The sequence below is a fragment of the Sminthopsis crassicaudata genome, chromosome 5, assembly GCF_048593235.1.
Source record: "Sminthopsis crassicaudata isolate SCR6 chromosome 5, ASM4859323v1, whole genome shotgun sequence".
Taxonomy (NCBI): domain Eukaryota; kingdom Metazoa; phylum Chordata; class Mammalia; order Dasyuromorphia; family Dasyuridae; genus Sminthopsis; species Sminthopsis crassicaudata.
Genome location: NC_133621.1, coordinates 54032030 through 54176208, shown reverse-complemented (window position 1 = coordinate 54176208; position 144179 = coordinate 54032030). Strand labels below are relative to the sequence as shown.

Here is a 144179-nt window from a genome sequence, read left to right as displayed (position 1 = left end):
TTTAATAGTAATGAAGTCAGTGTAGTAATATTGCCCCTATTAAGTTTTTCTTCTTTCTCCTTTGGCACTGATTTCTCATTTGAGTTTCACCAATTTTTATAAAAGTACAAAATTTTATTGGTACATGATTTAGCTAATGTTTTCTACAATACCTATATTTAATAACGTACTTATTCTAGATGCTTACCCCTCAGAAGTTACATTGAATCTACTCTATGTCTCTTGTGAGTCCTTTTTTATGTTCATGTTATCTCCCCATTAAAAAAAGTAAGTGCCTTGAGGGCAGGAACTGTTTTGTTATTATATTCTCAAAGCATATCATGGTACCTTGAGTTCTTAAAAAAAATTGGTTTGGATATTAGCTTCTTATGTAAAAATTAATTATGGCTTCAGTAAATATCAATTTCTTGTAATTTTCTATATTAACTAGAAATAATAGTAGCAGACCCAGATCTGTTAGCTTGGAGTTCCTCCCTTGGAGCTGAATGTGCATGTTCTCCTTCTGTGATAAGCTAGAACATACGTTTAGCCCTAGAGGGGATGCCCCAATCTAGCAGACCATTCTTCTGATTCTATATTCTCTAACATTTTATTGTTACATCCTTTCCCAGGAACCACATAACTAGTAAGTATCAGAGGCTAAATTTTAATTCAGGTCTTCCAGACTTGAAGGTATAATCCTAGTATTATGGAGGCTGCCATGCCCCAAAAATAATGAGGGCAGAACTTTCAGGATTTTCTAAGCACTGACTAGGAAAGTAGCCAATGAGCTGAACCTTTCAATATAAAGATATAATTTTGTTTAAGAAAGAAGGAAATATTTAATGAGGAAGATAGATTCCTTCATACTAGGATATAAGCCTACTCCCTAGCTCTTCTCCCAAGGAAAAAGAGGAATACCTTCTCCTCTGTTTTTCAAGTTGTGAAAGTCAAATGGAACTTCCTCCCATATATTCCCTCTTTTTCAAGAGGCAAATAAGTTTTGAATGTAAAAGGTGGGGCATTCAAAAGCTACTTCATTGGTCTAGTTAACATGACTCAATAGAATCCAGTTTTTTTGGTAGGGCTTATGTCATGGGAGAATTGAGTTATTCTATTCATATCATTCTAAACTTCTAAAAAGTTAACAGATTATCAAGTGATAACTCACAATATTATTCAACTATATTTGAGCAAGTAGATTCCTTAAATCAGATATCCATCATTTTAGCCCTTTCTTGGCTCCCTCTGAAATGCTGGTGAAGTCTAAGGACTCCTTGAAATAATGCTTTTAAATGTAAAAAATAAATTATTTAAAGCTATAAAAGAAGCTAATTCTACCCAAAAAAGTTATCAAAAATGTTTAAGTAATAGATCCCAGGTTAAAACCCCTATTCTACTCATAAAAGAGGGAAAAGAGCCAACATGTGCAAAAATTTGGATAGCAATCCTTTTTGTAGAGGCAAGGAACTGGAAACTGAGTGGATGCCCATCAGTTGGAGAATGGCTGAATCAGTAATGCTATATGAATGTTATGGACTATTATTCTATAAGAAAAAATCAGCAGGATGATTTCAGAGAAGCCTGGAGAGACTTACATGGACTGATGCTGAGTGAAATGAGCAGAACCAGGAGACCACTATATATAATAACAGCAAGATTATGTGATGATCAACTGTGATGGACTTGGCTCTTTTCAGCAATAAGGTGATTCAAGGCAAATCTAATAGACTTGTGATGGAAAGTGCCATCACATCCAAAGAGAGAACTGTGGAGAACAAATGTAGAACGAAGCATAGTATTTTCATCTTTTGTTATTGTTGTTATTATTGCTTGTTTGTTTTTTCTTTCTCATGCTTTTTTTTCCTTTTGATCTGATTTTTCTTATCCAGCACAATGACTATGGAAATATACTTAGAAGAATTGCACATATTTAACCTATATCAGATCACTTGCTGTCTTGAGGAGGAGCAAGAGAGAAGGGAGGGAGAAAAAAATTGGAACACAAGGTGTTGCAAAGGAGAATGTTGAAAATTACCTTTGTATTTGAAAAAAATATTAAACTAAGAAACCCTACTGTAGACCAAAGCTTCTTAAACTGTGGGTTATAGCCCCATATGGTGTCATATAAATAAGGATAGAGAAAAATTTGGCAACAGTAAAAGGTTTCTTTATGCAAAGACCTAAAATAATTCAAAATCAAATGCATAATGAGCCCAAGGTATTTTTGAAAGCACTTTCCTGATTTGCATCCCTCAACTTTACTGCAGCTTTGGTTCCAAACACACAACATGTGCATGTATAAACACAGCCAGAAACACCTCTGCTCAGATTCAAGACAGAGTTGTGTGAAAAGGGGTTGTGAGGCAGAAAAGTTTAAGAAGGCCTGCACTAGACTACTGGACTTAGAGTGAGAAAAAGGAGCCCTCGATGCAAATCCCAGTTGATCCCTTTTCTTGGGGAACATATTTAACCTTTCTGACCCAATTTCTTCATTTATAAAATAGACATAATAATGCTTAGTCTGATAACTTCACAGCAGTAGAAAAGCATTTTGCAAATGTTACTGGCCTAAAGAAACATGCCCTTATTATTCCACATTACCTTGGCAGTCCATCACAACAACCCTTAGAGGTAAACAGGTCCCCTACTATTATATCATTCCTATTTTACAAGTGAACAAATAGGATCCAAAAAGACTGTAAGACTTGCTGGATTAGGGAGCTAGTAAGCATTAGCTGGGATTTGAATCAGTATGTTCAGAATCCAAATCCAATTAATGCTTTTTCTTCTAAACCATATTGCCCTTATATTTTATATAGTAAAACTGCTTTTATACATTCTTCAGTTATCCCAGAGTTATCTGATGCTCTGTAAACTCCTTGAGCAATGGGATTGTTTGTCTAAGCAGGTACATTATCCTGTAGAATGATATGGATTTAAATTAATACTTCAATTTAAAAAGTAGCTATTCTACACTTGCTTCTTGTAGATACCAAAGAATCAAATTCAAAAAAGCCAGAAAAACAGTTTTTGACTTCAAGGATGTTTCAGTCTAATGGAGAGAAGATAATGATGATACTGGCAGATTAGAAAATTGACAATGACATTTACAAATAGGATAATAATTTTTAAAAGTAAAAGTAATTATTTCTGATCTTAATTAATTTAATTAACCATACTTTCATTTATGTAACTTGAAAGTAGAATTGGTGGGACAGCTAGGTAAGCCAGTGGATAGAGCACCAGCCCTGAAGTCAGGAGGACCTGAGTTCAAATGTGACCTCAGACACTTAATACTTCCTAGCTGTGTGACCCTGGGCAAGTCATTTAACCCCAGATGCTTCAGGGAAAAAAAAAGGAAAAAGAAAGGAAGGAAGTAGAATTGGTGCTTTAAGATGCCAAATCTAGAAGAGGGAAAAAACTGTAATGGGACCCAGTAGGCAATTTTTTTCAAAATACGCTTCCCGTGCTGTTCTGAAAAAGTCAATATAATGGAGCTATGGCAGGCCAGAGGAAGAAGCATATTCAAAGATGTGGGTTAAATGCTTCATCTCTGCTCCCCAGAAGTTTAATCATGGAAACAGCAGCGGGAGCACAGAGATTGATCTCTTCCATTTTGAGAATACATGAGAAAAAGGCAATTTCTAAGGTTAACCAACAGCCCAAATCAAAACATTTTTCATTTAAACTCAACACCTTGAATTGCATCCGGGAGGAGAATCACAAAAAAACAATCAGGCATAATATGGTAGTGTGCAATCCAAGCAGAGAGATCCAAATGCCCATCTCAAGGCAATAGTGTGAATTCTCGTCTCATGTGGCCCTATCCTAAAAAATTATTGAGATGTCCATATGTGAAAAATAAAACATTGCAACATGTATACATCTGTCCGTGTACTGTAAGAAAGTTGAGATGCTAGAAATTAAAAGGAATTTTAAAATAGTTATTATGACAGCAAGAATCAGAGACAAAAGAAGAGAGTCAAAAAGTGAAACTCTATGGGTCATACATGGTTACTGTTCTCATCTCTCAGTCAAATTCTATCTGTGCTACCAAAAGATGTAGTAGATTTCACATAATCATAAATAGTTATTTGCCAAAATATTTTGAAATACATGAGTAGCATGATACAATAGGGGAAAACAACTAAATGTTTGGATATCGAAGACCCAATTTCTGATCCTGGCTTGGCAGGAGAAGGCAGAGGGAGGCAGAATCCATCTTTATTGTAACATGATTGGTTTCTTTTAGAATCTTGTATATTATTAATTTATAAATATTATTCTGAGAAGTGGGGCATAAGCTTCCCCAGAATAGGTGTCTAACTATTAGAGACCCCTGCACTAGGAGGTGTCTAAAGTCCCTTCTAGTTCTACTATCTGTGATTCACTGGAGAATGAAGAAAAGAAAGGTAAATCTATACCATTCATATCTGCTCCTCTTCACTATTTGTCAGACCTATGATTCATTGATATAAGAAAAATCCCAGTGAAAACACTCGTTTTACTAATAGAAATTATTGGCTTTGCTACTTATTCATACTTACCTTTACAAGATTTGTAGGGGTAATATTTACATATCTTCATTAACCAAGTGAAATTAATTTTTCCCCAGTTCAGGGACATATCCATATAGCCAGTTCTGGATCCTTGAAGTCTCCTAGGAACAATTATATAGCCCTTAATCCCTTGCTTCAGAAGAATAAAAATTAAAATTCTTAAATCTTTGTTGAGCTAAATACCATCTAACAGATGGAGGGAGGGAAAGGGAAAGGGAACAAGCATTTATAAACATTTAATATGACAGGCATTGCACTGAGCACTTTAAAAATATTTTCTTATCTGATCCTATCAATTTATTTTTTTAAGGTTCACCACGCAGTTTTTATCTACAACAACCTTATGAAATAGGTTTTTATTGGCATTATCTCCATTTTTTAAAATTATTTTAGTATTAATAGTTTTTATTTACCAAATATATGCATGAGTAATTTTGCAACATTGACAATTGCCAAACCTTTTGTCCTAATTTTTCCCCTCCTTCCCCTCCCCGCAGATGGCAGGTTGACCAATACATGTTAAATATGTTAAAGTATAAATTAAATACAATATATGTATACATGACCAAACAGTTGTTTTGCTGTACAAAAAGAATCGGACTTTGAAACAGTGTACAATTAGCCTGTGAAGGAAATCCAAAATGCAGGCAGACAAAAACAGAGGGATTGGGAATTGTATGTAGTGGTTCATAGTCATCTCTCAGAGTTCTTTCCCTGGGTGTAGCTGGTTCAGTTCCTTACTGCTTTATTGGAACTGATTTGGTTCATCTCATTGTTAAAAAAGGCCACATCCATCAGAACTGATCATCGTATAGTTTTGTTGTTGAAGTATATAATGATCTCCTGGTTCTGCTCATTTCACTCAGCATCAGTTCCTGTAAGTCTCTCCAGGCCTTTCTGAAACCATCCTGTTGATCGTTTCTTACAGAACAATAATATTCCATAATATTCATATACAACAATTTATTCAACCATTCTCCAATTGATTGGCATCCATGTAGTTTCCAGTTTCTGGCCACTACAAAGCGGGCTGCCACAAACATTCTTGCACATGTGGGTCCCTTTCCATTCTTTAAGATCTCTTTGGGATATAAACCCAGTAATGACACTGCTGGGTCAAAGGGTATGCACAGTTTGATAACTTTTTGAGCATAGTTCCAAATTCCTCTCCAGAATGGTTGGATTCTTTCACAACTCCACCAGCAATGTATTAGTGTCCCAGTTTTCCCACAGCCCCTCCAACATTCATCATTATTTGTTCCCGTCATCTTAGCCAATCTGACAGGTGTGTAGTGGTATCTCAGAGTTATCTTAATTTGCATTTCTCTGATTATTAATGATTTGGAGCATCTTTTCATATGGTTAAAAATAGTTTCAATTTATTCATCTGAGAATTGTCTGTTCATATCCTTTGACCATTTATCAATTGGAGAATGGCTTGATTTCTTACAAATTAGAGTCAATTCTCTCTATATTTTGGAAATGAGGCCTTTATTGGAACCTTTGACTGAAAAAAAAAAATGTTTTCCCAGTTTATTGTTTCCCTGCTAATCTTATCTGCATTAGTTTTGTTTGTACAAAAACTTTTCAATTTGATATAATCAAAGTTTTCTACTTTGTGATCAATAATGATCTCTAGTTCTTCTTTGGTCATAAATTCATTCCTCTTCCACAGGTCTGAGAGATAGACTATCTTCTGTTCCTCTAATTTATTTATAATCTCGTTCTTTATGCCTAGGTCATGAACCCATTTTGACCTGACCTTGATGTATGGTGTTAAGTGTGGGTCAATGCCTAGTTTTTGCTATATTAATTTCCAATTTTCCCAGCAATTTTTGTCAAACAGTGAATTCTTATCCCAAAGGCTGGGATCCTTGGGTTTGTCAAACACTAGATTATTAAAGTTATTGATTATTTTGTCCTTTGGACCTAACCTATTCCACTGGCCAACTATTCTATTTCTTAGCCAATACCAAATGGTTTTGGTAACCGCTGCTTTATAATATAATTTTAGATCTGGTACAGCTAGGCCACCTTCATTTGATTTTTTTTTCATTAATTCCCTCGAAATTCTTGACCTTTTGTTTTTCCATATGAACTTTGTTATTATTTTTTCTAGGTCATTAAGATAGTTTTTGGGAGTCTGATTGGTATAGCGCTAAATGAATAGATTAGTTTAGGTAGTGATCCTATCAATTTAAAACCAATATACAAGTTTTAAACCAAAGGTCTATTCAGAAACTTCCCTCATTCTTACCATTCTTTACCCCCTCCCATTCTCAAATGTAACTGAGACTAAACCACTCCAGCTTCCTCTTAATTGTGAAGCATACTACTCTAATCTCATTTTTCCCTTTCAATTCTATCCTTTCTCCATTTTATACTTTACCCCATTTTTGATATCTGAAGATTACCAAAGAAACCAACAAAAAACTATTTTATGATTTGATTAGCATCATATTTAATTTTCTGACAAGAAGGCTAGATAATAAAATAAGGCTTTATCCAGTGATTTATTTTTATAGGAATATATACAAATGTAGCCTTAAAATCCCTATGACATTAGCAAAATGGAATATCAGCAATTACATACACCTGGGTTTCCTATTCTTCTGACATCAACATCTTGAATAACTATGCAGTCATTTTCTCAAAAAAAAAACTTTGCAAATTAAGCAAGCTATATGTCAGCAACAATGAAAATATTTGCAAAAGGGAATAATACAATGGTGGGAAAAGCAACCATGACTTGATAGGACAATTCTCAGCATAATTCCTGAGTCCTTCAACTGGAAGCAGCAAATAATGTTCTAGTAGTTGGTGATTAACTTTGCAACAAGAGAGCATGGAAAATATCTATACATAACGTGAAGCTCTCTGACAAAACAGGGGGAAAATGAGTGCAACAGACAGAGCAATAGATTTAAAATCTAGCTCTTGTACTTATGAACTATGTCACCTTGAAGAAGGGATATGACTCCGTGAGCCTTAGTGTTCTCATCTTTAATAAAATTAATCTAAACTAGATGTTCTCTTGAAGGTCCTTTCCCATTCTAAATCTATAATTTATGCTCTTCTCTGCTTTCTTTGCCTCTCCTCTCCCTCTCCCTCAAACTCATTCTCTACCACTGGCCTAGTCCATCCCATACTTTTGTTATGTGATAATTATATTAGAAAAAATAGAAAATGTAGAAAAGACCCTAACATAAAGAAGAAAAATGCTAAAATATAAAATAAGGCTGAAAACTCTGATGCAAAACAAGAAAATAAATGCCATGAGATCCCCAAAGATAACTGAAGAATAGCAAGAAATTTTCAAATGATCCAAAAGATACTCAAATGTTACTATTGGACCAGTTCTATAGGATGCCCATTCACATAAACACAGAAATTTGGGGAATAGACATATATGCTTTGTGCATTTAGTCTTTCCTGTGTGAAGCAATAAGCCAAACTCTTTTAGCTGGTTACAGGTCTCTTCCAAGAAGCTCTACGAGGTTCTAGGATTTGACATAATCAGCACGATATCATCTCAGCAAGAACTCCTAAAGGACTACACAATTCAAGGGGAATTATTCTTCAACTTTGACTCCCCACCAAATCTCCATATTAGTGAGGAAAACTTTTAGCAAATGTAAATCCTCCTTCCTGGCTTATAGGCTCTTTTACAACAAGATGTCTCCTAAACATTTATCAGGAATGGTAGAAATAATCCTATTGAATGATTCTATGATATTGAACATCAGGTGACACATTAAACAGGAAGACTGAGGCAAGTGCTTTTTCATAATCACCAAATAATATGCATATTCTCTATTTTTCACTTAATTGTAAAATGGTAAAGATGTAATCAATCACTGTTAAATATTATTTATGAAAACGTGCTTTTGCCCGGCTGATAAGACAAATGTCCTAGAAACTCATGTAAAAATGATTCTAATAAAGATTTTATATAGATGAGAGAGTAAGCATGAAAGGTCAATAGTTACTGATATTTCCTATTACTTTTCTATATGTTTATAAATTTTGAGAATTTTTCCTCACCTTTGATATCTTTTCCTTCTTCAAATATCTGGTATATTGGTCCCTCAACACATTCACATTGTATCATAGATATGCTGTATATAGTGGTCAAATCTGCCAGCTTTCTCCACTGCTATAATTTTTCATTTTTTAAAAGCATATCTGGGACTGTGGTACTAAGATCCAAGTGTTATGAGTCTACTGTCCTTGATAGGAAACTAACAGTTTGCTAAAAATGGCTTCTTAAAAGCTTCAACTTTTCTTTTGTTTAAATGCCATCTTTAGTTCCTATCCTTAGATGCTTCTAGGATGAATTTGTTTGGTTGGGTACTTTGCAAATGTTCTTAAACTTGGTTTTACCTCCCCAGATATTACTCCCTTCTTTCTGAGATAATACTGATCATAATTAATCATTACCTTTTTTTGCATAAGATTTTACACATGATTTTAAATTCTAACCTATTGTTGTCTTTGGTAACTATTTTCTTACAATTGTTAAGTCCAATTCTTGCTGATGAGAGCACTTTCTGGGTTCTTTTGCTTTCCTTGACATGCCAATTAGTTTGCATTGGATAAACTTTTGTATGAAATTATTATATAAGGTATTGATCTCATTTCTTTTGTTCAATTCTCATTTGTGATTTTCAATTATTTGTTGTAGCTCCTAATGGCATTTTTTAAATTGTCTACTATAATTTTTTGTCTTTTTTTTCCTCAAGGAAGCAGTATGGTTTATTGGCGTAATAAAGAGAAAGTCAACCCTGGAGCCAAGATGTCTTTCTTCTGTCACACAGGCGGGTTATTTAATCTCTCAGTGTTCTAGACAACTCTCTAAGGCTATAAATTTCAGAGAAGGTACTAACCTGTATTGGTGAAGAAACTTCCTTAACTATGAATTCCTTATTTCTATTAAATCACGGGTCCAAAAGCAGTATCTATCCCTAGCTTGTGAATGTGCATTTGTATGTATGTATATTATGAACTCTAATCTTGGTTTTAACGAGTTGATGGCAAACTCTAAATAGTGCAACAAAGAGTAAGATATTTTATTCTTTAATAGACAGTAATACCTGTTATTACTTTGTGTTATCCCTGCATCAGCTATCTATGGATATTTGGTATAATTAATAATATAAGAAGATTACATCTCTAGATGCACAAAGAATGGTTCTTAAAAATGTTTCATTTTTTATTTTTAAAAAAATTTAAAAGCAGAGCTATGGAATAGCCAGAACCAAAATGTGAAGAGCTAATTTTATACAACATTAAAATATTTAAAACTTTTTTTCAATAAGTCCCTAAGTGCCACTACTATTAATATAATTTTAGAAATACTTGACTAAAAATAATAAATGTTTAAAGCTATGAATATCAGTAAGAAAAAACTAAATTATTGCCTTTTTGCAGAAGACATGATGATTTACTTAGAAAACTCCAGAGAATAAGGGGAGAAAGTAATTCAGATGATTAATAACCTTAGTAAATTTACAGAATGCAAATTAAAATCACAAAAATAGTAAGAATTTCTATAGTAATAAAGAAAAACATAGAATTTAATATAAAAAAACCTAAATTCAAAATAACCACAAAATGCTTAAAATTTGGGAAAGTAAAACTACCAAGACACACACAGGACTTAGACAAATGTAATTATAAAATACCATTTACAGGAATAAAGAAATAATTGGAGACTGATTTATTGTTCATGATTAGACTTGCACCATAATAAAAATAACTATACTACCTGAATTAATTTACATATTTAGTGCCATAACAATCAAACTATCAACAAATATTTTATGGACTAAGATAAAAATAACAAAATTCATTTGAAAGAACAAGGATCTACCATCTCAAGGGAAATAATGACTATAAAATCACTACTGAAAGGGAAATACAATTAAAATTATCAAATCTCAAAGTATAGTATAAAGTAATTATAAAAATTATTTTGCACTAGTTTATTTTTTTATTTTATTTATACATTTTTGACAGTATATATGCATGAGTAATTTTTTATAACATTATCCCTTGTATTCATTTTTCCAAATTATCCCCTCTCTCCCTCTACTCCCTCCCCTAGATGACAGGCAATCCCATACATTTTATATGTGTTACAGTATAACCTAGATACAATATATGTGTGTAAATACCATTTTCTTGTTGCACATTAAGTATTAAATTCCAAAGGTGTAAGTAACCTGCACTAGTTTAAAAGTACAAAATTATATGAGCAGTAGAGAAAAAATAAGCAATACCCAGAAGTCATAAAATGTAACAGTCTATAATGTGTGACAAATCAGTGGACAAGTATCTCTATTCAATGAGAACTTGACCATAAAACGGAAAAGCAATTTAGAAGAAATTAAGTTTGACCTAACACCTTTTATCATATGCCATAAAAAGATCTAAATGTTTATATTACCAAATATAAAATGTCAATTTTATTATTAAAACTCAGAGAAGGAAAACTTTTCACAAAAATAACTGGAATGGGGATGAAGGGCAGTGAAGATTTTCATCCAAACAAGGCAGAGAGAGAATAATAAAGAAAGTAATAAAGAAAATCTGCTTATATTAAATTTTAAACTTTTGAACAAATTTGAGCAATACAGCGAGATTAAAAAATAGAAACTATTGAGTGGGTGAGATCTTTGTATCAAATAAGGTTCTGATATACAAAGTTTATAGGGAATTGACACAAACACATATACGTACAAAAAATTGCAAACGATAAAAAGCTATATAAATGTCAATAATAAGAAAAATGCAAATTAAACAATTCTGAAGTTTCACCTCATATCCTTCAAAGTGTTATGTATAATGAAGGATTAATATAGTTAATGATGTCAAAAGGACCATAGGAAAGTAGGCACAATATTAGTTATTGGTGGAGACATGAATTGGCCCAACCATTCTGCAAAACAATTTGGAGTTATGGAATAAAAGTCACCAAACTTTTAGTATTCTTTGACCCACTGACTCCAAGAAAGTAAATACAACTCAAGAAAGGAAAAGAAAAAGAGACAAAAAGAAAGATTCCATACATGTTCCAAACATTCACAGTGCACTTTTTGTGGTTGGAGAAAAGGAAAAACAAAGAGGTTGCCTACTTGTAGGAATAGATATACAAATTACAGTATGTGAATGAAATACAATATTCTTCATTTCATTGCAAGAAATTACAAACATCAACAATTTGGGAAGACACATAACGTAATGCAGAATGAAGTAAGCAGATTCAAGACACCCAGGAAAATAATACATATAGTGACTACAACAGTAAAAAGCAGCTAATCTATAATTATTATAGTCAATCTCAGTTCCAGACAATTGATGATGGATTGTCTCCTTCCCTCCTTCCTTCCCTCCTCTTTCTTCTCAATAGTAAGGTGGGAGATTAGAAATGGTAAGTTGTATCTACCCCTCTTTGATCTGATGACATTGGACTTATTGTTTCTAGCACAAGACACTACAACCCCCTCTTTCAGTCTTCTTCATTAGCTGTTCTCCCAATCTTGAAATACTGTTCTTCCTCCTCTCTGTCTACTGACTTCCCTAGCATTTTAGATATCTCCCTTAAAATCCTACTTCCTAAAACATATATGCAGAATAATTTGGATAGAATCAGCAATGGGAAGACACAAACATAAGGGAGATCAGGAAGGATATGCTTGTACATATCTATTTATTATTATTACCTCTTTCATTAAAGTGTGAACTCCTTAAAATAAGAGACTGTCTTTTGCCATTCTTTATGTTTCCAGAAATTAGAATATCTAATACCTAGTAGGCTTAATATATATTTAACTGATTGACTTACTTTTAGCATAGAAATAAAAGACACCAATAAAACTAAAAATGATGAGACTGACAAAAAGTGTGCCTTCATTGAGTTCCATCTTTCCCTCCCGCCAATATAAAAAGGACTATATACAAAAAACACATACAAAGGAAAAATGGATTTCATAAGTTCAATTTGTGACCTGATAAATTTGATATGTAGGCAGTTTGGGACATGATGAGTTTGATGTCTAAGGAGCTAAGTGGAATAAGAACACTGAACCTGGAGTGGAGACAGGAAGACCCAAGTTCACATTGTTCCTCAGATACGTGCTAGCATTTGGGGCAAATCACTTAACTTCTATTTACCTTGATTTCTTCATCTGCAAAATAAGGAAAATTAAAGCATCTGCCTCCCAGGATTGTTGAGGGAATCAAATGATATAATATTTGTAAAACTATTTGTAAAACTTAAAGAACAATTATTATTATCATTACAAAGCATATAGTTCAAGATGTCCTACAAGTATACACATGAATCACAATTTTAAAAAATGAGTTTAATTTTGGACTTACTGAGTTTAAGATATCTATGGCATAACCAGTTTTAGATGTTCACTCTGCACATGAACCATCAACTCAATACATTGCTCAATCTAGTTTATCCAATTTTATTATGATACATAATGATTCATGAGACAGGTGAGAAAAATATTGTCAGACTTGTGTCTGAACTCAACTTTTGAGGATGCTGTTAGTTTGTTAGATAAAATTGGCTTGAAGTCTAAGAAGTACAGAAAACCAAATGTATAAATGATATTAGGGTCCACATAGTCCAATGTATTCCTAGCATAAAGGAAAAAGGACTAGATTTAGAGTAAAAGGACATGGGTTGATATCCCTGCTCTATTACTCATTATCTGTGCAACCTGGGACAAATGACAGTGTTTATAAGCCTTGACTTCTTTATCTCTAAAATGAAGAAGTTGCTGTGGATGACTTTGAAGCTCTAAATTTATGTACTGTGATACCTTAAATGGTTATCAGGTTTTATCTGAAGACCTCTAGTGATGGGGAGTCCCACCATCTTCCAAAGCCGGTTTCCATGTTGAGATAAAACAAATAATAATGACTGCTTTCTTAAGCTATTCCAAATTCACCCATCTTAATTATAAAATAGATTACATCTTTCTTATCTTTTCTACAAGAGTCACTTGAGAGTCTTTCTAACATCTTGCTAAATTCTTGGTAAACTTCATCTAAAACATTTCTCTAATCTACTAGTCTGATAACACTATTTTTAAAGAAAGAATGGTTAGTCAGTATTTATCAAGGATGCACTCATGGTAACTTTTCCTTTTCTAATGTTTACTAACCATCCTTTTTAAATGATAATTTTGTTAGGAATTATAGTCGAATTCCCTGAACTATAATTCTGTAGCAAGAGTCACTAGGGGAACTCCTGAGTGATTGATCTATCTAGTAAATAGACAAGACTTGAGTGTGAGACTGGAGCACTTCCTTGGAGCTGGATAAAAACACTTGGCACTTTGCTGGCACTAGGAGGACAAGAAGTGCTCCTTTCATTAATTCCCAAGAATTCTGGTGGCACCAGATGAGTAACTGAATAATAAAGGGGCTAGACTCTTGTCAGCCTTTGACTCTTGTCTTTGACTCTCGTCAAAGGATTCAGCAGAGTTAGGTTTAACCCTTAGACCTTTCTCTTTCTCGCTTTCTGTCCTTTATTCTTCCAGGGAAAATGAGAATATTTTCCCCTCCTGCTTTAATCAAGAAAGCGTAATCAATGTCTGCTAAGTTCTTTGAATGCCCTTGGATCTAGTTCATCAGGACCCAAGACTTGGACCAGAAAAGCAGCATGGAATGACAAAGTATAAAGATCACTGATTTCGGAATCAGGGGGACTAGCATTACAATTACAATTCTAAATCATTTTGCCTCTATAATAAAGGCAAATCACTTAACTTCCATAACCTCAGTTTCTTCATCTGTAAATTAAAGGGTTGGAATAGATGCCTTGAGACTTCTTGTATCCCCAAATCTAGAACCATAGGAAGTAATTGAGGACAAACTATGTGTTCTCATATTATGTCTTAAAGTTGCATCTTCCCATTAGCCCCTTTTTATATTACATCCTTTGCAATCCAGTTTTCCCTAAATATAAAAAATAAGAATTGAGTAGTATTGTTTCTTTTCCTTTTTCATCATCCCATTTACCATAATCAATAATTATGTACTTTCTCCTCTTTTTTCTAAAAGTAGCTTTTTAATATAAATTTAATATAGATATACATAGTTATACCATTATCTTGTGATATAAGAAGAATCCCATCAAAGAGGAAAAAACTTGAAAGAAAACAAAAACAAGTAAACAATAAAAGAAGTGAAAATGGTAGGTTGTGATCCACCCACAGTTCTCTTTCTGGGTGTCGATGGCTCTCTCCATCATAAGATCATTGGAACTGGCCTGAATAATTTCATTGTTGAGAAGAACCATGTTCATCAGAATTGATTATTGTACAATGATCTCCTGGTTCTGCTCATTTCACTTTGCATAAGTTCATGTAGGTCTGTCCAAGACTCTCTGTATTCATCCCGCTGGTCATTTCTTACAGAACAATAATATTCCATAATATTCATATACCACAATTTATTCAGCCATTCCCCAACTGATGGGCATCCACTCAGTTTCCAGTATCTTATCACTAATAAAAGGGCTGCCACAAAGACTTTTCCACATGTGGGTCTAAATGGTGGCTTTTTAAAAAGGCTTTTGTTGTCCATATTGCTTTTTGTCAACCTAAGTACACTCTGGAATATAGTACTACTCTCTATTCTTGCAGAACTATGTGAGGCATTAGTACTCATACCCATTGTTTTCATCTGCTAAACATGTCTTCTTTAAATCAAAGTTGACTAATGAGTTCCCTGAACATTTACATCAATTTCTTAAAAACAACTCACACTTTTCCTTCTCGGACCCTAGTACAATGTCTGGTACATAGTAGATAGCTAATAAATGCTCATTGAATGAATCAAAATTATTTCTTTGTGGCCTTGGAATTTCATTCTGGGGAATCTTTAATTCTTCATTGAATGACTTTTAGAGTGTTATAGGCACTGGGATAACATCTTCCCATTTTGAAATCTCCTCTCTTAGGTCTTTTAAGTCATATCTAAATAAATGTAATAAATATGAATATTGGTCATTAACAAAAATCCTATTCAGATGCCTCATCCTGGAATCCAAGTGACCCTAGGTTTTCTACAATCCTGCTAGGCAGACACTAGGAGGAAAGGTTTTGGTATAGTTTTATAAATCATCTAAAGTTGATCAGTGTCATACAAAATCTTAGCCAATTCTATAGGCTTTTAAATCCTCTTTTCTATTTTCAATACAATTCAACAAGGAGTCTATTTATTTAGGAGCCTATGATATGTCAGACATTGTGCTAAGTGCTAAGGATATAAAGATTGTAGAGGGTGAAACTTTGGAGAAGTATACTTGAAACAAGATGTTAACTCAGTGGACTTGAGGAAATGATTGTTCTCTAGTTCACATATATACATAGTACTTAGTATGATGATGCAATGGTTTTCTAGTTCACACATACTCAGTATACTGTAATAATGTAATTACAATAAGATATATAAGGGCTAAGAAGGACTGGAAGATAGACATTCTATCTTTGACCAGCTTTGTGGTAGCTCTCAAGCCTCCTGCACTAAGATCAAGACTGGGCCAGAATAAAATATCTAGACTCTATTCTTGACCATTCTCATAGTGTCTATCCTGCTGAAACCAAGGCCCGTCCAAAAGACCTCCAAAAGCTAGCTCAGACACTACAAAGATAAAAGTAAATAAAAAGGAAAACCTTCCTTCTCACAAAGAAACCATATAAATAAAATATGAACAGAGTAAATGCAGAATTATTAGGGAATAGGGGGAAAATACTAACAAGTAGGGAGATCAAGACAGTCCTTGAAAAACTGACCTCTGAACTGAGCTTAGAAGAAAAACTTTGGATTCTATAAATGGGAGTGAGGATAGAGAACCTTCCAAATATGGAGAAAAGCCTATTCAAAGATGTAAAGGAAGAAAATAAAATGTTGGAAATGAAACAATGAGTAGGCCAATTTGGAAAGGAAGGAAGGAAGGAAGGAAGGAAGGAAGGAAGGAAGGAAGGAAGGAAGGAAGGAAGGAAGGAAGGAAGGAAGGAAGGAAGGAAGGAAGGAAGGAAGGAAGGAAGGAAGGAAGGAAGGAAGGAAGGAAGGAAGGAAGGAAGGAAGGAAGGAAGGAAGGAAGGAAGGAAGGAAGGAAGGAAGGAAGGAAGGAAGGAAGGAAGGAAGGAAGGAAGGAAGGAAGGAAGGAAGGAAGGAAGGAAGGAAGGAGGGAGGGAGGGAGGGAGGGAGGGAGGGAGGGAGGGAGGGAGGAAGGGAAGGAAGGAAGGAAAGAAGGAAGGAAGGAAGGAAGGAAGGAAGGAAGGAAGGAAGGAAGGAAGGAAGGAAGGAAGGAAGGAAGGAAGGGAAGGAAGGAAGGAAGGGAAGGAAGGAAGGAAGGGAGAGAAGGAAGGAAGGAAGGAAGGGAGAGAGGGAGGGAGGAAGGAAAATTGATTTCATGAGGAGAGACAATGTGCCCAGACACTTTTCTGTGTGTATTTTGTGCATACCTATTTATGTGCGTGAATCTCCCATTAAAACAGAGCTCCTTGAGAGAAATGGCTGTTTTCACAGTTTTTGGTAGGCTCAGTACTTAGCATATTTCTCAGAACATAAAAAATGCTGGAATTTCTTGTATGTTTTGTTTACATCGAGATTGCAAAGGACTTTAAATGATAAATGAGTTTCTATTTTGACCTTTAAGCAAAGGGGAGCCTTTAAACTTCTTGAAAAGCAATGTGTCTAGAGATAGGAGATGGGATAAGCATAAAGCTAATCAACAAGTGTTTATTCAGTTCCTACCATATGCAGGACACTGGGGATACACAGACAAAATCCAATAAATATTCCAATAAATGTTTATTAAGCTTCTGCTATGTGCCAGGTAACATGCTAAGCACTGGGGATACAATTCATAAAATGAAAATAAGACCTCCCCTCAAGGAGCTTATATCTTAATGAGATAGCATGCAGATAAGAAAATACAAATAACTGGGAGAAACTATTAATGACTAAAGAGATCAAATACAGGAGACGGAAATAGCTTCAGAAGGGTGCATCATCTTTCTGGAACAATTTTACTCTATTAACCTGAAAAACAAAGCACCATAGCTTCTAGCTTTGATCACAGAGAGTCAGTTAGGTGACAAAACCCTTTATCTTGCTAAATTATCTTACTGGAATTAGACAGCTTTTCCCAAGCTCCATCAATTTATTCTAGTTGCCCTTTGTACCATCTCCCATGTGGAAATTTCTCAAACTATGCGAAGAAGAGCTAAAAACAAGAAAGGAAATATTAACTCAAGGCTGATTCTGCTCTTTCTGTTTTCCTGGCATTTCCCCTTACCCACAACTGTATTTTTTGCTGCCTCTTATAAACACTTCATTGAAATTCCTAATCACGGTCCTAGCCTGACAGCTTCCCTATTGTAATACTATTGAATTCAGAGCCGCATCCATCAAGCGCATTTGGAATGAAACTTATATCGATTACCTCCAGATGGTAGTTTATAGGGCAATTGAACAAGTTAGAACATCCTTCAAATAATAAGTGACTGATCAAAGATGCCACACACATATGCAGCTATTTTAAAATTACAAACATCTTGAAATGTAAAATTTTCCTTGCATCTTTCTAGTGCAAGTCTCCATTTATAATTTGGTTAACCTAAATATATATTCATTCCCCATGGCTTGACTCCAGCCTATCTTTCTGGACTCACCTCAAACTGTTCCTCTTGCCCCTCCCACTTATAGCCAAATTGCACTGCTTTTCTTTCCCCAAATAAATCCCACAGTTTCCTGTTTCCACATCTAAGCTTAGAATGGCTGGTCAAAATCTTACCTTCAAACCTAGTAGAATATAAACTCATAATGGACAGAGACTGCTTCCACTTCTTCTGTCATTTTGTTCTTGATGTCCTCAAACTAGAATGACATCTTGCATGAAGGAGCGACTTAATAAACATTGCCCAAATTGGTACAGGAGATTTTGACTTTTCTTTCAAAACCCAGTTCAAATGCTATCCCCGATATGTCCCATGGGACATCCCCGATTCTCTCTCCAGGTAATATAGGATTCCTACACCCGTTCCATCTAAAAAAAACAGAGCCAAAAAAAAATTGTTGACCTTATATATAAAAAAGATATTTAAGCTATGCAAATTGTTCATCAATTCAGGAAATATTTCATGATTATCACTTCTCTACTTAACATTGTGAAAACATAACTCAAAAGTGATAGAGGTCATGGAGGTCTCAACCAAAGAACCAGAAGTTACAAAGTCAGGAAGATCCCTAGTCATTGTCCAAGGACATAGTGAGTCAATGATTGAGTTACAGTGGCCATTCCCTTGGCACACACCTGCTCAGGTTTTATGGACTGTGCTTTTTACAAAGATTAAATTCATTAAATGTCACATGTAATTCTGTTACATGGTAATCTGGCTAATATTAAAAATGTAAAATATATTCCTGAATTCAATTTGCTGAAGTATTTATATTTCTTTATTAGTAATTCTAGTGGTACCCTTTCTAATGTTACCAGTTCTAATGTACCATTAGAGCATTGACAAAGTTCTGAAATATAAAAGATAAGAGAAATTGGGATGGGTGATTAGGGAAGTGTCAGTATTAGCACATTTTCCTTTAAAGTGCAATTATTGTACTCAGAAAATTTCTTGATTTCTGAAATTTCCTTACAAATTGCCTTTCATACATAATGAATTAATTACAGGCAAATGCTTTTGCTAACTGGTATTTTGACACAAATCACCTTCTCTTTTCTTTGTGAAATATTTCGCTTAATTTCATTAATTTTTTCCTTTACTATTTTAATTTTGAAATACTATTTTTGAAATAATATTTTATCATGACTCAACTTAAGTGTCACTGAAGCAATATAGGAAAAAAATGAAATAGTTTTTTTTTTTAGATAAGTGATTGCATCCTGTACTTCCAAAAAATCCAATACTCATTTTATTCATATTCTGTTATAGTAATAACAATATTAGGTAGGCTATATATATATATATATACATATATATATATCTTTCAGATTTTCAAATCACACTATAAATATTTTCTCATTTGATCTTCATAACAATCCTGGAAGAGAAGGTATAAGGAGAAAAGGAGGAACAAAAAAGACAATTCACCTGATAAGCAATATACTCTTTTAAAGTGATGATTGTTTATCCCTCCTGTCTAATAATGTTATTAATTAGAATATAGAATCAATTCTAAAGGAAAGCACTACAAAGCATTTAATTACATATAACTTTAAAATCCCTTACTCAACTGATTTTGAGATCTAGAAGAATCACAATTTTGTTCTTTTCCCCCTACTCTTCAGGTACACTTCTGGCCTTTGTTTTGTTCTTTTCCTCCTATTCTTCAGGGATTCTTCTGGCCATTGTTTTGTTCTCCTCCCCACACACCGAGGTATTCTTCAGGCTATTGCCCACAAACTATTTTTATTTTTTTATCCTCTTTTTTATTTATTAATTTTATAATTATAATTTTTTTGGACAGTACACATGCATGGGTAATTTTTTTACAACATTCACTTTTCCGAATTTTCCCCTCCCTCCCTCCCTCTATTCCCTCACACAGGGGACAGGGCAATCCCATATATAATAAATGTGTTACAGTATATCCTAGATACAATATATGTGTGTAAAACCAAATTTCTTGCACAAACTATTTTTAACTGTTTAATCACTTATTCTGGGAACCACTTTGTTTGCCTTTATTTCTTCATTTATTGACAGAAAAATCATTGATCATAAATTTAAACCTGGAAGTGACCTTGGGGTCATCTATTTTAACTCCTTCATTTTATCTTTGAGGATACTAAGATTCAAAGAAGTGACTTATCCCATTATCCAGGTAGTATATAGAATATTTAGGATTTTAATCTATATCATCCAATTTTTTTCTGGACTCCTTGATGAACAAGAATCATGAAGTCTTCAGGCACTGGAAGTCTTTGGAGAACTCTGGATATCTGAATATCCACCTTTTCCTCCCAAGAGATTTTTATTCTTGACTTTTCTCTTCATCCCTCTCTCATTGATATACAAACATACAAGGCAAATAGTCAATTCTGCATCTCTAACTGAGACAACACATTATGCACCCCTCTATCTCTGCCCTGTACCCCCCCCCAAAATTTCACAGCATGTAGAGTAATATTCTAAGGGCCACATTGTTTCATCCCCTTAAATAAGAAATATTGATGGGAAAGTTCACAAGGGAAGTGCTTTCCCTATCTTACTTGCTTCTTAACAATTAAAAGTTTCTGTACTTCTATAAGTAGAATCAGCACATATGACATATGCATACATAGCAGTTGTTTTGTACAAATTTTAGGAAAAGGATCTGGCATCATAAAAGTGAAAAATTTTAGATAGAAATTGACTTTACATTAGAACTACCTTCTAACTCAAAACTATACACTAATAATTAGAGTTTGTAGTTGTTCACTCTACTTCAGGAAAAAGATGTCAGGATTTCCATTATTTATAAGCTGCAGTTTTTCATGGTTTGTCAACTCAGTTGCCTTAAATTGCTCCTGAAGAGATACATGAAAGCCTCCATCCCCACCTTTTAAGAACAGAATTGTGTTGAACTTTCCAATATATTTTCAGGGACAAAAACAAACACTCTTGCCAGTTTAAATAAACTCACTGACCCTAAACATACTGGAAAGCAGGAGTGTGTCCAGGCTTCTAACCCATATGCCTTCACTTACACCCTTGCTCCAGAGCAGACATCAAACCAGCTAAGGACTTTTGTACTAACAATCCCCAGAAGATCTGGGAATCGACCAGGGCAAACTACAAAGAGGCAGAAATCCAGCCAAATCAACAGCATCTCTCTGTCTAGTTCTGCTAACCCATGCCCAAATCTCAGGCTTATACTTCTGTCTGTGTTATTTTGTGCTGATCCTCATCATCTCCAGCATGAACAAACAATATTTATTGAATACCTATCTCTGGAAGGACATCTTTTTGGATTCTACAGATAACAAAATGACATGTTCCCTGCCTTGAAGGCATTTACAACCTACAGAATATATAAATAAGGAAATACAACAATATAATATTAATGATAATATTGATTAGAGAAATTGTGACACAATAAACAGTGACCTAATCTTTACACAAGGTCCCATTGCCCTCTCTGAAGTTAAAATTAATACTGGATACAGAGACTCTTGAGTTTGGCTGAAGATGATTTTCAGAGATAAAAATAAATATGGTTTGAGAAAATGGTTTAGGGGATACCTGGAAGGGTCTTGAATGCCAAATTGAGAAAAAATTCACATTATACTTTACAGGTAAACACAAGTTTTAGTCAAATATTCAAAATTACTGTCATTCTGAAATAGAATGGGACTGAGCCTATGAAAACAAATAGTATGTATTCTCAGAAACAATTCACAAGAGACTGGTCTGTTATTTTTAAATAAGAAGCCTTTGGTGATGGAGAATTATCACCTCCAAATTCTGTCATCCACAATGTTGTTCCCTTAGAGGCATTGCTAATCAACTAATTTTCCACATATTCAGTTGACAGCTACTGAACCTCTGAAAGAGTTCATAGAAATGCCTGCGGATTTAGCATTTAGTAAATTGATCTAAGTGACTTGAGAGACACCTGATGGCAAAGTGGGTAGAGATCTGGGGCTAGAATCAGGAAGACATCCATTCAAATCCAGCCTCAGACACTTACTAGTTGTATGACCCTGGGCAAACCACTTAACTATGTTTGTTTCATCTTCTCAACTGTAAAGTGGTGATAATTGAAATTGTAAGGATTGTTGTAAGGATCCAAAAGTAGGATAATAATTGTGAAGTGCTTAGCATAGTGCCTGGCACACTATATAAATGTTTATTCCATTTCCTTCCCGCTTGAAAAAATAATGGTTCCTATAAGTAAGAGTCCTTAGAAGTTAGAACCAGGAAATGAAAGACAGATTGACCTTGGGGAAGCTGAACTATTTTTATAGATCCCAAATTTTCTTGGAAACAAAGACCCGTCTTAATAATAAAGTCTTTCTGTGGATGTTTTATGGGTATAGTTGTGAAATAATATCAAGAAGAAGAATGATTTCAAATAGCTAGGATTTATCAAACACATTTTAAGATTTACAAATCATTTTCCCCATTTTATCTCATTTCACAATCTTCATAACAACCCTATGAAGTAGCTACTATTATTACCTTTTCTTACAGATGAGAAAATTGAGTGGAAAGTTTAAGCAACTTGCACACAGTCACATAAAAACTGTGTGAATCAGGATTCAAACTCTAAGATGTTAGCCATTGAGTCCACCTCACTGGCCAAAATAACAGAATTTCAAAAATCTGAAGATGAGGGCAAGTAAGCAAAGAGTGATAGAAATGGGCATGAATGGCCAAAATACATTATCTACCAAAAAATGACCAAGAGAAACAATATAGAGAATATATCAGAGAGATGCAAGATCAGAAATAGTGGGTTAATAAGGGTACTATGAGAATGAGGGATGATCAAAAGGCAGGCAAATGGACCAAGAATGCCATTTGCACTGGTAACCATCCACTATCAAGAGAACCAAAGGAAATCTACCTCATCATCACTAACCACATATTGGCAAGTTGTATTTCTGGAAGTATGTTCACAAGATGCTAGATGTGTAGAGGATCCTTTTTGCATCACTGAACTTATATCAAAGATATCTTCAACATAAAGAAGATCCAACTCACTTCCAGTTGATCAATGATGGACAGAAACAGCTACACCCAGAGAAGGAACACTGGGAAGTGAATGTAAATTGTTAGCATTACTCTCTATCTACCCAGGTAACTTATACCTTCGGAATCCAATACTTAACGTGCAACAAGAAAATTGGATTTACACACATATATTGTATCTAGGTTATATTGTAACACATGTAAAATGTATGGGATTGCCTGTCATCAAGGGGAGGGAGTAGAGGGAGGGAGGGGATAATTTGGAAAAATAATACAAGGGATAATATTATAAAAAAATTACTCATGCATATATACTGTGAAAAAAAATTATTAATTAAAAAAAAACTTATATCAAGGAGACCAGAAAGTCATCAAAGTCCCAAATACAGAAGGTGAAAGCCAATCAAACTGTGCATACCCTTTGATTCAGTGGTATCACTATGAAGTCTGTATCACAGAGATCATAAAAAAGGGGAAAGGACCCACATGTACAAAAATATTTACGTAGTGTCAAAGAATTGGAAATTAAGGGGATGCCCATCAGTTGGGAACTGGCTGAACAAGTTGGAGTATATAACTATATTATTATGTTTATATACTCTAACTTGTTCAGCCATTTCCCAATTGTGCTATAAGAAATGAGGAGATGGATTTCAGAAAAACTTGGAAAGACTTACATAAACTGATCCTTAGTGAAGTGATCAGAACCAAGAAAAACATTGCACATAGTAAAAGCAACATTGTGCGATAATCAACCATGATTGACTTATCTATTCTCAGCAATAAAATGACCCAAGACAATTTCAAAAGACTCATGTTGGAAAATGCTATCTATATCCAGTGAAAGAACTATGGAGTTTGAATGCAGATCAAATCATACTATTTTCACTTTTGTTGTTGGTTTTTTTTTTAATTTTTCATGGATTTTCCCTTTTGTTCTGTTTCTTCATTTAATATATGATTAATTTGGATATGTTTACATGATTATTACACATGTATAATCTATATCAGACTGCTTATCATCTTGAGGAGGAGGTATGAGAGAGAGGGAGGAAAAAAATTAAGAACTCAAAATTTTATTTTAAAATGAATGTTAAAAACTAACTTTACATGTAATTGGAAAAAATAGAGTATGATTTCAAAAAATATATAAAATATAAATAGTGTCTTGAGCCTCTACTGTGTAATTGAACCCATCTGATATTACTCCCCAGACTTTGTGTGTAGATGAGGAACACAAAGATTTGAAAGTGAAACAATCAACAAGAATTTATTATATACTTTATTATATACAAGCACTATGTTAAGCTCCGAGAATTCAAAGAAAGGGAAGGGGGAAAAGACATAGTTCTTGCCCAAGGAGTTCTTGACCTAATAGGAGAGAAAAGGTGTAAACTCACTAGTCACAAGATATACAGACTAGATATTGGAGGGGAAGGCATGCAAAATTGGGACCAAAAGTCTTTTCAGCAGAAGGTAGAGATATGACGGAGTCTTGAAGGAAATTAAACCAAGTTACTATGTGGTGGAGGCAAGGGGAATGTTCTTGCCTGGAAGACAACATGTACACTTAGGAAGACAGGAGATAGAATATTTTTACTGGGTTCAAGTGTTTATTAAGATGAAAAAGTAGGAAAGAGTCAGGTTATAAAGAGCTTTAAATGTCAAACAAAAGAACTTATATTACCTAGAGGTGATAGAAGATCACTAAAGCTCAGTGAGCAGTAAGGAGAGTGGGACTGTCATTTTCAGATCTCTGCTTTAGAAAAATCATACCTGCAGTGAAGTGGAAGGTGGATTGGAGTGGGGGAGACACTTGAGGCAGGGAGACCAGTGAGAACTCTATTGCAATTATATGAGTAAAGTGTGATGAAAGCCTGTCCCTAGGGTGTCATTATGTGAATGGAGAGAAGGCGATATACAGGAGAGATAGTGTGAAGGTAGAAACTCAAGGATCTGCAATCAAAATGGATATGTAGAATAATGCGAGAGAAGAATCCTGATGACACAGGTTTGAGACTAGGTAATTGAAAGGATGGTTCAGCGTTGTCTAGTAATAAGGGAAGGGAGAAAGAGAGGAGGATTTCAAGGAAAAGATAATAAGTTCCATTCTGGGCATTTTGAGCTTGAGATGTCCTCATAACAACAAATTATAATAAGATCTGGTCTCTATCATCATAGCGCCTACAACTGAGATAAAGAGACAAGAATAACTTATAAAAACAATTAGGAAAATACAATAAGTTGGTAAATCCTAAGGGGAAGTCTAAGTTTAGAAAATAAAGAGATCAAGGTGGATATAAGCACAGAAAAAAAATTCCCAGAGGATGCAGGGCTGAGCTGGGTTTTAAAAGGTTTGGGTTAGAAGTGGATTTCCTGATAGAGAGCGCAGTATGAGCAAAGGCAGGGAAGATTTTTGATTTTTTACACTGCTTAGATCTACATCTTTACTTGCCTCTCTGGGTAAGATCAAGCTTAGGAAATCAATTTGAACCCTTGATATAAAATGCTTTCCCCCAATCTTTAATTGGCTTTAACACTATCATACCACAGAATCTAAGCTACATGCAGTAGGCAACTGACAGCCCTCAGGCTGGAATAAATTCATTCTACACTAATAGCCAGGGCCTCAGCAATATGCTTTAATAAGTTCATTCAGCACTGAGAGAGAAGCAGTAAGCTCTACTTAATATTGACTGACTGGGAAACCAGAATGTATTCTCTAGCTGATTTCATTATTTCCCTGTCTTAGACTAGCCAGTATAACAATAGTAGCAATCATAAATGTAATGATATATGTCTGTGCCCATCAGGTAAACTAAGGCATTTTCTCCAAAGGATCTCCCTTAAAGAGAAGAAAATTAGAATTCTTTGTACTGTCACAAATGATGAATTCTTTACTAGAAAATAAGAGCTCCTCTCCCAACTCTCAGCCTTTCACTATGAACTTTCTTCAACTTTCTCTGCTATCTCTCCTTCGGACATGATTCATCCGTCCCCACTCTCTTAAAAGATTTAAAAGTAATCCCCTCATCTTTCTGCCTTTCTGACCTTTCCATATTGATTAACGATAAACGTATCCTTTCATACATCAAAGTTTAAAATCTCTTTTAAGTTCATATAATGCTGATAATAATTTATACTTACATAGCAATTTAAGGCTTGCAGAGTACTTTTCATAATCTCATTCAAACTTCAGGAAAATGCAATGAGGTAAGTGCTAGATATTGATATAAATATAGATACACATACATATACATATACAGAGATGACAAAAAGAGAGGGACAGAGACAGACAGAAAGACAGAGACACAGAGAGAGATAAAGACAGAGACAAGAGAGAGAGAGATAAAGACAGAGACAGAGAGAGACAGAGAGAGAGACACACAGAGAGAGAGAGAGAAAGAGACAGAGACAGAGACAGAGACAGAGACAGAGAGAGAGAGCGCACCTCCACTTAATGATGGGGACACTGAAGCTGATAAGTTAAGTGATTTGTTCATGATCACACACAGAAAATGTTGGAGATAGAATATGAAACCAATTCTCTTTTATTCCACTACCAGCCTCAGCCATCTTGGATTATATATAGAATTATTCATGTATATTCCATTCCTGTTTTGCTTCTCTTTTCCTATGGTTGACATGCCCTTCCTTCTCCATCTACATAAATTCATTCCATCTGTCAAAGGTCACCTTAAGTCCTATATATTTCATGGAGCCTCCCCTGATGACACAAATCTACAAATCTTTCCATCTTCTTAGAAACTCTCATGATTCAAAATTCACTCTTTCCTTAATCATATGATATTTTTCAATACTCATTACTTTGTTATTGAATTTGCAAGGAATTGAGCCATAAATAAATGAATTAATATCCACAAATATTGCTTGCTACAGTTGTGTATGTAGATATATATAAATATACATATAATAAATTTCTACATAAATATATAGAGACATAACCAGAGCTAAGATATATACAGAGCTAAAGCCTCTGACTCCTTATTAGGAAATTTGTGTATGGGCAATTGATTCCCTCACCACTGAATTAGCATATTACATGAAGTATCCCTGAGGAAGGAAAAGTATAAGTACATTTCTTAAGAAAGCAACCCAAGGTTATTCTCCTGATTGTCCAGATAATTGACATAGACCCCTTAAGCGTTCACTATCCCTTGGTTTTGGGGTTTTATTTCCTTTCATTCAATAGCAGTTAAAGTTTTTCCTTCTTTGTCCATTAAAATAACCCTTAAATAATGAGTTTCCTCTGCATCTGGTATCACAGATAAGACTCCCCCATATTCAAGAACATACTTTCATCTCCTTCAATAAATTATTAGGCTCAAAGATCCCAAAGTATAGACCTGTAAATAGAAGGAGCAGATATATGACATCTTGCTTCACTACTCATTCTGGAGTCTCTCAAAAGGCTCTCTCACACATATGAAAAATGGGATTATTCTTATACCAAAAGGGGAAGCTAGGGCACCATCTCTGAAGCTGCTACACAACTGAAATTTGGGGAACTGACCTTCTAATTTGGATTTGGAAACCTGCTCTCTCTAACTGTCCATAAAGGTCATCTTTTAACATACATGTATTTTGCATAAATCATCTTTTCTCTTCACTAATATGAACTTATTACCACATAATCCCTCATTTGGAACTTTATTTGCCACAAAATGAAGGAAATAAAGTGCATAGGACAAGCCAATCAAGTCTTCTCACTGTTAAATTCCTAGAACTCAAAGATCTCTCATTGAATTTCCATGAATTTCTCTAATTAAAAGATCCATAGGTAGGGAAGCTGGCTATTCTGTAGGATAATGGTTGGTCCTGCAGCATATAAAAAGGATACAGCCAAGATTTCAAACACTATTAGTTAGGTTTAGACACAGGTTAGTAATAAGATCATGTAAATAACCTACAATAAAGACAAGGGGGAATGCTTAAGACATAGCAATAGATCAAGAATCAAGTGAGCAATAATACCATAGAAGTGAACTAAAAATTCTGTAAGGCACAGAACAAGATAATAAATCAAGTAAGCAAGCCATTCCTATATGGGGCAGAGGCAAAAAAAAAAAAGAGTCTAGGATAGAAGCAATGATATACATTGAAAATTTTGAAAATAACCAGCTACTTTGCTGTCTAGACTAATAGGAATGCTCTAGTAGACTACCTTTTGAACTAGGTGATAAAGATATAGTCCCATACCCTCTAAAATAATAGAACTAATTACTTCAATAAGTAATATAGAAAACTACATCCCTGCCATCTGTAATGGAATGGCTAGAAAGATGCTACCTTTTTAGAACAAATACATAAGCTTGATGCATTGCTTGTAATTTTAACCATGAATTGCTCAAATACATGCATTCTTGAACCAATAATGGGATATAAACAATAATTCAAATAATGTGATTGGAAGCAGAATGTGATGGCAATCATTTTTTTAAAGAAGCCTAGGAATCCCAATGTGTTTCTAGGTTGAATTTTTTACAATCTCCTATTGCCCAGAAAATAAAGTTATCACACAAATGTAAATGAAATGTGAGACTCCATTCAAACTAAATAAATATGTGGTAAATAAGCGTACTGGTGTTCAATTCGAGAAAACGGGTTCATATCCTCCCTCAACAACTTATTTGCTATGTAACCTCCAATGAGGTTCTTATTCTCTACATCTCCATTTCTTCATCTGTAAAAAATAAAAATAAAAAATAGGGCTGCACTCCATCACTTCTAAGCCCTTTTTAGTTCTAAATCTAATGTCTCATGATTGTTATTTCAAAAAAAAAGTGGGATAGAAGCTCAAATTGGGAACCCAGTTCTAGAGAGGAAAGGAAATGTAATATAGGGAAATACCAATAATTCATTAAGAATGCATAATCTGCTTTGACTAAAACCAAAACATGAGGAAGCTTAAAGAGCTGATTTCTTGCTGTAAAGTCTTTTTATTGGCATACTGAGCATGCATTCAAAAGGCACAAAAAGACAAAATCTCTCTTTCCTAGTCACAGGTAAGAAGACACACAATATCAATTTCCAGATGGGTAAAGAGGCACAATTACTGGCTGTCTTATCGCTTCTCCAGGGTTACAATGAAGCCATGAATGCACCAAACTATGATTTAGTCTGGCCTAGACGGAAGTCCGTGAGGATATATTCTTCTGGTTTATACCTAGAAGAAATACTTTTTAGAGATTTGATAACAATTTATAAAGGCTATTCTTATTCTCTGAGTCAAAAGGAATTTATTGGCTACTAGTTAAGCTCTCTAAGGGAACATACACCTGCTTACAGGTAATAAAATAAAGTGACCTATTCTCAAAATTATTAGTATTTTGTATTTGGCCAGAAACAAATATAGGCCAGATTACCTAGAAACCTATTTACCAAAATCTTCAATTATCAAAATTCCTATTATTACTCAAAATTCTTTGTATATTGTGTCTCTTTAATGACTATTTAAATTAATTTAATTCATTCTTTAATCTTGAGGGTAACTTTATAGAATAAGAATATTTTAAAAGTGAAAAGGACACCAAGGGTCATCTATTGCAACTCATAAACAAACATGTCTCCTACTCAACTTTACCATTAAGTGATCATCCAATAACCACCTCCAAGAACAGAGAGTTCCCTCTCTCTTGAAACAGGCCATCATATCTGCAGACATCTATGATTGATAGGAAGTTCAATTGAAAGGAACTTTAGAGGTCATGTCATCCAAACCTCTTCATTTTATACATTAAAAAAACCCTCAGGCACAGAGGGTTACATAACTTATCCAATGTTATTCAGATAATATATATTCTAGAATTTTTCCAGAAGTTTAAGTCAAGTTTACTGGACTATTGGTAAAGACACTGCTTTTTGAAAATTAAGATAACATTTATGCCTCATTCATTCTCCATTATTTTTCAAAGATCATTGACAATTGTTTAGCCATTCACTCTCTTAGGTCTTTGAGCATACTGCGGTAACATTACATCTATCTGAGCCTAGCCTATCATGAGTTTAGTACAGGAGTTAGTTAAATATCTATTCATTAATTACATTAAATAAGAATAACTTTTATTGAATTTTATCCACCAGAATTCTTTGAATTTGATTCATCTTTTGCTTCATTGCAAAGAACAAAGCAAAAGTAAAGATATAAGCAAACGGTATTCTCAGCATTCTTTTCAACAGCCTGTTGCTGTATCAGTGACCTGGTCAAAGGCTGAACTGATATCAGAATCCAGAGAGAACTGTTTTCACTTGTCATTCATGAAGCAAGTTTTCAACCCTGAGTCTCAGACAAACAGTCTTTCTGTTTTTAATGAAATAAGCACAGCTTGAAGTAACATTTTTAAAAGCCTTTTTTCTGGCCTTTATTATCATGTCAAATCCCAGAATGTTCTGTTTTTAATTATTTAAACAAAATTTCTGCATATAGCATCACATCCTAATGCTTCATAATCAAGAGAAAATAATTACTCTTTCCCCATGAATGTTCCTTAATGATTGGAAATGGAAATGCATTCTCTATGCTTGTAAAACCACTCCCATACTGGGCCACACATCACATTCTAGAATCAATGTCAATTTGAAAATATTTCATATTCATATAGTGTATTACTTTCATTTCATTTTTATGTTTAATATTGCCTTTGAGAGATGAAGTTAGGAGCCTTATCACCATTTGTTGGATAAGTCAATGAGGTATAATTCAATTCCATTGAACAAATATTTTTAAGCATCTACTGTGTGCAAAATACCAAAGTCTTACAGAGATACAAAGATAAATGACTAGAGTCCCTGTTCCCAAGAAGTTTAACATCTAGGAAGAGAAATAAAATAGCTCCACAAATAATTTTCATGAAGTAAATACACAGAAGATAAAAAAGGGCAATGAGATCTGGGAAGAAGCACTTTCTTTGTATTTACTTAATGCTTGTGACATTTCTCCACACAAAACCCAACAGTATTTGTAGGAGAGTGTTCCCAGACTGGGTTTTTTTTTTGGTTGTTGTTGTTGTTGTTGTTGCAGAAGGTATGGAGAAGATGTTTTTAAAGCCACTATTCTTGCTATACTTTCTCAAACAATGTCTTTTGTAATATATAATTCATAGAAGTTCAACTAGTTGAATTATATGTAGAGAATTAAAGTTTCTCCTTCTTTGTCCATTAATAACCGAGATAATGAGTTTCCTCTGCACCTGGTAATATAGATAAGACCCTCCATATTCAAGAACATACTGTCAGCTCTTACTCAGCCCACACTGGTGTGGGCTCAGGGGCAGCAACACTAAAAAAAACTCCTTGGGTTTACCCCTACAACTTTGAAAGGAATAATAGTCTTGTGAGGGCTCAACATGCAAATAAAAATGGCAGCTGGGAAAGTGAGCCTGGAGAAGATACTAAGACTAAAAGAAATGATACTCAATATAGGGCAATACTTTGTAAGATTTCATCTTCCATAAAAGATTTAGAATCACCAAGTACAGATAAACTTCATCCTGGAATACTGAGAAGGGAGAGGGGAACCAGCAAGTAAGTGACTGATGATGTTCCATTGGTGATTTATTTAAAAAAAAAAAAACCTGGAAAATGGAAGGGGTACTACAGAAATGAAGAAAAACAAATAAATGAAATTTATACACTACAAACTTATAAACTTAATTTTTTATTCTTGTCAAAATTCTTCAAATTGTTATTGAAGGAGTCATTTTGGACATCTTCAAAAGGAAGTAGTGATCATAAAGATCCGGCATTAGACTAACTTCATTTGTCATTTGAGAGGGTAACCAGCCTCATAAATTAGGGAAATGATTCAGATATCAATTAGCTACATTTTAGCAGAGGTTTTGTCAAGAGTTACTCATGCTTCTCCTACGCATGAGATAAAGATATATGGGCTAGATAATAATATAATTGGTAGATTTAGAACTAGTTGAATGACCAGACTGAACATTTGCCATAGGGCACTAGATTTGGTGTTAAAAATCTAGGTTCAAGCTTTTTACCCCTTATTTCCATATGAACCTCAGCAAGTCAATTAATATCTCTAGGTCCCAATCTACATTTGCAAAATGGGGTATTGGATTATTTGGTCCCCAAGGGCCTTCCAATTCTAAGTTTATGATCTTAGGAACCAAATCTAGGTTAGGTGATCTGAAACAAAATCAAATGTTGAATCTTTAAAAATGTTAGTATGGAATTATTTTTGTCATGTCTAACTCTCCATGACCTCATTTGGGGTTCACTTAGCAAAGATACTGGAGTCGTTAGACTTTTCCTTCTCTAGCTTATTTTGCAGATGGGGAAACTGAGGCACACAAAGTGACTTGTCCAAGTTCACACAGCCAGTAAGTGAAGTCTTCCTGACTTCAGGCCAGGACTCTATGCACTATGATGCTACCTAGTTGCCTTTTTCTTAGGACTATCTATCCATAAAATTTTATGGTCATATATTTTATTCATTAGCATCACTGGGAATTCATTCTATTTCGTATCAAATATTTTCAGTCATGCAATGATTTTTAGATTCCACCACTATGGGCAAGCCACTTAACTTCTCAGTCCCTGGCAATTCTCTAAGACTATAATGTTCTTCAAGTTCTAAATCTATGATTCTCTAATTTCAAGTCAAAATGCATCAGAGAAAGATCCCATACCAAGAGCTCTCCATACAAAAGAAATCACAGATCTAGACCAAAACTAAACAAGTTTTAAAATCTCCATCATTATCAACTGTGATGTAGAAGTTTCCTGAAGTATCACACAGTGAATTAAATTGATGTAAAATAATCTTTGAACAAAGCTTTCTTAACGGATTTTACAAGAGAACAAAACTGTTTATAGCTTATAGCATTAAATAAAACAAAGTCTACTTATCAATTGAGACTAAAAATGTGCATCCTGGCCTGTTATGTTTTGCTCCATATCTGTATTCTAGGCCTCAGTTTCATAAATGGTGATTTAAGACCCCATGTGGGTTTTTGTAACTATGTGTGAGGGTCACAAAATCATGATTTATTATCAATAAATGTTTTATTTATATACCTCCTTTATATGCCTATATACCTGAGGTCATGTAAAAATTTCTCTGGTGAAAATGGGTCACAAAAGAAAAAAGTTTAAGAAATCCTGTTCTAGGCAACAGCAGCTTTCCAATAGAAACAATAGCCATCATTAGAATTGTGGTATGTATCCCAGATGAACAAAGGCAGAGAATGTAAGCAATATGACAAAAAAAAAACAATTTTAGAGAGGCAAAAGTGAGACTCTCAGTGAACAAAACAAAAAACAAAATTGTGGGATACAAAAATTGGACATGTCTATTTTTTTAAAGTCATGTAGCGATGGTATATGTAAGAGAAATAGTTTTAATCCACTATTGACACGATAGTATTTAAGAAAATGGAAGTTTACTTATTTTAAAAGTAAATCATTGATATTAAAGTCAAGGTCTAAAACTTTCCAGAAAAAAAGGAACATAAATTTACACAAAAAGAGAAGGATTTAAACTAAGAGCAAGCATTTCTTGTAGACTCATAGGAGTCATAGCTGATAGGAATGCCCATCAATGCTTTTATTTACAGTTCCCAAGATTAACTTCTAGGCAACCAATCTAGCCACTGATTGCCTTCTGCTCCTCAAGGGGGAAAAAACTTTTAATCCCCTAAAAAGAAATCAACATTCTGGGACACAAGGGGATAATATAAATCCCCATATGCCTTGTTGCATTCTTCCTTTCCCATTCTGGGAACAAAATTTGGTCCCAGTCTTAAAAAGATGACCGAGCAAGATTACAGCTTTAGAAGGGACAGTAGAGTCAATTATTTCTGATGATTTTGAACTATCTTCTTCTAGCAATTTACATGGCTCATTCACTTTCCTTTAAATTAGATATTCAAACTCTAGATTTTCTAATTTTAAAAAAGTGACCACCAGCAATGGGCTTGATTGGCAATTCAGTGGGCAGTAGACATCTTCTCTCCCCTCCTCTGAACTCATTTTCTATTCAAACTAGGTAGGAACCCTGTATCTAACAACTCAGCTAGGCAAAGGCAGAATGTGAAAGTGGGAAAGTTTCCACTTTGGGGGCTCAGTATGATCAATTTCTATAGTAATTGGATTAACAGGGAGTCTGTCTACTCTTGAGTGAATAGGATTCTCATAATGGGAGTCCACAAGAGCATGAGCATTTGCATGGAGAGGTGCAAATTGTTCTTTAACTATTTTAAAGAAAATGAAATCCAAAGACATTTAAAAGTTCTGGTGAGAGAAGCATAGGAGAGTGTATGAGCAAATAAGATAAAAAAGTAATTTAGTGGAATTTTATCCAGTAGGATAACTTGGTCGGATGCTCAGTAAAATGGGATTTGAATAAAGTTAGAGAAGTTTAAAATTCTTAACTTGTAAGATTTTTCTTTCCCCTTTATTACTGCAGCAAATTAACAACTTGAGTTTTCCTTGCTTTCTAACTTCATATGAGATAGATGTTTCCACCAATTTTGAGGGCATCTATTAGAATAACCCATTTCAGATGCCAAGGAACATATCTAGCACAAGAACTAAATGTTGGAGAGACAGAGACAGAGACAGAGACAGAGAGAGAGAGAGAGAGAGAGAGAGAGAGAGAGAGAGAGAGAGAGAGAGAGAGAGAGAGAGAGAGATTTCCTATGGAAAACCAAAGTAATTGATCACACCTAAATCTTTGCTGTTGAAAGTTAAGTAACGTCTTATATGATGTTTTTTATATTTTAGCCATCATCCTTCCTCTGGCAACAGTGTAATAAGTCACCAAAATTGTTTGGCTCCTGGGACCCATAGAGAAACAAAGCTTCAAAGAATGAGGAAGTCGGCCAAACCCTGACTTAGTCAGAACACCTCTAGAGTAGTATTTTCAATTAAGCAGACTTTCAAGTGCTACATAAATGTCAGCATAGTATTGTTGCTGTTGTTGTCATTTTTTCTTACGCCTAAAATGCAATCTTTTAACTTTTTTATTAAAATTCCCATTTATCTTTTAAAGGTCAAATATCATCTACTTCATGAAGCTCTCTTGGACCTCAACAATAGCCAGAACTTTGACTAATTATCTTATATTTTGAGAGCATCTATTAGAATAACCCATTTCAGATGCCAAGGAACATATCTAGTATAAGAACAAAATGTTATTCGTGTGTGTGTGTGTGTGTGTGTGTGAGTGTGTGTGTGTGTATTATTCTGATGTCTTTGATTAATTTGTTATGTGAGTGCTCAGTCTTGACCATAAAAAAATTTAGAAAATACTTAATTTTTCTGCTAAAACTGTGACGTGAAGTTTCAGAGATAATATGCTTCTTACAACAATGTATGGAGATAACCTCATATACCTAATGATCTTTTCATGATTATTTCATTAAGACAATCATATGTGTATGTGACTGGAGGAAAAATCCAGAAGTCATGCTTGGTATTTTATTAAATAAAACCATGTAGTCAACAGTGTATTTTTTTTTGTTTGGTTGTTTTTTTCCTTAAGCAATTGGGGTTAAGTGACTTGCCCAGAATCACACAACCAGGAAGTATTAAGTTTCTGAGGTCATATTTGAACTCAGGTCCTCCTGACTTCAGGGCTGGTGCTCTATCCACTATACCAACTAACTGCCCCAATAGTGTATTTTTTTAAATTAACACCTATTCTTCTAATAGAGAACCAAAAAGAAAAAGTCCCAAATATCCATTGTCAATCTATTGCTTTGCCATTTCTCAGATCCTAAGAACTCTCAAATATCTGTTCCAGATAGGTTTCAGAATTCAAATAACTAACTAATCTTTGAACTTTTTGAGGTACCTATAAAATAAATCTCAAAATCCATTTATTATTTCTTTCAAAGGTATAGTATGTGCATGTTAGGAGGGGATTTCTGATGTAATAATGCCTTCCTATCCCACCCCTGTTTTATATATACTCTAACTAACTTGTATATAGAAGGATTCTAAAAACATGCCCTCATCAAAAAATCCTCATTGAAGAATTCTCCAATACTGATCTGTTTTGCTCAGTAATATAGCTGTAACTAGAACAAAATGACTCATTTTTCTAGGGTCCTGATTTTATTAAGACATCAATAATATAAACACGGAACTTTTATTTAGGTATGAAAGCTCATATCCATACTCAGATGTAATAAAAACCGCCCTCTCTGTAGAATAAATGATTAACCAAAAATAAGTCATTTTAACTAGAAATTTTAGTTAACTTTAGTTGAGACTGGTGTTTTATGCCATAACAGAGAAAGTTTTAAATGTCTACCTCTCAGTACAAGAGATCATAATGATGTCCATTCATGTTGGCAGAAATAAAAATGAAAATGGTCAATCATTTTCTTTAAAGAAAATTCAGCAGTTTTATTTTGATATTTTCCAAATTTAGTCTTTTAGCAAAAGAGGAACATTCAACCATGATTGCTTTTCAGCACAGGCAGTCACAATTTGCCAATCGATGAAGGAGGATGAGGAGAAATAAAGAGAAGAAAAGAGGAGAGGGAAAGAGGGAAGGAAAGAGGGAAGGGGAAAAAGAAAGAGAAGGAGAAAGGGAAGGAGAAAAGAAAGGAGAAAGGGAGGAGAGGAGAGGAGAGAAGAAAAGAGGAGAGGAGAGGAGAGGAGAGGAGAGGAGAGGAGAGGAGAGGAGAGGAGAGGAGAGGAGAGGAGAGGAGAGGAGAAGAGAGGAGAGGAGAGGAGAGGAGAGGAGAAAGGAAAGGAAAAAGGAAAGGAAAAAGGAAAGGAGAAGGGGGGGGAAACAATAACAATAGTAACAACAATAACAACAGTAGCAGCAGCAGTGATTAGGAGGAAGATACTGTCCCTGCCCTGGACTATTGCTTCCCCCAATTCCACAACTATCCCTATAGGAAATGGGGAGGGAGGGCCTTAAGAGGAAATTAACCAAAAGCTCCAAAAAATGAATAAGCTATATTTTTTTTAAAAAGACTCCAAGGCAATTTCTTTTCTCAGAAATAGGATCTCATTGCCAAATTTTCCAAAAATTATCAGATTCAAAGGCATTGACATCTTTCCCATTATTCTCTCTGTACTTCTAATCATTGAAAATTCTGATTTCAAAAAGGTTTTATTAAGTACTTACTATATACCACTTATCATACACTGGAGATACAGAGATGAAATAATCTCTATCTGTAAGGAGTTTGCATTTTAATGGAAATATATACATACATACACAATCACATATGTAACAGAGGGCTGGTCATTTGGATGGTCAGTCAGTCCTTCAAGCATGTACAGTGTTCTGTAGCCAAATATCCATGAAACCTTGAGAATTTTGCTTCTGAAAGTGAATGATGACCTGACATGGAGATATGTTGTAATTCATATCATGCACAGATAATATAAAGCCATTTCATGTTTTTTTTAATTGACTACTAAGTTGAAACTAAGGATCAAAATATTAACCTGAGAAATCAATAGCTCTCTTTCATGGTAGTAACAGTGGCAAACACTGCTACAAGCCTCCAAGGGAGGAGTCAAATATAGTTAAAAACAAGATAGTTTGGGAGAAGAAGCCTTAGAATTTGAGGGGTGGGGAGGCAGGAAGGTCAAGAAGTTTTCAGCAGAACATTGTGCTTGAAGTACACCCTATCAGAAGGGAGGATTCTTGGAGCAAAGGTAAGGAGGCAGCGTATTCCTGACACCTGCTGTAGCTATTACACTATAATAATATAAAGACAAAGAGATAGCAGTTGGAGTGAATTGTGGGAGAAACAGAAAAAGTAGGTTTAGCTGAATCACAGAGTACAGGATGGAGAGTAATGTCAAATCAGGCTGGAAAGGGTTTAAACAGCTATTTATAGTCTATCTTAAACAGCTATTTATAGTCTATCTTAGAGAAATAGGAATTACTTGGATAGACCAACATTTAAGGAAAATAACTTTGGCAGCAATATATAAGATAGACAAGACTGGGAAGAGATTAGGATATCAAGAGGCTGTTAAAATACTCTATCTTTCAGCAGCATGGTAACAGCAGATATTAGCATCTATTTGACAAGAATAAACAGTTAAAATGAGAAACTAGAACAAATGAGTAATCTTCCTGTACTATCCCATCCCTCTCCACACATATAGTCCGGTTTTGTGCCCTTTTCCCTGAGTAGAGTTTGTAGTATTTTCATCAGGTTCTGTTTAGGAATAGGACTATAATGAAAAAGATTAATTGGTTGAGGACTGACTTGTGCTTATTCACAGTATTAGAAATGTATAAAAAATCCACTGTGGTATGGTGGATGGGAAAGCCTGCCTCGAAGCCAGTTACCTTAATTGAAAAATAGAGATAAAAATAGTACCCACTTTCCAGGACTGTTGTGAAGATCAAATGAGATTATAGTTATAGACAGATTGGTAAATAGATTAGATATAGACAGATGGCAGACTTTGCAAAACTTAAAGCATTACATAAATATTGTTCTTCTCGTTTAATTGTCTTAGTTATGTTCAACTCTTCATGACCAGATTTCCTTGGCAAAGATACTGGACTACTTTGCCATTTCCCTTCTTCAGTTTATTTTATAAATGCAGAAACTGAGGCAAACAGAATTAAGTTGCCCATAGTCACAAGCTATTGAGTATCTAGGATAGATTTCAGTTCAGGAAGATGAGCCTTCCTGACTTCAAGCCCGGTGCTCCATCTACTGCATCATCTAGTAGCCTGTATAAATATTAGCTAATATTTTTATCATATGTTATATATCTGGTCTCCTTGCCATAAAACAATTCATCAACTAAGTATCAGTTATGCACTTTTTCAGGGCTGAAACCCATACACTTTAAATAGAAGTCCTACTAGATTGACTCTTCAGGCACTTTCAGAATACCACACCAGTCTTATTCGTCTTTTAATATATTTTCCATACTCACTATATAGTCAATTCAAATGCTGTGATGTTTCAGACAGAAAGGAAGAGAGAGAAAAAGAGAGAAGGAAGAGGGAGAAGGAGAATGAAGAGGAGGAAGAAAGGAAAATAGAGGCAACAGGAAGAGGAGGGAAGGGAGAGAAAGAGAAATATGTCTCTGTGTATCCCACCCTATCCCCAGCTGAAATCAATCTCCTTGAAGGCAGGGATTGTTTGATTTTTTTGTATCCTCAACATTTGCCTGACATAAAACAGGTACTTATAAATGCTTAATTTAATATCCATATTAATTCCTCCATACACTAGAAAAAAATTTCAAAACCTAGCTTGTGCAGAAGTTGATGATAGTATGCCATGTTTAAATGCATAACTTGTTTTTTAAAAATCTCAATGACATCTCATTTTAGAAAGTGATTCCATATTTGGAACAGCTGATATTTAGATTAAAATGGTAAAGACTGGTTAAACTAAATAGAAACTTGAAGTTTTAGAAGCAGGGAATATATGTGAGTTGCTCTACATACCTTTGACTATCAGATTTTTAGTCAAGGAATTGCAAGGAATCTGACTAGACAATATGATGATGATGATGATGATGATGATGATGATGATGAAGAAGAAGAAGAAACATTTATATAATGCTTTTTAAAGTTTATAAAGTACTTTATAAATATTAATTAGCTCATTTTTCTCCTTATAATAACCCTGGGATTTATTATCCTGATTTTACAGCTGAGAAAACTTAGGCAGAAGCTAATGACTTGCCTGAAGCCAGATCAGGCCTTCCTGCCTCCAGGTCCAGGGCTCCATCCATTGTGCCACCAGGCTGCTTAATGTTATGGTTATATCACAGCTGACAACGGGTGGAAGTTTATTTTGTCCATGCCATTAATCAGATTCAGTTTTTTTGATGAAGAGATTGTGTTCCTCTTTACTGCATGATATGCTGAGTCCAGTGGTCAAGGCTTCAAACTGAATGCTACAAATAGAAAATAAAATCTAGAATGAACTCCAGAAGGGTCTTAATTAGGTGTCAGTCTGAGAAAGGTATCCTAAGAGCACAGGTTTAGAGCTGGAAGGAACTTTATATATTTCCTAGTCCAATTCTTCATTTTTCAGAAATTATATCCATATATAAGGAAATTAAATGCCAGAGATCAAGTAACTTGTATGTTTTGTTTTGTTTTTTGTTTTTGTTTTTGCTGAGGCAATTGGGGTTAAGTGACTTGCCCAGGGTCACACAGCTAGGAAGTGTTAAGTGTCTGATTCATATTTGAACTCAGGTCCTCCTGACTTCAGGGTTGGGGTACATGTTGATACAGATAACTAATTACAAGGTTGAGTTTCCAACCAAGGTCCTCTCACACTAAACACACATATTTTTCACTTTAGAGTGAGGACCTGAGGTAATATAGGGATAAAAAATCAATCTAGGAAATGTAATCTGAGTCAGGAAAAATTACTAAACCAGATTCCTAAATTCAAAGCTGGGGCCTTTGTCATAGTGGATTGAAAGTCAACCTCAAGTGGCCAAGGTTTATTTCCCTTCTCTATCAAATATGGGTTATATGACCCTTAACCTTTCACTGCTTCAAACAACTTTCCAAGACAATAAAACACACTGCAATTTCTGATGTACTTTGGTATAGGGAGTTTCTTCACCCAGGAGTCCACTATTCTGAAAAAGTTATACATCACAAGGGAAAGAGAAAGAAACATAAACAGAGATGCAGAGGTAGAGAGAGAGAGACAGATAGACAGAAAGACAGAGAGAAGAAGAAGAAAGAAGGAGGAGGAGGAGGAGGAGGAAAGGTGGAAGGAAGGAAGGAAGGAAGGAAGGAAGGAAGGAAGGAAGGAAGGAAGGAAGGAAGGAAGGAAGGAAGGAAGGAAGGAAGGAAGGAAGGAAGGAAGGAAGGAAGGAAGGAAGGAAGGAAGGAAGGAAGGAAGGAAGGAAGGAAGGAAGGAAGGAAGGAAGGAAGGAAGGAAGGAAGGAAGGAAGGAAGGAAGGAAGGAAGGAAGGAAGGAAGGAAGGAAAGAGAGAGGGAGAGGAGGGGAAGAAAGGAGGGGAGGGAGGGAGAGAAGAAGGGGAAGAGTGGAGAGGGAGAAAAAGAAGGGGGAAGGAGGTGGAGGGAGGGAGGGAGGAAGGGAGAGGGGGAGGGAGGGAGAGAGAGAGAGAGAGAGAGAGAGAGAGAGAGAGAGAGAGAGAGAGAGAGAGAGAGAGAGAGAGAGAGAGAGAGAGAGAGAGAGAGAGAGAGAGGCAGAGACAGAGAGACAGAGAGAGAGAGAGAGAGAGAGAGAGAGAGAGAGAGAGAGAGAGAGAGAGAGAGAGAGAGAGAAGAATAATTTTAGACTCCTCAGGAAGGATGACTAACAATAGTCTAGTGGATACCAGAGAACTCAGGATTGCAATTCGGCTGCTGTTTAGTCTAGTCAAGTGGTCAAAAGATCAAACTGTTGCTGATACTGAAAGGTCTCCTTTAGTCTTCCAGGCTCTGATGGGAATTCAAGGAAAGACAGCCTTTAGTATCATCTAAATCCAACCTTTGAAAGTAAATCAAAATTTATGGACTCCTTCATTTGAGAAACAGTTGAGCCTCACTGACGCCTTCCAATTTTGGAATCTTAGCTTTTACTTTTAATAGATGATATGCCATCATAGGCAGGAGCTTTGTGGTGTGAAATAGAAATATAGAAATAAATAAAATTTAAATATCATTACATGCTTGTGGTTGCAAGATTTTGGGGTTTTTTCTAAGCCAAGTGACATTCCAACCTACCAAGATGGGAAAATACTTAGGTCTAAAGACATCAGCTGTTGTTTTTTTCATACTCACAGACCTGAAGAGTCCGTTCTTTGACTCTATGCTTTACAATTTCTGTTAAAAGAAAGAAAAAAATCCTGTCTTTCTCCTAAAAAGAAAAAAAATGCTTTTGCTGATTCAATTTTCAGGTAGGTTCAGGATTACTGCTATACGAAAATAAGAAAATGCTTATTGAGCAGCATGGGGTGGTAGAAAGAACAGTAGGTTCTGAGTCAGGAAACCTGAATTCAAATTCTACCTCTACCATAGACTGTTACAGTTATGTGAGCTCAGACAAGATGCTTTAATCCACTGGGTCTCTGCTTTCTCATCTATAAAATGAGAGGACCATATTAGTTAATCTTCAAGATTTCTTCTAGATTTAAAAATCCTACAATCAATTTGTATGTAAAATACCATTTATTTCCAGGTGCTTCTGATCCCAGTTGATCCTAGCCTTGAATTCAAGATACAAAATAGGAATCAGATATAATATTTTCCTCTTCTTCTCCCTCTTCCCCTCTCCCTCCCTTTGTCCTTCTCTTACTCACTACCCTCACAACATAGTTTATAGAACAAATAAGTCCACTGGTTGGGCCTTTTTTTACCTTTAATATTATTAAGCTAGTTGTACTGCTCAATTCTAATCCACACAGAAGATGTTTATATAGTATCTCTATTTTCATATAATATTGATATTTGTGTAAATTAATTACAAAACATCTTCAATAAAAATGTAAGGTCAGATTAATTCCTGTTTACAGTTAATTGGATGGATAGCTAAATGTTACCAGAGATAAAGTGCCCATTTCTTGAATCAGGAAGATTCATCTTGCAGAGTTCAAATCTGGCTTCAGATGCTAGCTATATGATTGTGTACAAGTCACTTAATCCTGTTTACCTCAGTTCCTTCATCTGTAAAGTGAACTGGAAAAGGATATGGTATACTACATTAGGAATTCTGCCAAGAAAATTCCAAATTGGATCACAAAGAGTTAGACATGACAACAAACACAACAATAAAGCCAATGTGTATTTTTCTAGTGATCTCTGGGGTAAAATACATTTTTTATACATAGTAATGTGGGAAGAAAAATTAATGCGAAAAATTAGTTAAGAGGTATGTTAACCTATTAACTCTACTGGTCCTAGAATTTGTCCTACTATGTATAATCACAATATTATAAATTTAGAACTATAAGGAACCTTAGAAACTATCTAGTCCAACCCTCTCATTTTACACATGAGGAAACTGAGGACCATGGAGATTAAGTGACATGTCCAAGGTCTTACAAGTAGCAAGCATCAGAGATAGAACTAGAATTTTGGTTTTCTGACCTGAAAGTTAATGCTCCTTCTACTATATCAGATTGCCTCCTATTATGTTTCTTTGTTTAAGATTGTTCAATAAAGAGGCTGTTGCAATAACCCAGAGAAGAAGTGATATGTGAATCAATAATATGTGCAACACATTTCTAAAGTTCATGGTTTGGGAGGGGAAAAAATAGTGACTGTTCCTGGAGAATCCCTTGATAAAGAGAAGATTAAGCATTGGAAGTGGCAGGGGTGAAATTATTTGCTGTCTGCATTTCAAAGACATTTCAACATCTGTATGTATATAAACACACCTGTATATGTTTATATAACCCAGGATTCTATCAAGGTACACATATGTGGAAGAAAAAAACCTAGAGATTAATTGACTTTTCTATTTAGGAAGATGATGGAATGATAACTGAAAGGAAATGGCTGCTTGAGCTCATTAAGATATTCACTGTCATATCTCATCCTGCCCTCTCAAAATGGTCAGATGAGCAAAACAGAATTATCTATGCAGGGAATGTGAAGGATTGTGATTAAATTTTGGGGTTGACCTTTGGATTCTTTCATTTTGGGTAATGCAAGGAAATATCTCTGCTATGATCAAATATCAAGAACCAAGGAGGAAATATAGCTTCCCTTGACTCTAATCCACACCATCATTATACCAAACTCATATGTTCAGAGTTAAGATTAACCATTTCACAGAATTGGGTTCAATTATTAAATGACTGCCCATTCTGTCCTGAGCAACTCTTCTACATGTCCTTCCACAAATTTACTGAAGGATCCAACCATCATGCTAGAATTGTTCCTCCCATTTTCTCTGTGTCTCATGGATACCAAAGGACATGCAAGTAGTTCATAAATCTACCACTGGCAGCAAGGTGGGAAAAGTGAATACAATTTTGGACTTGGAGTCGAAATAATCCAAATTCAAATGAAACCTTGGGCACTTATGAACTAATTACTATTCTCTGAAAAAGTCACTTAAAATTTCTCAGTCAGTCTTACTTTTCTTATCTGTAAAATGGAGATAGAATTAACACCTAATGCCTACAGGTAGAATAAGACTCAAATGATATAATAAATGTAAAATCCTTTGCAATTTTTGTGCTACATAAATATTGGTATTATTATTATTATTAGCTAAGTAATTAATTGATCGATTTTTTAAAAATCTATATTTCTATATTGATATCTTTTGCACCATATCTCCTATGTAATTTCTCATAAAATGTGTATCAGCCTGTTCATGCCTCCAAAGCCCTTGGAAAGGGTTAACTAAAATAAAGTGTGTAAACTATAGTTCATCTCCTCTGGTTACTAAATGTTCTTGGTACAGGGAATCAAGATCATGAATCTCAGGAGGAAAGGTCACTGAAGAAGGAAAGGAAAGAAGATGTCTTTGTCCTTAATGCTCAATTCAAAGAAACTGGAACACATTAAATAAATCATCAAAAAAGATAAAATCCTTAAGGCTCTATTAGAGGGTTACACAATACCAACAGGTTCCTAATAAGGACACCAAAGTTTTAATATAACTTCCTTCAAAATTATCAAATTATTTATAATATTCTGATCTGAAAATAATACGGCAAAAATATGTCTTATTATCTTTACAGTATCTAATTCTTGAATAACTGTATTTATTATCCCTACCCAGCAGTCTCTGGGGACTAATTCAAAAGCATGGTGATTAATTTGAGAGAGAAAGGGAGAGTATAGTATCCAAAACCACCATTTTTCTTAATATTATCACCATTTCGGCCAGCTCTGCAATATTTTTAGTAAAAGGAAATAGAAATAGCATTATTTGATTCCCAGGAGAGAAAATGCCTTAAGGGAGCAGAGTCCTCCTAGATTTTTTTCTATTGTTATTAACAGCCCAACTCAAGTGAACATTGAGTGGTTCTAGAGAACCCATACGGAGTTTAAAGAAGAAAAAAGCAGAGGAATACTGTTTCCAACAGAGCTAACATTACAGAAGGGTCAGGATTCCATTCCTAGAAAGAAAAATGAGGATTATATTTTTTGGAGTTAGAACCTCTGACTACAGCTAGTCAAGTCCATTTAATTTCTGTCAGAATAGATACACTGAACTGAATTAGTAGCAGGACAAAGACAAATGACTTCAGTTTGGCAAGATTAGCATGGCAATGAATACTTGAGAAGCTATCCATTTAGTCAATGTATTCCAGAAAAGGTATGTGTAAATTAAGTTTTTCTACATTTATAATTCTTTAGATGCACTGAGAGAACTTCATGATTTAATCCTCTGATGAATCATAGAGAATAAGCTCTTTTGTAACACAAATTTTTTTAAACACAAAATTTTGTAGCATTACCTAATTTTAATTTCAACAATTCAGCAAATTAGTGAAAATCCTACTGAGTTCAAGGTAGTAAGAAGGTAAAAGCAAAAATGCAGTAGCCCTTACCCTCAAGGAGCATATAGTCACCTTTTGAGGAAGTGAGGCAAGAAATAAATCATGCAAACAAAACAGATGGAAAAGAACTAGATTTGTAGGAAGAAGGACTGGGTTCAAATCATGATTCTGGCTTATGCTACCAGTATGAATTTGGACAAATCACTTAACTTCACTAGATCTCTGTTTCCTCATCTAGAACACAAAGAGATATATCTAGATGGACTCATGATTTTATGATCTCAAGTAAATATCAAGTAAATGCAAAATAATTTTAAGTAGAAAACACCTAGTTCTGAAAAACACCTGGTATTGGATGCTGCACCTGAGACAGATTCTGAACTAGGGAATCAAAGAGGCAGAGATGTAAAAGCACAGAAATGGGAAGATGGAAAGCTATGTCCAAGGAACAGATAGTAGACTCATCCAAATAAAATGAAAGCTTGTGAAGGGAAATAATATGAAACAAGACTAAAAGCTATATTGTATAAAATTTTAAAGGCCAAGCTCGGGATTTTTGTATTTTTCCTAGAAGCAGCAGGCAACCACTGAAGATTTTTGAGCATGAAGATAACATGGTTAAATTTGTGCTTTAGAAATATTAATTTTGCAGCAGTGTGGAAGATGGATTAGAAAAGGAAAAATTTAATCACTAAGCTATTACAATAGTCCAAATGAGAGGCAATAGAAACCCAAACAAGGATAAATGTTATGTGAGTTGAAAGAGACAACTAAAAAATATTTTATAGAGGTAACATAAATAATACTTGGCAACTGATAGAATATGGTTATGAGCAAGAAGGAAAAGTTCAAAATATTTTTCAGGATGAAAACCTGGATGAATGGAAAGAGAGTGGTGCCTTTAATAAAAATAAGGACCAAAATTTAGAATGCAGCCAAGCAGTACTGAGAGCAAAATGTTTATCTCTAAATGTATGTCTTAATAAAAGGAGAAAGAGTAGATCAATAAGTTGGGCAAGCAACTAAAAAGAAAGAAAGAAAGAAAAAGAACAAATTTTAAATACCCAATTAAACACCAAATGGAAATCCTTAAAATCAAAGATTTTTTTTTCCAGAAAAATTAGATGGGGGAGAAGGGTTGGTAGTTTTGTGTATGCATTATATATGTATGTGTATATGTGTGTATTTATGTGTGTATGTGTATATAGATATGTGCATGCGTATGTATACATGTATACATATGTATAGATGCATGTATACATAGCCTGCTTGGGGGACATGGAGAAGAAGAAAGGGGGAAAAAAGTAAAAAGTACCTAGCAGAAAACAAAAGAAAACCTACAACATAGAAAAGATGAAAAGTTATAAATATAATATTTTCTATTATCATATATGCTTTTCTGAAATGAAAACTTATTGTTACATATTTTGAATCCTCCCTGATGTTCTATTGGATATGACCTTTTTTTCTTTTTCTCTCTTTCTTTCTTCCTTTTTTCTTTTTTTTTCTTTTTTCTTATTTAACATTTGTTTTAAATAAATGAATACATTTAAAAATAAAACAAATGACTACTGATTAGTAGTCATTTCAGAAATGCAAATTAAAAACCACTTTGATATACCATTTGACACCTCTCAGATTGACTAACATAAGAGAGAAGGAAAATGACAAATGGTAGAGGGGAATGTTTAAAAACTGGGACATTAATTCACTGTTGGGAAAGCTATGAAACAAATCAACCATTCTGGAAATGATTTAGAACTAGACCCAAAAGATGTTAAAACAAATTATACCCCCAAAAAAGTATGCCATCTCTTTTTATTGTAGCAAAGAATTAGAAACTCAGGGGATACCGATCGACTGGGGAATGGTAGAACAAGTTATGGTACATGATTGAGATGAAAGACCATTACTTTATAAGAAATGAGGAGCAGAATGGTTTTAGACAAACTTGGGAAGATTTATATGATCTCATGCAAAATGAAGTGAGCAGAATCAGGAGAACATTGTACATGGTAACAGTCATATTATAAGTTAACCAACTCTGGTAAGTCAATGATCCAAGATAATTCCAAAGAATCCAGGATGAAAAATTCCATCCACATGCAGAGAGAGAACTGATGAACTGTGAGTTCAGATTGAAGCATACTTTTTAGAACTTTAGTTTTCTTGAATTTTTTGACTATTTTCTCTTGTCACATGGTTAATATAGATATATGTTTTGCATGACTTCATGTGTATAATTGATATCAAATTGTTTGCCTTCTTAAGGATAAGGATAAGACTAGAGGAAGAGAACTTGAAACTCAAAATTTTTTTAAATTAAGCTTTCAAATGTTCTTAACACTTAATATTGATTAATATGAAAGTGATTTAATTAATATACTTATAATTATATTAATATCAGTAATATGAGGTAAGATTAGTACCTCATGAAATAACAATATATAAAATTTAAATAGGGAAATTTGGAAGAGGGATGTGTATAAGGGAAAATAAAATTCTTTCCATTCTGAATATGTTAAATTAAAGACACCTAGAAGATATAAAAATGGTGCTATTCAGCAGTCAATTGATAATACAGGATTAGAAGTCAGGATAGAGATCAATAAATTAATGTCTTTTATCAATATAACTATCCATACATGGTCTTTGCCTAAAATAAAGCTGAACCAAAGCCTAAACTTATATTCTGGAAATAGCAAGTTGAGATTAAGTAGCTAAGCTACAAATATGAGAAATAAAACCATCCTTATCTTATTCCATTAGACAAAAAGAAAAGAAGCTCTATGCATGTGTGACTTTTATATAGCATTTAATTATAAAAAATAATATTACATGCATTGTCAATAGCACATTTATAAATATGAAAACAAGAAGCTTCCATAGTTAGTATGGCTCTGCTATGTTATGATAGATTTAGACACATCGCCAATGCTTGATCTGCTCTTAGGGTTTCTAGTAGATAAGTTTGTAGTTTCTAATAGATAAGATAACCACATCATATTTCTAGATAAGTAGATAAACTATATAAAAACACACACATTGTCATTTCCCAACGCATTATCTTCTCCAGTAGATCTCTCCTTTGAAGCAAATAAAAATAGTTAAACAACACAAATCAACTCACCATCCGAAAATGTATACTTCATTCCTTCCCTGTCAAGAGAAATGGAGGATGCTCAGTGACATCATAATCCATATTATAGTAATGGAGCTAAAACTAGAGAAAGGTTACTTAGGCTTTGCTCCAGGAATGAAATTTGGTGGCACTGTCCAGGGGCCAACTTTCTCCCCAGGTCATCTAATCTCCATCAGTTTATAGGGTGGCCCCAGGTAACAATTCCTCTCCATTTAGCAGGATGAAAATCTCCCACTGTCCAGGGAAGCAATTCTTTCCAACAGAGGTTGATGTCTTTTTGATCCTCTGAAAACAAAGGATAACAACCAATCAACTCTTTGCAGAGTAACTTCATGACATCACTGATGAATTTCCTTTGCTCATAGTCATACTACAAGTGAGATTCCACCTACTTAAGCCACAAACAAAAAATTTTAGTAATGACTTTGCATATTTCCCCAGCCTAGATCTATATATTTTCTCCAAACTAGACTATCATTTCATAAGGCAGAAAATTGCTGAGGTTAATAAATTGCATTTAAACTTTTAGGAAACAATCAAAATCCATTTATCTAATTCTTTAAACAATTCATCAAATCATTCATATTTACTAAACCTGTATTGTGTTTTAAATATAACAAGAACCCAAAATATCAAGACATGTTCCCTGATCTCCTCTATGATCTAAATAGAGATTTAAAAAACAAATGATTTATTATGTAAAGTAAAATATAAAAAATACAGTAAGAGAAGTTAAAAAAATACTAGTTTAGAAGAGAGAGCTTAGAGTTGGGGTTGGACATAGATCAGAGAACATGTTGATTATTTGAATTGCGTCTTGAAGTTTGAAAAGAGATTAAACAAGTGAAGGTGGAAGGAAGGATTTTCTATCAAATTCTACAAAAGGATGCAGGATTTCCTAAGCCTATCCTCCTTATTAAAGAATCAGAACATCTGGTTTTCAATCATTTATATCTTTTCAAGATGAGCACTTAAATTGTAGGTCCTAGAACTGAAGTTGAGAGATCACAAAAAGGGGAAAAGGTCCCATATGTGAAAAAATGTTTGTGGCAGCCCTTATTGTAGTGGCAAAGAACTAGAAACTGAGTGGATGCCCATCAGCTGGGGAATGGCTGAATAAGTTATGGTATATGAATATTATGGAATATTATTGTTCTATAAGAAACGATCAGCAGGGTGATTTTAGAGAGGCCTGGGGAGACTTACATGAACTGATGCTGAGTGAAGTGAATAGAACCAAGAGAACAATGTATATAGCAACAGCAAGCTTATATGATGATGATCAGTTCTGATGGATGTGTCTCTTTTCAGCATTGAGGTGATTCAGGTCAATTCCAGTGATCTCGTGATGAAGAGAACCAACTGCATCCAGAAAGAGGATTGAAATCCTACATTTTAAAGTATATACTTCCTTCATTTCTTGAGTTACTAAAGCCAAATAGTTTATCCTTGGAGGGCAACCTATTAATGACAAATATCTAGGTACTTTAGAGTAGGTGATAATATAATAATCTCCACTTTACAATTGACAAAATGGGAATAGATTTCACTGACTTGTCCAGTGTCACACAGCTATCAAGAGTCTGAAACCAGATTTGAACTTAGTTATTCCTGATTTTAGAACCAATTTGCTATTGACTACATCATCAGCTATATTGCTGCATTTTATAATACCATATGATTGTTTCAGATTAAATTCTAGTCACCAAGATTCTTATGTACAATTCCTAATATGTTTCCTACTTCGCATAACTAGTTATAATCTAGCTTATATTCAAACATAAGATAAAACCATACCTATGGATACAACTTCTGTTTTTCTTGGTATAAAGAGAATATCCAATGAATAAACTCCTTCTCCCTATAAACAACAGCTCTCATTTTGTCATTTATAGTCTCACAATTTCCTAGAGCTTTCAGAGTCATACAGCTAATATTGGACAGAGTTGTTTCTGATTCTGAGACCAGTTTTCTATTTTATTATGCATGTAGACTTCATCAAATTACCTAGATTTGGCTATACTAAATTTTATTTGCCAGTATGCCTGATTTCCTATGTTAGAAATCAGAAAATAGATAGAAAGCTGGACTTTGAATGAGGAAAAATTTACGTTTAATTCCTACCTCTAACAGAAGCTGTTTGGCTTTAGGCAAGTTACTTAATCCCTCAGTGAGCACCTCCAAGAAATTCTCAAAATACTTTAGAAAACTGAGTTACACAGGCGAAGGGATTTTTATAACAGGAGCTCCTTAAACCAGTAAAATCATAAGTATAGAGTAGTTGATCTGGACTGTATACACACTCACAGATACAGGTGTTATCACAGATACAGGTACCTGTGTATTTGTCTATTCATACATATACTCACATGTAAATACATGTATTATACACTGTGTGCACTATTACTATGGTATATATATACACATATGTAAAACAAACTAAAATGTATGTGGGGAGTATACAGCCTGTATTCATGTGTCATATGAGTGTATGCATTATGTGAACATGTATGTACTATACATGTCCAGGATAGAAATATTCTTGTATGGCATATACATGCATATCTACATTTGTAGGTATGTACAAATATATGCATATATATCCCTATATAGGCAGATAGACAGACAGACAGACAGATAGATAGACAAATAGACAGATAGACAGATAAAGATAGAGATGTAATTTTGAAAAAAAATTAATAGTGATTATCAAATATTTCTATATTTCTAATTTCTATTCTAGAGCATACATTTCTCTTCCACATATTTTAATAGAAATACCAAGAAGCAAGCTTTAGCTGTGTACAACTTCCTAGGGCCCCTTCCATAGAGATTTCAAATGCACCCACTTTCAGCACTGCACTATTTATAACTATTCTTTACTTCTGATCTTTTGGCTCATGCAAATCCGGTCTTATAATATTAATATATATGAGATTTGCCTCTTATACAAAGAGATTCATTTTTTCACAAAAACCATGATTTTAAAATTATACTCAGGATATTCCAGGTTGTACAGATCTTCATTTTAATAATGTAATCTAGTGTTTTTCTTCCAGTTCTTAGAATTTGGATAAAATTTCATAGTTATCTTTTGCCTCACCTTCTGAAAAAGTTATACTGAATTAAACTTTAATTTTCAGAAGTTTATTATATTTAGCACATTAGAAAAAATATTAAAAATAGTGATCAATGGTAATGATAATAGATAGCATTCATATACTAGTTTATGGTTTACAAAACACTTTACGATATTAACTCATTTCATCCTCACTACCCTGAAAAGTAGATGGCCATTATTCTTACAAAAGATGCTGATGCAGGGAGAGTTTAATGTCCAGGTTTCATAGCTATAAGATGTCCGAGGCCAAATTTTGATTTGTTTCTTCCTGATTCCAAGTCCAGTATTGTATCTACCGTACCATCAAACTGCCTCTACTTTATCAACACTTCCTACATCTTTGTCTACTTTTCTTTTTTTAAGAAACTTTAACACTGACCCTTTTCAAGTCTTTGAAAACTACCCATGAGTTCTCAAAAATAATTGCTACTATATTTGCAGTGACTTCACCCAAAGGCTTATATGTCCTACAATATGGCTTATATGTCCTATAAGTTTGAAAGGATTACATTTATTTTTAAAAGCATGGACAGGTACTGACTTCCCTTTTGTCATATAGGCCCTAACTACTCATACCAAATGCTGCCATCTATAAATTGTATATAATGGTCTTGCTTTGTATTTTTGAGAAAAAAAAAAAGAAAATCAGGATACATATTAAAAGTTTTTTAAAGCATCATTTATTACAAGCACCCACATTTGCATTTAACAAATGAGCACTATTTTTCTATTGAGCTTCTGACAAACATTTAAGAAAAGTGAGCACTAATAAGAAAAATGTAAATTAAAACTTTAAGTTTCCTTTTGCACCCATTAGATTGACAAAGGTGACAAAGACAAATATTGAAGAGGCTGTGGGAGGATACTGGAGAACAATGGATTGATCCAGCCATTCTAGAAAATGACTTTGTATATTATCCAAAAAAGATCCTAATTTTTATTAATTACTGTACATAGACCCAGAGATGTTACTACATTATACATTGTACATATGCAAAGAGATACAAGTCAAGAGAATCAATATGCACAAATATATATATAAGAACATTTTTTATCTGAACATCAAATAGGAAATGACTCAAGTATGTGGACTTTATTAATGTAATGGAACATTTTTGTTTTCTAAGAAAGAACCAATGCAAAGAATTTTCAAAACTTTTGGAGAAATATATGTAAATTGATACCAAATTTTTAAAAAAGTAGAACCTTGGGAACAAATTTCAGAGCATTGGTAATGAAATATTCTTCTTGTTTCTCAACAGAGAGTTAATGCAATAGAATTGCATAATGAGAAATGATGGCATTCACTTGTTTTCCACAATTATATTTATTTTTATAAAAGATTGAGGAAATAGTGCATAAAAAATAGTTGAGAAGTAAAAGAGATAAATGAATAACAAAAATAAGAAATAAAAACCTCTATAAAAATTTAAAATGCCCAGAGAAAAATAAAATGACTTCAGAGAAATAAAAATGGCAATTTTGTTGCTACCTTCTTACATTCATATCTTTTCTTAGCAAACTATAACTGAAATTCATAATTTCCTATAAAAAGAACATTAGAAAGATTGAAAATTCTTCATATGAAAAATCAAATAAGCAAAAAATTAGTGGAAAATATAGGAATTAGTGGAAAATATCCATATTTTTAATTGCATTTTTGTTACATTCATTTTAAGTTGATAAAGGTACATGAACCAAATGAAATCTCTTAGCTTCTTACTTCTTTGATAGAACAGATTAATTAATGGGTTAGTTAAAACTTTTAATAAGTAACATGATAAATAAGAGTAACAACTTATCGTCTAGCCTTTTATATATATATATATATATATATATATATATATTTTTTATATATATATATATATATACATACATACATACATACATAATGGATAGTACTAGACTTGCTGTCAAGACAGGCAGAATTCAAATTCTCTTTCACACAGCCCCTTTTTTGACCAGAGGCAAAACTTTTCAATTCTTTATGCCTTAGCATCCTTACTAGAAATTATTATATTTCCATTCTAACAAAGATGTTGTAAAGTTCAAATGAGCCAATGTAGTAAACCATTGTGAAAACTATGGAAGTATTTGTATTATTGATTCCATATTAATCATTTAATTGTTAATTAGTAAATTAAAGAATTGCCTGATTTTTCACCAGTATAGGAAACTGCTAGTATATAATTTCCATCAGCTGCTATAGATTATCCAATATTTCTTAGAGTCTATTGAGCTGCACGGGACCTGAGACATTAAGTGACTTAATCAGATTCCATAACTAGCATGTGCTAGTGGTAAGATTTGAACCTTGGATATCCTGACTCCAAAGCTTGGCCCTCTATGCATAATATCAAAGCTTCTTAAATTGTGGGTTGCAACCAAATATGAGATCATATAACTGAATATGGGTATCATTAAAAAAAATTGCAATAGTAAAAGGTTTTTGAATGTAAGGACCAAATTTTGATTCTGAGGTATTTCTCATTTTGGGAGGTTTGTTTTTGGTTTTTGAGAGGTAATTGGGATTAAATGGCTTGCCTAGGGTCACACAGTAACAATTACAGTTAGTAATTGCTAAGTGAGGACAGATTTGAACTCAGATCTTCCTGCCAGAAACACCATGACTCAGATTTGAGATGGTCCTGAGTAAAAAAAAAAAAAAAAAAAAAAGCTTAAGAAGCCCTGCATTATACCATTCTTCTTCTCATCATTCTCATTATTGTATACTGCATATAATAGGCACTTAATTAATGTCATTATTATTAGTGTCATTATTAGAAATCAGAAGTCCCTTTCTGCATCTTGACAGGAAGCAAGATAACCCATGAATGCCAAAACACAGTCAAAAAGAAAGGGGGGGGGGGGAATTTAAGTATTTTAAATCACTTCAGTTTCATTTCCTCATCTCAGTCTCATACTCAGTCTTGATTAAAGAGCAATGCAAAGATCCATCATTGATAACGGAATTAACCTCAGCATCTCAGAGACATGCTATAACTTTAATCCTCCTCCTTCTGCATTCTACAGCATTGCTTTGTTCAAAGGGACTCTGATAAGAGGGAGTGTGAGATATACTGAGATGCTGGAAATCTAGTATGAATACTCCATCTGGTGGTGAATACTTAAATTTTCATCCTCAAAGATAACTGAATTTCTTTTTTCTTCCCTGGCTATAGTGCATGTTATGGGAAAGGGACTTAATTTACCTCTTTGCATTTCCACTCTTATTTCTCCTTTGTATAGTCCCTAGAAGAGAAATGTTTGTGAAAGAATAAAAACAAATGAAAGGCTCTAAGATTCTGAGCTCAAGTATTATTGTATACCTGTTCTGGGCACAATGTTCAGTCTAGATGTATCCATTGACCATTATTCAGTCATCTATTGTGACCTCTTCCATTCCACAACACAATGACCTGTGTGGTCCTTGAAGTTCCTCTCATTTATCACTAGCAATGCAACACTTCCTAATTTTTTCTCCTTTTCTGTTTCTTTTGCTGACTCCTCATTCCCTAAAAACTGATCTTCAATATGGCTTTATTCTAGACCCTCTTTTTTTTTTCCTTTCTACCCTCAGATCAACTAGTAACAAGGCTTTAATTATTACTTCTGTACTTCCATAGCTACTCTATCCTTGTCCATATCACCTGTATTCTAGTTCCAGAGAACAACCAACAAGATTTCTTCCCTAAAATTCAGTGGATTTAGGATGGAAAATACTATCTTCATCTAGAGAGCGAACAATGGAGAATGAATGTGGATTGAAGCATAGTATTTTCATCTTTTTTGTTTGGTTACTTGCTTGCTTTTTCTTTCTCGTGGGTTTTTCCCTTTTTAGACTGATTTTTCTTGCACAACTTGACAAATTTGAAAATATGTTTAAAATAATTGTATATATTTAACATTTATCAGATTGTTTGCTGTCATGGAGAGAGTGGAAGTAAGTGAGGGAAGAAGAAAAATCTGGAATACAAAGTCTCACCAAAATTAATGTTGAAAACTATCTTTACATGTTTTTGGAAAATAAAGTACTATTGAAAATAAAAAGGGGTCTTGGCAGAGAACTACGGAATAAAGTATATATCTTCAGACATTATCAATCTGCCCAATTATTTTTTTACTTACACTATTTACCATAAACATAATGTCTACTTTGGGGGATTTGGAAATGGAACTGGTTAGTAATAATAGTAAGGCAAATAAAAAAGAAAGCATTAATGAAACATTTTTAAAATACACAAAAGAATATATTTAGGGGACACCTATAATCTAGGCAGTTTTGTTGCTATCATGTTAAATTTAATATACATGTGAAAACAAACTGCAAAAAAGAAAATTCAATCAACTAACCATCATTTATCAAGAACTTGATATATGCCAGATACCAGCTATATGATGGAGATACAAAGAAAGGCAAAAACAGTACCTGCTCACAAGGGATTTATATTCTAACGAGGAGACAACCTTACAGTGGTCCGGAACTCTATCCCCTGTGCCATTTAATGGCCTATCTATGTTCTAGGTGCAATGCAATAAGTATACAGAAGAGGAAAAAAGGCAACTGATAACCAGTTCTCAAGGAGCCCGCAGTCTAAGGAGGGATACAGCATGCAAACAACTATATACCAACAAGAAACTAATCTGAAACCACTGAAAAGTGGTCATGTAATTAACCAAGAATCACTTATGATATTCTTTGATTATGTGATTGGCTCAGCTGGTCACCTGAGTCAACACCCTTTCAGAAATGGATTGCCATTGATCCTCTTCAAAAATAAAAGACAAAATAGTGTATTGTGCCCCAGGCCTGGAATCAGAAGACTCATCTTCATGAGTTCAAACCCAGCCTCAGACATTTAGCAGTTGTGTGTCCCTATAAGTCATTAACTTGTTTGTCTCAGTTTCATTACCTATAAAATGAGCTGGAGAAGGAAATGGCAAATCATTTCAGTATCTTTGTCTAGAAAATCCCAAATGAGGTGATGAAGAATTGGATACAATTGAAAAAAGAACGATTAAGTAAACAAAATAACTTTACAAGAGAAAGTTAGGCTTCAGCTGCAAGAAGGACCAGGAAAAGCTTCATGCAGAAGGCAAAATTTAAGTTTCAGTCTTGAAGAAAGCCAAGGAATCTAAGAGGTAGAAATGATGAGAAAATCCTTCAAGGGAAAAACAGTACAAAGGCAAGGAGATAGAAGATCATATTTGAGGAACAAAAAGTAGATCATCAAAGTTTCTTCTTCAGTTTTGCTTCAAAGAGTTTTCTTCACCCATAATATTGCTTTGTTGCATTTGAGTTTTCATCCGTTTGCTCATAGTTGTACTTTTTGGATGTGGCTAGGTCCAAACCTTTCTCATGCTTAGACAATGTGGTCAAGTCTTGTTTGGTCCTTTCTCCTCTGTAGTCTGCAGTGAGCTATAAACCTGGATGGGATTGGTGGGATTAGACCTCTAGACAGGCATCAATCAAATGATCAGTATTTTTTCACATTAGGTCACTTATAAACCAGTTAAAAATAACCTAATTATATTACAATCTAGTTCATAAATCTCCATCTTATCTACAAGGGTATTATGGGAAACTGAGTAAGATTTCATTGAAATGTAAATATTCTGGAATGATGTTGAGAATACAAAATTTGGAATCAGGCAGACCTAGATTCAATTCTTTTCAAAATATTTATTACTTGTGAGACATGAATTTACCTGCAAATTGTGGGAAATGCTACTTGTATGATATAGCTTGGAGAGGTTTCATGGTAGAGAAAATGAAAGAGAGAGACATAGGGACAGAGAGACAGAGACAGAGACAGAGACAGAGACAGAGACAGAGACAGAGACAGAGACAGAGAGAGAGAGAGAGAGAGAGAGAGAGAGAGAGAGAGAGAGAGAGAGAGAGAGAGAGAATTTAATAAACACTTACTATATTACAGATAGAGTTGATAGTTAACTGTGAATTCAGGAAAACCCAAATTTAACTCCTCTTTCTGACCATATTGATTGACTCTGGGAACACCTCTATACCTTTCATGTCTCAGGCAAGTTCTCTAAAATTTAGGTTGCAGAATGGTTACCACTTTCTACACAGATAAAATCAAAAATCAAAAAGAAAGTTTTTGTATTTGTTTTACCCTCCACCTCCAATCCATTCTTTATTGTACTATAAATACTGGGAAACCGGGGCCATATCATATCTAAATTTTGCATGTCTTTCAATGCTTACTATGTCATTCTATATATAATATAGAATCAATAGGCTCAGGTTCACTAGGCCAGTATAGCCCAACCCTGACTTTAAGGGTATTTTTCCTTTCCCAAGCAATATTTATCTACAATTGTGTTACCCATGACTCTTCACAGTGAGCCACAGATCTGCTGCAGAAGAAAACAAACACTTTCAAAGTGAAAATCTATAAATAAACACCAACTATTTGCCTGGTGAATTTTTTACATGTCATTGCTTTATCAAAACAATTATCTTGCTTTAAAGATCAATTAAAGATATTAAAAGCCTAATAATGGCAGAGCCAAGGAAATATAAAGAAAAATTCTTCAACAAAGTATTTCTTGATGATAACCATTAGCAAACAAATCTTTCTTGCATTTATATTAGATTAAATTCTTCATGTTTTGATAAAAGAAAACAATTTTAAGGTGATTTTTAATCAAGTTTCATACTAAAAAATGATACAAATAGGCCAATTCTCATCTAAAAATGACTGTTATTAAAAAAAAACTACTGAAAAGCATCAAATTGCATTATTATAGTCATTGTATTTCTTAGCATATTGTTTGTATTTATTTACCTGTGTGCATGTTGTTTTTCTTCAATGGAATACAAGCTCCTTAAAGGAGAAAATCTGGAACACAAAATTTTAAAAACCAATGTTAAAAATTAGGTTTATATATACCTGGGAGAAAATAAAATACTAAATTTTTAAAAAATAGAATGCAAGTTCCTCAAGGGTAGTAGGGCCTGTTTCATTTTCATCTTTATAACTTTAGCATAGTACCTGATTTATAAGAAAAATCATTTATGCAATTAAATTAATAACTCCCACCAAATATTTTTTCTTACTCCAACAAGTATTTCCTAAATATTTATTAAATGCCAGGCACTATGCTAACTAAGGTTACAAAGAAAAAATGTTAATAAATGGTCCCTTTCCTGAAAGAGCTTATAATGTACCAGGAGAAACAGCATATGTGCATAATAAGTCAAAATGAAACATATACAAAATAAATCTAAATTATCTCCAAAAATATAGATTGTTCACAAATTTATATTTCCTTTCACCGATCAAATTTTAATCTGGAGTTAGTTTTCCTTCACTTCCATGAAATATTTTGTATGGAGGATTTCTTATGTTTCACCTGCATTTCAGGATATTTTTTTCAGGTAATGCCTGTTGAGAAGAATTATTTATAGACATCATGACATAATGATGGTACATTAAATTCTATCCTCAACCATAAACATAACTGATTTCTGGATATGATGAGTGTGAGATATTTCTCAGCTATTAACTATTATTTAGGATTATAAAGCTACAAATATTCTAAAGAGTCTATTGGAGAAGAGAGGAAGAGAAAAGTTGATATATGCACATTTACTGAATATTGGACGAGTTTCTCTCATTTTCATGCCTTAAGAATCTATTCCTGCTTCCCACAGTCTATCATTCCATATTCTGAATTCCACTAGCATTCCACTGCAGTATGGTAAGAATGGGACCTGAATCATCATTCTTCCCTAACATCACCAAGAGACTTCCTTCTATAAGGTAGTACAGGTAGAAAGGGATAGAGACTGAACATACTAGAAATGAAATAAAAAATATATAAATATGTATTGGAAACTGGGAAGAAATCCTTACATGAGCAGTAAATTCCCGAGTCTGTCAAAGCTCTGAAAATAGATAACAGCTCCATTTGTCAAGGATTTTTTTCTCTGGCCAAAAGCATTTTAATCTTGATATGTAAGATATTAATGAATATGTTGAACCTCAGTCATCTATGGAATGCTTTACATATTTTAATTTAGACAATTTTGATTTCAAACTCAATCCTCTACAAGCATAACGAGTAGGGCATAGGGAGTATATTAACAACCTGGAGCGATTATAGATCAAGCTAATTTTAGGTCAGATAATTTGTAGAACATGAATTAATCCAAGTTTGTATCTCAAGGAATGAAAACAGCTCCTGATACTCTCTTATCATCTACCAAGTTTGTTGACAATATACATACTACTGGTGACACAAATTCCAAAAGAATACAAGCTTGATCATCTATGGATTCTAATCTCTAATAGACAAAGTGCATACATGGTTGTTTTAGAACTCCAGGCTGATATGTCTATGGTCACTGGGGCTAGCTCTGTATTATATTTATAAGCTAGAAATAGAGAGAGATGCTGCTCCTTAGAAAGATGCCTTATAGGTAAGTTCCCTCACAAATAGTACATGTGCCAATTACAGTATATGGAGGGTATGAGAAAGAAATAGAAAATTTAAATTGTGTCACTGATATTAGCAATGTGATTATGTGTAAATCACTTAATCTCTCTTTAAAATAAGGATAGTTTTTCCTCTAAATGCCTACCTCACAATGTTGTTAAGATTCAAATGAGACAATGTACATGAAAAACTTTGTATACTTGAAAACACATTTAATGGCAGTAATCGACTTCATCATCGTCATCATGATACTATATTCAGCACCATATGGCTATACTATATCATTTCACAAATCACATTTGGATCTTCCATAAATGGTCAAAATAGGGGGCTCAGTGTCAGTTCTCCCACCTTCACCATTCTTAGTCTCTCGCCCTTTCATGACAACTCTTCCCCATCCTCTCTCAGATACTCTGTCTTAGCTTTCTTTCAATCCTCCTCTATTTTAAAATTTTGTTCTCAGAAAATAACTTGGAATTACTCACATTGGGGTATAAATGTTTTGTAACAGCTTATGGTTTTGCTTCCTCCAGGGAGATAGACTAAAGACTTAAGCTAAGCTAATGTCCCCAACTGAGACTATAGTTGTAAGCTAAAGAAATGAAAACATAATGCTAGAATTTCAGGCAACAACCAGCAGGTGAGTGAGATATTTTATGAAACAATGAGTCTTCCAACCTTGAAATTAACAGAATTATCATGAGATCCTGGTTAGAGCTAGAGTTAAAATGAACCACAGTCTCCTTTGGGGAGGAGGAGGAATGATGGAGCTGGACCATACAATCTCCAAGACTCAGAGAAGTTAAAAGACTTGTCCAACTGTGTATCTCTGGCTAAATCACTTTAACCTTTCAGTACCCTCAGGAGACTCTATAAGATTCTCAGTTACAAGACACTTACTGAGCTTCACATAGAATAACCTGATAAAAAGACAAGTCCTTGAATTGCATTGTGAAGCAGTTGGTATGACCCATTGTGGTTTCATTGTACAATGGTTTATAGTTTTTTGGGTTTTTTTAGCAGTTCTCCCAATTTGAATTAATTCACCAAGTATTTATTAAGTATCAATTACATGTCTGGAACCATGCTAAGTTCTGGGGATACAAAAACAAAAATTAAACTGTCCTTACTTTTACTGGAGAACAACATATAGATGGATAAGGAAATAAAATGGGTCTGAAGCATCTCCATCTTAGTATATGTAAGGTTCCCAGTCTGGCTAGTTCAAGTTCAAGGTAGTGTATGGACCACTGCCCATAATATCTCATCAATGACTTCTTAATTCTCTAGTCAATGAGAGAATACAATTAGTTCAGAGCATTTAATGAACTAGCACAGTAATAATATTCCTTCCATGAGCCTATGTTATATTCTTCCAAAATGCACCTAGTATCAATGTAGAGAACAGGAAGGTTTAGGAGTTATACACAAGAGGCAAACGCATAGGGAATCATCTTCAAGAATATAAAGCTTCCTCTTCAACAATGACTGAGTCTGACTCAGACCAGTTCCAATGATCTTGTGATAAAGAGAGCCATCTATGCCAAGAGAGAGGACTGTGAGAACTGAGTATGGATCACAACATAGCATTTTCACTCTTTGTTGTTTGTTTGTTTACATTTTATTTTCTTTCTCATGGTTTGATTTGATTTTTTGTGCAGCAAGATAATTGTATAAATATGTATTGGATTTAACATATTTCTACCATGTTTAACATATATTAGACTACTTGCCATCTAGGAGGAAAGAGGATAAAATTGGAACACAAGATTTTGGAAGGGTTAATATTGAAGAATTATTCATGCATATGTTTTGGGAAAAAAAAAAGCTTTAATAAAGAAAGAAAAAAAAAAAAACAACATGGAGCTCCAGGGCAGCTCTATGGTGCAATGGATAGAAACCTACCCTGAGTCTGAGAAAGTCATTTAATCCCATTGTTGGGGTGCACTAATTTGTTGGTCATGGTGACTGACAGGTAGGATCTTAACTAAGCATGTTGCTCCATTGTACTTGGAGTTAGCATTGCTCCACTGGCCTTTAGTATGGCACTTAAAGGTCTTTATATATTTGCTACCCTTTCCAGTCTTGATAACTCTCCAGCCTTCTTAAACTTCACTCCTCTTCAGTTTACCTTAGCAGCTGTATCTCATTCATAGTGCTCCATCTTCCATCTCCATGTCATTCCATGGCTTTCATTTTCCCCTGACTTCCTTCAAACCTCAAATAAGCTGCAGGAGGTCTTTCTTGGTCCCCTTAGCTTCAAACACCTTCGCCTCAGATATTACGTTCCAAATACCCAGTATATATCTTCTATGTACCTATTTATTTATTTTTGTTTCCCCCATTAGAATGTCAGCTCTTTACAGGCAAAAACAATTTTTAAAACTTTTTTTACATCCACAGTACTTAGCATAAAGCTCCTTACAGAGTAAGCACATAAAAATGCTTGTTGCTGGCCATTGCTCCCCCCTACTGGCTTCTGATCTCATTGCTTCATAGCCATCAACTGCTCATCTTAGTTCTATTCTCTGCTCATGAAGAGAAAGCTGATGGCTTTTTAACCATAGCCCTTATACCCAACTTAACAAAAAACAGAAAAAATGTCCTTGGGCTAAAATTAATTTTATTATTTTCAACTCCTACTTCTAGGCATAGATCAAAGTTCTCTGTTACAGACTACTATCTAATTCAGGGTTAAATATTCCAATCATCATCATCCTACTCTTAGATAAATATGCAAAACAATTTGAGTCAGGGCCAAAATTACCTAAAGAGGAAAGAATATTATTCTCCACCCACCTAGCCCATCTTCCTGCCTTTATTATCTTTTATTATGTATATCTGTCAGCAGCAAATATGAATTGGGAACATTGTTATGCTGTTATATTGATGCTAGCAAAGAATTGCTGTCCTCCTACAGAAGATATATACACAAAATAAATACAAAGTAATGGGGAGGAGGAGAAGACTAACAGCTGAAGTAAGCAGAAAAGGCGTCTTGTAGAAGGTGACTCTGGAAGAAAGGAGCAAAGGGACTTAAGAGGCAAAGGTAAAGAGAAAAATCATTTCAGGATACAGGACACCTTTTTCAAATGTAGAGTAGCACAGCACATGAAAGGGAAAAATGTGAACTCGATCCAGAAAAATAGGCAGGAACTGGTGAATTAAGGCCTTTAAACATCTGAGGAAAAAAAGTTTTATTTTATATTAAATGGAAGAGACTCACTGAATATCATCTTGAATGAATTAAAAAGCTTTTATTAAGCACTTTAAAATGTGCCAAGTGCTGGGGATAGAAATATAAAAAGCCATACTGTCCCCACTCTCCAGGAATTCAGACTCTAATTAGGGGAGATGGTATATGAAAGGAACTGAAGCTACAGGAGAGAGAGACATTTCCTATAAGTCCTAATTTTGCATCAGTGGAGTAGATGGCTTAAGGATCTTCGAGTTCAGTGTCTGAGCAGATGATAGTTTGGTGGTTCTCTCTGTACCAGATGGAATAAAGAAATGTTAGGAGGACATGAAGAATACTGTCCTAGTGGATGCTCATTAAGAGGGGAATGTCTGAATAAGTCGAGGTACATGAATGTAGTGGAATTCTACTGTTCTATAAGAAATGATAAGCAGGCTGATTTCAAAAAAGCCTGGAAAGACTTATATGAACTGATGCTAAGTAAAGTGAACAAAACCAGGAGAACATTGTACACATTAACAGCAAGATTGTGTGATGATTAACTGTGATAGTCTTAGCTCTTCTCAGAAATTCAGTGATCTAAGACAAATCTAATATTTTTAGGATGGATGGAAAATGCCATCCACATCCAGAGAAAGAACTATACAGGCTGAAGTACACTATTTTCATTTTTTAATTGTTTTTTCTTTCTTCTGGCTTTTCCCTTTTATTCTGATTTTTCTTTCATAACATGACTAATATGGAAATGTTTAAAATGATTATACATATATAACCTATACCAAATTTCTTGCTGTCTTGGGAGGGGGGAGGGAAAGGAGAGAAGGAGAAAAATTTGGAACTCAAAATCTTACCCAAAATATGTTAAATATAATTAGAAAAAATAAAATACTATTAAGAAAAAAATAGAATGTCACCCTAGGAATAGCATTTAACACCTTTTCCTGATCAAGGCACAACATAGTCAAAAGTATTGGAGAGGAGATGTGCTGGGGCCAGGGAGCGCAATTAGAGACATATTATCATAGTCGAAGCAAGAAGTCATGAGAATTGAACTATGGTGGCTGTGGTTTAAGTGGCAAGAGATGTTATAGGGTTAGAATCAACGGTTGGATATGGGAATGGGGATACATGCAGAGTAGAGAACTACCAAAAGTCCACAGACCAATGATACCACATAGCTACAAAGGAAGAAATAATCCCAAAATGAAATCACAAAAAAAAAAAAAAAAAAAAAAAAACAAAAACTAATCAAAACCACAGGTAACCCAAAAGACCAGGGGAGGAAGCAGGCTAAATACCAGTAGTCATCAATGACTTGGAGCATAAAATATATCACCAAGGAAACTAAGGGCAAGAAAAGAAAGTGGATTGGTCAAAGCATTTTTTAAATTCTACATTGCAATAATTTCCAACAATATTCCATAGCTAAAAGTTATAGATTTAGATACTTGACCAATTTGGGTGGGGAAGGGAAAGTATAAACTCAGCTATGCTAATCCCTGTGAAATTATCGGGACAGTGCATTTGTTGTTACACAACCTAGCAACTTAAAGTTCTGAGATTCTACCTCTTCATATCCCACAGTCAGAGCAGCCTTAATCCATGGCCGGTTTGCTCCAGGCAATAGAAATCTAATCTATTCTCCTTTCCCTTCCAAGAACCAACAGGTATCTTCTCACTTGGCTACCTGCCAAGGGTACAGGAATTGGAATTAAGGTAGGAGATCTGCAAACTAACCCGGATTTCCTCAATGACAATCACTAACTCTAAAAGTGATGAAAAGTCAGATTTCCAACTTGTGGTCATTTACACACAAGGAAAGAATTATACACATAAAGTAGCTTAGCAATCTCCCAATTTAATTGTTATCACATGACAATAGCCTCTTTCAAGTTAGTAATAGATGAATCAAAAATGATAAATGGTAGAAAGGGAAACAGAAAAAATATCTGAAGTTCTAGGGTTAGTTATAACTTTTGAAATCTGGCATCATTCTCACTGTTTTTGATTTTTTTGAGTATTTTTGCTATCAACCTTCTTTGATTTATGTGCTACCTAAGACATAAACACTTTGATGCTTCTGCAAATTGGGTTCTCCTTCCAAAGGTAGAGATTATAACCTATTTCTGCAATTCTTGGCCCTGATCTTGTATAAAATCTTCCATGGAGGAGATGACCAAACTTTCTAGGGCTTTCTACTAGGTTTATTAATATCAAGGCAAGGCACCAGTACAGCATACAGACTGGTATCTCCCACCATGGCTACATGACAGGACTGCTTCATTTTCTAGTTAGACCTCTCTTTGATTAGATATTGTATGTCCAATTTTTAAAATGATATGCAACAGTCATACTCATGCTTATTGTTTGTTGTTTTTGTTCAGCCATGTCCAGCTCTTTGTGACTCCATGTGGGTTTTCTTGGTAAAGATACTGGAATGATTTATCATTTCCTTCTCCAGTTCATTTTACAGATGAAGAAACCGAGGTAAACAGGGTCTAATGACTTTCTCAAGATCATGCAGCTAATAAGGGTCTGAAGCTAGATTTGCACTAAGGTCTTCCGGACTCCAGGCTCCATGCTCCCTCCATTGCACAACCTACCTGCTCTTTCTATCATCCTTTGAATGATCTTCAACCTTTACTTTTTAGGGATAGCAGTATTAAATGACTTGCAGTCAGACAAGATTCCTAGAAGAATATTTGTGTTAAAATGGGTTTTTGTTTCAGTGAAAAGAATGAGGTCATAAGAGTGTTGCACAATTCCTTAAAAGCAATCCAGTCCAACCATATTATTTTTCAATTTTAAACCCAGCTCATTGTCAGCAGGTATTGTCCTATATAAAGTAATAGATAGATCCAATGGATTATCTACTTACTGAACTTTATAGTCTGGGCAATAGCATTCTTCATCAACTTAGTTTTTCCCAGTGAACATAGTTAGATTTTTTTTCTTTTCAGTGATTTCCAGTCTTATTTGAAAGTCTCAGCAATATTCCAGGACATGTTATGATCAGCCCAATATTAATTGTAAGCAACAATATCTGGAGAAACTTAACTTCTATAAAGTATCTCTTTTCCATTGAGATTCTCTACTGAACATCTTCCATGATAACTTCAGGGAGTATATATTGTCTCTGTTTTATGTCTCACTTGATATTTTTATTGATTTTTTTTAATTAGAAAACAGTTTGGTTCAGGAGTGTTGTGGGATGCATGCAGCAACTGTATATGTGATACTTATGCTTTAGATAATGATTGGTCATTGAATTGATAAGTGTTGTTAAGTCTTTAGAAATTATTTGTTTTCACATTCTTGGTATAATATAAATTGGATATTCACCTTTAGTTATAACTTTGGATATTAATCAGTGTCATCAAACAAAGTTACTTCTATTGGTGCATTTTTCAAATCTTCTTCCATTTTTCAAAATATTATATTATTTTAATGTGCATGGGTGACAGATTGTTGTAGAAAAGTTGTAGAGATGGTCCTGGATTCTGGAAGACTATGATAGTTAAGCACAAACTTGGGCAGATTCTACCTGTGGTGAAAAGATTTCAAATATCTTTCAGTGATGGACTGTGTCAACTATGTAAGGACCAGCCTTGCAAAGTACAAAAAGATTGCTAACTGGCAAGTTTATCATTAGACCCATCCTTTGGCAATAGTAATGCAACCTGGGAAATGTACATAATTTCACAGTCAAGACAGAGAGACTAAGCATTTAAAAGCTTATCGTGTGCTACATACTTGGGACAAAAAACATAAGCAGACAAAAGAATCCCTTAAGGAAGCTATATAAAATGGGAAAAAATACAATATAATAAAAGATCAAGAAGCAGAAATGTGAAGGGGGCAGGTCTTAGCATGATATGCAAAGGGAAATGTAATGAAGATTGGTTCTAGGTAAAAGAAGAAGACTTCCCTCTCAGAGTCCGGGGATGCACGGACCACATCTAAGATTTTGGTCATAAAACCATAGCTTTAGAGTTAGAAGATCCTTCATAGACTATGTAATATAGCCCCTTCATTTTACAACCCTTTACATTTTACATTTGACTTACTTGGCCGAGGTCACAGAGATAACAAGCATTAGAGGTGGGATTTGAAACTATTTTTTTTGATTCATAAGCTAGTATTCTTTCTATGATGTCTCCTAGGGATGAATCAAATTCATTCATTCAATAACCATTTATTAAGTGACCAGTGTGTGCAAAACACCACACTTGGCACTGTAGAGAAAAATACAAAACCCATTGGTCCTTGTCTTTAATCTGGCAAATCAGTATAGACTCAGAAGGTAAAGAGTTTACATAATTTATCTTCCTAAGAAGACTGTAATAGCATTTTCCAAGAGGAAGAAATGTTATCAAATGTTTTTAAATCCTACTTTAAGATTTTTATGAAGATTTTATGCATACCTTAGGGATAATCCATCTAGAAAAAATGTACCCTCTAGGTAATTGTAACCATTTCTTACTGGAATACTTTTCTTTCTTTTTTTTTTCTTCTATGAGACTATCAAGTATTTCATCCCTAAGGGAAAAATCCTCAGAATGCATACATTTTAAATAACTGAAATTTACCTCATGAAAAAGAGAACTAGAGAAAAACAACATCATGCAAGGGGATAACAAGACAGGGACAAGACATATCAACAAGCATTTATTAAGCATTTGTTATTTTTAGACACTATAATATGGATCAGGAAAACAAAGGCAAAAACAGTTCCTGCCTTCCAAGAGCTCACAATCTAAAAAGGGAAACAATAAACTCAAGATGAAGTAGTGCATAGGTAAATTGGAGGCAATCTCAGGGAAAGTCATTTTTAGTACTAACGGGGACTGGAAAGGGGCTCTTGAAGAAAATGAAATTTGTAAGTGAAGGAAGTCAAGAGGCAGAAAGGAAAGAGAGCATTCAAGATGCAGAGACATAATAACTCTGGGAGTTAGCAGATAGAATAGAATATATAGAAGGAGCAAGAAGACCAATGTTACTTGCTCCATCTATAGAGGGCAGCACAGTTTTAAAAGATGGGAAAGGATCCGAGGATGAAGGGCTTTAAAATTTGAGCAGAGGAGTTTATGTTTGATCACAGAAGTAACAGAAAGCCATTGGAATTTATTGAATTTTGGGCAGGGGGGCAATAGTTAGATGTGAACTTTAGCAAATTTATTTTGGCAGACAAGTAAATGATGGATTGGAACCAGGAGATATTTGAGGCAGGTGCACCAACCAGATCAGTGCAACAGTCCAGTCGATGGCTAGGGACCTATCACTTCAATAATATAGAGAATTCCTTGGTATACAAGTTCTATGCAAAGTAGAAAAATACCTTCTGAGCAACTTTTAGCCTTTAGACAGCTGAGCCTAAAGATCTAAGAGATTATGTGATTTGCCCAGGATAAGGGGACAAGTGACAGAGTCATCATGTGTCAGAGGCAGGCTCTGAACTTGGGTCTTCCTAACTTCAAAGCCAATTCTCTATTCACTATAAGATGTTAACTCTATATCCCAGAAGTAGAATATTTCATTAACTGCCCCAATTTTTTTTAAATTGGCAGTGTATGGATTTTAAATACTAGGACACTTGAAAAATCTGTAATTTTATCAGTATGGGTAACCGTTGCTTTATGCAGATTATAATGCATCCATGACTTACCATATCATCTTCATGAGTTGTGACCAGAAAAATCATTATCACTATAACCGACCTAGTGACTCAGATTTAGCTTAGTTGGTCCTATGTATAGCTATTTTTCAAATAAAAGACATATAGTCCTTATCAGGTTGCTATTCTTTCTAGTTTGGGATGACTAGTAAAAGCTTGGGCTCTAGTGACACATTCTTTTAAATTCCAAGGTTACCTCCATGACATAAGACATTAGAAAAATTCTTTGGCAGAGAAATTCCTAAGGAAATAAAACTAATATCAGTCAATTCCGTCAAAAATTCTTCAAAATCAATTGAATATATACATATATATGAGTTTATTTGGTATATATATACTATATATTTATATTGATGTAAATATGGATGATATGGGTATAGATATCTAAGATATATGTGTATATATATTTCCATATAGATATACATATGTATATATACATATATACACACACACATACACACATATATATATACACACACACATAACCAGGGTGTAGCAAAAAAAAGACCATATGTATTTTAATAGTGAATATTAATTTATAGAATTTGTTTATATGTGTACATGTGTATATGCATACATATATGTTGCATATATACCTATACCAACATATTCATGTGTGTCCATGTATACATATAGCCTGGGTATAGTGAAAGAAGACCATATTTATATCTTAATAATAAACATTAATTTATAAAATTTGTTTCTATTGCAATTCTGCAAGGATGTCCATAAGCCTCTAAAATTAGACATATTATTTAAAGAAGAAGGAACATCATGATATGGTATAGAGTCTAACCTCACCTTTAGCATAGAGTTTAGCATTTAGTTGGTGCTTGTTGTCACTGAAAGTTAATCCTGCTCAAATATGTAAAGCTAGGACAAGTCATATACCCTCTTATAGCCCAGATAACTCTCAGGCTATAAGTTACAGAGCACGTATTTGAAAAAGTTCCTCACTAGGGAGCTCTCTAAGTCAATGAACTCACAGATTTCTACAAAGTAAGACAAAGTGGATGTCACCAGGCTTTACCCATGACCAGAATACTCAAAATAGAAGGTTTTGTGTGGGTGATGAAGAGACCTTCTCTGAGAAAACATCCTTAATTTCCCTTTGCTGTACAGTCATTTTTCAGTCATGTCTGATTCTTCATGATCCTATCTGGGATTTTCTTGGCAAAGACATTGGAGGGGCCATTTCTTTCTCCATCTTATTTTACAGAGAGAACTGAGGTAAGCAAGATTAAGTGACTTGCTCAGTTAGTAAGTGTTTGATTTGAACTCAGGAAGATGAGTTTTCCTGACTTCAAGCCCAGACCTCTATCCACTATACCACCTGGGTTCCCCTTCATTCCCTTACCATAAGTGACAACAGGTTGCCTCTCTATAACTACCATGCTAAGACAGTCTGCTCTCTTTCCAGTGGTATTGAGGTAGTGAAGATTTTATTCATCCTCTGAGACACAGACACCATGCACTGGACCCCCCGTGGTCCAGTCCAAGGATCAACTTGGCTATGTTTATAGATACTCATCACTATCCACGGTACAAAGAATTGGAATGTCCATCAATTAGAAAGTGACTGAACAAGTTATAATATATGAATATAATGTACTGCTATTGTGCTATAAGAAATGATGAGCAAAATGATTTCAGAGAAACCTGGGAAAAACTTGCATGCATTGATGCTGAGTGAAGTAAGCAGAACTAGGACATTGTACACAGTAACAGCAACTATGATCAACTATGAATGACTTAGCTGTTCTCAGCAATACAATCTCCAAGGCAATTCCAAAGGACTCATAATGAAAAATACTATGAACAACCAGAGAAAGAACTAAAGGGATCTGAATACAGATCAAAATACACTATTTTCCACTTTATTTTTGTGATTTTTTTCTTTTACAATATGAATAAGATGGAAATATGTTTCACATAATTGCACATCTATAGCCTATATGGAATTGCTCACAATCTTAGGGAGGGAATAAGTAAAGAGGACAGAAAGAAAACTTGAAACTCAAAAAAAATGAATGTTTAAAATTGTGTTTAAATGTTATTGGGAGAAAAATAAAATATTATATTAAAATTTTTTAAAAGAAAGTTATCTATGGAATAATAGTTTCAAGTCACAGCAACTTGCAAAACCATCTATCAAAGTATGAAGGTGCTATGATCAGCATAAATAAAAGGAGTACCCATTGCTGCTGTAGTCAGAGTTTACTTTAATTCAGTGGCCTAGAACATAAGAGATCCCTTTTAGCATCATAACTTTCTCAAGACATTTTACTAACCTATCGTCCTGTCCTTGCATAAGAATTATTTTTAAACATCTCTTTTTGTCACCTGTTGAATTGTAAGCTCCTTGCGAACAGAACCCGATCACGTCTATGTTTGTATCCACAATGCCTTGGAAAGAGTCAACAATGAATAAATGTGTTTAAAGGAAATTTATCTATACACTTGGGTGACTAAAAATTACAATTGGAGATCAATTTTTCCAGCTCTAAATCTTACTGTTATCTTTCTGTGACTCCAGGTAATTGACCATGAAGCTCTCATTGAAGATAATGACATGTGAAGAAGGCTCAAAACTTTCTTTGAAAGAGAAAGATTATCTAAAGTTATCATGAGATGCTTGTATGAAGAGAAGATGACATCAGAGACAAAAGCTTTTACAACTGTCAATGTTTAGTTAATAATTCATTACTCAAGTTAAGAACCTTATCAGATCACTCATGCTTGTCTGGAAGAGAACCATTCAAGTCCTTGAAAGAATACATCAAATCTGACTGTGATATACCATTGATATATCAAAAGATTCGAGATGGAGAAGCATAGGAGATTAATAAGAAAAACTGCAAAGAATCTACTTTTAAATCATATGTAACCTAAAGTCAGGGAAACTTTTGAAGACCAGAAGAACAACTTCAATGAACACAAAAGCTCATGACCAGTTCCTTAAAACTTCCAACAAGAGAGAAGCTTCATGATTTTTGCAGCATATGGAAAAGCTACTTCTAAGTTGGTAGACTTCAGGGAAAACGAGGCTCCAAGAGGATCAATGCTTTAAGTAGTAAATATGGAATTAGGTACTCAAAATCAGATCTACTGGTGCTTTATTTACTACAGCTTAAGTAAATCATTGCTCCATGCATGCCAGATTCTATTCCAAAATAACTTTCCCATATCAAAAGACCCCTTGACCTCTCCCTTTTTAAAAAATCTTCATGTTTTCTAGAAATGTTGAGTTACATAACCAATCACCTTGCAGCTTCTGTCATATTTGCTCTTTTGACATATAACCCTATTCAACCTGTCATCTGAAAAAGAGAAAACTCTCTAAAAATAGTTCACTAAATAATCTATCACTGCCATGAAAGAAGCAAGAAAATAATAACCATTATATTTTATAGAATAGAAAACAGACAAAAGGATAAAGGATCTCCCAAATACACACAGTAAAGAATTCAATAATCTTGAAAGAGGAAGCTTCCAACTAGTAGGAATACACTTGAGGTATGCCTTTGTCCTCCCTGGAAGATTAACAGGTCCAATTATCATGGAAGGCAAGCTTTTGATCTAAAGTTGTTGCTTTCTTGGGAAAATCCAATATTCATGAAAGTCTCCATCTCAAAAATGGAAAAATCCAGTATTCCTTTAAAAATTAAAAGATACTATTTGGCTCCATGCTAAGAAAACATCAGTTTGCTCTTCTTCAAGAAAAATAAAATAAATAATCTACTTGTATAACCTATTTGTCTGAAATAAACGTTATATCAAATAAGGAAAAAAGTAAAAATAAAATCACAATTGGGACAAAGCTAATAGAATATTTTAATGTATTCATTTTCAGATCTTTAAGATTTCAATTTCATTGCAGTAGCCTCAGGCAGGTAGTACCTTCAAACATAACATTAATTAAAATGCTTAAAACTTCCATCAGGAACAAGTAATCAAATATTAAGATAAAACAGCTTAGAAGAAGCCAGATTCATCTTTACTCACATTATTATAAATCTGAGTTGTTATCCTTTATGTGCATTTGTGATTTACCATCTAAACAATTTCATGCCATTTAGCCTTTTGTTCTTTAAATAATATGATTTGGTCCTTGATTTGGTCCTCACTCTTCAGTTATTTTGGCCATCATATATAAGAATGAATCATTTATCCTATTGGCAATCCAGGTGAAACCTAGCAATTTATTGGCTAGTTGGCAAAATTACTGGTGTTTTGTCTAAAAGCTAAAATGTGAAGATATAAAATAATTCTAACTTTGTAAAGCCATGTGATTATTTTACTATGAAATCTATAACACTCTAATCTGATATATATAAAAGGCCTGTTGAATTCTAGGTCTCATATGAATCAGTCCATTACTTTAACACTTCCAAATAGCCTCCTTCAAGCCAAAACCTCAAGCTATAAAGTATGTTCTTGAAAAATATAAAATGTCTATTGTTTTTAACATAGAATCACAAAAATAAGCATTGTTTATTCCTCTCTATTCAACTACAAAAACATCATTTCTAAATATAACTCAAGTGCAAATAGACTCAGTTGCATAAAAATAGAAGCTACTCCTAAGGTATTTTTTGTGCTCTTTCTGAAGTACCTATTCTCCAAAGAACTGGAAAGCCCTGATTAAACTGTTAAATTTCTAACAAAGAGACATGAAAACATATGAATAAACAAGGTTAAACAAAAAATAGAGAGGTAGAACTAGGAGATGGGATGTCAATATGGTCCACTGGCAAGATTTTGCTCTTTCCTTCTTTTCATAAGGAATTTTTAAAATGTAGAATTCTAATTTTTTTTCATTTTCTTTTTCCTTGTCTCTTTTCTCCCTTCTTCCACACCCCCCAAAATAATATTATTACCCAATACTACCAAGTTTGTGCTCTATTCATTGCTCTCAATACATAGGGCAAATAGGTGGCACAGTGGATAGAAAGCCAACCTTGAAGAAGTGCAATTAATCCCTTTTCTGAATAAGGATCTTTAAATGTTTCCTTCCTGTCCTAAACTGTCTCTAAGGCTCGTCTCTAGCCATTCCTTATATGACAGATCATCATCTTTATAATTTTCCATTTCAAGTATTTAGTTAATCAATTTAAGTTGATCAATATCCCTTTTTAGATATGACAATCAACTGCATACAGAAAAGAGAAGTTTTGCATGACTGATGGGGTTTTTCTCTTCCTTATTCTGGACATTTTACTTCTGGTAACAAAGGCTAAGATCATGGCAGCTTTTTTTGGCAGCTACATTACATTGCTTCATATTGACTAAATTGACTAAAACTTCAGTCACTCCAACATTAAAGGGAAAAAAACTTATGAGGACTTGATCCTTGTAGGAATTGGGAAAGATGCAAGTTTATAGCTTTGCATTATGAGAAATACAAAATTAAAAAAAAATACAGTTTCCACCCTCATGGGGCTTACAGTTTAGTAGGAAAATAATACACCTAGAAAAATGTATCCTAATTCCACAAATGAGTTAAAAAGTCACAAAATAAGATAATATGTAATATCCAAGGAGAATAGTTGTTACTGACTGAGAGGCTCAGCAAAGTCTTCATGAAGGAGCTTGCCTTATTATATATAAGAATTAATGTGAGCAAAAAGAAAAAAGAAAAAGAAAACATAGGGTCATCCCACACTATACAATATGTGCAAATGTAAGAGAAGATTTCAAAAACTAAGGAACACCCGACTATGGAATCTGGAAAATGCTACACAGAAGAGTCTGAATTGTATTCCATAAGTGACATAGCTAAAAATATAAGGATGGTTATTCTGGCAAAACAGTGGAGGCTATTAAAATATTTCATGTCAAGTGCTAATGAAGACTTGATTAATATTATACATAATATTAACATATAATAGTTAATAATTCAATTAATTAATAAAAATTAAGGTTTATCTACATGAATGTCCATCAACTGGAGAATGGCTGAATAAATTGTGGTATATGAATATTATGGAATATTATTGTTCTGTAAGAGATGACTAGCAGGATGATTTCAGAAAGGCCTGGAGAGACTTACATGAACTGATGCTGAGTGAAATGAGCAGGACCAGGAGATCATTATACACTTCAGCAACAATACTATATGATGATCAATTCTGATGGATGTGGCCATTTTCAACAATGAAATGAACCAAATCAGTTCCAATAGAGCAGTAATGAACTGAACCAGCCACACCCAGCGAAAGAACTCTGGGAGATGACTATGAACCACTACATAGAATTCCCAATCCCTCCATTTTTGTCCGCCTGCATTTTGGATTTCCTTCACAGGCTAATTGTACACTATTTCAAAGTCCGATTCTTTTTGTACAGAAAAACAACTGTTTGGACATGTATACATATATTGTATTTAATTTATACTCTAACATATTTAACATGTATTAGTTAACCTGCCATCTGAAGTGGGGGGGGGGAAGGAGGGGAAAAATTAGACTAAAGGGTTTGGCAATTGTCAATTTGTAAAATTACCCATTCATATATCTGGTAAATAAAAATTATTAAAAGAAAAAAAAAGAAAAAAAGATACAGACTGAATGTGGATTACAACATAAAAATAATTAAGGTTTATGCCAATTACTGTACTAGATATTGGAAATACAAACCCAAAAATGAAATAGCCCCTGTCCTCAAGGAACTCATTCTATGATGACATCAAAAGTAGAATAATAATAGGAAAAAAAGCAGATAAATGCAGGTATTTCAAGGGCAAAGCTCTGAAGTGATATCAAGGCACTGATCTCTACCCAGATAGAAGTTTGCCTGCCTCCACTATGGCCAAACTTCAACGGTAGCTATTTTCCTTTCTCAAGGGTTTTATACTCAAGGAATGAGTCAATTACCTGTGATCTTCAAGCTTAATCCAATTCTTCTCCTCCCCACCCTTATTCTCTCTTATTGCTCACTTTTCACTCCCCTCAGAGGTTTAACAATCTTTTATTTGCTTCTTACTCCATTTTTTTTATTTTTGCCACCCTTCTTGCTTGAAGCTGCCCCTCTTTCTCATTTGACCACTGTAAATCTTCACAAAGCTACTATTTCCTGCTCTTCCTCCTCTTAACCAGAATTATTAAAAAAAAATCTGTACCTTTGATAGCTCCCTTTTAGTGTTTTTCAGACTGAAATTGTCTTTGCAACTTAGGTTTGAACCCCTTGGGAAGCGGCAGCAACTCTATTTTCTGCTGAGCCAGAAACATTATCACCATAGCAATAATAGCAAGGCCACCTAGAAAGCTTAGAGATAAGAAGGTAGTTTAAACTTCACTGAAAAAAAACAACCTGATATTAAAGACAAGAATAATTACAATCTTTAAAAGAAAAATATGGAACAACCTTGAATGAGGGAGCGAAAGAGCGTTCAATATTATCTCTAAGGTTTAGCAGTTCTGATAGTCAGTGGTAATGAAGAGGAAACGTTATTTTACCTTTTTCCAAAGGGCAATTTAAATAGAATACACAAATGTAATACCAATAAACTTTAACAGACTCTGATTTTACAATGAATAAAGCAAAAGTTACTTCTCCAAACCTAAGGACCTTCAACTCTTCATCTAAATTTCTAATTCTCTCTAAAATGGTCTATTTTAGAACCAATGATGTGGACCATTTCTCTCCAATATGCCTTGGATAAAATGTTCCTCAAAAAAAATGCTAGTAGAGGGGCAGCTAGATGGGACAGTGGATAGAGCACCAACCCTAAAGTCAGGAGAACCCGAGTTCAAATTTAGCCTCAAACACTTAACACTTCCTAGCTGTGTGATTCCAAACAAGTCACTTGATCCCAATTGCCTCAGAAAAAAAAAGAGGCTAGTAGAAAGAATGATGGACTGGTGAGACCAATATTGGAATCTCACTTTTGACAGTGTGTCACCAAGCTAAGTCATTGCAATTCTCTGAACCTGTTTCCTCATAATGTAAGATGGGGATAACAATAAGGTTTTTGTGAGATCCAATGACATTTGATGGAAAGGATTTTTGTTAAACTTAAGGAGAGCTTTATAAAGTAAGTTATTATGCCATCCCTTAAAACAAATCACATTATATGTTCTTTATCCTCAAAGATTTGTCTTTTTTTCTCTTTTCTTCTTATATTAATGTAGAAATGGAGACTTAATAAATTTTAAAAATATTATCCAGGGAATCAATTCAAATAGGAAAATACAGCCTGTAATTACTACCCACAAGCCAAATTTCATACCAGTGTGCCTTTTATTTGTATAACACATCACAGTTTCCAAATGTGCTACACCTACTGTCATATTTAATACTCATAACAACCCCATGAGGTGGTAGGAAATTGTCCTGAAATTATACATAAAGAGATTGAGGCTCAGAGAGCTTAAGTAATTTGCTCATGACCACACAACTTGAATGGGAAATAAAATCCAGCTCTGCTAATTTGTTGTCTATTGATCTTTCTGTTCTGCTATACTGCTTCATACAAATAGGACTCACCTTACAGTTAGCCACATTTTTTTTTCAATTAGTTGTGATTAACATCAATTATAATGTTAATACTCTTCTTTCTGCCTAACAAACCTGAGTTACATGGCATTCTCCAGATAAACAAATTGAGGTTTTTTAAAATTATATAATTTGCTGAAGGTCACATAGTTTTGCAAAATGTAGAGTCGGGTGTATGTGCCAAAATATTTGTATTGGCTAGAAACTGAATGGATGCCCATCAATTGGAGAATGGTTGGGTAAATTGTGGGATATGAATGTTATGGAATATTATTGCTCTGTAAGAAATGACCAGCAGGAGGAATACAGAGAGGCTTGGAGAGACTTACATCAACTGATGCTGAGTGAAATGAACACAACCAGGAGATCACTATACGCTTCAACAATGATGCTGTACGAGGATGTATGCTGATGGAAGTGGAAATCTTCAACATAGAGAAGATCCAATTCAATTCCAATTGATCAATGATGGACAGAAACAGCTACACCCAGAGAAGGAACACTGGGAAATGAGTGTGAATTGTTTGCATTTTTGTTTTTCTTCCCAGGTTATTTTTACCTTCCGAATCCAAATCTCCCTGTGCAGCAAGAGAACTGTACGGTTCTGCACACATATATTGTATCTAGAATATATTATAACATATTTAATATGTATAAGACTGCCTGCCATCTAGGGGAGGGGGTGGAGGAAGGGAAGGGAAAAGTCGGAACAGAAGTGAGTGCAAGGAATAATGTTGTAAAAAACTACCCATGCATAATATGTACTGTCAATAAAAAGTTATAATAAAAAAAAAGTAGAGTTGGGTCAAACCCATACTTTCTGACCCCATAGTCTCCCCTTTAAGCTATGCTGCCTCTTAGAACTGAAGAACAATGGGAAGTTGCTATGGACTCCTACTGAACTCTAAATAAGCTCAGAAAGAAACAAGAGTTCCACATCAGTCATGAGAGCTAATGTGATGGGGAGGTTTCTCTTTCAGGAATAAGGAGATGATTGTTTCAGTGTTCTCTCTGCTGGTCAAGTTATGTCTGGAGTTTGCATGTTATTTATTTCTTGGTGCTACATTTTATGAAGGGGTATTTATTGATGAGCTAGAGAAGGTCCAAAGAGGACAACCAAGATGCTGAATGAAGACTCATTAAAAGCACTAAAGATGCTTAACCTGAAGAAAGGCATACAGAAAATAAGTCCTAGAAAAGTAGTTATACAGAATGGGAATTAAATTTGTTTTCCTTGGTTACAGAGAGCAGAATAGGGGCAAATTTAGATGTTTCAAAGGAGGCTAATTTTGGTTTTATGTAAAGAAAAAACATCCTATTAGAATTGTTCATATACCTACCAAGACAAATCCAAGAACTATATGATCATAATTATAATACAATATTTATATAAAGTCAGATTTAAATAAGTGGAGAAATGTAAATTGTTTATGGGTGGGCTCAATGTATTTATTTGGTGTCATCCAAATTTGGTGCTATCAAAAAAAATCTTATTGAGCTAGGAAAAATAATAACAAAATTCATTTGAAAAAACAAAAGGTCAAGAATATCAAATAATTAATGAAAATACAAAGAAAGGCAGCCTACCAATACCAGATTTTAAACTGTATTACAAAATGGTAAATACCAAAACTATCTTGGTACTGGCTAAGAAATAGAATGGTAGAGTAGTGGAATAGAACAGATATGCAAAATATAGTCATCAATGATTATAGTAACTTTGTATTTGACAAACATAAAGATCTAAGCTTCTGGGGATAAGAACTCACTATTTTTTTAAAGCTGGGAAAATTGAAAAGCAGTCTGGCAGAAACTACGTAGAGACCAGTATTTCTACCAATTTCCAAGATAAGGTCAAAATGAATATATGACTTAGACATAAAGAGAGAGATAATTACTAAGTTAAAATAACATGGAATTACTTGTCAGATGTATGAATAAAAGAATTTATGAATAACTAAGATACAAAGAACATTGTGGGATATAAAATAGATATTTTCATTACACTAAATTAAAGTGATTTTGTACAAATGAAATCAATGAATTATTATAATCAATGAATAATCAAGATCAGAAGGAAAGCAGAAAATTGGGGGCAAGAGGCTTTTCCCAGACAATTTCTTAAATGAAGGCCTTATCCCTCGAATATATAGAGAACTGAGTCAAATTTATAAGAATATGAGTAATTTCCCAACTGATAAATGATCAAAAAATATTAACAGGCAGTTTTTAAAAGAAGAAATTGAAGCTCTATCATAGTCAAATAAAAAGTACAAATTAAAACACTTTTGAGGTACCATCTGACAACTGTTGGGAAATTTTCCAGATTGGGAAAATGATAAAATGGATAAATGACAAATGTTAGAGGGGATATGGAAAGATTGGGACGTTAATAAACTGTTAATGAAACTGTGACCTGATCCAACTATTTTGGAAAGTAATCTGGAATTATGCCCAAAGGATTATAAAATTATGTATACCCTGTAACCCATAAATATCACCATTAGGTATGTTTCCCTTATTGATCAGGGGAAAAGGAAAAGAATCTATATGTTTCAAAATATTTAGATTTTATCTCTTTGTGGTGTCAAAGACCTGAAAATTGAGGGGACACACATCAATTGGGCAAAGGCCAAATAAACTATGCTATAAAATTGTAATGGGATAGTACTGTGCTATAAGAAAAGAAGAGCAGATTGATTTTAGAAAAACATGGAAAGACTTGCATAAAACAATTCACAATGAAATGAGTAGAAGCAAGAAAACATTATATATAGTAACAGCAATATTGTTTAAAGAATATTTTGTTAATGACTGAGCTATTCTAGGTAATGGAAATTTTCAAATCAACTATAAAGGACTCATGAAGTAAAATGCTATCCATTTCCAAAGAAAAGAAGGAAGTGGAAGGGAGACAACTCAGAATTCAAAATGTAAAAAAAATTAATAAATGAGGAAAAACTGTTCAAAAGTAGCATGGTTGCCTTGGGAACGATCGGGGTCCCCTTTATTGAAGGACTTTGAGCTAAGGCTAGATGACTGGTTATCACATATATTATGAAGGTAATTATTTTTTGGAGACAAATAAGTGACATAGTAGATAGAGCTCTGGCCTTGGAGTCAGGATGAAATGAAATCAAGTCCAACTTGGACATTTACCAGTTGTGTGACCCTGGACAAGTCATTGAGCTCTTATTTACCTCAGTTTCCTTATCTGTAAAATAGGGATAAAGTTTAAGTCAAGGTAATCCTTACCCTTGGGAGAACTCACAACAAAGTTTCTATTGCAAGGTATATGGAAAAAACTAATGGTCCTGAAGGTGTTGTTACAGAGAAGTAGATGAGACCTATAAATCCTTAACAAATAAGAGTAGATCATATAACAACACCTGGGAGTTGCAGGGAAGATAGCAAGAATTGTAACCACAAGGCAAATGGTAAAATCCAATGTTTCATCATCTTACTGAAATTATCATTGGAGACTCCCTGATCAGCTAAATACTATAGGAAGTTATGCTCCTAACCAGTAGCTGTTAGGAAGTACACAGTGAACAGAAGGTTCACTGTGGAGTGAGTCTGGGAATTATCGGTAGGAAGAGTCCATTTGGGAGGGGGTATCCAACATCTGATAAGAACTGGACAGTGGGGATTGAATCAGGATAGGGGAAGAGTTCCAAAAACTTCCTTCTACTGAACTTGAACTATCCTTTGAGCACTGGGCAATGAGCAAGTCAAGGTAAAAGAAAGAAAGATCACTCTCCCCCCCCCCATAGTACCTGTTCCTCCTAAACATTCAGGCTACCTATTGGGAGTAAAAATAATATAAAATAAATGGAACACTAAAATGTATTGAGCAAAATCTAATCTGATGATTCAGAACAAATTCTCTGTGTTGCAGTGCCTCAGGGTTATCATAAGAATATTATTTAGTATCTTACTAGAGATAAATGGAAATGTCTGTTAATAGAGTTTCTTTAGGAAAAATCATAATCGGCTTTTATATACACATACACACATAAGTCCAAACATATAAAAAAAACTCCACCTCTCTTTTTAAAATATGTTTTTTGTTCAGACTAGGAAATTGTGATTTACCTTTCCTGTCATGGGCAGTAATACTTATATGGTTAAAAATATTTGATTCAATTCAGTCAAGATCTGTTAACGACCTACTTTGTGCCTTTAAAAGCATTTTGCAAGACAAAATAGTTCCAATGCTAAAGAATTTTATATTTTACAGGATAGAGCTACAAAAGGTTGAAGGGATACTGCAAATGAAGAATATATTATACTCTTGAAAAGTATATTCAGAGACTGAAGTTGGAAAGGAAATGGCACCTGTGAGATGTAGATGGATTTATGAAACATCAATGTTTGTACCTTTTCAATCACAGAGATTATAATTCCTCCACACTCCAATACCACGTGATACCTGTGCATCTGCTTCTAAATCCTCCTTGGAAAATCTACTCAAGAATAGTTTGGGATTTGATGACAATGCTGGACAATTTAATAATTGTGATTTAGACTGTTCTAAGATATACCTTCAATGCCTATCCAAGTAGCTATGGTAGGTGAAGGATTAATATAGTTAATTAAGGGGAAAGAATGGGGAAGGTGGGATTAGGAAATGAGAAGGAGACCCAAAAGCTGGCTCAGACCCATGGATTATTAGAAAGTTCCTTGCTGGTGTCAGTGCTATTTCAAAATATGAAGCCTTGGTATTTTTCCCAAGAGAAATATGGAGAGACAGGATGAAAGGGAGCAACAAAGGAATTACTAGACATCAACTGAAAGTTCCTGGATACCAAAAAAATGCCAAACTAGTAAGGACACAGGTCAAATTAGCGTGACAGCTACATAAAGCACTTCTTTGTAAATACAGTAAAAACTGAGTAGGATGACAAAAGAGTCTCTTCTCCCAACCTTCAACATGGCAAGTGAAAGACTGACAAAGAATGATAATTGTAAGGAAGACAAACAATAAAAATGGGGCTGCCTGCATGATTATTTGGAAAAGAATAATACCTATGAGAGTCAAAACTTGGACAGAGGAGTGGATGACTTCTGGTAACTATGAAATCCCTGTATTTCTGGAAAAAAGGATAGTTCAAGCTATGCAGTATGCTGCAAGATTACTACCAATAAAAGGCAATTGAAGCTGAAATGTACAAGTACTTCAATAGATTCTATCCATGCTATCCCTGACCCTAAAAAGCCACCCAAAAATAAATAAATAACTAGTATGGAAGAACTATATATACAGACATATTGGTCACAATCTAGACACTAGACATCTTGCTTCCATTTAATTATCCCCAAGTGACTTTTGAGAATCATCTCCCTGGAATTCCCAAGGATCTCGTTCAAAAGCCCCCCCTAGTAATTATAGCATCACAGCTTTGGAAATACAGATGTCAATTGGTCCATTCCTCTTCTTTTAGGAATAAGGATAGTAAATCCTTGGTCTATTACTTCTCTTTTGTAAATGAGGAGATTGGTCTAGACAGGTTAAGTAGCTCATTTGAGATCACAAAGATACTAGGAGATCCAGGATTTAAACCTCCTTCCCTTTGCTGCAAGTCTAGTATTCTAAATTGTACCACTCTGCCTCTGGGACTCACAATCAGCATCATGTTCTCTACTCACAGGAGCATCTTGATCATCTCACCATCTTACAGTGATGAGGATGTACATGGCCCTCTACTTCCCTCTTCCATTTAAACTCTTTGTTAAACATCCTCCATGATGCCGAGAATTGTTGAAAAGCTATCTTTTTAATTATTTGCTATATATTACAAAATTCCTATATATATATGTATATATGGAGAGAGAGAGAGAGAGAGAGAGAGAGAGAGAGAGAGAGAGAGAGAGAGAGAGAGAGAGAGAGAGAGAGAGAGAGACATATATATATGTAACTAGATATAGAGTATGGAGAACACCTTATTGGAAAAAGGTCTTTAAAGAAGCATTTTTTTCTCTTCTTAAGCACATTTCCTTCTAATAATAGGATTAGGACAGCTAATTTGTACAGTGGACAGAGTGCTTGAATCTGGAGTCAGGAAGTCCTGAATTTAAATCCAGATTCAGACCCTGAGCTCTGAGCAAGTCAGTTAACTCTGCCTCAGTTTCCTCATCTGTAAAATGAACTAGAGAAGAGAAGAATATTTCCCACTCCAGTACCTTTGCCAAGAAAATGCCAAAATAGGGTCACAAAGATTCAGATGTGATTAAAATGATTGAATAACAAGATAATAGGACCATAGTTTTAACACTGAAATAAACATTAAGAAAGCCATAGAGTTCAATCCCTCATTTACAAATGAAGAAACTGAGGCACAGAAAGCTTAAGTGAGCTTCCCAGGATCACATAGCTAGTAAGAGTTTGAGGCAGGATTCAAATGCCAGTTTCTTGCCTATAAATTTAGCACTGTATTCACCATATCATCTACTGCCTACCAATCAACAAACAAGAAACCCATGGTTACAATATTGAACTTAATTTGGTCTTTTCAACATAATTTAGAGGAAAACTAAAAGAGAAATGAAAAAAATGACAAATGACAACGTGACAGATTTCTCCCATGAGCTCCCCTGAAATGCATGGGGACTATCTTGTTAGAAAAGTCTACCTTGTTAGGCAATTGTAGTCGTAAGATTAAGATCATGGACTTATTCTTCACTGGAACTCATTCATTTTCCTAATGTCAAGACCACAGTTGGCACACCTAACCCCAGATAACTATCTCATAAGTCAAGGGGAAGGGGGAGTAGAAAAGAGAAGAGACTCAGTTTTAAGCAAGAAAAAGTAGGGGACTTTTTACATCCATCATTACTCTAAAAATAATTCAAAGTACATGCTCTGTTACAGCAGATAGCAAAAGCATCTTTACATAAACAGTAAATCATACCAATTACTTTGTACTGAGTTCTGTATTATCCATATATGTGGATCCTAAATTTCAATGATTCATTATTGAATATTCTCTTCACTGATTATTGATTTCTCTCCCTCAGTTTTTCATTTTGTGCTCTTCTGGTCCATCTCTTTCTCTAAAACTACCAAGGAATAAAGAGAACCAACTACATCCAACAAAAAAACTCTGGGAAATGAGTTTTAAACCACAGCATAACATTTCCCACTCCCTCTGTTTTTGTTTGCCTGCATTTTTTATTTCCTTCTCAGGTTATTTTTACCTTATTTCTAAGTCCAATTTTTCTTGTGCAGCAAAATAATTGTATGGATATGTATACATATATTGTGTTTAACATATACTTTAACATATTTAACATGTATTGGACTACCTGCCATCTAGGGGAGGGGAAGGAGGGGAAAAGTTGGAACAGAAGGTTTTGCAAGGGTTAATACTGAAAAAATTCCCCATGCATATGTTTTGTAAATAAAAACCTATAATAAAAAAATTAATAAAATAAAACTACCAAGGAAAACATAATCAAGGCTTGGAAGCCTTCCTTCCACTGATTCTCTTAATATCTTGAGGGCTTGATCTAACTTTTTTTTGTTCTCTCATTCTCAGTTATGATGAACCCATTATAGACATATTTCTAAAAAAGCTAACTTTTTCTCACCTGTAAAATAAAAGGTCAGTTTGAATAGTTGCTGAAATTTCTTGTGGTTCTAAATCTATAATCTTAAAGTACATAAAATGTTGGACAATTTCCCAAATGTGATACAACCTATTCTCTACTCTTCCTTTTCAGTCTTGGTTCTTATTCATTGTCTATTTGGAGCATCTATTCATGATACCGGTTGACAGGTTCAAAGGCTGTCTATCCAGCTATGTGTAATTATGTGGCAGCATTATTGTAGTTACAATTCAACCTGCTATAGTTTTAAGATTAAAATTTTAAGTGGATAATTTTTTAAATTTTAAAATTTAAACTTAAAATTAAAAGTAACATTTGGATAACATGTAAATCTTGGTCTATAATTTTGAGTCATCTTCCTTGAAACAACAATCTCATAATTTTTTTATATCCAAGTCTAAACAGTTACCTTTTAAGAAAGCAAAAATATATTTACTTCCTTAGAATTATGTAATGATCATGGAAGTAGATGGTATTTTTATTAGTTTTCCATGTCTTGCTTCTATTTATACATTCTGATAAGTGTTTTTATAATAACTTTTTATTTTCAAAACATATGCAAAGATATTTTCAACATTCAACCTTGTAGGGGCAGCTAGGTGGCGCAGTGGACAGAGCACCAGCCCTGAATTCAGGAGGACCCGAGTTCAAATCTAGTCTCAGACACTTAACACTTCCTAACTGTGTGACCCTGAGCAAGTCACTTAACATGAGCCTCAAAAAAAAAAAAAAAAATACAACCTTGTAAAACCTTGTGTTCTGAATTTTTCTCCCTCCTTTCCCTCCACCCCCATCCCTATACAGCAAATAATTCAATATGGGCTAAACATGTGCAATTTTTCTAAACATAGTTCCACAATTATCATGTTGCACAAGAAAAAAATCAGATCAAAAGTGGGAAAATGAGAAAGAAAACAAAATGCAAGCAAACAACAACAAAAAAGGTGAAATGCTATGTTGTAATCCATATTAAACCCCCAGTCATCTCTCTGAGTGCAGATGGCTCTTTCCATCACAAGTCTATTGGAATTAGACTGAATTAGCTCATTACTAAAGAGCCAAATCCATCACAGTTGACCATCACATAGTCTTGTTGTTATTGTGTACAATGTTCTCTTGGTTCTAATAAGTATTTATTCTATAAGCAAATTAACCTTTATTTCCTTTTCTCTAAAAAAAATTATAGATCTTAGATTTTAGCAATTTTTACTTCTAAAAGCTAAGTGCTAAAAATAAAATGCTAAGTGCTATGTCAAATTTGTTTAGTTAATAATGTTCATTAAGAAACTGGTATAAGCAAGATAATTGTATAAATATGTATGCATTTATTGAATATAACATATATTTTACCATGTTTTACATATATTGGATTACTTGACATCTAAGGGAGGGAGTGGGGGGAAGGAGGAAAATTGGAACACAAGATTTCACAAGGGTTAATGTTGAAAAATTACTTATGCGTATGTTTTGAAAATTTAAAAACTTTAATTTAAAAAAAAGAATATTCTTTAAGATATAGCAGCTGAAAATAAAAATTGGTGCAAGGAGTTTCTTTTTTTTTAATTATGCTTTAGAATCGAAAGATTTGCTTCTACTGTGGCTACCACTGGGACTATAATAGTGCCACAGTCATGGCCATCCAATACCCCATGGCCCTCAACAAGGAATACAATGCTATCAAAAAAAGTTTAGAAGCTGCAAACACTTGACCAAACAGACAAAGTTTATGAAAGATATGATCCCAAAGGCATATGGTTTTGCTCTTTATGAGAGACAGACCATGGAATTGTTAAAGGTCTCCAAGGATAAGTGAGTCCTTAAGTTCATCCAAAAAAAAAAAAAAAAAAAAAAAAAAAAAGGAAGCCTTGTCTATCTTGCCCCCTTTCCTAATAAAGATTTGACAAGCAGAGGAAAATCCTTGCTCCAAATCTATTCTAAGAATCTCCATTTCCATCAAGAAAAAGATTCAATACCGAGTTCAAAGGGCCACTGAAAACATAGGTCAAGGGAGATTTGAAAGTTGCAGTCAACTAAGAAAAGTGAACTATTTCTCCAAGTTTAGATAACATATTAGAATAAACATAAATTTGCTTTTAGAGATAGGCTCAGTAAGTCTTCAACTCTGCAAAGTTGTTCTGTTATATTGCCATCTTTCTAAAACTTATATTATGATCCTAATGCTGTTTTTTTTTCCTGAGGGCATTCTCAATAGAGTTCCAAAAATTCATGATAAGTAGAGCTCTAGGGGATCTTAGATGAGGAGAGAATATTGGTATCTCACTACTTCAGTCCTTGGGGAACTCAGGACCAGAATCTCCCCTATCCTTCCCTGCTCTCCTTAATTCTTTAAATGTACTTCAATTCCCAATAGGTCTGTGAGAGAAGTAAACAGTCAGCTAACCTCCAGCACCACATTAGTGGGAATAGGCACCCATATCTACCCCCTCATGTGTCCACAAGACTGGAGCTAACCCTGACCTTTTGTATCATCGAAATGGTGACTATAGTTAATTGCGTGACTTTAGGCAAGTCACTTAAATTCTCTGAACTTCTATAAAATAAAAAGATCAAACCAGAAGATCAAACTCTATGGTTACATACAGATCTAAGACTCAATGATTCTGTGTTCATCAGTATTCTAAAAAAAATGGGCATAGGTCCATGCTGTGTGGCACACTATCAACTTTCCTCTGGTTCACAGCATGAGTTCTTTTAAGCCCATTATTTCTTTTGGATTTTGGACTTATGGGTCAATGTTGATCTGTCTATCTAATCTAACACCAACATAATTGAAGGGCTCTTTCTATTACAGAAAACTTTCAAATTTGGTCCCCCTAGCCTCAAGGCAAAGACTTTACTAGACCTATCAAAATACCTCAAAGTTAAAATAAAATGTCAGTCAGAGGCATACCTAGTAATGCAAGATTTTACAGGATTTTTTGATATACATCTCTCCAGGGAACACTTTGACAGAAATGAAATTAAATCCACCATTACAAATAAATTCTGGAGATAGAGAAATTACAGATAAATTTTCATATGTGGTTGAGATATGTCTTTTTCCAATAGCTAATGTCAAAGTCAGCCTGAAGTAAATATCAAATCTTTTTTTTTAATCATGGCATTTGAAATAAGTTCTTTTTAGTAAGAGAGATGCCATTAAAAACCAAAGACAGAAAAGTCAGAAATTAAATTAAGTATTGCAATAGATAGATTATTAAATTTCCAAAATATGCTTTATAAGTTGTCACATTAGTGTTAATTGCCATATCATATTTTAATGAATGTTTTGCAAAAATTAACAAATCACTCACTATGTGGTAGATAAAAGGATATCTAAGTCTTCATGCAGTATGTCATAGAAAAATCAGGACATCTCAGTATAGAAGAGAAAAAATAGTGGAAGCCAGCCTATATTTTCCTAAATAGAATGAATACTGAGAATCCACTCCTACAAAGGAAAATTTATTTCTTCAATGTTTTAGTGAATCTATGATGTAATCTTTATGATTTATTCCCTTTAATAATATAAATCACTACCCAGCCTTTACATGTGTGTAGAATTCTTGTCCCTTTCTGCCCATGAATTCTCCATTGTGTTATTTGGACTCCTCTCAGATCTTGGACATTGTGGAAGTTCCAAGGAATGACCTGTTTATTTGCTATTCCTGAAACTCAACAGATGATGAGCTTACGTCCCTTTCTTGTTAAACATCTCTTTGATGATAATTTAAATAAAGTTACTTGGGCACAATTCTTTGTTGGTACATGATGAGTTCTATTTATACGCACTACTTATCTTTCTATGTCACTTGGAGTGATTTATTTTATTTCTTTAGAGATTGTGACATTCCAGGATTCATAGCAACCCTAGGATCATTGGAAAAATACTGGTTTTTAAAATATGGCTTGTTTGGTTTTTAAAATGAGGGTCCAGGGATGAGAAACATCATGGACTGACAAGAAGATTGTAAATCTGTTTTTCATTTTAACTCTATGTTGAACACAATAGTGACCAACATCTTTGGTCTTTATCTTATGATTATAAAGAGATTCTATGTCTTATATCTCACAGAAAATCAAAGAAACCTCGTTACATCTATCAAGTAGTCTTTTATGAACTTAATGAAATCATATGATCTTCATAATCTTAATGATTTATATTTAACCAAAACAACCATTTTTTCTTTATTTTTACTGCTGTTGACTATGTATATATGTATGTGTATGTATCATACACACACACACACACACACACACACACACACACACACACAAGACAGAAGAGATCTATGTAGTTTGACCAGAAGGGGATCCACCCTAAACCATCCCAAACACTCCCATTACTGCATCGATCATAATGTCTAGAATTCCCTCATTAAACCTGTCAGTCAACAAGCAATTATGTAATCCTCAATTATTAAATGAATTAGCTATTGTATTAGATACATTAATTATATTTCATTTGCAACTAGGTGCTCTGCTTGCTTTCAACTCCATCATTACTTCCATATGTGGTGTCAAACTCAAATAGAAACTATGGGTTTAGAAAATGACAATTAACATTTTTTTATATTGGGTTCTAGTTTTATTTACTTTTTTAAACATTTCACAATTACATTTAAATTTTGTTCAGCACTGGGAATTTTACAGTAAGTTCAAAACCTCTGATCTTCATTCCATTCTCGGGAGAAACTCATCACTTAATATGCTCATCACCAGGAAATTTATCATCATGGAGATTGTTTCAACTTTGATACTCATACCTCATCAGAACCTTCAGTTGATTTTGCCTCCCTCTTAAAGCACTGGAAGATGGAGGGGGGGAGCTTCTTCTGTTGTCTCCTTTTATAGAGATTTTTAAATGTCAGCCATTTCTTCATTTGTCAATAGCTGTTTTCCTTGATTTCAATTCCAACATTATCTTCACCATGTTTCAGCCCTAGATACTCTCCAGCATTCCACATCCTTATTAGCTTGCTTTTGTGTATTATTCCTCCTTTAGATCATAAGCTCTTTGAGGAGGGTTCTGATAAAGGCTTCATTTCTAAAATATGTAGAGAATTAACTCAAACTTATAAGAATTCAAGCCATTCTCCAATTGATAAATGGCCAAAGGAGATGAACAATTTTCAGATTAAAAAATTAAAATCATTTCTAGTCCTATGGAAAGGAGCTCTAATCACTATTGATCAAAGAAATGCAAATTAAGACAACTCTTAGGTACCCCTACACACCTCTCAGATTGGCTAAGATGACAGGAAACAATAAGGACGAATGTTGGAAAGAATGTAGCAAAACTTGGACACTAATACATTGTTGGTGGAACTGTGAACAGATCCAACCATTCTGGTGAGCAATTTGGAACTGTGCTCAAAAAGTTATCAAACTGTGCATATGAATTGATTTCTACTGGGCTTATATCCCAAAGAGATCATATAGGTGGGAAAGGGACCCATGTGTGCAAAAATGTTTGTAGCAGCCCTTTTTTGTGGTGGAAACTAAGTAGATGCTCATCAACTGGAGAATGGTGAATAAATTATGGCATATGAATGTTATGGAATATTATTGTTCTATGAGGAATGATCAGGAGGAGGATGTCAGAGACTCCTGGAGAGATTTACAAGTAAAATGAGTAGAACTGGGAGATCATTATACACAGCAACAACAAAATTATGTGATGATCAACTGTGATAGACATGGCTCTTTTCAACAATGAAGTGACTCAGGGAAATTCCAACAATCTTATGATGAAGAGAGTCATCTATACTCAGAGAGGACTGTGGGAACTGTGTGGGATCACAGAATAGTATTTTTATTTGTTTTGTAGTTGCTTGCTTACATTTTGTTTTCTTTCTCATATTTTTTCCTTTTTGATCTTATTTTTCTTGCGCAGCACAATAATTGTAGAAATATGTATAGAAGAATTGCACATGTTTAACATATACTGGATCATTTGTCATCTAAGGGAGGAATAAAGGGAACGGGGAAATTTGAAACACAAAGTTTTGTAAGGGTGAATGTGAAAAATTATTCATGCATATGTTTTAAAAATAAAAAGATTTTATAAAAAAAAATAAGCTCCTTGAAGGCAAAGACACTCTTTTCTTATTTGTATTCCCAACACTTAGCATAGGACCTGGCATGTAATAGGCTCTAAAATAAACCAAAAAGGGACAGACAGGGAAGCATAACTATTCATTCATATGGATATTCTAAGTATAAGTCCTACCTGCCCATATGACTCTCTGGGTAACTCATTTAAACACCCTGTACTATAGGCAACTTTATAAGAGTAAAACTTGCTGAACAATTGAAAAATCTGTATAGCTAGAATAATTTTCTCCATGTCGAGTTTATCTCTTATTATGTTTCTTCTCACACAGGGGCATCCAATTATAAACTGGTCAAACCCTACAAATCAAAAGAAACAGAGAAAATAAAGTCCTCTCTTTGTCCCTGAGTAGAAGGAAGGCTGGGGAAACATAAACATTTTACAATGTGAGACAAAAATACAATGCGAGTACAAAAATAACCAATTGGCTCATCCAAACAGCCAGTACAATACATTAAGATGAGCATTCCAAGAACAATACAAAAATCAGGAGACTCCAAGTCAATTGAACAGACACAGTTTCTTTTTTTTTCTTTCTTTCTTTCTTTTCCTTTTTTTACAATATCAGCAAAAAGGGTCTGTCAGTTCTACTATTTGTGGTTGGAAGATGAGGGCAATGGCAACTTTTGGGTCATACAACCTAAACCAATAGTTTGAAGTAGTACAATGAGGGGAAAAGGCCAACAGAAGCTTAAGGAACAAAAGAAACATTTGAAATATTAATTTTTTATTAACCAAAGATCTTATAAGTTATTGCTCACTAATGAGGTTACTGTCATTTATAAGCAGAAAGGGTAGCACAGGAGTTTAAATAATTGACCTAGAGCAAGGGAAGCAATTGTCTCCTGGGAAATATTACATGAATAAATATAACAGTTAAGTACAAGGTTCAGCCAAAAGATGCCTTTGTTCTCCCATAACAAATATGATAGCTGTCTTCTCTAGCACTATTGCTGAATCAGTTTATTGTTTTCAGTACAGATCAGCAAACAGCAAGCTAAGCCAATTATACTATTTCCCAAGGTGGACACCAGTTTCTGGGTAACCTTTAAGGTTCTTCTAGCAAAGGAAATGTGAGTTCCACATTCTGAAGCAAATATTTGAATGAGTATTCACACTATTTACAGCATAATGTATCTTTAAATCCATATCTATGTTTATATTTAAACAACAAAATTATTAACAAAAATAAAAAATAAAACAAGGAAAGGATCATTATTCCTAGCCTTACTTCTATGCATAGAGAATTGATTATCTCAGGCAATAAGAACATCATTATCACCATTCCCCAGGCTGCAAACCTCCATATCATCTTTGAATTTTTCTTTCCTTTTATCCCCATATCTCATCAGTTGCTGTCTTAATATTATTATTATTTTCATAATATCTCTTACATCTTTCCTCTTTCTCTGTTCTCACTGCCAGAATTCTGGTTCTGGCGATCTTTTGTTGAATCATTGCAATAGCTTTTATTCAATAGCTTTTAAGAAACTACTAAAAAGGGAAGTAGCATGAGCTCTGAGTCTGGTATCAGCAAGATCCGAGTTCAAATCCAGCATCACATATTTACTATCTGTGCGACTCTGGGCAACTCACTTAATCTCTAGCTGACTCCATTTCCCTGACTGTAAAATGGGAATTAAAAATAGGATTGTTTCATGGATAAAATGAGATCATATTTGTAAAGCACTTAGCACAGCACATAGTAAATATTTTGTAACTGTTTCTTCCTTTTTCCATTTCTCATTAGTTGCCCTCTCTCCAAACTTTCTTCCCTGACCCAGTTCCCTAGGGCAGTTTACAAACTGCTTCCTGATTTATTTCCACAAAGCAAAGATGATGCATAAAAGAATGAATTAAGGTGCTTATCTTGAGCAATACCTTAGCCAGGGGAAAAAATCTTGTCTGTTAAGATCTTTTATCTTCACCCAAAAAGCATTACTATTTATATGTTTTACAAGTTTTATTCATTAAAATAAGTATCTGTTCATTTTTTTCTGTAAAGTGCAATAAACATTTATGTGGTCAACTATTATGTTTTTCTTGAGTTTTCTCTTCTAAGACTCAACTTTGAATCTCTTTAACAACCTGGTTGCCCTTTTTTGTATCTATTGATTCCCATCCTAAAATGTGGTACAGAGAACTGAATTTAATATCTCAATACAGGATATTTAAAGTCAAATAATGTTCAAAGTCATATGAAGATAAGCGAAAGGGACATTGAGCTTGAGAAGAGAAAATTCAAGAGGAATACAATAGTTGACTTCAAATATTTGAAGGGTTCACATGTGGAAGAGGGATTATACTTAACCTCTCTGGCCCCAAAGACTATAAGTGAATAAAATTATGATGAGACAAATTTCAGCTCCATATTATAAAACATATTGGAAAATTGAAAAGATCCCCAAAATGGAATGGTCTGCCTCATAAGGTAATGAGGACGCATCACTAAAAATCTTCAAAATGACAACCACTCATATGGGTTGTTGCAAAGGAGTAGAAGTATTTCTGAGGGAATTTTTTCTTTTTACTAAAGCATTTTATTTTCAAAACATATGGATGGATAATTTTTCAACATTGACTCCTGCAAAATCTTATGTTCCAAATTTACAACCTTTTTCCCCAATCTCTTCCCCTAGAAGGCAAGTAATCCAGTATATGTTAAATATGTTTAAAATACATGTTAAATCCAATACATGTATACATATTTATACAATTATCTTGCTGCACAAGAAAAATCAGATCAGAAAGGAAAAAAATGAGGAGAATAAAATGTAAGCAAACAACAACAAAAAAAGTGAAAATTTGATGATGTGATCTAAACTCAGTTTCCACAGTCCTCTCTCTGGATGAAGATGGCTCTCTTCATCACAAAATCATTGGAACTGGCCTCCAGGATACTTTCTAACTCAAAGATTCTATGTGCAAGGCACACTATCCCTTTAAAAATACATAGCAGGTTAGTGAGAGAGGGAGAGAAAAACAGAAAAAGTATTTTGTGTAAAGGAAGATATTTGCATTAATTTTGAAAGAATATGATATTGCTACTGTTATATATGAAAATTTTGATATATAATAGTAGTTTTAAAAAAAAAAACCTTTGTTTCAATATACACCGAAAGTATGTCTAAAAAAAGCTTTCAAATGAGTTTTTGCAGAGGAAATTTTCGGTCATGTAAAATATAAAGGCAAATCTCTTTGTCAATAAGATAGAATGATACCTCTCTTTTTCGGGAGAAGCAAGCCAAGAAAGATACTTTATTAAGAAGAAAACTAGAGAATGAATGTAAAGTTTCAAGGGCAGCAGAGATGACCAGGCTAACCTGCAGAGCATTATGGGATGTAAGCTATTTTGTCTGCTTCCACATACTTTATGACCAGAAAGCATAAACTATAACAAATAAAACATCACATAAACATTTTATATGGAAATATTAAGGAGTTGTGATTTTTTTAAGTTAAAGGTCAATTATAGAGTTAGGAAGAGCTTGTTTAAATTATTAAAGATATTCAGGAGGACCCTAATCTGGTCTCAGACACTTAACACTTCCTAGCTGTGTGACCCCTGGGCAAGTCACTTAACCCCAGCCTCAGAAAAAAAATAAATAAATAAAAAATAAATTATTAAAGATAAAAATAAACAAGATGGGCAGTAGGACAGAATTTATATAGGGACAAGAGGAGAAGATTTGAAGAAAGGGATGTGTGGTACGGAAATGGTGAGGGGTCACCATTTAATAAAAAAGCTGGAGAGAGCTCTAGAGAAAAGCAAAGTTTATTGTACATTCTCGCGAGAAGGGCGTCCCACTCTTCGAGTAGACTATCGAAGAGAGGAAGCGCCTCCTGTGGGCAGGACAGCACCTTTAATCCCTAACGCAAAACGCCCCCTCCCACCACTGACCCTCATCCTCATTGGCTGAGAGTCTTACATTCTAAACGCGAGATCTACCCATGAAATTGAACTTGACCAATAAGTACATAGTTGCCCATATTTGGATGAAATAGGGAGATGTCATAGGAGGGCAAGGCAATGCCCTTCAGAGTCCTTCAGGCCTACTCGAACTCTGAAGTAGATGAAGCCTTACTCGATTTTCACAACTGTCTTGAAAGATCTCACCTCATCTCATTCAGTCCCTCCTCTTATTTTGTACACTGAGATCTCTTCAAATTTTTGTAACATAATTTCACATTCCCTATGAATTCCTCACTTCCTTCTGGTTTCTGTTGGCCTTGGGCCACCGGCTCCACCCTTATCCTTTTAACAGCATCTATTTAACAGACCCTTCAGCTTTCTCTTCCAACCTGATCATTCCAGATGATGAGTTTTGGACAATTCTGGTTATTAATCTGATCAAACAAGGGATGTAGATAGGGAGTAATATAACACCACTAAAAGCTAGAAGGCCAAACCAAAGGAGCTGCTTCCACCAGCTTCCCAAACCAGGACCATCAAGAAGTATTGAACAGTGAGGTCCAAGTCTGTACAGGAACATGAGCAAGTTTCCTAATGTTCTTAGTGATTTCCTTCACTAGATTACCATTGTTATCAATCTTTATACAACATGTGGATAAATTTAGTTTAGCACAAACTCTCCCTTCCTCAGCCAACAAATAATCCAGCACAAGTCTATGTTGTAAAATAGCCTCTCTGGGTTGAGTAGCTTCATCAGCCAAAAGCTCTAGTGCCTCAGCTGTCTGATTGGTGATAATCTCTACAACTGCCTGAAGCCTAATTATCCTGTTCAACATGTATATTAGAGTTCTATATCCCCAACTTCCATCTTGAGCCCAGGTCGCTGGCCCATACTCTTTGACTATTCTTTCTGGAGGCCAGGCCTCACCCCAACCATTTGCATCTCCAGTCCAAGTGATGGAGGTATCTAAACTCCGTTTCTCCCTTCCCAAATTATCATACAACTGAATCCCTAAATATTGGTTTGCCTGTTCGGGAAGAAAGAAAAATTTTGGCCTTATTAGTCCAATATAACAATTCCCTGTCCAATTGAGAGGCAGATGAGTATAGGCAGTTAAACCACAGATCCAATAATGACCCTTTAGAGCAGGTTGTTCCCTTGGAAATATGTCTGAGCTATTCCTTGTAAAAGGGTAATATTGTTGGTCTCTCGTCCCTAGGGGGCTTCCCCCACAAAGGGGTCATACTGGCATTTCCATAAACCTTGCTCTTTTCTCCAATTACAATTGGCAACTGGCCACTGGCCTGTTAGATTAGAGGTACTCCAAAATGTGGAAAACAGAGTCCCATGTTGCCCGGGTGTCCCTGGGGTGACATTATACCAACCCCATTGGTAACTGTACCCAATGTATATGTTCCCTTTCCTCTTATTCTCTTTTATACATCTCAATACATCCCATTCTACTTCACTACACTCAGCAGTAGTGACTTGTTGATAGCAATATCCCTGCTCTCCTATTTCTGGGAGAACATCCAAGGTACAGTCTTTCTAGTCCTTCCCACACTTCAATTGAGGATTCCTCCCCGTATCCCGCCAATATTTAGACATTTTTGTACAGTCAATTGTCTTTGGCCTCAGGTCTGTTCTCGAATAGGTCCACTCACAAACACTATTTCCCAGCTTCAAACCTCGTCCTGTCTGATTTAAGCAGTATTTCCCTTTCCTATCTTTGGTCAATGACCACTGATGTTTCTCTTCTAAATTCCAGAAACCGGTCCCATTATGAATTTGGGATCTGTTGCTAAGGATCCAGGCTGGGCTTAGGGGGACAGGTACCCATGGCCATTGGTTCAATTGTTGGGATCCACCACAGATCCAACAATTTGATAAGTTAAATGTCCTCCCTATATTCTGCATGAGCAGGAGAAATTGGTTCTCATCTCTAGAAGGTAAAGGTCTAGTTTCTATGGCTATCATAAGGAAATAGATAAACCCAACGCTAAGGGGGAGCTTCATAATGTTCAACTATTATAACACCATGAAGTTAAGGTGAACTTCCCAAAGGAAAATATGTCAAATCACAAACAGGCAAAGAGACCCAAAGTAAGAAAAGAGAAGTCATACAGTTACAATGCACTGGATTCAGAATCAGTGTTCCCATTCAGTGGAGGTCCCCTCCTCTTATGTAATTGGAGGTCTCCCCTGTCTTCAACTGTCCACTCTGATAAAGGTGGCGCCACAGGTCCTTTTGTCCTGGTGTGGTGTGTCCAGCCTCGTTCCTGAGTGCGAATCGCAGTATCTGAAGTCAGTATCACTTGGTAGGGTCCGTCCCAGCACGGAGTCAGCTTCTCGTCCTTCCAGGAACGGATCAGCACCCAATCACCAACCTGAATTCTATGAACAGGGAAACCTAGAGGAGGAGTCTGGGCTATTAGCCCTTTTTGTTGAAGTCCTTGCAAATGTTCCAGCAATGATTTAACATATCTCTTAACAAACAAATCCTTAGTTTCTAAAATAGGGTCCCAGTCTCCCTTAGGATAGGGAGAGCCTGGAAAGCATGACCATACAATAATTCATAAGGTGAAAGCCCAATATCTCTACGTGGCTTGATCCTGATTCTAACCAGAGCGAGAGGAAGGCATTTCGTCCAAGGTAGTTGGGTCTCTAAAGATAACTTAGTCAACTGCCGTTTTATTTCTTGGTTCATCCTTTCTACTTTCCCAGAAGAGGGAGGATGCCAAGGGGTATGGAGATCCCAAGTGATTTCTAAGGCCCTAATCAGATTCTGCAATACCTGGGCAGAAAAATGTGTTCCCTGACCCGAGTCTATCCTCTCCACCATTCCGTACCTAGGAATAATTTGTTCTAATAAGACCTTACTTACTGTCGAGGCAGTTGCTCGGCCTGACGGGAATGCCTCCACCCATGAGGTCAGATGGTCCACTATGACCAGCAAGAACTCGACCCACTGGTGGCAGCTCAGTAAAGTCCACCTGGATGCTTTGGAATGATCTGATTCCAGGAGGTCGTCCCCCTTTTGGAAGCTGGCGTTGGGCAGCCCTGTTAGTCCTTCGACAAACAAGACAACCGTCCACCAGTTGTCGAGCCATAGTATATAGGCCGGGGGAAACATACCTTGTCAGTATAGCATCACACAGGTTTTGGACATCCCAGTGACTGCCCTGGTGCAGTTGCTGAAGGACTTGCCTCATACTTGCTTTGGTCAGTACCTCTCTGCTGTCAGGTAAGAGCCATCGTCCTTCCGAGTTCTCAACTGCTCCGAGAGTTGAGGCTTTCTCTTTTTCCTCCTGAGTAAAACTAGGAGAGGGTAGACTAGGGGGAAGTACAGGTATCAAAGCCATTATATGAGAGATTTCCTGATCTCCGGCTCCCTTGGCCTCCCGGTCTGCTAATCTATTTCCCCTTACCTCAAAAGAATTTCCCATCTGATGTCTCTTTACATGTATTACTGCTATATTCCTAGGAGTCAGAATATTTTCTAGTATCTCTCTCTGACTAGTGTATGATGAACCAGTTCTTTACCTTTACTGTTTACATATCCTCTTTCCTCCCAAATCCTCCCACATACATGCACCACACCCCAGGCATATTTAGAATCAGTATATATATTCCCATCTTGGTCACGCAATAATTTTAACACTTGATTTAAAGCATACAATTCACAGCAATTCACAAGTTTGAGCAGACCAATGGGCAGGTAGACTGCCCTTGGTAAAAGTGGAAGTTCTAACAAACCCATTTCTTTTCCCATTTACCATCCTAGAAGAACCATACATAAATTCTAAACAAATATTTATCATAACCTTGTGTTGATAACAATAAGGAATTTGTCCCAATGAGTTTATATCCAAGTAGATCTTTCATAAGTGAACATTATTCATACAAATCAGTTTGTTTTTAAAAACATCCAATGCAAATACAATCATATACAGAATGTCTAATGACACACAAGAGAATTCAAGAAGTTTTGATAATAGATTCCCATTAACTTGTAATGGGAGAGACATTCTGCTATTCTGAAACATAAGGTCTTATCAAGTATTCTGATAGAGGCAGGGGGGGTTTTTTGCAGAACTAAGAGGCAGGGAAACTGAGGCAGGACTGAGTCAGGACAATAATTCAAAGTTAAAACATAAGCTAGCCAATCATAGTCTAGCAAATTTTCAGCTAGAGTCCCCTGTAAAGGCCTTTTGTCTCTGCAGCCTTCTCCAAACCCCGCATCTGCTAAAATCAGGTGTGTCTAGCTAGTGGACAGGTAAAGAGCTTTTTCAACTTTTTGCAGCCTCTCCCTTATCTGTAGAGACAAGAGAGCAAGACAAAAGGAGACCTTTTGTCAATCGCAGCAATTCTTAAAAGAATTGTGCCGAGCATAGAGCTCTAACAACGATCCAGGCCAGAAGCAGCCTGGATGTCCGGTGCAAAAAAGAAAAAAAAATCTTTTACCTTTTCCAGAGTTCCATTCAGTACCCAAATTATGTCTATTTTTCGAGGTCCTTCATCAGGGAACCAAAATGATGAGGTAAGCAAAGAGTAAGTAGTTTCCAATTCGGCCTGAACTGAAATAAGATTTTCTGACCAGTTGAAATCTGTTTCCCTTCCCCCCCCTGTTTACAGAAATTATCAGATTATACACAACAGACTAGTAAATTTCCCAAAATAGCAATAGTCATACAGTTTTATACAGCAATAGTTCTGTTCTCCAGGGGACAAAAAGGAAGCAGGATTAAAATTATGATCTTGGATTATGGAGCATTCTTTTCTAATAGTATTGCCTCATGTTTCAACACTATGGAATCTGTGAGCCATCTCCCAGCCCTCTAGATTTAATATTGTTCTAACTTGAATACCCCTTCATTTCATCTTCTCTGCATATTAAATAGGGGATTGAGTGTCAAAAGTTCTTTCCCCACCATGATCATGCGAGACATGAAAAACGCATCTGAATATAGATCTATATTCAGGAACTTGGGATTGGGGTTCCAGAGATTGTCAGCTTCGTCTCAAAAAGAAAGGCAAAGTGGGAGCGGTCCTAACACTGTATATCTCACTGACCACTTGGCTCTGATTACAAACATAAGAGGAAAAACCAGGGGCATGATTTAAGGCAGTTTTACTTCAGGTAGCTGTCCTAATTTTAACCATCCCACCTCCAGATGGTGGAGTTTAATGACCTCTGCAAACAGTTATACCTGAATTCAAAACTCCAAGTAAATATTAGCTTCAGTCCCAAAAGATTTTATCTAAATGTAGGCTGTTCCTTTAAACAGTAGAAATAATTAATATCTAAATCAGCAAGGAGGTGCAGTTATTAAAAACAAACTAACAAACAAACAAACAAAAAAAAAAAAAAAAAAAACCCACTATACTTAATGGGAGGAGGGACCTCTCCACGTGGTCACCCTTCCCCCACACCACCATGCTTCCCGACCCAATATATCATAGCTCCATTTAAACTATTAATTACTTTTACAAATCCATCTTTCCTGTCCCGTCTTTAAGTAAATATATATGTATATATTTTTAAACTTTACACTTCAATGTTTGCACGTAACTGACCCAAATTTCATAAAACTTAATACATGCCCAACAGAGCTGACAAACACTTAAGGCATAGCTCAGTTACAAATTACCCAATACCTCTAGCAAACATACCATCGAAGTAGGGAGATACAACCACAACCTCCCCTAAGTAAGCTACCAGCATTGTTTTAAAAACCTATGTTTTAACTTAAAATCCCAATCACAGCTTTAATTCCCAATAATATAAAACTACTTTGCTATCATATTTAAAACAATGAATTTCACTAAATAGCGGTTTCTTTCCCCTTGCCCATGTGGCCCTGCTGCAGTCAGGACACGTGGGAGGAAGAGGAAGGAAGCCACCATCTTCACTCGCTCAATCCCACATACTTCCCCATGTACAGGGTTTCTGATCCCAAATGGGATCTACTAACAGCTATTTCTGGTCAGCTGAAACGACCCCTGCTTCAAAAGACCTAGTTCTCCTCCCCGCCCGAAGGCCTCTGGAAGGGCTAATGATGGAATTAAATCCTCTCAGGTCCTTCCTTTCAGGTACCATTTAATCCTTTTTGGCACCACCAGTCTGCAACAAAACAACAATACCTTATCCGCTTTTTCTTGCTTTTTATTTTTCCTCATATTTTGGCAGTTTGTTCCAATTACTTAATTTATCTCCCAAGGGAATATCTACCGGTATTTTCTGATATTTTTCTCATTTCTCTCCGCGAGGGCTGGCTGGGACTAGGCCACACCCATTGAATTTGGAAGGAGTTTAACAGACTCCTAAACGCCCAAACACGCTAACTGTCACCAGTTAACCCAGTCACCCAGGAAGGCCTAGCTCTCTTCCTGTCTACCGTCTACAGCCCCCTCCAGAACCTACAACTAGACTCAAGGGGCTTCACAGGACGCTTACCTCTGGGTTGCTGCGCAACAAATTACTTGACTGATCTGTCCTCCACCAACCGGTTGGGATTTTCACCGCGGAGTTTCCGTTGCTTTTCTCTGAGTTTCTCCACTTCGGGTCCACTCTACGTCAGGGAGCAAGGAGAAGCCCCTGGAAGCTGGCGGGCTGCCTAAATCAAGGCAGGGCGCCATCCCACTAGCACCCAGGAGTTCACTTACTCACCGAGTAAAGGATCCGGACTAGCCCCCAAACTGTGTGGTACGGAAATGGTGAGGGGTCACCATTTAATAAAAAAGCTGGAGAGAGCTCTAGAGAAAAGCAAAGTTTATTGTACATTCTCGCGAGAAGGGCGTCCCACTCTTCGAGTAGACTATCGAAGAGAGGAAGCGCCTCCTGTGGGCAGGACAGCACCTTTAATCCCTAACGCAAAACGCCCCCTCCCACCACTGACCCTCATCCTCATTGGCTGAGAGTCTTACATTCTAAACGCGAGATCTACCCATGAAATTGAACTTGACCAATAAGTACATAGTTGCCCATATTTGGATGAAATAGGGAGATGTCATAGGAGGGCAAGGCAATGCCCTTCAGAGTCCTTCAGGCCTACTCGAACTCTGAAGTAGATGAAGCCTTACTCGATTTTCACAACTGTCTTGAAAGATCTCACCTCATCTCATTCAGGGAGAAGAATAGAGTACGAGGATCTGAAAAGCAGCTCTGTGGGAGCCCTAGTATTTAGAAGTAATCTACTGAAGCTGAATAATTCCTGATTGGTCAAAGAAAGTTTACCTTATCAGTTGGTTGGAATACCCAGCTTTTCAAAGACACCTCCAGGTTAAAAAAAAAATAAAATAAAAAGTGAAGGTTTTCAGAGGGCTTGTATGTATGTCTCTGTTGCCACTTCTGGCTTTTAATTCTCTGGGGAGACTTAAATAGGGCTTTTATATCATGGTAACTAACTTAAGAACCAATCAGCTGTTTTGAGTTTGGTTCTGATTTGATGGGGTGACAACTCAATGAAAGATGAACCAGCTGGATCTTCATACCCCAGAGATATCCAGCTTGACGAATTTTTCAAGAGAACTGCTATTCACATGAAGAGCTAACATTTTCTAAACACCCTATTAAGGTTGATAGTAAACTTTGGAAAGCACTTATAAATGAAAAAGAAGAAAAAAAATCATTTCCCTAGCTTAAGAGTGCTGAGAATAAAGAGTCAAACAATGAGCAGGGAATCTAATTTGCTTGGTTCCTGAGGATTCACCAACATCCACTGAAGCTGCAGTTGAGAGTTGTGAGTTAGTGTAAGCATGTCATTTTTCCCCCTCCCATCTCCTGTAAGTGAATGCCCACTCAGCACCATAAACATTTAGTGCATTAGTGCTAGAGTGGTATCTGGATTTACATGTATTGTGACATATTTTAGTAAAGAGGTGCATTTAAAAACTAAAAGTATAATTGTTCAGTGGCATAGTATATAAAAAGAAGAACTATTATTTGTGCACCTGGTTTGGGTCACTTAACCTTTCTTAGCCTTTGTTTTCTCATCTGTAAAATGGGAATAATAACAGCACCCACATTTCAAGGTTGTTGTGAAGCTTAGATGAGATAATATTGGTAAAGCATTTGTACAAAAGCTAACACATAATAGGTATTTAATAAATGCCTGTTCCCTTTTCTTGACATACCAAGTAAAAGAGATTAGATAGATAGATAGATAGATAGATAGATAGATAGATAGATAGATAGGTAAATGGATAGATGGATTTGATGTCAGTGGCTATCACCATATCAACACAAGTATCTTTGCTACATCACAATCTTTTTGCATTTTTACTGTGGGTAGGTATTGCTTAGACTCAACTTTAACACTTTACTGAGCTTCAAATGATTCCATTCAATAATGATGAAAGTTAGATTTGGGAATAAAGAGAAGAGCAATATCCAAAGTAGGGAATAAAGCCTTTTAAATATATACTTTGAAGGTATTTTTGTGCATGTTATATCTTGCCAATATCCTCCTTGAGGATAGGGCTAATTTCTTTTTTGATTTGTTTTTTGCCTTTTTCTTCCCAGAGCTGAAGACCTTGCTTTGAACTTAGTAGGAATGGAGATTCTCTTGTGCGACGACAAAGGAAAAAGGCTATAAAAACAGCAGCAATAATGTATGATCACAATAAGAATTGTGAAGGGTTATACCTCCCAAGAAACTCTTCACCTAAGAGAATATGGTTGACAAGGAGAAGTTAAAGCAGGACTAGAGAAAGAAAATCAGATAGGTCATGGTTTTTAAAAGTCTCTACTATAGCTAAATTAAAGAGTCATGAGGGATGAGAAGGCTATAAGAACATTCTTCTTTAAGCTCTTCAGTGCAAGACTGATGGGAATATTTCTAGCTAACTAAGTTGAGAACACCCACTGAAATGAAATGTTTAATAGGGTCCCGAATATAGCCAACTACTTTGCATCAAGTTTTACTGGTCAGGGAAAAATATGCCCACAAAGTGCTTACATTGTAGAATTGCAACAGGAAGAGAAAACGCTGAATTTGTTCTCCACTGAGAAAAACTACATTCATAATACTATAGAGGTTAAAGGTTTACATATCTGCAGTTTTCTAGAGTACTTATTGCTATATTAATAGAAACATGAGTAAAAATTATCAGCAAGAAGCATGAGTGAAATTAGTTTTTAATGTCATCTTTTTTGAAAAAAGGGATATACAGGATGACAGAGCCTTTGGGAATGACCCCAGATTCTGGTGTAGTCTAAAAAAACGAATATATGATATGTGACTGAAATACATAGAAAGAGTGGTTTCCTCGGATCCTACTCTGTTATTCTCTGCCTTGCTATTTACTGTCTCCACAAACTGCCTTATCCTCAATTGTTAACATTTCCCATGTTTTTTTTCACACATATACACACCTACACACAAAATAAGCTTTTTTTCACACATATACACACCTATACATAAAATGAGCATGACTCAAATTCTAGAACTAATACAGAAGACAGAAGAAATGGGGAAAGGCAAGAGATTTACTCAAAATAGATCACCAAAAATGACTTCTTCTGCTAGGTCTGCTCAGGTTTGGAAGGCTACATTTAGAGTACCAGCAAATGGAGTTCACTGAAAAGCCAATTACAAATACAATTTGCATGTAGCCCACAAGATTTTATTTTATTAGTCAATAAGCATTTATTAAGCACCTACAATGTACCAGACACAAATAATTAATGAACAACATTTCTCTTTTCTTAAATCTTTAAATAAAAACAGGTATGTTGTAAAATTTCCATTGACATTCTGCATCTAGTGCAATGAGTCCCTGAGACCATGAGAGTTTAAGCAGTCTTTTACTAAAAAACATATTCCAATACCCTCAGGTTAAAGTACTTCTCAAAAAAGCAGTTTCAGAAAATAAAAACTACTAGCAAAAAAAGGTTGCCTGAGGTCTCAGGTACTCTTTGACAAAGTCCTACTAACTACTTTTATACTCTTCTTGCCTAAAGAATCTATAGCTGGGATTCCATTTGGGAGGAAAGTTAACCAAAAATGTTCTACATATATACATCACAATTTCCTTGCTCATTTTAGTCTTGATATTTTGGATATGTGACAGGTAAACTCATGTTTCCCCAGTTCTACTAGCATTCTGGCCTCCAACAGAATTGAATTTGATAATTTTTCAGATCCCTTTCAACCCTTCATTCTGTGATTATAATATTTCTTGGATTGTGATCAATTAATAACATGTTCAACATGTCTACATTTATGTATGAATTACTTACAACTTAAGACATGTTCAAAGTGTTATATGAAAGTGAAAAATACATATATGCATTAAAACTCTGATTCATATTTGTCAGAATTCTATCTTATCTAATTTTTCTTATATTTAACAAATATTTGTAGAGAATTTATTATGGATAGGACACTATATGAGGCTCTGTTACTAAAATGATCAAATTAATAGTCTGCCCTCAAGAAGCTATATTTATAGGAGGGATATGAATTGTGTATACTTATACACATGCACATAATATTAAAGTAATTTCAGAAAAGAGAATACTAACAAATGGGTAACACCAAAGACTTCCTATAGAAATTTGTGCCTGAACTAAAATTTGAAAAGAACCAGGAATTTTAAGAGTAGACAAATGAGGAGAGAGTAATAAGGGGAAACTAAAGAAAGGCATGAAGATGATGAGAGATAATATCAAGAACTTTCTATTCTATATCTTGTTTTTCTTTCTGTTGCATTCTTCTAATTTGACAACCACTACATTTGTTCTAAATGCAATCACCTATAATTGCTGTATTACTCAAGGACTTTTTAAAAATTCAGTTAGTTTTTCTTTCAAATACTAATATGCTGTGCTACGTAGTTTCATGTTCGTATAGGTTCATTATCTAAAGTGCTAGTAAGTACAAAGTGTTTCCCTTTTTATCTAGCTTAATCATATCTATTTCTGTTCTTGTTTTATCTGAGATTATCCCCATCGCTATTTTTTATTTAACTGAAATATAAAAAATTCAACTACAAAACTTTGTATGAATCTTGATAGTTTTAAGTGTACTTCTTTCATGAAATATAATTACTTTCAATCACTTAAATTTCTTTTTAAACATTTATAAGTACTTCTGAGAGGTCAGAGTAAAACTGCTATGAAATCAAACAAAATTCAAGTGTCAAAACTCCAGGGTATGAATTCATCATCTCTATAGTGAAATCTTTAAACTATCAAGAGTTATGTACTAATAAAGATGAAAAGTTTCATTTTAAATGTTGCTCTAGTTAGAAATTTCTTTTGTAATCTAGGGAACAAGAAATTAATTGGACTTGATATTTCTTTTATCTCTAGAACTATCAATAGCTCTTTCTTTGAACAACATATTTTATAAAACATTTCAAAACACGTACCAAATCTCTAATGGGACATGTTAAGCAGCTGGACGTTTCAATAGCCACATTTTCAGTTCTAATTTATTAAATGATGTGAGTTACAACAGAAGTTCTCTGCCCCTTATAGACAACTTGAAAGATAAAAGACAATCAGTACTTTTCATAGTTCCATATCTGCATTAAAGGAAACCCATAATAGAGATATCTGGGTATTTGTAATATAATTTCATTTTAGAAGATCTTTGTGATCAACACAACAGTAACCTAAGTTCTATCCAACTTGAAAATAAAACGAGTGGTTGAAAGGGAATAGAATTCTAAAATTAAAAGGGTACCATAATTCAATAAATATGAACCAGTAAATATATATTTGCTTCTGGAGATAACAAAAATAGGCAAAGAGACTGTCTGATCTAATTACAAACCAATTGGGGAGGCAATGTATAAATAAATACAAAGCAAGCCAAATACAGGATAAAAAGGAAATAATTAAAAGAAAGCCCAAGAATTATGAGGGATTGGAGAAGGATTTCTGTAGAAGACAGAATTTTAGCTATGACTTAAAAGGAAGCCTGGGAAGTTAGTAGTCAGAACAGAGGAAGGAGAGAGTTCCAGGAATGAAATGTCTGATAGCAGATTTTTACAAAGGAAAAGACTGGTTTTGGAGTCATCTAGTACACGGTAACTTGACCTGACCCAGAGGTCATGGGAGAACCTTTTGCATGATGCTATTTTCTTTGGATGACATTCTCAAGGTGCACTAAAGAATCCAGTCTGGTTTTCATATCGGCTGATCCAAGAGAAAGACACATTTTTTGATATCTCAAACGCCACTCCTGATATATCTGAATACAATCCAATTTGAGGCAATTCCATATTGGACAATTAACAATATACAACATCCTTTGTTATAGATACCAAAAGGAAAAAATGAATTATTCCCTGTCTTCAAGGCTCTTACTATCCAATTGTGAATAAATACTATATGTACATACAACAGACAAAGGCTACTGTGAAGGGTTTCACACTGACATAACAATACAGGGAATAGTCCTAATCTATGTCAGCCGCCTAGATGAAAATTCCCAGAACAGCTAGCTCTCATACTTTCTGACTCTGAACATCATCAACTGCTTTCCTGCCTACTCTAGCTTGCCATATTTCTGTTTTTCACTTCCATTTGTAATTCTCTATTTTCTAACTTCCATCCATCTTAGACTTTCCCTCTTCACACTCTTTCATAGAACCCCAGATCCTCCCAAAGACCCTAAATTTGTGACCACCGTCCTTTCATGTTGGATGCCCTTTCTCTTATAACTTTCTCCCTCCCCTGAGAGATTGCACCAGGAGAAAGTGGCACTTTTTGTTGGTGTTTCTACAAATCAAAAACTATTTCTGTGAAGACTCTTCTAAAGACTGAAATTCAGGACTTTTTGGGGGGGAAAGATGGGGAGGACTCTAAAACTCCCCAAATGACTGGCTATTGATAATCATTTCTCTCATTACTATGTGCAGTAGAGGGAAGGCAGAGCAGAATGATACTTTTCTCTGAAAGACATATATCATCAAAGTCACCAGAGGCACAAGTTGTCTCCCTATGTATATATTCTGGCCATATATATTCTTTACCTGTATGTACTTCCTACAGTGTAATCTGATCACATAAGTGCCCGACATTTGTGGTGCCAAATGCATTTCCCTAGCATGCCCACTTTTTCCACTAGTAATGTATTTGTGGAAGAGATTAATTATTGGTGAAAAGAAAAAAGTCCTATTGATACTGGTCTTATTCTGTGACTTCACTGAACACATTTTCATTATCCTTTGCCTAATACAATTAAACATATTCATTTATACTCATAAGCATATATTCTCATAAGCAAAGTTTGTTGAATGTATATAGTACCTACAGGACTATACCCTGAAGCCCATATAATCAGCCTGGTTTGGGGAGCCACCATGCAAGGGTGGTTGCCTCACTCCTACTCCAGTCCTACATGTGAAATAAAAACTGAAAAAAGGGGGAAAGAATAGAAGAGAATTAAGAACTAGTATGCTTTAGGATCACAATTTATCTAATTATTTCTATTTTTTTTCAAAAAAATATGAAGAAATAATTGTTTTCAAATTATTCAATTGGGAAAGTTACCAACATCTTTCCAGTATTGCAAAATTTGACACAAGCATGTCTCACATAAACCATCTTCTTTAGTGTCCACATTTTGTTCAACATCATCTCTTTAGGGAATAAAGTTTATCTCATTTCAGTGACCTGACTATCCTCTGAAAGCAACCAAATGAAGAAGGGAAAGGGTGATGTCACTTACATGAATATATATGACAGCAAGAATCTGTTAAATCAAATAAAGTCGTTGAAAAGATTAAAATCATTGGCACAAAACAATTTCAACTCTGACCTAGCTACTAAAGGTCAAGTCTATTATGAGCATAGCCACTAAAAGTTACCCAAGGAAACATATTCCTAAATTATGTTGACTATGGAGTTTTTAAATAGCATATGCATTTGAAAGCAAAGAAAGCCAAAAGTGGAGTCAGAAAACCTGGATTCAAGTTCTTATTCAGATGCATATTAGTTGTATGAACCTGGACAAGCATAAGATTTTTGTGGCCCCAGGCAACTCCCTACCAATTACCAGTCTACATTGAGAGAGGGAATTTCCACAACAGTGACTATCCCAAATATTGAAATCTCAGGTTCAGAGTCCTTCTCCATTAAAGAAATCAATAAATAAATTTCAATATTAAGCCAGGAAGTTGTACTTGGTGTGTACTTAATTATAGTGAACTATAATATATTATTAAAAATACAATACACAGAAGAGAAAGAATGGTATATAAAAAGCAGTACCATGACATGTAGGGAGACAGACAGGTCTGCTGACACTGAGATATGTGAGGAATGTCTAGCAATTCCCCATCAGGAAAAGGCTATGAAGGAGAACAAGAAGTTTCCAAACCCATGCCAGGGCACTGCACACTTATATATGACATTAGAGTTCCAGCTGGCAAATTTTGTTGCCCACTACCCAGTTTAGAGTCACAGATTCAGATCAAAATGAGGAGATCAAATTGAGAAAAAGGAAAGGAGAGAAACGAAATAAAGACAGGAGATTAAGGGCGGGATTAGTCCTAAGAAAAACAAACTAAAACTTGCAAAAATATTTGTACCTCTTTTTGATGTGACAAAGAATGGAAATCCCATTGCTTGGGGAATGGATGACCAAATTATGGTATAGAGATATGATGGAACTCTATTGTGTTATAAGAAATGATGAATAAATCACTTTGGAGAAACCTGGAAAGACTTATATAGTGCTGACTACAATATGGTAAAGATTTTTTTGAAAACTGGAAAAACATAGGATCTCTTATCAGAGTAGTAACCAACCACAATTCCTTCTAACAAAGAGGTGAAGTTTTTATAGTACAGATGAGATTTTTTTTAATTATCCATTTTTCATCAATGCGGAAATTGGTTTTGCTTGATAATATGTTTGTTTTGAATTCTGTTCTCAATTGAATTGGGAAAGCACTGGCATAGGCAAGTAAGAAGGCAGAAATTTGCTGATTTGAAAAGAATTAATACCTAAATGTTCACAGATATGAAAAATTATAGATTCCCAGTCTAAGTCTAAATTCACTTGCATTTCATGAAATATTTGAAGCATTTTATCAAAAGTCACTTTAAATTTTTGCCATTTATTTTTTATTTTCTTCTCTTTTTCCCCCTCTACAATTCTGAAGGAGACTTCACACTTTTATTTTCTAGGTATTATTTTTAGAAAATTCAACCTTGCTGGTGAAAATATTTCCAATTATTCTAAGACCTTGCACACTTAACCACAAAGCTAAAATTGTTCTTCAACAATTAGTAAACAAGCTGAGGGCCGACATCTGTATTTACTTCCTCTCTTTGATGATAGAAAAGTTTCCAGAAAAATGTCTCTCACAAAGCTTTCAGCCTTCTTCCTTGTCCCCCCAAGAGAAGAGGTGCAAATTAAAAGATGACAGTGTTCTCCATCTTTCTTCTTAGACTTGGCACATCCCTGTCCCCTGTTTCTAGTCACCTCTTTTAATTCATCTTGTCTAATTGAAAATTTAATTGAACTTATTAAGAGTGTAATGGTCAGGTCATGGGCAATGAATTACATTTTGTCATGTTGAAAACATTACTGTTCTCAAGAGCCCAGGAGGAGGAGAAAAGGTTAATACACTGGAGTGTCTGTTTTAGAAAATGAGCCGGCAGACTTGATGGTTTGTGTTATGTATGTATACCAAGGGGCTTTGGGGTCTGTGTGGCATTTTAATCTCTCTGTGTTCCAGTTAATAATGTTCATGCTTTTATTCTCATAGTTGTATGTGCTGGTGACTTCTCAAGAAATTTTTGCCTCCATCAAGTTCAGTCATAAACAAAAAAATCCATTTACCCACTGTCTTGTTTCTTAATACAAAATACTATAGGACAACATCTGATTAAATAAAAGAGCTTAAGCTCTTTTGCTATTTATAGAAAAAATATATAATATTAAGATTGACATGGACAATTCAGTATACATTTAATTGGGTCAAATAGCATTTTGGGCATCACTTGGGAATTTAAATATAAATTTCGGATCAAAACAAAAAGCATGTGGATATTTGGATATAGTGTAAGTTTATGCTCATTATATCACTTCTCTCAGCTTCAATTTACTCATCTGTAAAATGGGGACATTATTAGCACCTTCATCACTGGATTGTTGTGAAATTCAAGTAGCACAATATAATCCCATACACACAATTGCAGTGACAAATCCAACAAGTTGATGGGGAATACAGTTATATGTTGAGGGATGAAATCAGGACTTGTATGAAGTTAGGAGTACAGAAAGACACTTGAGCAGAGAAAGGAAAGAAAGACTGTTCTTTTGAGAAGGATGTGTGCTTTGCCAGCTGATTGCCACCAGCTACTAGAGAGAGTAGCCCTGAAGCAAAGCTTAAATATATGAGTAGATGTTTTCCAAGTTTGTCAGCACAGGAAATTAAGGAGCTTTCTTTAGTACCCTCTTCCCTCCCTGAAAGATAGCAAAGATTGTTTTCCCCAGGGTTTTCTATTGCTGTTACTTGGATCCTATATTGTGAACAGGTAGGTTTTATTTAATTCATTTACAAAAAAAAAAAAAAAAAAACCCAAAAGTTCCTTTTCCATTGTTTTGCTAATAATGTACTCCACCTGCATGGTTCAGGATTTATAAGTTTTATAGTTCAAAGTTTGGTTTTATATGTCACAGAATATATGAGATAGTATTGATGGTCAAGGAGTTCACTTGATGGAATATTTTCTGAGCCATTTTTCCCCCATTTAATAAGATTTTTTCCCAATTACAGGTAAATATTTTATAAGATGTTGAGGTCTGGTTGAAGGGACAAAAGAAGAAAAGGCATCTATCTGTCCATCACATGGGGAATGGCTGAATAAGTTATGGTACATTAAAGTAATGGAAGATTATTATTCTGTAAAAAATGATGAACATGCCAATTTAAGAAAGACCTGGGAACATTTGCACAAACTGGTGTTGAATGAAGCAAGCAGGATCAAGAAAGTATTGTACACAGCAGCAGCAGGATTGTGTGATGATCAACTAAAACAGACTTGGTTTTTCTCAGTGGTTCAATGCTTCAAGGCAACCCAATTTGGGTGGAAAATACCATCCACATCCAGAAAGAAAACTATGGAGACTGAATGTAGATCAACACATACTATTTTCACTTTCTTTTCTCATGGTTTTTCCCTTTTGTTCGGATTTTTCTCTCCCAATATGATTTATATGAAACTTGTAAAAAAATGAATGTATGTGTATAATCCAAAAAAAAAAGTTTTACACCAAAAATAATATGTTTTAAATAAACTAAGAAAGAAAAAAGGCATCTACCATAAAGAAACACCTACTACAGTAACAACTAGAGGCAAAAAAAAAAAAAAAAAAGCTCTTTGCAAATCCTAAAGAATTATATAAATATCATCTGTTATTCTTCTTCTTTTTTTTCCCTGAGGAAATTGGGGTTAAGTGACTTGCCCAGGGTCACATAGCTAGGAAGTATTAAGTGTCTGAGGTCGGATTTGAACTCAGGTCCTCCTGACTTCAGGGCTGGTGCTCTATCCGATGAGCCACACAGCTGCCCTTGTTATTTTTCTAAATAGATAAAAATCACCATTTTCTCTCAGTGAAAAATTAGTAGTGAAAATCAGAAACACAATGCTTTGAGAAAAAAAATTAGAGAAAAGAGATATAGGAAAGAGTGACTAGAAAGAGAGTTAAAAAGATAGACAAAGAATCTGGAAATGTTTAATATATGGAATTCATTTTACCTGATGACCCAAATTTTCTTTGAATACAGAACAATATACATTATATCTGTATGTATGTATACATATATATGTAGGTTTGTAGATATGTATGTATATATGAATCATAGTCCTAATCACCATGACCACCACTAGCTCATAGAATTTAAACTCACATTTATCCAAGAGTAAAATTGGTTTTATTACTTCATGTATCTTTTTCCATGGATAAAATTTAACAAAAAGATAAACTGAGGCACATTTCTCCAAGCAAGATAATGTTTATTAATAGAGGCATGCAGTTTATCAATAGATGAACTGATGGAATGCCTCCCTTTATGTCAAAGACCCTAAGGAGAAGAATAGCTCCCTTCTTATAGACTTTAAGAAGTTTAGAACAAAGAACAGAATGGGATCGGTAACATCATGGGTTTGATTGGTCACAGAGCTGAAACAATATAGTAGGTTGGAAGTTTGGTAATGAAGGCTAGCAACAAGTCTCTCTTGAGAGTCCAGGTACAAAATTGTGGACCAGATTTGTGAACAACAAACCAGATATCCTTGAAGAACAGCTTGGTGAAATGAAAATATTAGATTCATATCCCCTATGTTCACACACGTGTACAAAGTATGGCTAAATTTCTTGAGGAAAGAATAGATCAGTGATTAATGGGAGAACTGAATTTTTAAACTTAACTCATGACAGACTAGCTGAGCCTTTGAACTAAGTTCAGAGACAGAGAAGCCTGATGACTTGATCAGTACAAGGCAAAATCAATTAACTGCAAGTAAGATCAAATGATACAGATCAATTCAACCTTCTCACTTTCAGAGAGAAGATATTCAGATACAAGTTTCAAATATTTCTTCCATGAAATGAAGCTTTTTTCCCTAAATGTAGAAGGATTTTTTTCCTTATTTGTTATTTGGTTTTTTGTTTGTTTTACTCCTGGATTTTTTTCACTATTACCATTACTTGTATTTATCCAATTTCCACTTCCTGAACTTCCCAAATTATTCGGCATGCCCTTTTTATTATACTTCTCTGTTGAGAACAACACAGACATTAGGGTGGCTCTTAATCCAATATAGCCTAGATTTGGTAAAAGAAATGATACACTAAGGAAGAAGTTTCTCAAAATTCTCAAATTTCTTTTTTGTTGTTCTTACTGATGTTTTTGTCATAGCATAAAACTTCTCTTGAAGCTCTTAGAATAACAACCTAATGACCATTATTCCATCAGTAATATTTACTAGCTTTTACTTAAATCACTTGAGTGGTTCAGCAGTTTAAGTTTGTTCAAAGATTGAAAATAAAATCCTCTATTTCTTTAGGGAACAAGTTCAACTGTGAACAGGAGAAGACATAAAAAAAAAGTCTTGAGAGTTAAAAGTGTGAAAGCTCCCAGATAACCTGAGATTCCTTAAAGTACTGTTTTGTGAGGAAGTATGACTTCAAAATGCCTTTCCTTTTCTTTCTGCTGCCTCACTGGCCTTGCATTCATCCCGCATATATACCTTATTTGTCAAATTATTCACATGAGTTAAGAGTTAGAGGAAAGGAAATAAGGAGCCTGATTATAGAAAGAAAGCCTTCTCAAAGAGTTTAGAAATCATAGGGAAGGGAGATGAGGATAATAGCTAGTAGTGATCAAGAGATCAAGTGAGAGTGTTTTGAGGAAGAAGGCATGTTTGTTGGCAGTGAGGGAGCAGCTAGTAGACAGGGAGAAATTTTTTAAAAATAAAAGTAGGGATGATGGAGGGGGCAATTTGCTGTTGAAGACAGATGAATGGTCGCATTTATGTGTATTGAGGAGTTTGCCTTAGTAAGGAAAAGAGCTGCTTCTTCATGTGAAACAGGAATAAAAAGAAAGTGGAAGAATGCATCTTAGCGATATGAGATGAAAAGGGGAAAAGGAGATCATTATGTGTGGCCTTAATATTTTCCTTGAAATATAAAGCAAAATTCTCAGGTAACACTGGTAGTAGAGTTATGAACTGATCCAACCATTCTGGAGAGCAATTTGGAACTATGTCCAAAAGGCTATAAAACTGCAGACTCTTTGATCCAGCAGTGTCACTAACTGAACTTTATACTTGCACAGACTCAAACCCAGGTCAAAAACTTGCTGAATTCTGAGAGTGGGTAGAATGGGATAGGATGACATAAGTGAAGAAATCAGTCTTTGTCTTGGATCAAACCATTTTGAAAGTACTGAAAGCTTGCAGATTTTCCATCTGTCTCTAATATCTTGGAATGAACAACATTTAATAATATACCAAGAAAGTAATAATAAGACCTGCTCAGACTGTTCTGCCAGAAGTGTGACATTGCTCAATCCTAACATTACATTCCTAACATTACATCTCTTCCCAAAGAGATCATAAAAGAATAAAAAGGATCCACATGTACAAAAAAAGCAGTCTTTTTTGTAGTGGCAAGGAGTTGGAAATTGAGGGGATGCCCATAAGTTAGGAAATGGCTAAGTTATGGTATATTAATGTAATAGGATATTATTGTTCTAAAGAAATGATGAGCAAGCTGACTTCAAAAAAACCTGTAAGAAAAACCTACATGAAATGATGCTAAGTGAAGTGAGCAGAACACTGTACACAGTAACAGCAAGATTAAGTAATGATCAACTATGATAGACTTAGCAAGCATTTTGAGCATTCTGACAAGAATGAGTTTTATTCAGGTTAATTCCAATAGATTTGGGGTAGAAAATGCCGTCCGCATCCAGAAAAAGAACTTGTGAAGACTGAATATAGATGGAAGCAAAGTGTTTTCACCTTTTTTGGTTTGTTTACTTCCTTTTTCTTCCTTATGGTATGGATCAAATTTTTCTGGCACAACATGACAAATATGGAAATATGTTTAGAAGGATTATATATGTTTAATCTATATCAGATTGTTTGCTATTTTGGATAAGGGGAAGGTGGAGGAGGGAGGGAGAAAAATTGAAACACAAAATCTTACAGAAATGAATGTAGAAAACTATCTTTCCATTTATTTGGAAAAATCAAATACTATTGAGGGGAGAAAAAAGATTCTCAGCTGACATGGCAGAAAGATAGGGAACCATGAGAAGTTTGAAGCAAGATGAACACTTACTGTTCTGAACCAAACAAACAGAAAGCCTAACATCATTTACCACTTCCCCACCTCTCACCCTAACTTCTTTCAATTCTTTAGTCAAAATAAATTCACTATTGTTTTTGAGAAGCAGAGTGCCATAGTGGAGATGGAGGTAGTATTTCTGTGGTCTCAGTTGTCTCACTTCTGTCACACATTGAGCAAACTTCTGTGTCCCACATGGCTTGCTAAAACTCAAATGGCAGAGCAGTTGCTTGTCTACATTGGAAGAGAATATTCTTTGTCAATGAAATCACCTTCCCCATTTCCCATTCTCTAAAAAAAGTGATTTGCACATTTTAAAGAATCATAGCAATCTCAACATATCTTATTACCTCATAGAACTTGAAAAAGAAATATTCAGAAACAGAGATCATCAAAGACATATTGCCTTTTGGGCAGTTTCAAAACTTTTCTCATTTGTAAAACATCTCAAACACTCACATTTAGCATTTTTGGTTGATTCAAAATAATAGGTTACATTAACAAACAATCTGCAGCAGTTAGATTTTTGAGTTTAGAAACTGGGGAAACAAAAAGAGCAACCCAGAAAGCAGAGGACTGAATGATTCCACCATAATACTCCCTGCTCTTTTCCCACTCAGAGCCAGCACAAAGTCAACATTGGCTATTTACAGAGAGTGACCAGAAAATCCTAAGGTGCTATGGATATAACCATAATATTTGATGAACCATCCAATTTACATCCAATATCCATTTTAGTGAAATCTTATGGAAATTACTTATATCTCAAAATGTATAAACCTTACTCTTTTCCATAATGTAGGTTAATTCTAATTTCCATGGGGTTCTGATCTGGAAAGGCAATATAAAACAACCTAGAATCAAATAAAAAAGATAGTCTCTCCCTCTCCCCCTCTCTCTCCCTCTCTCTCCCTCTCTCTCCCTCTCTCTCCCTCTAAATCATATATAAGGATCCCTACTGGCTGCAAATTGACCTAGAAAATCATATTAGCATTGTCTATGTTTTATTTTATTTTTATTTTGCTGAATATTACCTGATTAAATTTTAGTCTGATCCAAATACACTGGACTTGCACATCTCAATTCTCCAATTCTCTAAAACTGTAAGTTGAAAAGAAGGTGCCACCAAAACTATTTGGTATTGGCTAAAAACTAGACTAGTTGATCAGTGGAATAGGATAGGTTCACAAGACAAAATAGTGAACAACTATAGCAATCTAGATCCCAACTTTGGGGATAAGAATTCATTATTTGACAAAAACTGCTGGGAAAACTAAAAATTAGTGTAAGGATGCGGTTCCCGCAAAACAAGAGAAGGGAATTGTAAGGGCCCTTTAAATGGGCGGGCACAGTGCAACAGGAGATTTGAGTGGCACAGAAGTATTCTTTGTGGATATAGGACTGCCCTGTGGGTGGGACCCTGGCCATATTGAGATAGCTTCGTAATGGGTGACAGCTCTCTCACTGGTTGGCTTGTGACCTCACAGGCTCTTTATAAGCCCACTGCAGACAGCAGTCACTCTCTTTAACCTGGCTCCCTAGCCGGGGGTAGCCTAGCCAAGCTGATGGAGCCATGAGAGATAAGAAGTTAACAAGTCAGGACATCAAGTCAGGGCATTATGTGAGTAGGTATAATAAAGGCTTTTAAGATTACACGTGGCTGTTCTTGAGCATGCTACTGGTTATTAAACTATAGATTCAAGAAATTGTGGCCAGAGACCTTTGAAGGCCTCAAGAGGAGGTGAGCCGGGTAGAGTTGACACTGCAAAGGTCAGTGGTCAAAGGTACTCTGTTGGGCATAGGATAGACTAGTAATTGTAACTGCCAGGAGGGCATGTTACAAATTATTATGGCAGAAATTAAGCATGAACCCACTTAACATCACATACCAAGATAAGATCAAAATGGGTCCATGATTTAGGCATAAAGAATAAGATCATAAATAAATTAAAGGAACATAGGATAGTTTACCTCTCAGACTTGTGAAAGAGGAAGAAATTTGTGACCAAAGGAGAACCAAAGATCATTATTGATCACAAAATAGAAAATTTTGATTACATCAAATTAAAAAGTTTTTGTACAAACAAAACTAATGCAAACAAGATTAGAAGGGAAGTAAACTGGGAAAATATTTTTATAGTTAAAGGTTCTGATAAAGGCCTCATTTCCAAAATATATAGAAAACTGACTCTAATTTATAAGAAATCAAGCCATTCTTCAATTGATAAATGGTCAAAGGATATGAACAGACAATTCTCAGAGGAAGAAATTGAAACTATTTCCACTCATATGAAAGAGTGTTCCAAATCACTATTGATCAGAGAAATGCAAATTAAGACAACTCTGAGATACTACTACACACCTGTCAGATTGGCTAAGATAACAGGAAAAAATAATGATGAATGTTGGAGGGGCTGTGGGAAAACTGGGACACTGATACATTATTGGTGGAGTTGTGAAAGAATCCAACCATTCTGGAGAGCAATTTGGAACTATGCCCAAAAAGTTATCAAACTGTGCATACCCTTTGATCCAGCAGTGCTACTCCTGGGCTTATATCCCAAAGAAATACTAAAGAGGGGAAAGGGACCTGTATGTGCCAAAATGTTTGTAGCAGCCTTTTTTGTAGTGGCTAGAAACTGGAAATTGAATGGATGCCCATCAATTGGAGAATGGTTGGGTAAATTGTGGTATATGAATGCTATGGAATATTATTGTTCTGTAAGAAATGACCAGCAGGATGAATACAAAGAGTCTTGAAGAGATTTCCATGAACTGATGCTGAGTGAAATGAGCAGAACCAGAAGATCATTATACACTTCAACAACAATACTATATGAGGATGTATTCTGATGGAAGTGGATATCTTTGACAAAGAGAAGATTTAATTCAATTCCAATTGATCAATGATGGACAGAATCAGCTACACCAGAGAAGGAACATTGGAAAATGAGTGTAAATTGTTAGCAATTTTTGTTTTTCTTCCCAGGTTATTTTTACCTTCTGAATCCAATTCTTCCTGTGCAACAAGAAATTCGGTTCTGCATACATGTATTGTATCTAGGATACACTATAACATATTTAATATTATGGGACTGCCTATCATTGGGGGAGGGGGTGGAGGGAAGGAGGGGAAAATTTGGAACAGAAGTGAGTGCAAGGGATAATGTAAAAAATTACCCATGCATGTGTACTTTTCCAGGGTCATAAAGAGCCAGGATTTGAACTAACTTTCTCTGAATACAAATCCAGGACTCTCTCCAGGACAGATTTGGATTGGGAGGGGAAGGAGAGGAGGAGAAGGCATATAGAATTACAAAGTTTGCAATAATCTATCAATAAGCTTTTATTAAGTGCCCACTATGTGCCAGGCACTGTTCTAAGAAGAGTGGGGATACAAAAAGAAGCAAAAGACAATTCCTGCCTTCAAGAAGCTTGCAATCTAACAGGAGAGACAAGCTCCAGGCAGCTGATAAGTAATAAAGGGAAGACACTGGAATTAAAAGGGTTGGGGAAACTTTCCTCAATTTTAACTGGGACCTAAAGGAAGGCTGAGAGATTGGTAATCTGAATTGATGGGAGAGAACATTCCAGGTATGGGAGACAGTCAGAGGGAATTTTCAGAGCAGAGTGATGAAATGTCTAACATGAACTTAGAGAAGTTAAGTTCTTTGGGACAACTATTTAATTGAAATGTCAGAAAAAAGTTTTATATTCTGGGCTGCTCTCTGGGCGCTGTGATGAATAAGCCATTAATGAAACCCAGGATGGCATGGCCACGTAGTTGCTTTAGGAGATTTAAGTCTGGAAAGCTGAAGACCAGAGAAAGTTAAGTAATACCTGCACTGAAAAAGAGAAAGGTGCCTGAAAGTCGATTTCTGTATCAAGAAAAAAGAAATAAATGTTGTCTTTAGGCAATGTCAGGAAGGTTAGCAGTAGAAAGCTTTTGGAGCTGAACACCCTTAAGACTTTCTGGGTTGCAGGATTTTGAATGATGGCTAACTTGTATCTCATCTTCTTTTAGACAGATGATAAAATACAGGGAATAGTCTGTCTCCAAAGAGAATGCAGGAAAAGACTACATTTTGAGTGGGTATCCAGGGAGCAAGAACTTCATATGTGAAAAGTTACCCAAGAAAATGAGAAAAGAAAGAAGCTCTGAAGAGCTAAAATTAATGTCATTGAAAAATTTTAGCCTTGTCTTGCTCAATAGCATAATGCATTTTCTTCAATTTTTTCTTGTTTTTTGTATAGATAATTCCATTGATTTATGTATTTTAAATGATTTTAATAAAATGGGGAGAAAAGTCTAGAAATACATCAATTCTAAGGTTACAGAACTAAAAAAATTAATAGGGTCCTTTTTCTTGGCACTGAACTCTGAATTATATTTTTTTTCCTTATATTTTCAGTAGAGGTAGAAAGGCTATTATCAAGACTGAGGGAGAGGGGAGAAGGCAGGAGGAGTTAATTCCATGATTTCATCATTATGAAGAACTTGGAATAAGGAAATTTTTCTCCATAAATGCAGATTGGCTAGGTGATCCTAGGTAAGTTAGTTCTTTCAGCTCCCCATAAAATTCACCTAGACCAGAAAAATTGCCAATGTGTGTCAAAGGCAAGATTTGAATTCAGGGCTTCCCAATTCTGAAATTGGTCTTTTAACCATTACACTAATCTGTCTCTCATCTATTGTCACTTAGAACTGATAAAAGTCGTCCAAATGAATTGATATCTGAACAGAAATTCTTTCTATTCCATTCCTGACAAATGTGAATTTTCGTTAAAGTAAATTAAAAACTTTTCTCACCAACAAAACCAAAATCATAGTTAAAAAGACAGTAGGAAACTGGAGAGTGGGGGGAGATATTTACAGCAATTTTCTCTGAAAAGGATCTCATTTCTCAAATATATAGAGAACAGAGGCAAATTCATAAGAATATGAGTCATTCCCTAATTGATCAAAGGATATAAAGAAGTTTTGAGATGAAGAAACCAAAGCTATTTGTAGTCATATGAAAAATGTTCTAAAGCACAATTGATTAGAAAAATGTAAATTAAAACAACTCTGAGGTACTGCCTCACACCTTTCAAATTGAATAATATGACAGAAAAAGAAAATGACAACTGTTGAAGAGGGATGTAGAAAAATTGGGACCCTAATGCACTGCTGCTGAAGTTGTGAACCAATCCAACCATTCCAGAGAGCAATTTGGAACTATGCCCAAAGGGCTTTGATTCAGCAATATCACTATTAAATTGGTATCCTAAAGGAATGCTAAAAAGGGGGGAAAGGACCTATTTGTACAATATTTGTACACAAATATTTATAGCAGTTCTTTTTGTGGTGGTAAGAATTGGAAATTGGGAAGATGCTCATCAAATGAAGAATGGCTAAATAAGTTATAGTATTATGTTCATAATAGCACTATTGTACTATAAAAAATGATGAGGAATTCTGAGACCAGAGATAGATAATTTGACTTCTTGAAACCACCTATTACATTTTGAAACTTCTCTAACAGCTGTGAAAATATTCTTCTTCCTCTTCCTTCTTCATCAAGCAAAAATCCGCATCCTTATGTTCTTCCCTGTGGAGGACAAGTCTAATATTTCTTTCTCCTAAGAGCCCTTCAAAATTGGAAAGAACTATAAAATTTTCCACAAAAATCTTCTCTTTTCCAGGCCAAATAGTACCAATTCCTTTGGACAGAGTGGTTTCAAGTTAACTTATTGTCCTTATTACCTTCATCTGGAGCACTCTAGCTCAGCAATGTCCTTTCTTACATCTGTTACCCAGAACTAAAGATTGTTTCCAGTGATGCAAAGTATAATCATATCAGTATCTTTGTTGCTATTATGTCACACTTTGAGTCGTTCTGAGATTGAAGCCATCTCTTGAGCTGTGACCTCTCACTGCCTAAGCTGCTCTCTGAGAAAAAGCTAGTTATTTGAAGAAGTGGAAGGAGCCCTTTTAGCCCCCAGACACATCTTTAAATGGCCTCTTAGTTGTTTTAAAGAATTTATCAGCCACCCCAAATATCAAAACTAACTCCCAGGTTGCAGGTAAGTTATTAGAAAAATCTGTCTTCTAGGTTCTGTTTGAAAAGGGGAAACCCAATGACATTTCAAAGTAGTCCATTCCACTTTAGGATAGCTCTAATTGATAGAATAAGTTGCTTTACACTAAACCAAAATTTGCTTTTCTGTGATTTCTATCCATTGTTCTTATCTCTATAGGACCAAGCAGGACAAGACTGATCCCTTTTCACTTGCCAAACATTAAATACTTGAAGAAAACAATTACACTTCCCACCTTGCCCCAGGCCTTCTCTTTTCCAGGTTAACCTTTCTATATTCCTTTAAAAATGTTCATCTGGAATGATTTACAGTCAGCCTCTCTGGGATATGCTCCAGCTTATCTATCATTCCTCAAAAATGCCTTTGAATGGAAATGTCCTTTTACTTCTAATTCTGGACTGGCTTAGTGTATAAGAACAGATTTTTTTTAAAAATTCCCCATAAACAATTTAGGTTTAGCTTTTCTTTTCCCCCTCCATGCTCCCTTTGGTGAAATAGAAAATATTGATAAATACTAAACAACACACTAAAAAAACTATCATAGTTAAGTGTAACAAGCCTTGGGGAACCATTGATGACTTGCTGAAGGCTACCAGCTATAAAGTATTTTGCTTTTCATGCTTAAGAATTTTTTAAATTAACATTTATACCAGCTTTAAAATTTGAAAAACACTTAACATTGTCTGATACGGGTCTCACCACAACCCTACAGGGCACTAAGAGTATTATCTTCATTTTGTTGATGAGAAAAGAAAAGCCAGAGAAGTGAAGTACACAGAATCACAGAGCTCGTACCAGAGACAGGACAGGAACATAGTTCTGTATGACTCCAAGTTTACATACATACATATATATATGAATATATAACATATCTCTGTGCATATGTATATATATATATATATATATATATATATATATATATATATATATTCACACACACACACACATGTATGTATATACTCTAAAAGGATCGTAGAACTAGAAGGGACCGAACAATTCAACTCTTCATTTTTTTAAAGCTGAGGAAACTAAGCTACAGTGAGATTCAGTGACTTGCACAGAGTTGCATAACAATTAAGTGTTTAAGGCATAAATTTAAAATATCATCCTTCTTCCAAATCCAGTATCTTGAGATTAGGCAATCTAGAGTAGAGAATTAAAGGCTTGGGGCAACTAGGTGGTACCGTGGATAGAGCACTAGCCCTGAAGTCAGGAGGATCTGAGTTCAAATTTGACCTCAAACACTTAACACTCCCTGGCTGTGTGACCCTGGGCAAGTCACTTAACTCCAATTGCCTCAGCAAAAAACAACAAAAAAAGAATCAAAGGACCATTGTGACATTTTACAAGTTCGAGAGACATAATTTCTTGTTTTATTAATAATGCTAGCATTTTATTAGTGAAAGAAATGGCAATCACTCTTAGACCAGGGCAGTGTTCTTTGATGATTTTTTGGATAGATGCTTTCCAGGCTCTATTTTCTGACTGTGACTTTCAGGTAGTCTAAAAATTTTTGAATTTTATCTCTTTTGGATCTATTTTCTAGGTCAGTTGTTTTTTTTTTGATAAAGTATTTTATATTTTTCTACTTTTTATTCTTTTTTTTGTTTGTTTAACTGATCCTTGATGTCTCATAGAGTAAGTAGCTTTCATTTGCCAGGTCTAGTTTTTAATATATGATTTTCTTAAGTAAACTTTTATGCTTTCTTTTCCATGTGACTAATTCTAATTTTAAAGGTGTTTTCTTTGGTGAATTTTTTTTCTTTGCATTCGACCAATTATATTTTTGAAAGTATTGTCTTCTTCAATCAATTTTTGTTTTTCCTGTTCTAAGTTGTTGACTATTTCTTGCATATTTTTCATTTCTTTTCCCAATCTTTCTTATGCCTCTCTTATTTGATTTTTAAAAAAATTTTATGAGCTCTTCTAAGAAAGTTCTTTGGGCCTGAGACCAATTTATATCTCCCTTTGAGGTTTTACATGTGGGCATTTTGTCCTCTTCTGAGTTGGTGTTTTGGTCTTTCCTGTCATCAAAGTAACTTTTTCTGGTCAAGGTTCTCTTTTGTTTCTTGCTCATTTTATTTCTTTTCTTCCCCTCTCCCCCGTTTTGTGACTTTTAAAGTCAAGTTCTATTCCTGGAGTACAGGGAACACTGTTGAAAGCTTGTACAGCTTTGAGCTTTGCCTTTGAGTACAGAGGCTCATTTTCTTTGGTGTCTTGCTCACAGGATTGGGGGTAGACCAACCTAATCCTGCCTATTGTGGCTTGGTTTCCTAGGCTGATAATTTGCCTTCTGTTCTGGGACTGGAGCTTGTCCTACTGGTCTGCTACATTACTGTTCTAATGAGCCAGACTCAAATGGTTTCAACTATTGATTTATGCTGTGATTAAGACCTTCTCACTGACTTACCCAGAGATCATATGTTCTGGGTACATTCCCCTTTTACCCAAGTAACACTGAAGTCCTTCTAAGTTTTCCTGAGCTGAAAAATTGTTTTATTCTATCTCTTCATAGACTCTATCATTCCAGAACCTGTTCAAAAGCTTAGTTTTATATAGTTTCGAAGAAACTGGGAGAGTACAAACAACTTCCTGGCTTTATTCCATCATCTTCATCACTCTCATGGCTATAGTTCACAGTTTATATGCCCTTAGAAGAGTGAATGTTCCTGAGGATGGCAATCAACTTTGGTTAATAATTGATGAGAGTGATATTACAATGAGAGATGGATCTATTTTAATTAGGAACTAAGGGATGTAACTTTGATTGGGTTACTTGCTTCTAAATCACACTTGCTTCCTCAGCCTCTGGGGAAAATCTAGACAAAAGATGTATATCCCCCCACCCAAATCTGAACTGCACATAATAGACAGGAAGTTTTACCTTAGATTAAATTGCTTGTAAGGTTAGGTGGGGAGTTTCTAAGAAAAGGGGAGAGAACTCTAGAACTCCCCAGATCATTAGTTATTAATATAATTAATAATCATTTCTCTCATATAGATCTCTATCCAGAAGGGATTTCAAGGCCATATAGTACCAACCTCTTCCTGGAAAATGATGTGATAAGTGAATGTCAATTTGGTTTTTTGGGGTTTTTTTTTTAAGAATAAACTATTGTTTTCAAAAGCTAAGTACAGCTTTTAAAAACAAAGAAACAGTTTTTTAGTGTTTCCATCATACATAAATTTATGTCCAAAATAATACTCTAATGGAGAATTATCTTCTGGCAAAAAAAAAAAAAAGAAAATTCTATTTCATAAATAATACTATATTTCAATCAAAAAAAAAAAAAGAAAACTGGTTCTCCAGATAATCACACTTGCTTCTTCTGTGGCCTTCTTTAAGATGTGTCAATTGTGGGCTAATTAAAGGAAGATCATAAAACCAAACTAATTGCTAGGCATTTTATCTTTCAAATTTTATTGAGAACTGTAGTCATTATTAATGTATTATGACTCCACTTCTTGACCTTTCTCCAATTTTACCCATATAACTCATGGATGTCTAAATGATGAAACAAAGTACTGTCTTCCCTCTTAGAGACATCTCCATTAGAAACATCAATAAAAGCATCCTTAGAATTCACTGAATTAGAACCATATTCCTTTACTTTAGGAATTTCAAAGAGTACAAGGGCCTATGCAGGGAGACCTCAATCCAAAAAGAAAGAAATAGCTCCACCAATATTTAAACCCTCCATTTGGTTCAAATTTATTCTCTCAGCTCATAAACTACTACCCCAGATATCACCACGCAAAACAGCTGTAGCTGCCCATTACAACTCTGACTTACTCTGACAGAGTGACTTGGAAGAAGCTTTTCTGAGGTCCTTCATTTAGTGTATTGAGAGGGTGGGGAGCGCTTAGAAACCCCAACAAAGCTTCTGTGGTTTTCTTTTTTTTTAAAATCAGGTTGCACTTGATGTTTTTATATTCTTTCTGCCTTTGAAAAAAATCTTTAAAAATTCACTCTCAAAAGTCATTAAAATGTGCTATTTCCAACATGGATTGCTTTTATATATATAGGGTTTGCCAAAAGCCTTGAACCACATTTAAGCTTTAATAATAAAAATTACATAAGACTTTTGGGATACCCTAAATAAGCCAGCTGCAATCCTTGACATTATCTTCTGTCCTGCTCAACATGAGGAGCCTAGAGTCTATTTAGTAATATTGCTTTCATCCAAGTAAATCTTAGAAGTTCTGTATTTAGCAGTGCCCCAAGAATAGTCAGCAGCTCTTCCTCCCAAGCACTCAGATGCACAGAGCTTCAAAATATGGAACCCTTATGTGGAGAAAGGACTTTTTTATTCATAAAGAATTAAGAGATATGGGGCAGCTAGATGGTGAAGTGGATAGAGCACCAGCCCTGAAGTCAGGAGGACCTGAGTTCAAATGTGACCTCAGACACTTAACACTTCCTAGCTGTATGACCTTGGACAAGTTTTTTAACCCCATTTGCTTCAGCAGGAAAAAAAAAAAAGAAGAAAAATAATTAAGAGGTACCCACCTTCCAATAATTATCTTCTCAGAAATCGTTCCAGTTCTAGTTACTTACTTTACACTCTATATATGAGCTTCAAGAAGAAGAGAGATTGAGGTTTGCTGTGTTTACACAGCAATTTGCTACCCATGTGGTTTTTCCTTGGAATCTTTCCTCTCACAGCTATTTCACATCAGTGTTCTACCATTTTCCTTAATGGCCAACAACTGTCTTGAGTCCACATCACTATTGCTAACATCAATTCTTACTCTCTACTCTCCACCATTTGACTTGTTTTTGAAAGAAAATACTGTTCCAGTACTTAATGTTCTGCTAAAGTCTTTTGGTTTTGTATCAGTCATTTCTAGATATACCTTCCCAGCACCCACACAATGAGTCTTTTCTTTGTAACAGAAAAGAGGTAAGCAAAATAAATACACTCAAAAGACTACTCTGACAATTTAAGCAACATCACACATCTCTAGCCTCCCAAGCTTGTCAAGAAAGAGAGAGAGGTATATTTCTTCCTATCTTCTCCTTAGCCAAAGTTAATCATCATAATTATTTCTTTTTCCAGGTTGTATATGTTTCATGGTTGTTGTTTAAATATTTCCCAATTGCATGCAAGAAAATTGTTAATCTTTTCTTTTAATTTTGAATTCCAATTTCTTTCTCTTCTCTTTGAGAAATCAAGTAATTTGATATCAACTGTACATATGAAATTATGTAAGACAAAAAATAAAAATTGTTATATTAACTGTTACAAAAGAAAACAATAGGTTTATGTTTTTCCTTTACAATGCTCTCATTGATAAGTTTTCTCAATTATAAAATGGGAATAATAATAGTACCAATCAAATGAGCATTTAGCACATAGAGAAGGTGCTATATAAATGCTTATTCTTTCCTCCCTTTTCCCTATCATATTCTTGGCTCTGTTTATTTCACTCTTTATCAGTTCACACAAGCCTCTCCACATTTCCCTTAATTCCTCATATGCATGTTTCTTCTAAGTTTGTTAGAAAAGCTGCCTCCTTCCCCCCCCCCAGGTACTAGTTCTCAGACAGCTGGCCCATGAAGCAATCTGACTGGAGCCTGAGCTCACAGTGCCACTCTGTTTTCACATTTCTGAGGGGCAGAGTGTCTCTGTTCTATTTAGATCTCTCACTATTTCACAATCACTTTCTACAGCTCCACACAAAGTCTCTCTTCAAGCTCTAAAAGCAGGCTAAAGCTGTTTACCTCTTCATTCCCCCAGGCCCTGGGAAACGTGCCTCCCACTCATGCCAAGGGCCCCCACTGAGTCTTTTGTAGATTCACTATGGAGTCTTCTCTTTCCATTTTTCCTTTCCTCTGAGGTAGCTGGGCACAGTTTCACAGATAATCCTAGAATACTGCTCTAAAAGGGGAAAAGAAGGAGCAGAGCCAGTCCTTCCCACTCCCAGGAGCTTCTCTCAGACCTGACACTGAGGGAGGAGGAAAATGTGCTGGGATAGGATACCAAACAGGGTAATTTCACCATCATCACTTAGGAGACTGGGTACTTTTAGAAACAGAAGTAGATTTGTTTGTTGTACCTTTGATTTGATTCATAAATACTCTTTGGATGATCTGGTTTAGCTGGATCTCAAAGCCCATCTCCATCATTTTCCCTCAAATACTTTTTACTGTGTGGGATTTCTGCTCCTAATCTCTCATTCTCTTCTTTCATAATATTTTGCAGATGTGTTTGAACTTCCGAACAATGCTTATCAAAGGCTGCAAGATTATTCTACTGGACAAAGAGATCAAACACCTAACTAAGGTGGTTCTGAGGTTTTTATGGGACTTACTGATTGGTATCACTTAAGCTTTTCTAAGAAATGAGAATAGATTTGACGTCTTTATTTTTGCCCATTTCCAGGTTTTCAGAGGCAAAAAAAAATTCTGTTTACACAGACCACCTTGAAGTTGCCATAATCTCAGAGTATCATCTTTTCATCTTCATTCTTTCTTCTACATTGTTATTTTACTTTGCTCATAAAGTAGCCAACAGCTGACTCCCCAGAAAGCTGATTAGGAAGTGACTGCTACCTTTGTAACCACTAGTTTCCTGTTTGTTAAGACAAAATTGACATCTATGGGACCATGTGACCAATGAAGTATGTGGCAAAGACAGTTTGATACTATTCAGTAGTCCTTCAACAGACATCTTACTCTCACCTCCAGACCCAAATTAAACTACTGCCTTTAAAACATCTGCTCTCCTCTCCCTAAGGTTCAGGAGGATATTCTAGTCTTTTCAGTTTGAGTTCCAATTTTCTTCTGGGTCAAAAAATATAGTCACTATCACCTTCTTCTATCAGGTTTTGCTGCTGACTCTGGCAAAAAAGAATCCTTCCTGATCTCTATCTCCTCTCTCTGGTCAGTGCTATAGATCCCTCTAACTCCAAGTCATAGTGTAGACTAATGTATGTTAGACAAATTCTATGAAATCCCTGATTTGAAATCTACCATCCTGGTCCATTTTTTTTTCCTTACATGTAGAGAAGCAGCAAGGTTTGGGGGTTTTTGTTTGCTATCCAAAATACAATACCAAGGCTTCTGGGTCTGGCTAGAGATAAATATGTTTTGCTAAAGGCAGGAATAAAGACTAGAGAGAAGGAGAACAATTAACCTGACTCCTTAGCTCAAATCTGCTGTTGTTTTTTTGTTTTGTTTTGTTTTGTTTACAGCTAGTAAGTGGCTGAAATTGTATTTGAACTCAGGTTCTCCTGATTACAGGGCCAGTGTTCTATCCACTGGAAAACCCAACTGCCTTCTTTTTATTGCTTTTCTTTCTTTTTTCTTCAAAGCTTATTAAACTGTGGGTCACAACCTCATATGGGGTCATGTAACTGAATGGGGCAGTGAGGATGGGGAAAAAATTTGGCAACAGTAAAAGGGATCAAATATTTAATTCTTTATGTAAAGATAAACAAGCCCGTAATCTCAGTAAGCAAATTTGCTTTTGTTTTAATAAATGGTAAAATCACACATATGTCAAAGAATTGTTCTAAAATAAAATTTTAATTACAATACAATTAAAATAAAATTTTAAACACTTTTTAAAATACTGGCTTATCAGTAAACGTTTGAGCTGTATGTCTACTTGGGGTCATATAACAATTTCTCAGGAGAAGAGGGGTCACAAGTGGGAAAAGTTTGAGAAGCCCTACCTTAGCTAACCTTTTGTTTTGGCTCAGATTCATTTGCATGCTAAACTAGAAAGGATGTTGGAAATTGTCAAATCCTATATAGACTGTGCTCCATAACAAGAATGCTCCTATCTTGGGAGCTGAAAGGAAAATTTTCTTAATCTTAGTCTGAGAACACTCAAAAAGGCTTTTGTTAGCTGGATGTGACTAGTATTACTGTAGAATTTTCAGTCTACCCTTACTGAGAAGGGCTAATCACTATTCCATGGCAGACAGGAACACCTTAAATCTCAGCCCAGAAGTTGGTAGCAATAAACAATGCCCAGAACTGACTATACATCTAACAAAGCTTACTATGCCCAAAAGCAGTCTCAAAACCAACCAAGCAGTACCCATCAGTCGTCATCATAAAGTCAACCTAGATTAGCAGAAAAACACACTTAAAAAAGAAATCACATCCTTAAAGGGATAAAACAGTGAAATTAAATCACCACGAGGTGCTAGAGCAGCAAAAGTATGAGTTGTTCAACTACACATGTGCCCTGGCCATGTTCCCTACATATGTGCTTCTAAAGAATGATCTCTTTGCATGTCAAATGGTCTATGTTCTGTGTGAGATTATGCCCTATTTTTATAGGGGGAGAATGTTCCATTGCAACTTTTCTTACTATAGTCTTTTTTTCTCCATTGAATGTTTTTGCTTTAAACTAATTGTTCCCTCTAGCTGACAAGAAAAAGAAGCCATCAGTGAAAGTTCTTGAGCTCTGGTTTTAAATAGATGTGGATATATGAGATCATCTTGCTTGCCTTCTCAAGCAGTATTGGAAGGGCTATAGGAAAGGAAAGAATTTGAAACACACACACACACACAAAATTTAAACTGTTAAAAATAATAATTTTAAGCTGTTAAATAAATAAAATTAAATTTGAAAATAAGATTTTTTTTAATTAAATGGTTGTGAAATTCAGTGTGTTTCTGATGAAGTAACAGGTTTGGGAGAGTGGTTCAGAATGTGACAAATTCACATAAAGGCATTATCATAGTCAGAGGGAGCTCTTTACTGTAGTAAAAAGGTACACAAGCTAATAAAATGATTAAGTAGTGGGCTGTGAGTGAAGGGGCCATTTAAAGTCAGAGGCAAAGAATAAGGACAGGGATCTAAAGAGTCAGGGAAAAATTAGGGAGGCCCTAATCAAGAGCAAACTAGTAAGTGCATTCTGTCTGTGTCAGCAACTGCTTGATGGAACAGCAGGAAATACTGATGCTAATACAGGATAATGAAGTTGCTTTGGTCATAAAGATTATTTGAGGGCTAAAATATGTCTGTGCCTACTCAGGGGAAGGAAGTGTCCTTTATCAGCAGGATCCTTTGGATTGGGCAAGCTTGGTAAAACTGACAAGATAACAGTTCCAGGAATCTGGTCTCCCTTCGTGTGTGCAATAAGGCTGTCACTGGGAACAGGATGGACCCAGAATTCACATCATTCGTGACAATGGCTATACCATACCACTTTGATCTAGGTTAACTATCCTGGCCACTTCACATGAGCAGAGAACGTCATACCTGCACTTAACCACACTTATTTTGTTCCATTATGCATACTTCTTTCCCCAGTCAACACATACATATGAAACTTCCTGGACATAATTCATCTCTATGAAACACGAACATAGATTCTACATTACAATTTCAACTTCTCAGAATTCATTTTCATGTCCACACTAATGATTACTTCACACCTGACATTTATATTTTAAAAGAGAAATCACCAAGGCTTCAGTTCTGGCCCACACTCAAAATGTACAACCACTGGAAGGAAGGAAACTCTTTCACTACTTGTTGATGACAATCATTTATTTGTCTTGTGCAGTAATCAATATTAAAAGAAAATAGCTTATAGACAGAACTAAATTCAGTGGTCCTAGGAAAATGGCTTTTAACCTAAATTTAAAGATCTCCCCAAAAGATTGCAATACAATTTTGTTTTTTTATTTTATCTAATATTCTATTTAATAACTCTTTCCTGAATTTTCAGAAAATCCTTTTTTGCTTAAGCTAAATTCTTAGTATATATTTAATGAATCTTTTTTTTTCAAATGAATGAATTTTATTCTGTTCTTTATAGAGATGCAAAACAGTCTATAACTGTATTTCAATGTATGTACACACACCCAAAAAAAGATCTCATAGAATTTCTAAAACATAATTCAATATGTGTCTTCATCAACTATTGCCCATTTTTATATGGAGATTAATGAGAGTTTTACAAAAACTGGTATGAAAACTGTAAATCTGTTTGGAAGAAATTGAGTAAGAACCCACATTCTACGCATACAAAGATAAAGTTCAAATAGATACATCACTCAGACAGTGTTAAGCAAATAAGAGAAACAAGCAAACTAACTTTCAGATAGATGGATAGAAGAAGAGTTTCTGATCAAATAAAGAATAGAAGAGAATCACAGAAGACAAAAGGATCAATTTTAATATGTGAAATTTTTCAATGTCTGCATGAACCAAAAATAAATACAATTAAAATTAGTTAACAGATAATTGGGGGAAATAGTTATAGCAATATTAAAAACTTCTGATAAAAGTTTAATAGTTATAACATATATGGAATTATTGCAAAGACTGAAGGTCATTCCCTAATAAATAAATGGTCAAAGGATATAGTCAGTTTTCAAGGGGAGAAATCAGAGCAATCCATTTTTTAAATGTCCCAAATTATTTATGGTTAGAGAAATGAAAAATTTTAAAAACTCTAAGGTTCTGCTTTGTACCTATTAGGTAAAGACAACAAAAGAGGAAAATTACAAATGTTACAGGAAATGCAGAAAATATTAAGTGAATCTGAGTTTTTGGTCTAGTTTTTTTAATAATAATAGTTTTTATTTACCAGATATTTGCATGGGTAATTTTACAAAGTTGACAATTGCCAAAACTTTTTTTTTCCAATTTTTCCCCTCCTTCCCCCCCCAGATGGCAGGCCGACCAATACATGTTAAATATGTTAGAGTATAAATTAAATACAATATATGTATACATGTCCAAACAGTTGTTTTGCTGAACAAAAAGAATCGGACTTTGAAATAGTGTCCATTTAGCCTGTGAAGGAAATCCAAAATGCAAGCGGACAAAAATAGAGGGATTGGGAATTCTATGTAGTGGTTCATAATCATCTCCCAGAGTTCTTTCGCTGGGTGCAGCTGGTTCAGTTCATTACTGCTCTATTGGAACTGATTTGGTTCAGATCATTGTTGAAGATGGCCATGTCCATCAGAATTGATCATCATACAGTATTGTTGTTGAAGTATATAATGATCTCCTGATCCAGTTATTTTGAAAAGCAATTTAGAACTTTGCCCAAAAAAGTTCACTAGACTCTGAACACCCTTTGACTCAATTTATATTTCCATTAGATTTACCCCAAAGAAATTAAGGGAAAAGGACCTCTATGTATAAAAATATTTATAACAGTCTTTTTCATAATAGCCAAAAACTAAAAACTGAGTTGTTATCCTATTGGGTAAGGTCTATACAAATTGTTGTATATGAATATAATTTTTAAGACGAGTATTTTGTTTTATGTGTGTCTACACAATAGTTTTATTTTTTTAATTAAATCTTTTTATTTTCCTAATATATGCATGAATAATTTTTCAACATTAACCCTTGCAAAACCTTGTGTTCTAGTTCTCCTCCCTTCCCTTACCCCCTCCCCTAAATGACAAGTAATCCAATATAAGTTAAACATGATAGAAATATATATATTTATTCCAACACATACATACATTTTTATAAAATTATCTTGCTGCACAAAAAAAATCAAATCAAATAGGAAAAAATGAGAAAGAAAATAAAATGCAAGCAAACAACAAAAAGAGTGAAAATGTTATGTTGTGATCCACACTCAGTTCCCACAGTCCTCTCTCTGGATATAAATGGCTGTGTCCCCATCACAAGTCTATTGGAACTGGCCTGAATCATCTCATTCATGAATCATGTGGAAAAGAGCCACATCCATCAGAATTGATCGTTGTATAATCTTGCTGTTGTGTATAACATTTCATTTAGCATCTGGTTCTGCTCATTTCACTTAGCATCAGTTCATGTGCATATGAATATAATGAAACATGATTGTGCCATAAGAAAAGATAAAATGAAGATTCAAAAGAAATTGATCTGATGTAAAGTAAGAATTAGGAGAATAAGTTGCATGGTGTCAACATTATAATTTCAAAAACCTTAAAATTATGATTGATGAAATCATAAAATATAAGTCCAAAATCAAGCCAGCCACTTCCTGCTAGAGAAACGATGAATTGATAATCAAGAAGACATTAATTTTTTGACATGGCCAATAAAAGAATTTGTTTTAGGTTTTTTTTCATTAATTTAGATGGAGATGCAGTAGACAAGAGAAAGATAATAAATGTGTGTGTGTGTGTGTGTGTGTGTGTGTGTGTGTGTGTGTGTGTATAAAAGAAAGGAAAACTGGTAAGTGGTTAAGCCCAGGGTGGCTATATTTATACTTCATCAATGAGACACTCAAGTTAAAAAGGGAGAAATGGGAAAATATTGTGACCCTAAGTAAAGGGATATAAGAGCTCTCCAGTCTTGGAAACAAATTTTTACAATGAGCTTTCATTAGTGATGTCAATTTCCCTACCCTGTTCTCACCCAAAAGAATACTACTAAATCATGATCTTATAGACATTTAAACTCAAGTGATTAGCATCTTATGAAAGTACTTTGGAATTCAACTCAAAATACAGGACACTTGTGGATGACCTTGTCAGCTGAATGTATTCCTTGTAGCTCCTTGGAACATTTAACTTTCTGATGCAGTCAATTACTTCCAACTAATGGCTTCTTCAAGGGTTTTATTGCTTGATTCTTTTGTAGCAAAATATATATATTATATTAATTTGGTAGTGTTTTGACTAAAGTGTCAAAGTTTTTAAATATCAGTAGGCAGCTTAAAAGGCTTCAATTTAATTGTATTTTAACAATTCCCTGATTTTAATTCAGAGCAATGATCTATGTGGGGGGGAAATAGTTCTGTTGATATAGTTACACTTTGGTCATATTAATTGCATCTTCAAATGGAGGAAACAGCAGGCAGGACATAGTAAAAGAAAATTATGCTTATCTGCTACAAAGATCATTTCTCATTAATCACATAATTGTCTCTATATCCCAAATATGTATATATTATGGCAAAAAATCAAACCCTAGAGAATATGCAGGCACAGCTGGTAGATTCATGAGTCAGAGTTCTGTTCACACCCCCATAGTGAATAAAAAGCATTTGTTAGCTTAAGTTGAAGTATCTGTACAGAAAAAGTTGAATCCCTGCTATGAAATACAAGGAGAATAAAATGCAAAGTTTCATTAACTTTATGGAGAGCAGACTATGTTCCCCAAAGAATCATTAGCTATGAAGCAAATGAATTAAGGAGATCTTCATACATGAATTTGCTAATTGACCTACTTTTCCATTAACTTTATCATTTGCTTTAAATTTTTTTTTCCTGAGACTAGTTCTCTCCCTCCTAGCTGGAAGTACAGTGGCCACTTTCCACTTCCATGGCTAGATCTCAAAGCAGATAATGTAGAAAATATTAAAATAATTTAATTGTTTAATTTTTCCGATCTAGACTAGTTCAGTCTTTCCCAGACAGCCTGGTTTTTGCTTTTTACTGTCCTCAACTCTTAGTACAATGTCTGACATACTGAAGGCACTTAATATATACTTATAAGTGAACTAATCTTTCAAGCCTACCATATTGGTGCTGAATCTAGTATAGATATAGGATTCCCGATGTAGCTCAGAACTCCTGAGCTCAAGCTATCCACCAGCTTCCCTAGGAATAAGAATTAAAGGCATGTACTACTATGCCTTGTATGTTCAAGCTTTAGTAATATAACTATTAATATGCTGATTTTTGTATTTCAATAAATTTACCAAGAAAAATTATTAGCAATGCTTTTAAATAGCATCTTTTGCATTTAAATATTTAAAAATTCTATCCCTTCCAGCTTGCCAAATCAGATGGTGAACAAAGCCCTTATTTAATCTTTATAGCTAATAACACCAATCAATAAATTATTTTTATTAGAACAATAAATAGCATCCAAGAGCCAAAATCACAATGCTCCCAAATCTCACAAAGTCTTCAACCTAGCATTATTTATTGGCAGAGGGACATTAGGATATAAAGAGGAGAAACAAAAGTCTGTTCCTAATACTGGCCAAGGATAAGAGAATTCTAGGGTTTTTTTTATTTTTGTGAAAACCATTAAAATTCTTGCCAGATGAAAAAATTACTAGGTTAATAGTTTTTAAAGAATCTATTCTTCTCCAATTCTCCTTTCTTGCATTATAAGATTAGGCATTGAGCCATTACCACAATGATTCATAATTTCTCATTTAAGTAAAGGTATATTCATAGAAACAAAAAAAAAACTTTTTTTTCATAGTATTGTAAAGGAAAACAACTCTAAAAGAATTAAGAATGTTAATAAGTGCAATGATCAATCATGACTAAAAAAGAATGATGATGAAGCATGGAGGCTGGAAAACTCATCTGTTTGAGTTCAAATCTGACTTCAGTCACCTAGGAGAAACCACTTCAATATCTTTGCCAAAAAAACTCCCAAATATGTTGGGAAGAGTTGGACACAACTGAAAAACTGAAAAAGAAAAGAAATTGAGGTTTTCTATTAGGACAAGAGGATGAAACTCAATAGTTTAGAATACCCACACAAGCAATACTTTCCTTTGAAGATAATTGTTTTATTGGAGAGCAAAACAGTAGAAGAAACAGAGGAAGCAGAAAAACAAAACAATTTTTCATCTAGAAAAAAACTTGAAAGGAAACTAGATCTGAAAAAGTCTTTACTAACTCACCTGTCCAACTTGTTAATGTCTCATCCAAAATATGCCTCTTCATTCCCCATTTTTAATTCTTTAAAGATCATAGTGTCCCATGACACACAACCAAACAAAACCACTAATATGATATGAATATTAAAAAGGCGACTCTGCACTTCTGGGAGAAGTTTGAGGTCATACAAATAACTTTGCAATATCTCAAATCCAATTCAACAACTATTCTCCTCGTCCTCCTTCTTCTTCGCCATTACCTCCTCTTCCAATTTAATTCTGGGCTCATTTGTAGTATCTAAACAAGATAAATGTACTAATTGTAGAACTCACAGACTTCTCATCTGAAAGGCTCTCTAGTATTCCAGGATTTTCCAAATCAACATAATGTCATTCACAAACAAACACCCGAGGAACTTCATTTTCTCTAGCCGATAATTCTTCTTCAACAAGCATTGAGTGCTAGATCTCTATTATGGTAGTGGTCAATAGTCATCTCATTATATGCTTTACCTGATATTAATGATCACTGGATCATCAAACAACATCATTTCTATTTTTCTATATTTTAAGGAATCCTGCCTAATTTTGATATTTATAGGGGAGACAGTGTAATAAAAAATATAGCATTTTGCTCTACCAAATCAAATCCTTTTTAATCAATAAGAATTTTATATTTTCATATCTCTTAGTCAATTTGTAATGATAAAATTTGTGAAATAGAATATTGCCTTTTTTCTTACAATAATACTCTCAATGTGTGGGTATATCATTCTCATAAAAAATTTAAATGGATAGGAAAGTAGAGGAGCATTAATGAGGCTTACCCATTTTTCCCCTACAACTTTGACAGTTGCTCCTCCTTCAGATACTCTGAGAATCAGTCATTCTTTGACTTTACCTCCAGCATAAATCTTCACTTTGTCCACCTGGTTTATTGCTGCATTTCTTGTTTTGCCTCTCTGTAGTGCTATTTCTATCTCTTTTATAAATACAACTGAGAGCTGAGATGTTGGCATTCAAGTGTGTAAGTTCCATTTAATTTGGTGAAGTATTTGGTATTAAAAATCATTTTAGATCTCCATTTTTCATCTGTTTTGTTGTTTTTATAGTTTCATTTTTTCATGTTCTCAGTGTAGTTTTTGCTTAATTTTCTCTCATCATACTCGTTTTATTCCACGCTTCTCCTTTTTATAAGTGGATGCTGTTCATTATCTTCTGCTATCCTTCTTTATAAAATTTTACAAATTAAATTATTGTTGCCTTTTGTTGTTTTTTGTTTCTGCCTGGCAAATTATCAAGTTCTTGCTAATCCTTTTTTAATTTTTTTTTGTCTCCTTGATGTGGCAATTCACTTATATTGACTAAACTTAATGAAATTATTATAAGAACCTCTTAACGCCTACTAGTGCACTCTCACCACTTCCTGCCATAAAGCATAATTAAATAATAATAATAACATAATCTCAACATTAAAAGGTTCCTAAAGGACCTAATGATTCTTCCCACTCCAACTCCAACAAACTACTATGTGCTCCTAAGAGTCTTTTACTACCAGTACCATGTCATTTGATCCTCACAATAAACCTGGAAGACAGATGTTATAATCCTCATCTTATACTTGAGGAAAATTAGATAAGCAGACGTTAAATGGTTTGACCAAGGTTTAATGTCTATTGAGTGTCTGAGGCCATTTTTGAACTCAGATCTTCTGTACTCCAGTCCCAGCACACTGTGCACCATGATGTCACCTGGCTGCCTTTATCCATTAAATCCTACTGCCTCTATTACACCTATCCATTCCTTCCAGTTTACCTTCTGAGATCAAACAGAACAAATCTAATCCATCTCACAAAAGTAATACTAAATATCTGAATTTCATCATTATATCATCACTAAGCAAAAATAAATAAATAAATAAATGTAATAATCATAGGCACAGAAGACTTTAAGATACTTGTTCTCATGATATAAGGTTAGAATTAGGAAACCCAAAGTACTCAACATCAAGAAAAAAAATTATATGAAATAATTAATTTGGAAAATAAGAAGACAACAATCATCAGTGTTTCTATGTATAAAAGGCAGTATGATATACTGGAAAAATGCAGGAGTTTAAGTTGGTAAAAACTTCCTTAGATTTATTAGTTGTGTGAATATGAATAAATCTTTTCCCTAAACCTTAGTTTCTTCAATTATAAAATATAGTTAATACCTATAGAGATTTTTTAATAGGGTTGTAGTCAGGACCAAATGATACAAGTGAAATTAAAGTGTTTATAAAGTTTAATGTGCTATTTAAATTTAAATAGCATTGTTATTGCTTTTATATCACTAATTTAAAAAAAAACTTTGCAAAACACATGAAAGACCTACTGTAAAAAAAAAAGCTACAAAATAATTCTAAAAGAAATTAAAAATTAAATAATTAAAGAGAGATTCAAAATCCTCAGTAAGTATGGTACTATTACCCAAAGATGAGGCTTTTTTAGACTTTTAGAAGCATGTCAATAAAAAAAAAAACCAATAGATGGCTCCATATACTGAATGGTAGAATATTCAAATCAATCTTTCTTCTAATAGGTTGGATTTTCCTTCCAAAGATATATCAGGACATGCAAGTTTCACCTATTCCTGATCATCCTGAGCATCTCTAATCCACATCCTTCCCTAAATTTACCAGAAGGGATCTGTTCAATATCCCTAATATTGCAAAAATGTTAATAAACCACTTTGGCTGTCCAACTGTCATCTTTTACCCTCTCTTTGTGATAAGCCCATTTTCATTTTTATCATACATTTACTTCATGAGATCCTCTATTTCTGCAATTTTTTAAAACTCCTTTTTAGTTACATGTTACAGACTATGCATATCACCAAGGAGCACTTCATTGCCTTTTCTGGGATAATCAATTTCAATCCTTTGAAAAGTTATATTCTATCTCTCACAGGTATATGATAGCACTAGTAGACATTATATTAAAAAATCATATAATTGGTTTGCTTGCCATCTAGGGGAGGGGAGATGGAGAAGGAGGGGAAAATTTGGAACACAAGGCTATGCAAAGGTCAACGTTGAAAAATTATCTGTCCATATGTTTTGAAAATAAAAAGATTTAATAAAAAATAAAATTTTAAAAAAAATATATGAACTTTTGTTTCTGGGGGACATTACAGGTGACTAGAGGAAGTTTGCAATTTCCCAAAGACACTCTGGTCCACCTTTTCTCTTCCTCTTTAATTCTGGACCCAACAAGTTGTCAATTTTTACTGTATGTGCTAGAAATACAGCATGTATCAAAAAGTTGTAGTAGAGTTTTAAGCTTCAATAACTTAAAACTCAATAGCTTTAAAAATCTTTAATAGCTAAAAATTATACTAAGAAATTTGGGTTACCTCATATAGTCTTATAGACATCTGTATTTAAGTTGTCCATTTAATCATTTATTATAATCTGGGAAAAACACTCTTCCTTTTTTTCTTTTTTTCCTTTGCAGATGGTCAAACCAAACTATTAGTGCTTATGAATCTCCTCCACAGGTGGCTCTCTATATTCTAGGACATGATACAATATTATTCATAAAAAGAAAGACCTCGATTCAGACCAGTTCCAATGATCTTGTGATAAAGAGAGCCATCTACACCCAGAGAAAGAACTGTGGGAACTGAGTGTGTTTACAACATAGCCTTTTCACTCTTTATGTTGTTATTTGCTTGCATTTTTATTTTCTTTCTCATTCTTTTTTTCCAGTTTGATTTGATTTTCTTGTGTAGCATGATAATCGTATAATTATGTATTTATATATTGGATTTAACATATATTTCCACCATATTTAACATATATTGGATTATTTGTCATCTAGGGGAGAAGGTGGGAGGAGGGGGGAGAAAACTGGAACACAAGGTTTTACAAGAATTAATGTTGAAGAATTATCCACGCATATGTTTTGAAAATAAAAAGCTTTAAAAAAAAAAAAAGAAAAGAAGAAAGAAAGAAAAAAGAAAAAAAGAAAAGAAAAAGATCATCCTTCATACTTGTCTTGTGTTTGGAACTGCCCTCATCACTGTTGCTAATATGTGTCAAGCATCTACCTCCCTAAGTCTTCTTCATCTGTTATTTATGACTAAAGAGCCATTAAATGTTATTCTTACCCTTTCTTTCAAAGAACCTGGAATGAATTTGATATGTGAATGAGACACCTTGTTATTAGTGAGCCATTTATGCCTTTCTACTCTCTTAAGTATAACTAGGAATGTGATGTTGATGGGGAAACCTAATTTGTTATAAAACATTTTTTCATATAATTTCCAGTTTTCTCCTTTTTCACTCTTTAATATCTAATTTCACATAGTTATAAAAATGGTAACAAAATACATATGTTAGAATTGATTAGAATATCAAGGAAAAAAGAAGAAAGGCAAATAACCATGGAGAATTCTTAAAACAAAATATAATTAAGGGTGTTTATAGTTTCCTTGTGATTTTAGTTATGAATTTGTAGTTTCATTGATGGTTATATGAAATAGAATTTTTATCAAAATATATTTTTAATATGTATTTATAATTCTTAAAAATTATCCTATCTATTTTCTTCTAATAGTTTTAATTTCAAGTAGCAATTTCAATGAACTATACTCTCTCTATTAAAACCATTGAGGAGAATTAGGGAATATGGACCAAAGTAATAGCAAACATCAATATCTTAATCATTTCTTTGATGTTGTAAAATTTTATGAATTGTAGTACTTCTTCATCCTACAAAATTCTCAGTATTACTCCTTCAATATGGCAATTATCTGTGAGGTAGGGAATGGGACAAGCACTTATTAAGTGCCTGCTAAATGCCAGATGCTAAACACTTTAAATGATCTAATATCTTTAATCTTCTGGGCATCTTTCTAGTTATACCAAGAGGAATCCATTCATAGGAGAAAATGGAGAAAAAAAACAAAAGTTCATCTATGAAACATTTTCAAAATACACAGAAGAGATGAGAGGAAAGTTAGGAAAGGGCACAGTCAAGCAGAAAAGGTTAGTTGTTACGTTAAACTTCATATATACTTCTTTAAAAGTACAGAATATATACTCAGAGTTTAATATACAATTCTTTTTTCTGTTTCTTATGTGCTGAAATATTCATGTTTGTCAGATTCATGATTTTAAAAATATTATTTTTCAAAATCCACTCATGGGAGCAGCTAGGTGGCACAGTAGATAGAACACCAGCCCTGAAGTCAGGAGGACCCAAGTTCAAATCTGACCTCAGAAACTTAATACTTCCTAGCTGTATGACCCTGGGCAAGTCACTTAACCCCAATTGCCTGAGCAAAAAAAAAAAATAAATTAAAAGAAAATCCACTCATGGTTTTCCATCCTTTACAAATATTATCATATCCACACAAGGTACATCCAACATGCTAGGGATTTCCTTGAGTTCTGTTGACAACACATTGATATCACTGTAGCATGCAGACTATCCATCAGTTATACATTCTCAGCTCTTGCCATTTGACCAAACCATCTTTTCCCCCCCAACTTATATTTATGTGATGTCATCCTTCATGAACACCTTCTCCTCCATAATTCCTTATTTATAATGTATTGTAACCTATTCATTTCCACTAAATAATTAGCTGGTCTCACAATTGAATGGAAGAGATAGAATAGACTGGATCATTAATGTTAAATTTAAATTAGGCATGGGAGCCACTAAGCCCCAACTTAAATAAAAATAAGGACCAGTAAGTGATATATATTTTTATTATTTTATTAATTATTTCCTAATTACATTTTAATCTGCTTCCAGTGGCACTTAGGAGCATTACAGGCTATGTGTTTGATGCCTCTCAGATATATAATCTTTTAGAAAATCAGTGATGATTTCTCCTTGAAACAAAGTCCATCTTTTTAATATCATTATCCTTTTGGTCATGAGACATAACTTCTACACATAGAAAACCAGTCTCCAAAGAAGCAAACCCAATAATCATCCAGACGTGTGATGCTTCAAGATTTACAATAGAGGTTTACAAAAACTCTGCAAAGTAAAATATTATTGCTCTCATTTTACACAGAAAGAACTTAAAGCTTAGAGAACTGAAGTGACTGGCCCACAGTCAAATAGCTCAGGCCTTAGGAAAAGATCTTTGTAAATTATTGAGGCTGAAAAGTAATTGATCACTGTGTATTAATCCCACTTTCTGGTGAGGTCTTTCGGCCTAATCATTATCTTCAAACTCATACCGTGGATCAATAAAAGACCCTACTATAGTGACAACCTTCATAATTGTAGGAACTCAATCCCATGCAATGAAGCAATCTAGTTGTAATTTAATAAATGAAATCATTTATCTTAGCAGAGATTTAGAATAATATCCCTTCTTTTCCCAATCAAAATATTAATAGACAAAAGTGATAATCAAAATATTTTAATTACTAGAAGTATATACAAAAGAAAACATTAACTTCAATATTAATCAATGTAGATTAGTTTCTAAGGTCTTGCTTGAAGGAACAGAAGGATCAATTTCAATCAGCAGTTGCAAGGAGTGGGAAGAATGAAGGTATTTGAAATTCTAATGTATTTCTCAATCAAACTTTGGGTACTATTTCCAAGCAATTCAGAATAGAAGAAAAATAAGTAGAAATCAAAAAAGAATTGATTTCAAAAAATGATCAGAGACCCTTCTAGGAAATAATCCAAGAATCACAAATAGGTAGAATGGTTCATCAGACCACTTTCAGCATTGTTTAATCCCTTTTAACAAGAGACTATGTGAAAGAAATCAGTTCTATTCCCTATACTTGATCTATAGCTATTTCTTTGGTTAGGTCTGTTCCAAGGATCACACAATTTGATTCTAGGCCCAATCACAACCTCATTTTTCTCCCAGATAGAAAATTAGGCATCTTGGTGAAAAGAAAATTGATATTGTTAAATTGCTGATATGTTGCCACAGTACAATCATTTCATTTCCAGGGAAAGCTGAGGAAAGAAATAATCAGAATCTTTATGGGCAAAGGAGCCTCATTTATTTTGATGTTCCTGGTAATACTCAGAGCTTAGACTAATACAGCACTAAAACAACAATAAGAAAACTCACAAAAATTCACAATTTTCTATAAGAACTATGAGAAAACAGTAAAAATGGTTTGGTTTTGGTTTTTTCTTGCTAAAACAGAATTTTCTTATTCTGGTATTTTTGTTTCTTTCAGTTGGACTGCCAATTATTTTTAATCATTTGTGCCAGAAACACCTTCTACTGGTAAGGATTCTCAAGAACTCTCTATTCATATATTTAT

The 144179-nt window shown here is 34.6% G+C and overlaps 2 long non-coding RNA genes across 2 annotated transcripts; both read right to left on the bottom strand.

Annotated features, from left to right (window-relative positions):
• Nucleotides 1-18358: 18358 nt before the first annotated feature.
• LOC141543635 (uncharacterized) lies at nucleotides 18359-42902 on the bottom strand. The gene is made up of 4 exons (XR_012482483.1): nucleotides 42770-42902; nucleotides 42016-42053; nucleotides 39943-40156; nucleotides 18359-18621 (listed from the first exon to the last, which is right to left on the bottom strand). It is a non-coding gene; the product is annotated as an uncharacterized LOC141543635 (long non-coding RNA).
• A 5607-nt stretch (nucleotides 42903-48509) lies between these two features.
• Nucleotides 48510-126964, bottom strand: LOC141545046 (uncharacterized). The gene is made up of 3 exons (XR_012482863.1): nucleotides 126834-126964; nucleotides 58761-58814; nucleotides 48510-49115 (listed from the first exon to the last, which is right to left on the bottom strand). It is a non-coding gene; the product is annotated as an uncharacterized LOC141545046 (long non-coding RNA).
• Nucleotides 126965-144179: the final 17215 nt, after the last annotated feature.